Below are 117,718 nucleotides of genomic sequence, written 5' to 3'. Positions count from 1 at the left end.
AAGGGCCTTGAGGGTATGATCTTGGTTAAAGATGGGGAGAGAATGTTAAAAAGAAAGGATACAGTATATTAAAAACCGCGTACAGGGCCTTAAAGGGAAAGAAACTTCTCTTCAAAACCTTCAGGATAAGAGAGAGGGGAAAAAGGAAGCCACCATGGGAAGGGTTGGTAGGGGAGACCAAAGAGGCACCTTAGAGAACCTCCTACCCCCAAAGGAGATCCCTTCCTATTACATGATTTCATGAGGTGGCAGGAAGCTTCACACCAGGTTTAGATTAACATAGCATGTGACGGGGCACAGGAGAGCCAAGTATTGATTAGACCATAAATTAGTTGCTAGCCACCACACAACTCCCTGGGAAAGAGCCACAGAGGGGGCGTGGCTTGGTGGCTACTGACTGGGAGGTGTGCATGACCACTGTCTTAAAGGGGCAGGTTTGTGTACTCGCACTTCAGTTGTACACTATGGGTAAGTATAAGAAGTCTGTTACTTGAAGGAAGATTCTGCAGCTAGCTCATCACAGGCACGTTGGGGAAATCACATATTCAACGTCAAACATCCCCAGATACTATCTTGCCTGCATTTTGGAGTCTCCATTCTTTTATTATCTTAAGTCATCCACTTCGTATATTTTTAGGAAAATGATACATAATGCTGTATTTTTATACATTCATCCAGTGTGAACATTTTAGACAAGTAACCAAGACTTGAAAGCAGAGAAGTTGTTGCCTCGTTTGCAAGGATTGTGTTATGGGTTCAAGAAAAAAACAAGCTGGGCATGGTAGCCTTTACTCCCAGCACTCAGGAGGCAGAGGCAGGTGGATCTCCATGAGTTTGAGGCCAGCCTGGTCTACACAGCAAGTTCCAGGACAGCTAGGGCTGCTACACAGAGAAACCCTGTGGGGTAGGGGGAAGAGAAAGACCAGCAAAAAATATTTTCAATAAGGAACAAAATGGTACTGTGTAAGAAACTACAGAAATGCCGGGCGGTGGTGGCGCACGCCTTTAATCCCAGCACTCGGGAGGCAGAGCCAGGTGGATCTCTGTGAGTTCGAGGCCAGCCTGGACTACCAAGTGAGTCCCAGGAGAGGCACAAAGCTACACAGAGAAACCCTGTCTCGAAAAACCAAAAAAAAAAAAAAAAAAAAAAAAAAGAAACTACAGAAATGCAGATGTTTTATTTTTTGCTTTGGGTTAAATGACCAGGTATTCAGGCTGAATGCTTGATTTCCATACAAAATTCCACAAAGAATTTGGTACAGCTTTTGTCTCCCAGTAAGTGGAGAGGTGTGTCTTTCATGAACATGATTACTATCCTTGGCACCTGAGGATACCAAAAAAAAAAAAAAAAAAAAAAAAAAAGTAAAAAGGGAATCGGGCAAAAAAAGTCACCCACTCATTTATTAAGAACTGCAATCGGAGGAAGAAGAGGAGCTACAGAATTCAAACAGTAATGGTAATCTCTTTCTTGGATATAAATTTGGAATGTGGGGCTAAAGAGATGGCTCTGTGGGTTAAGAGCACTTAACTGCTCTTGAAGAGGACCCAAGTTTGGTTCCAAGAACCAGTAGCAGGCACCCTACAACCACCTGTTCCTCCAGTCTGCAGGCTCGAATGCCCTCTTCTGGCTTCTAAAGGTGGTGCACATAATCTACTAAGGCACACACACACATAAATCTTTAAAATTGAAGTGTTTGGGTGATGCCTACTTACATCATGTCATGTTTCAACCTACGCAGTTACATATGTTCTTTGTACATATTCTATTTTAAAATATATGATTTTCTTCATGTAAAATTGTGTATGAACACAGAAGTTTTATTTTAAAAACCTGGTTAACAGCCAGGCAGTAGTAGTAGCTCCCAGCACTTGGGAGGCAGAGGCAAGTGGATCTCGCTGAGTTCGAGGCCAGTCTGGTTAACAAAATTACCTAACTGAGAACTGCCAAAAATGCTGCAAGGATTCAAGAGTGGAACAGCAATCTAACAGCTACTTCCACTCAGTCATTGAGCCCTGTAGAGACAGATGCAAGATCCAAGAGTGAGAGGACGCACCATAAGCACTGGACCATGCTGACACCCCTGTGGCACTGTTCCAATTCCCTGCATGTAGCAAACACTCAGATTCACTGATTTAAGCAGGGCATCAGTATGAAATTTAAATGGTGAAGAGAGCACATTATAAACTAGGTTTTTAAAAGGAGCTAGGTTGTGGTGGCGCATGCCTTTAATCTCAGTACCAGGAGGCAGAGGCAGGTGGATCTCTGAATTTGAGGCCAGCCTGGTCTACAGAGTGAGTTCCAGGACAGCCAGGGATACACAGAGAAACTTTGTCTCAAAAAACAAACAAACCAAAAAAAAAAAAAAAAAAAAAACAAGTGGAAATATTTTAGACATATTAAAAGAAACAAAAAAGTTTATAAAGTTTAGTCTGGCAAAAGATTGTGATTGGGGATGCATTTTTTTTTTTTTTAAGTACAATGGTAACTGACTGGTTCTATTTCAGACAGTGCAAGAATCGCCAAGGCATAGTTCAGAGATTGGAAAAAGGGATGGATAAGAAGAGGGAAGGGACAATACTTCAGACTTCCTTTTCTTGCATGTGTGTATTTGTACCACACGTGTGCCAGGTGCCCACAGAGCACAGAAGAGGGTGCTGGATTCCCTGGGACTGGAAGAGAGTTGTGAACTGCCATATAAGAACTGGGAATTGAACCCGGATCCTCTGGAAGAGCACCCATTGCCTTTAATCATCTCTCCAGCCCTCAGAGACTTGCTTTAAATGCCAAGTCAAATCTCAGGTATGAGAGACAAGGAAACAAATGCTTTTGATGTACCTGTCCACCATATGAGGTTTGTCCTAGCATGACACAGTAGATATCATCTCACATCATCTGCCTACACTTACATTGCTGGTAAAGGGGAAAAAAGTACTGAATTGAAACCAGAATTCAAACTTATCTTGTGCATTCACATTATACACAAAAGTAGTTTAAAAAGTAAAAACAAAAGCACAGGAGTGAGAACATTCACAAAGTCCTCAGTTGTAACCTTTTAAGCCAAAATATTAGCAATAAATTATTTCTTCAATACCTTTATTTTGACAAATTGACCTTAATTATAAAAATAAAATATAAATTATAATTGTTTGAGGAACACTGTCAGACATGGTGGTACACTGAGTTAGTTCAGAGTTAATCTCTGCTACATGTGGATCAATTGGAGGCCAGCCTTGACTACACAAAACCCTGTCTCACCAAAAAGAGAAAAAGAAAGAGTGTGTGTGTGTGTGTGTGTGTGTGTGTGTGTGTGTGTGCTTTTCTATACCTCTCATGGAAATGGCTCATCGTGTCTTGTATTCTAGTTAGTTTTCTTGTCGGTCCAGTATTTTACAACACAGGGCTGCTCATGTGCTGAGTATTCATTGCTCGGTTAAATAAGATAGTATACCAGTGGCTGGAAATGAGTCATCACAAGAATCCCTGACACCTAAGAAAAAAGAGACAGCAGGGAAGGATCCTCAGGAAAAGCCAGAGGAATGAAGCCTGCAGCAGCCACTTGCCTGAAGATTTTCTTGACACATTCATTCATTCACCCAAGGGCCATGGATTTTAAAAAAAAGTAAATAGGAAAACGTCAGGCAGTGATGGCGCACACCTTTAATCTCAGCGCTTGGGATGCAGAGGCAGGCGGATCTTTGAGTTCGAGGCCAGTCTGGTCTACAGAGCGAGATCCAGGAAAGGCACCAAAGCTACACAGAGAAACCCTGTCTCGGAAGAAAACAAACAAACCCCACCAATTCGAAGGCCTCCCTTCCCCCAGGAAAACTCAAAGTTCTCCTTACTTGTGACTTTTAGTGTGTTTAAGTGTAAGCTGCTTTTCGACGTTCCGAGTTGAGCGAGAAACTCATTTGCTGGGAAGTACCTCAAACAGGCAAGACTAAGTTGCTCTTAAGTGCTATAATTGTACCAGAAAACTATAGAAGCAACATCAACCATCCTAATGATTTAAACATGATCCTTTTCTGGGATGTGCAGACAGTAAGACGTGAAAGACTAACAGGATGGAAAAACGGATGCAGTGTGTCAACAGGAAAAAAAAAAAAAAAAAAGCAGCTTCTACATTTCAGGGATGGGGGGCAGGCAAGCATTTATTAAGCACCTGCTGCATCCCAGGCCTCCCTGGGCACGTGATGATGAAGAGGAGGCTTTAGCTGTGAACGGGAGAACACTACCCTCCGCTCACTCAAAGCCACTTTATTCACACCTTTGGAACTAGCTTAGGCGGGCTCTTCCTCCTTTTTACACACTTGTGCACACGCGGTTCTGGGGCGGCAGCGTTCTCTCAGGAGCTCCCAGGAGCGAGGCGCGTGCGGAGAGACGAGGGGTTGGATGTGGGGAGGACGGCGGGCCGCCCCGGGCCTGCTGGCCAGCACCGTCTCCTCGTCCCGTCGGGCCCACCTCAACGGTTCCGCACCGACACGTTCGCGGGAAAGCGCGATCCCACCGGGGAGGTCCACGGAGCTGGAGCAGAATAACGGCAGAAGACGCGGGGGCGGGGCGGGGCGGGGGCGGAGCTACAGCGCCAGCTCCGCCCCTGGCCGTTCCCGCGCTCTCATTGGCTCCGGCGCCAAGCCGGCCCCGCCCCCGGCCGTTCCCGCGCTCCCATTGGCTCCGGCGGCCGCACGCTCCCGGCCGGGGCCAGCTGGCGGCTGGAAGAGCGGGTGTTGCGGCCTGCGGGCGACCGGCGCGTAACCGCCTGAGGCAGCTCGCTGTCGGCCGAGGCTGCTTGCGGGGCCGCTCGCCCTAAGCCGCTCTGCGCAAGCAGGTACCTTCGCCCTCACCGAGCGGGCCTGGTGACGCGTCCCGAGTGTCGGCGGCGGCGGCGCCGGTGCCCCCCGCTCGCTCCCGCGGTCCTGCGTGAGGAGGCGAGGGCGCCTCGGGCCCCCCCAGCAGCCCTCAGCCGGCGCCGCGGGCTCGCGGCCTCGAGCGGGGCCCGGCGCCGGCTCCAAGGGTCGGGAGGGACATCGCGGGGTGGGCGTCGCCGAGGGAGGCCGGGGGACGGGAGCTGGCGGCGCGGGGGCGAGAGGAGGGAACCCCGGTGGTGGGGTCGGGAGCCGCTGGAGGGACCCGGCCGCCCGGCACGGGGCGCGGGGGGCGCGGTGAAGGGGGCTGAGGGGGGTGCGAGCCTTGCCGCTCCGGCCCGGGTCCCACGCCCCCGGCCCCGAGCCGCACCGCGGGAGGATTGAGTGGGGAGCTGCTGGGTCTCATCGCCACACGTACGAAAGGGTCTCTCCCGCCTACCTGCCCCGAGTCTCCGAAGATGGTTAGGTTTTTCATACAGAAAAACTTAGTATTCAATTGATGATTCTGTCGCCAGGTGCCCTTTAGACTCCACCCAGAGAGAACTTTCCTCAGATGCCTCCACAATTTACAAAACAACAACCAAACACACAACCAAACAAAACCCCACACCTCACAGACCCCCAGTCGTCGTCATTATGAATTGTGCTATGATTTTTCAGATGTTGGGTAGAATGCATGCAGGTGAATTGAAGGATTTGTGTGTGTGTGTGTGTGTGTGTGTGTGTGTGTGTGTGTGTGTGTGTGTGTTGTGAGACTTATCCTTGAGAGATGCAAACCAGTATCTACTTACCCCAGATAGGGAACCAGTGACCCAAAAGTAGGGGTTCCACCCGAGTCCAGTTTGGTGCACCAGTGAGGGTTTGTTGGGGTTCCTCAGAGAAGCATGGATGAATCGACCGCATCACTGAAAAGGCCACCCCAGCATGGGTGATGACCGGGAGAGGGCTGTACAGGCAGGCAGTCGGTTTCCTCTCCTCCAAGTCCTTACTGCTTAGGTAACCTTGGGTCGGGGGCTCATGAGTCTTGTGAGTTGTTTGTTTTGTGAGCCCCGTTCCGTTTACTTCCCGACTCGGAGGCTGCTTCCCTCCAGGATGGAATGTGCTGTTTGGAGGAAATCACTCCACAATACCGTTGGGCAGTTTCTCTCAGGCCCCCTTTCCCTCTTTCTCTTGAGAAATGCCCCATAGTTTCATTTGCCTTTTTATTCTTTCCCTCTAGACCAAGAGCTAAGTCAAAGAGATCCTGCAAAGTGGGATTTGCCACAGGCTGTAGCATAGATGTCTCTGTCCTTAAGCTCTTACTCCACAGCCCTTCAGTCTGTATTAACTCCAGTGAAACTCTGTTTGGGAATTTCAGACTTTCCCCTTTTCCTGTTTTCTCAAGTCTTAGATGAAATAGTCTGATACACGAAGTTTGCATTTTCTTATTTACCCATTTTAATATAAAAACGTTATTTGAAAGTCACTTACCATTGAGTCAAGAGGACAGTGTGCCACGATAGTGTGTATTCTGGTGTGTCCTGTTACTGAACCTAGCCCTGCCCCACTCCGTTTGAGAAGCTGAGTGACTGCTTAGTTGTTTTTATTCCAGAAGACAGATGAAGGAAGCAAATCAAAAGACAAGAACTAATTATAGAACGAATTGTAATTCCTTCAGTCTAATTTTTGTCATTAGCTAGTTGGTTCTGTTTGTTTACTTTTGAGATACAGTTTCTATATATTGTCCAGGCTCCTCTCAGACTAAAGACATAGCCATGGCTACAAGCACTTGTCTCCATTCCTAACTGTCCTCTGCCTAGTTCTCTCTCTCTCTCTCTCTCTCTCTCTCTCTCTCTCTCTCTCTCTCTCTCTCTCTCTCTCTCTCTCTCCCATCTCTCCCTCCCTCCCTCCCTCTCCTTCCCTCCACTCTCTTCACACACACACACACACACACACACACACACACACACACACACTTTTTTTGCCTGCATGTGTGTCTGTACACTACATACATTCCTGGCACCCTCAGAGGCCAGAAGGAGGCCCGGAATTCCCTGGAACTGGAGTTAGATGCTTGTGAGCCACTGTGTGAGTGCTGAGAACCTGGATTCTCTCAAAGAACAGTGAATGCTCTTAACTGGTGAGCTCTCTCTCCAGCCCCTTCTGCCTAGTTCTTTATAATCTAACTCGACACTGGTTAATACTGTAGCCAGTAGCCACATGCAACCATAAACACTTGAATTTGGCTGGGTGCAACAGAAAACTTTAATTTTTATTTAATTTAAATATAAAATGGAAGGGGTGTAAAATATTCTCTTATACACTACTTCATTTTTATAGGACTACATTTTGAGCTATTTAGTAGTTAGCATAAAATTGAGATATGTACAAAATATCAAAAATGTACCAGACTTAAAAGATTTAGGATGTAAAATATTTTATTCATTTTATATTGATTAGATGTTAAAATTGCATGTTTGATCTATTACATTGGATTTATTAAAATTAACTTTGTTTTCAGCACTGAGGATTGAGTCCCTGCTCTCATGCATGGCTCGGCAATTGTGTAGTCTCCCCTCCCACTGAGCTGTAGCCCAGCCCTCATGTTTTCTTTTTAAATATGGCTTAAAAATATTAAACTATGTATGTGACTCTCAGATTGGACAGTATTGGTAGTACCCAGCTAGTTTGGATGTAGCCTCACCTTCATCAGGGAAGTTTCTGAGAGTCAGGAAGGAGAATCTGTACATAACTCCTTGAGTGCCAAGGGAAGTGTGGCTGCTTGGGTCACTATGAGTTGTGGATTCAGATGTTCTTATTAGGATCCTGGAGTTATTCCAGCCTGATCTACCTAGTGATTTCCAGGCTGGCCAAGAACTACATGGTGAGACCCTGTCTCAACAAAAACCAAATATATATGTATGTATATACATACATACATAAATTGTGAAAATTCTACAAAGCACATGTGCCATTTATTTGCTAAAACTGTTCAGAAAATACCAGTAATTGCTTATTGAATATGGAAACTTTGTGACTAAGGAAAACTTAACAGGAAAAAGGAACACCACACTGCAATAAAGAAAATAAACAAGTTTCAGATTTGATTTTGAGTTCCAGAATAACCAAGGCAAAATGCAACAAGAGGGAGTATATCTTTACCCAAAAGAGGCATAGCATTTCTGAGTGCTGAAAGAACAATTTCTAATATGACTCAGTGTTACAAATAACATTTTAATAGCAAGATCAACATTTTATATGACTGCATCTGGTAGTATCCAGCTAGGTTTTAATGTAGAAATGAATGAATGTGATCAATAATTTTGTATTTTTATTTTTATAGGAATCTTGGGAAGCCAAAATGCGGCATAATCAGATGTGTTGTGAGACACCACCTACTGTCACTGTTCATGTAAAATCAGGTTCAAATAGGTCACATCAAACTAGAAAACCTATTAATCTGAAGCGTCCTATTCTTAAAGATAGTTGGCAAGCATCTGAAAAAAATGCACATAATAACAAATCTAAGCGGCCCAAAGGACCCTGTCTAATTATACAGCGTCAGGAAATGACTGCTTTCTTTAAATTATTTGGTAGGTGTAAGACATTTTAATAGTATAAAGTACTTAAGAATCAGAATGCAAAGCTCTTTTGTCAGTTGTTTACAATGTAGTATTTATACCAGCCAAGAAAAGGAGCCTGCTTTTGCAGTCATAGAGCAAGGTAGACATTAGAGTAAGGGATAGGGTAGACATTTCCTGATAGGAAGTCAGATCATAGCACAATCGAATAGTTGTGTGTAACAGACCTCCTTGTTTATAGAGGAAGGCTATGTGCATGGTAAGATGTAAAGAGTATCAAAACTAAATGATGAGATAAAATATGTAAGGAATGTAAACAGAAGTTACAAAGATTTTCCCCATCAGAATTGAGAATGTTAACATGTCCATTTCTCCTTATTAAGAATAGAACAAAATTATGACCCACAGTAATGCCCAAAACTTTTCTTTACCCCGTCTCTTCCTCCTCCCCACCTCTGTATCAGAAAGGGTCTCACGATGCCAAGCTAGCCTTGAACTCTTTATGTAGCCAAGGATAACCTTGAGTTTCTAATCCTCCCGCCCTCCCCTGCCAAATGCTGGGATTACAGGCAAGTAAAATTCCCATTTTGTTGGTCATCTCCAGCCCTTACTCACAAGCTTTTTGAATACTCTTCACCCGATTCTACCATATTAGGTAATTTAAGAAGTAGAAACAGAATTAACATACAAATTAATTCTCAGAAAATCAAGTTATTCTTAGAATTTTCCAAATATTAATTACATTGATGTAATTCATAACATGCAAAATGAATAAAAAGTCCTTTTTGCTTTATTATTAAAATGAAGGGGATTTTTCTAGATTATATTCTGATAGTTTTCAACATATTTTGAGATCATCTATTTTAATGCTTTCAAATCAAAACAAGGGTTTTTTTAAATTTACTTTTTGGATGTTGCTTTTTGTTGTGTTTTTGTTTTGAGACAGAGTCTCGCCACGTAACCCTGGCTGGTCTGGAGTAGAACAGCCCAGTCTTGAACTCACAGAGATCCGCCTGCCTCTGCTTCCCAAGTGCTGGGATTAAAGGCATGCAACACCACTCTGGGGTAGATATTATTCTTCAAGATTTTGTTGATCTTTTTATCCTAATATCAGTTTTCTCAAAATTAATTGTTAATTATAAGTCCAAGTAAAATTTGAAGTTATTTATATAGACACATTTATATTTTTTTGAATAATAATGGAGAGGAAATAGAGGAAAGGATCCAAAATGAATAATACCCAAAATGAAAAAAGGAGAAAGTAATAGAAAAAGTAATACACTTAGAACAGTATTAAGATATTAGTTCTTAGAAGATGAATTATCTTGCATCAGATTTCATATCTGCCTCTTAAAATTGACTGCAAAAGAAGTTACCCAACATGCTGTTGGATACTCAGAAAATAAAGCATATTATTCATGTTTAAAGTTGAGTATATACGTAGTAAAGTAAATCAGATGGGAAATAGATGTCCTTGCAATAATAAATATACTAAAAAAAATGACAACTAAACTAGCAGCCATTTTTGCTTAATTTCTAAACATTACTTTAAAATGTCCCAATATAGAAATTATTTTTTCAAAAGGAAACATTTTAAAGAAGATAAGTCAAAGTTATCTTTTGTTGTAGATGACGATTTAATTCAAGATTTCTTGTGGATGGACTGTTGCTGTAAAATTGCAGACAAGGTAAACTGGAAATAGTATAATCATAAACCATCATTGTTATGTTACTAGACCATTAAAATTTTTATGATACCCAATAAGAATTTTCTCCTTCATTAGGTTAGAAAAACAACTAGCCTACATTTTTCCTTCAGAGCAGAATTCTTCTGTCATATTTATTTCATATTTGTGTGTGTGTATCACAACATGTATGCCATAGCCAGTATGTGGAGATCAGAAGACAATTTACACAGACTTGTTTCTTCCACCATGACAGCATGTGCCTTTCCCCACTGAGCCACCTCACTGGCCCCCAAAGCAGAATTCTTACACTTAATTTTTACCAAATCTATTCGGAAACAAGAATAGAGATTCAATACTTTGGTAGCAGGAGTGGAAGTAGGGAGTTGGGGTGGAGGGCAAGGATACATTCTCACTCCAGCCCACCCTGACCTCAAATTCATAAATTCACAATCATCTTAACTCAACCTCCTAAGAGCTAGGAGTATAGACATATATCATTGTCGTCAGCTAGATTCAATACAGTTTGGGTGGAATTACTCCCTTTAATTGGTATGGAGAAAAAGTTCTTAAGACTCACTCCATTAAGGTGGTCTCCTATATGTTTTATAAGTAATTCATACCCAAAATTCTAGTTATCTCCTGGATATTACTAAAATTCAACAGGCATTAAATTGCTATGTATAAAATATAATTTCTAATAGCATAAATAACATCTTATTCCATGTTGGCTTCCTCACTGCTGGATAACAACCATAGATTGGCACCTGTCACATACTTTGAAAAACACTAGACAAATGAAAATTGAGAATTATTCTATAGAACAAATGGCTTGTAGGGCTGGAAAAACGGCTTAGCAGTTAAAAGCACTTGGTGCTCCTCCAGAGGATCTGTGTTTGGTTTCTTCCACCCACATCTGGCTGCTTACAACTGCCTGTAATTCTAGCTCCTGGAGGGTGCATGAGTGCGTGCATATGCATACACACACACACACACACACACACACACACACACACATACACACGCGCACGCACGAACGCACATGCATGTGTGTGTGTGCTAATACGACAAAATTTAAAATATCTTTAAAATCCCGGATCACTCTCTTTTTGCTTAGTATACAAAGAAATGAGTTTCATTGTGACATTTTCATATGTGTGTATCATTGTACTTATTTTCTTGAGACATGGGCTTAACTATGTAACACTAGCTGGCCTAAAACTTCCTATATAGACTTGAACTCAAAGATATCCACTGTCTCTGCCTCGAGAGTGTGAGGATTAAAGGCGTGTGCCCAGATGTCCATCTACTTTATTCTTATTGAGACTTCTCATGCCCCACTCTTCCTAATACTCTTACAAGGTACAATTAGTTTAACATGTTCTTCAGTTAGATGTTAATATTTCATAAACTGTCTAGTTTATTAGGAACAGTGATGTCTATGCTTTTTGTGGATACATTCAATATTTGTTTCTATGCTTTTGTGTGAGCTGAATAGTTGCCATTTTACTTTTATAAATACCCATTTAGACTGGGCAGTCATATATTAAGTTCAGTAACAGTTAAAATATAAATCAATAGATAAAGGAATGTTTAGAAGATTAGCTTATGGTTTAATTCTAAGTATTGAGATGAAGGCTTTTATTTCATACTTAAATGTGGCAAAGATTTAAAAAAAAAGTTGTTTTTGTTTGTTTTTAATTTGGGAGCCTAGAGAAATGGCTGAGTGGTTAAGACCACTTCCTGTTCTTCCAGAGGACCTGAGTTCAGTTTCTAGCCCCCAGACTGAGTGACTTATAACTGCTTGTAATCCAACTCCAGGTGATCTGATGACTTCTGGTCTTCTCAGGCATCTGCACTCATGTGCACACTCATGCACACACACACACACACACACACAATTAAAAACTAAAATATTTTTAAAATAAAAAATTAATTTTGGAAAGCTTTTTAAAAACTTTATGTGTTTGGGTGTTTAGCTTGTATGTATGTCTGTGCACCACTTGCATGCCTGGTGCCTTTGAAGGTCAGAAAAGGTTGTCAGGTCCTAAGACCTGGAGTTATAGACAGTTGTGAGCCCCCATGTGGGTGCTAGGAACCAAACCTCCTCTGGAAGAATAGACAGCACTGTTAATTAATGGCTGAGGCATCTCTGCAGCCTCTGGAGATTGGTTTAGAATGACTGAAACACACACAATTTTAAATAAAGACAAAGACCTTCCATGTGGCTCTTAAAAGTACAGTCATCATCAACGTGGCCATTCTTGTTTCTTTTAACCCTTCTTCCCGGGAATGTAAGTTACTTTGAGGTAAACCTGAGGCATGCTAACATTTTATCATAAACATTGGATAATGTGAGGCTGGCAGGATACATACGTACTACATCAGCTGCTAATGGTGCCTGATGCCTGAGTTGATCTGGGATTCACACAATAGAAGAGAGAATGGAATAGACTTTCCTAAATTGTTTTCTCATCTCCACACCTTGGTGGTGACCTGACACATGACACACATAAATAAATAAATAAATATAAATAAGTGTAAAAATAGAATATGTCTCCAAAAATGTAATCTTTAAAACAATCACAGTGTCAGTTTTCAAATAAACAGTAATGATATACCCAAATACTCAGTTTCTTTAGAGGTGTGGTTAACAGTACAGTTTAAGTGCTTTAATGCTGGAGAACAGCAGGGGGCAGTGTTTGAAAAGTAACTATCCCAGAATACCTGACATTAATTCAAGAGCCCTTTACTTGGAAATGAAGGGAACACTTAGAATCATCTTCTTGTACAATGCCCTTATTAGATAATGAATAAGTATGAGAGAGAAAAAAATTATACTTTACTTGTTTCAACTTTGAACCATTAGATCTTGGCATATGTTCAAATAGGATAATTGTGTCTTTGTAATATTACATTTAAAATGTGTTTTCTCAGTGAAAACTAAGCCTTGCTATCCTAATTTCTGAAATTATTTAAAGTCATTCTTAAAAAGTAACTATTGGTGAATCTCGGTGAAAGATGTTTGGTTAATCGAACTATTTCAACTTCTCTGTAAGTCTGAAATTTAAGTTAGAAAAAAATGGAGTTTTAATTTTAGAATGCATCAGCTATAATAAAACTTAGAAATCCACCTAGATAAATATGATAAATTATCAGTAATTCTCATACTATTCAAGTGGATTAATTACAGGAGACAAAAATAAGTACTCAGGTGATTGTATAAAGATGAATAATGTCTTAAGGTTTAAAGTCAACTATTTTATAGCAGTTGTATTACTGAAAGCAAACCATTAATATTAATTTCTAACTTTTCCTTATAGTATCTTTTGGCTATGACATTTGTTTATTTCAAGAGAGCTAAATTTACTATAAATGAGCATACCAGGATAAATTTCTTTATTGCTCTGTAAGTATGCTTTCCATTAAATGAATTTTATTGATTATTTACAATATATGTGATTTGTAATTTAAAGCAGAGACATTAAATTTTTATGGATATTGTTAATAGGCCTTCTTGTGTATGAAAATTATGTATATTTTACTTTAATAGGATAGTTTTAATGTTCTTTTCCCTGTTCTTACATTACATGCCAGATTTATTGTTCAGTATCCCACTTCAGATTGTATTATGTATTTTATATTTTCTACAGTGCTCTTATATAAATTTCCTCAATTCTCTTTCTCTTCCTTCCCAACTCTACTGTTTTTTTTTGTTGTTCTTGTTGTTTTGTGTTTTTTTTTTCTGGTTTGTTTGATTTTGTTTTTTTGAGACAGGGTTTCTTTGTGTAACAACCTGGAACTCCCTTTGTAGACCAGGCTGGCCTCAAACTCACAGTGATCCACCAACCTCTGCTTCCCAAGTGCTAGGATTAAAGGCTTGTGATACCCACCCACCCCCACTCCTACCCTAGCTCACACACTTTTTTTTTTTTAAGACAGGGTCTCTGTATGTAGTCATGGCTGTTTTGGAACTCACTATATGTACTCTAGGCTGGCCTTGAAATCACTGACATCAACTTGCCTTTGCCTCCTGAGTGCTGAGATTAAAGATGTTTGCCTCCACACCCAGCAATTTATAATTTTTAAAAGGCAGAATATTCTTTTTTAATCTGCCAGTTAGTATGTAGTAAAATCATTATCACACTTTTATAACTTGAATCTTTGTGAAAAATATTTTGGATATATTATTTGGGGGGAGTTGAGATTTTTTATTTATTTATTTATTTTTTTGTGCAACAGTCCTGGCTGTCCTGGAACTCACTCTATACACCAGGCTGGCCTGGAACTCACAGAGATCCACTCTGCCTCCCAAGTGTTGGTAAAGGCGTGCACCACCACTGCCTGACTTGGATAAGTTCTTTTTAGGTCTATATCTAAAAGATAGGAATTAATTCATATTTAATACTTTTGTTTTCACTGATAGTCTCATCAAACACTGAATATTGTTTATTCTCCAGATTTTCTATTGATATCACATTAATTAATGATAGCTTTGTTATCTGTTGTTTTAATGATGTAATTTTCCAATTTATAGGTCATTATTGGTTAGAAAAAATATCATTTCAGGGCTGGGGATATAACTCAGTGGTGGAATACTTGCTTAGTATGCACAAAACCCTGGGGTCAGTCCTCAGCACTGCTTTAGAATAAAAGGGAAAAAATTAAATTTAAGAATACATTTTGGGCCAGGCAGTGGTGGCACACACCTTTAATCCCAGCACTTGGGAGGCAGAGGCAGGTGGATCTTTGTGAGTTCGAGGCCAGCCTGGTCTACAGAGCGAGATCCAGGAAAGGTGCAAAGCTACACAGAGAAAAACCCTGTCTCGAAAAAAAAAAAACAAACAAAAACAAAAACAAAAAAGAATACATTTTGGAGCTGAGCTGTGGTGGCGCATGCCTTTAGTCCTAGCACTCGGGAGGCAGAGGCAGGCGGGTCTCTGTGAGTTCGTGGCCAGCCTGTTTTACAGAGCGAGATTCAGCCAGGACAGGCACCAAACAAACAAACAAACAAACAAACAAAAAACAAACAAAAAACAAAGAAACCCTGGCTTGAAAAAAAAAAAAAAAGAATACATTTTGGTTCCAGGACAGCCAGGGCTCTTACAGAGAAACCCTGTCTCAAAACAAACCAATAAAAAGAATACATTTTGGAAGTTGTGGTGTGTGAGTAGAGTGTTTCCCTGGTATGCATGAAGCCCTGACTTTAATTACTAGCAACGCCCCCCACCCCCTGCAAAAAGAAAAAAACAATGAATATGATTTTTTTTTACCCTATATGTGGATACAACAATGCAGCTAGAATGTATGTACATAATTTTAAGTGTTAAACTAGGAACTGTATACAAAAACATTGCAGTATTGGGGTCTGGAGAGACTGGCTCAGTGGTTTAAGATAGCTGCTCTTCTAGAGGACTGGGGTTCAGTTCCCAGCATAACCACTTGTGACTCCAGTTCCAGGGAATCTCTCTTCTGGCCTCTGGGCACTAGGCACACACATGGTTCACAGGCAGGCAGGCAAAACACTCAAACACATAAAAACAATTTTTTTGTGTGTATGTCGTTTTTCGAGACAGGGTTTCTCAGCTCCAAAATGTATTCTTTTTTGTCTCTGTAGCTTTGGAGGCTGGCCTCAAACTCACAGAGATCCTCCTGCCTCTGCCTCCCAAGTGCTGAGATTAAAGGCGTGCACCACCACTGCCCGGCATAAAAACAAAATTTAAAGACACTGGAGTGTCATAATAGCTGTCAGCACCAAGGAATAAGTTTTTACTCAAAGTGTGTTTAAAATCAGAGTTGGTTTTTTTGTTTTGTTTTTGTTTTTTGAGACAGAGTTTCTCTGTGTAGCTTTATGCCTTTCCTGGATCTCGCTCTGTAGACCAGACTGGCCTCAAACTCACAGAGATCCACCTGCCTCTGCCTCCCGAGAGCTGGGATTAAAGGCATGCGCCACTACCACCCGGCTAGAATCAGAGTTTTTAAAGAAGTCAGACCAGAGGAGCCTTATCTATGCATTAGAGAGACATTTTGTTTCTTTCAGAACGTAGGAAAAATAAGCTGAATTTAATATTTGGTGATAGTTGCTAAACTGGAAGAATTTAATAGTAATAGCTAATACTGAGTATATGTGTCAATTGCCACTTCTTATATATGTATACATTTAGTTTTCTTATGAAATTCATTTCTTTTTGTTGTTTGTTTGTTTGTTTGTTTGTTTGTTTCCAGACAGGATTTCCATGGCTGTCCTGGAACTCCCTTTGTAGATCAGGCTGGCCTCTAACTCACAGAGATCCGCCTGCCTTCCTCTGCCTCCCAAGTGCTGGAATGAAATGAAATGCATTTCTTATTCCTGATTTATAGATGTAGAAACAGAATTTAGGAGGACAAATCACTTTGCAAGATCACAGAAGTTAGTAAGGAAGCCAGGTGTTGTAGTATACACCTACACCCCCAACATTTAGGAAGCCACGGCAGGAGGATCATGAGTTTGAGGGCAGCCTGGGCTAAAACGGGAAAAAAGGAGCAGAGTTGCTGAGGTGCAAATTCATATATGGTATTTCCAAGAGCCAGATTCAGCCTTGACACTGTTAAATTGCCATTTACATGTTTCAGTGTTACATTTTCATTCAGTATCATACATACATATTCTATAGTGTTCTTCACCTGACAAAGATAAACCAAAAATGGCTTTAGTGCAGATGCAGGTAGAAGCCTGAAACTGAATTTGTTTCACTTGTTTGTGGTGATAGCCATTAAAGTGTTGTTTGGCTTTTACTGTGTAGTAATCTTTAAGATTACACTGCAGATTGTATTATATTTTAAGTAGCATGAATTATAATTTTCATCCTGTTTCTGATCATATGTTTTCTATAGGCTAACTTGGTATTTCTTTTCACTAAGCGTCTCTTGTTAGCCACAGTTGTAATGCTTATATTTTCTATGTAGTCATGTAATGCTTCCTTAAAACATTCTTGTAACACCCTGAATTTCATTTTCTTTTCTTATTTTTTAAAATCCTTTTTTAAATTTATTTATATTTTATGTATGAATGCTCTGCCATACATGCCTGCACACCAGAAGAGGGCATCATATCCTATTATAGATGGTTGAGAGCCACCATGTGGTTGCTGGAAATTGAACTCAGGACCTCTGGAAGAGCAGCCAGTGCTCTTAACCTCTGAGCCATCTCTCCAGCCCTTAAAATCTTTTAAGACAGGTATTTGTAGCCTAGGCTAGCCCCAAGCTCCCTATGTAGCCAAGGATGATCTTGAATTGATCTTCCTTCTTCCTTTGCCTTTTAAATGCTGAGATTACAGGTACTGAGAACTGAAGCCAGGTCCTCCGTAAGAGCCTCTCCAGCTCCTAGACAGTTGTTTTTATGTTCTGTTTTGACTTTGGTATTTGCTTCTGCTCATGGTGTCTTGCTTCCTTGTGTGTTTTGTAATGTTGTTGTTGTTAAAGTAACCTGTGGAGCCTGCATTGCTTCTTACTAGAAATCTGCCCCATCCTTAACTTTATTCCTGCCTCTTTTTCTTTTTTTTTCTTTCCTTTTTTTTTGGTGGGGGTGGGTTGGGGTGGGGGGAACAGGGTCTCATGTAGCCCAGGCTGGACTCAAACTTACTATGTAGCTGAGGATAGCTTTGAATTCCTGATTCTTCTGTCTCAACCTCTCAAGTACTAAGATTACAAGTGTGTGCCAACACACTAGCTTAATGTGTCTCTTTTTTTGTCTGACTGCTTTTTAAGATTTTATCATTGCTTTTGAACAATTTGGCTATGATGTTTCATGGATAATTTTCTTGTGATTTCTTGTTTCTTATTCATTGAACTTCTTTGTAGATTTGTATGGTTTTTTGTTTGTTTGTTTTGGGTGGGGTTTTTTGGTTTTTGTTTGTTTTGTTTTGATTCTGGGGGATTTTGTTGTTGTTGTTGTTGTTTGGAGGGTTTTGTTGTTGTTGTTTTCTTTTTCAGTTTTTTTCTCTCTCTCTTTTGGTTTTTTTGAGACAGAGTTTCTCTGTGCAGCTTTGGAGCCTGTCCTAGAACTCATTCTGTAGCCCAGGCTGGCTTCGAACTCACAGAGCTCCTTCTGCCTCTGCCTCCCGAGTGCTGGGATTAAAGGTGTGTGCCACCACTGCCCAGCTTCTTTTTTTAGTTTTTCAAGACAGGGATTTTTTTTTGTGTGTGTGTGTGTAGCTCTGGCTGTTCTCAAATTTGCTTTGTAGACCAGGCTGGCCTTACACTCAGAGATCCATCTGCCTCTGCCTTCTAAGTTTTGGGACTAAGGCATGTGCCATCACCACCTGGCTATAGATTTATAGTTTTTTTGTCAAATTTGTATAAAGGGTCTCCTGTAGTCCAGGTTGGACTCAAATCTATGTAGCTAAAGATGTCCTTGAACTTCTGATCTTTCTGCCTCTACCTCCCTAGGACTGTAATTACAGGTATATGCCACATACCTATTTATGCAGTGCTGGGACCAAACCCAGTCCTGCATGCTGTGGGAACATGGTAACAGCTGTATTACATCCCTAGTCACATTTTCTTCAAACTTCTGAAAAATTCATCTATTTCATCAATATTTTTGTCTACCTGCCACTTTTCAGATTTCAAGTTCACTTTAAATTCATTTCCTGAAGTTTTCACACATTTAACTAATGTTCTGTTTCTGATTTTTATTTTTGTCTTTATATTCTGATTTGCGTAGATGCTGTTACTGTACCTTCAATTGACAACTCTCTTCTCCAGTACTCAGTCTTCCATTAATCTAGTTCAGTGTTTTTCATCCTACACATTGTAGTTTTCATCTCTAGAAGAACAGTTGCATTGTATCTCCTTTTTGAGCATATAGAATAGTTATAGCTGTTTTGATGTCCTTTTATGTATCAGTTTTGGGTTGGTTTTGATTGGTTAGTTATTCTCTTTATCATGGTGTTTGTTTTTCTGCTTCTTTGTATGCCTGGTTCCCCTCAAGTATTTGGCAAAATACTGACTTCCAAATGTGTATAAAGGAGCTGTCTGAAGACATCCCAAAGAAAGACAGAAAAAGTGCCTCACAGTCATTCATCTAGAACATGCTGTTCTCAGCCAGACAAACAGCCACAGTCCCTGGAGTAGTCAGGAGATACCCTACGAAGTCTTGTCTGGGGTTGGCTGATTAGCTCCAGACTGAACACACCACAGATTCACCTAAGAAGTCGGAAAAGCCTAGACTGTTTCAGGGTAACTTACTGCAACCCAGAGCAAAGGTCAACATTTATAGGAATACAGAAACACCTAGGTGGTACAACAGATAGAAAATTCATTATATCACCATTTTTATTGTGTATTTTAGATATGAGTATCTTTTGTGCATTGATAAGTCATTTGTATTTCTTTCTTTCTTTTTTTTTTTTTTGTTATCTGCTGTTCTTGTCCTTACCCATTTCTTTTTTGGGTTGTTGATCCTCTTTGTTAGGTATCTGGCTAATACAGTTGAAGAAGATGAAGAAGAAGCCAAGTATGAAATTTTTCCATGGGCTTTAGGGAAAAACTGGAGAAAATTGTTCCCCAATTTCTTAAAGTTAAGGGACCAACTCTGGGACAGAATTGACTATAGGGCTATTGTGAGCAGGCGGTGCTGTGAAGAGGTAAGGATTTTAAAACACTTTTGATTTATAATCTTTGTTTACCTAATTTTCCTTGGTTTATTTATTTTTGGTTTGGTTTAGTTTTGCTTCCTTATTTGGATGTAGATACCCGCAAGTAGCCCACCCCGGCTTGGAATTCACAGCCCTATTTTGTCCTCTTTAAGATACAAGCGTATTATGCCACTATGTCCTGCCCACTTTGATTTTTAATGCTCTCTTCCTATCTCTCTCTCTGTCTTTGTACATGTACAGAGATCATTAGCCTTAGTCGCTATTACGAGAACAACTTGTATATTCTGTTTCTGCTTGAATTTTATCAGAATTATTAAAAGTTGTAATTTCCATTTTTCAGAGTAGACTACTTCTATACTATTCTAATTGTCGTGTCCCCCCTCCTGTCTGAAAGATCACCAGTATGCTAGCAAAGGACTTGTGGACATACTAAAGCATCTTATTTAAGATTATTATACAATTAGGAAACTAGAGCTGAATAATAATTTCCACTAAAGTATATGAATTTTCAGGTTTCCAACATTGAGGCCAACAGCATGGTATATAGTTTAAATAAATTTAAATATATTTAAAATCCATACCTCTTTTCACAAAGAATACGTTTTGTATTTAAAAATTTTTTTACATAGTTTGCAAACTAATATTTTATTTATTTATTTATTTATTTATTTTTCTATTATCAGCTTGATACAGTACAAATTCTTTTTTTTTTTTTTTTTTTTTTTTTGGTTTTTTGAGACAGGGTTTCTCTGTGTAGTTTTGCGCCTTTCCTGGAACTCACTTGGTAGCCCAGGCTGGCCTCAAACTCACAGAGATCCGCCTGGCTCTGCCTCCCGAGTGCTGGGACTAAAGGCGTGCGCCACCACCGCCCGGCACAGTACAAATTCTTATCCTAATAGTGAATTGTTTCACTGAGACTTGCCCAGTGATTGAGTAAAACCAAAACTTATTATAAGCCACAGTCATCCTAGGTTCCTCCCTGCTAAATAACCTCCCTGGTTCTGTGGGTTACAGTCTGATTGTTCTTTGCTTTATATTTGGAATCCACTTATGAGTTAGTACATACCATGTTTGTCCTTCTGGGTCTGGGTTACCTCACTCAGGATGATATTTTCTAGTTCCATCCATTTGCCTGCAAATTTCCTGCTGTCATTGTTTTTCACTGCTGAGTAGTACTCCACTGTGTATATGTACCACATTTTCTTAATCCATTCTTCAGTTGATGGGCATCTAGGTTGTTTCCAGGTTCTGGCTATTACAAATAATGCTGCTATGAACATAGTTGAGCATATATCTTTGTGGTATGATAGAGCATTCCTTGGGTATATTTAATTTCTTTTGAGACAGGGTCTCTCTCTGTGGCCCTGGCTGTCCTGGAACTCTCTATGTAGACTAGGCTAGCTCACAGAAATCCGTCTGCCATTGTCTCCCAAGAGATGGGACTAAAGGTATGCATCACCATGCTCAGCACATTGTTTTTTTAAGGTTATATTTTATTAAGATAAATCATTTTATTTATAAATGGGTTTTTTGTTGATTTGGTGTTGTTGAGCTTTCCTGCCTGACCCACAGTCAGGACAAATCTCTGTCACCCGCCAGTCCCACAGCCGCTCAGACCCAACCAAGTAAACACAGAGACTTATATTACTTACAAACTGTATGGCCGTGGCAGGCTTCTTGCTAACTGTTCTTATGTCTTAAATTAATCCATTTCTATAAATCTATACCTTGCCACGTGGCTCGTGGCTTACCGGCATCTTCACATGCTATTTGTCATGGCGGCAGCTGGCAGTGTCTCCTCCAGCCTTCCTGTTCTCTCAATTCTCCTCTCTGTTAGTCCTGCCTATACTTCCTGCCTGGCCACTGGCCAGTCAGTGTTTTATTTATTGACCAATCAGAGCAACAGATTTGACATACAGACCATCCCACAGCAATTTGGTTTTGGCTTTTTGAAGCAGGGTTTCTTTGTGTAACAGCCCTGGCTGTCCTGGAACTCAATTCGTAGACCAGTTTGGGATCAAAGGCGTGTACTACCCCTGCCTGGCCCTAGTACATATGCAAGGATTCAGAAATAACAGAGCACAGGAAGTAACAGAAAGAGTATATAGCAAGCTAAGACTCTACAAAGTTAAAGTCAATGGGGAAAGATGAAAAGTTATATATATGAGGCCTCTAAAATTAATGCACTGTCATTCAAACTGAACTCATCCAGTTCCAGGGTATGAAAGAACCCTGTAACTTATTTTTATGTCTCTATTTCTTGTATGTCGTTTTTACATCTCTACTTGGGTCAAGTGGATAATCAGTGTCCATTCCTATAATCTCAGTACTCAGGAAGCTGAAGCAGGAGGATCTCAAATTCAAGTTCAACCTGGACTACATAACTAGTGAGACCCTGTCTCAAAAAAGTAGTGAATAGCAGTTTGCATAGCTATTTGCCAATCTTGAGAGTGACAGAGTCCATTTTGAACACCCTAACTTTTTCTAAGTATATATACTGTGCTTCTAGTCTGTTCTCTTCCATTCTCTTTGAAACTATTACACAAAGCCTTTCCTCTGTTGTTGAACAGAACTTTGTCAAAGCCTCCTGACAGCTTCATGTTGCCAAAAGCATAGGTCAGTTTTTAGTTTTTAGTCCTCCACTTAGCAGCAGTATTTTCACACTTATTTCTCTGATCCACTATCTTCATGAGGCTTTCTGAATTTCAAGGTTGACAGGTTTCCACGTATTCTGTCAGCTCCCTTTCATCTCATCAGCCTTATTAAGGTGCCCTGGAGCTCAGTCCTGGGACCTATTCTTACCTCTACTGGAATTAACTTAGTAAGTGATCTCGTTCATTCTTAAGACATCAATTTAGAGGGACTGGAGAGATAGCTCAGCAGTTCACCACTTCCTAGTCATCCAGAAGACCAGAGTTCAGTTCCTGGCACCCATAGCTGGCAGCTCACAACCACTCTAACTCTACTCCTAGGGATCTGACACACTCTTCTGGTATCTACAGGCATGGGCATGTGCAGATACAGATAAAAATTAAAATATTTTTAGAAGACTTTAATGTAGAGCTCGAAAGGTCTCTCCCAATTCCAGACCTGCATATCAGACTGTTTATTCCATTGTCTGATTGAAACCTTAACATGTAAGATTGCTTTCCCGATTCCTACACATAAACCAGCAAACATGCTTCTTTACAGTCCTCCATATCTTAATAGGAAGCAACTCTGTCCTTCTGGTTGTTCCTGTCACAAAGCTGTCACCTTTGGCTCTTTTCCTCCCCCTGCATCCTTGCCTTCAAAAGCTATGCAGGGGGCTGGAGGGATAGCTCAATGGTTAAAGGCAGGGACTGCTCTTCCAGAGGATCCTAGTTCAATTTCATGACATATCAGAACTGTCTGTAACTCCAGTTCCAGGGGATCTAATGCTCTCTTCTGGTCTATGTGGGCACCAGACACTAGGCACATGAGTGGTAGGCATGCAGGCATACATGCAGGCAAAACACTCATATACAAAAAATAAAATTTAAATTAAAAAATCCAGCATCATACTATTTCTTAGCATTTCTACTACTAACACTTTATCACTGGTTGCCTTAATTGTTATAACTTTGCAAATAGTCTCTCCTGGGCATGGAATGTACCTTAGTGACTGAGTGTTTGCCAAGCATACCCACAGCCCTAGATTCAATTCCTGATACCATAAAACAAAAAGCAACAAAAAGTCTCATAACCTTTTTCCCTTATAGTTTGCTCTTGGTATAATTGTGAAAGTAATTATTTGTTAAGTCTCCCCACAGTAAGTTTCTTAAAATTGTATTTGTATAGATATTTTACCTGCATGTACGCCTATACCACATGCATACCTGGTACCCACAGAGCCCAGAAGAGGGCATCAGAACTCCTGGGACTGGAGTTATGGACTGTTATGAGCCATCATGCAGGTGCTGGGAATCAAACTCAGGTCCCCTGGAAGAGCAGTAAGTGCTCTTAACCACTGAGCCAACTCTCCAGTCCCCACCCCAAGTGAGTTTTTTAATGACTCTTCTTTTCAGAAACTCCCAGTAGCTTCCCAGTTCATATAGGGTATACGCAACATTGACCTTACTATGGTCCGTAGCTCCTTTATCACTTGGTCCACATCTCCTGACCATGCTTATCCATTGTTTGTTCTTTTCTAACCTCTATATATAAAGTCTTCCTTTCAGCTACACTAGCCTCCTTACTGCTCTCAATCAAGCCAGGTACATTTACACGGTAGGATCTTTGCATTTGTCTTTCTCAGTGGCAGGCATGGAGTCTGCACCCAGAGTGTGGTTGACACACCCAGTGACACTCAACTGGAGAAAACTGACCCCTGCCCTCTCTCCCAGCAAGCATCAACTGCAAGAATCCTCTCAACTGGGGTAGGACCCTGTGTCTACCTTCTTCACCTCTGAGTGCTGGAATTTTGTCTGACTTGAACCCATGCAGGTGTGAATACTTGGAGGTTGAGTAGTAAGATATGTTGTTAGAAATTAGGCAACCTATACATCTGTTACTGAAATCCTGTACTAGCATACTGTCAATCAAAACAATTCTTTAGTCCTATATTCAAAAATGAACTCACACTGGAATAGTAGCTAAAAGTGTGCTTATAATAGTAATATGTATTTGCATAGTATTTGTGGTGGTTTGAATGAGAATGACCCCATATGCTCAGATGCTTGAATACTTGGTCCCCAGTTGGTGGAACTGTTTGGGAAGTATTAGGAGGTGTGTTGGAGGATGTGTGTCCCTGGGGGTGGGCTTTCATGTTTTAAAACCCAATGCCATTCCCAGTTAGCTCTCTCTGCCTTGTGCTGCTGGATCAAGGTGTGAGCTACAGCACCTTTCCTGTCTGCCTGCTGCCATGATGTCATCGACTCTGTCCCTCTGCCACTGTGAGCCCCAAATTGAACATCTTCTAAGTTGTCTTGGTCATGATATTTTATCATAGCAATAGAAAAGGAACTAAGAAGTATTCTAACTCAATATGCATTGTTTTTTATTTTTATTTTATATGCATTGGTATTTTGCTTTCATGTATGTCTGTGTGAGGGTGTCAGATCTTGGAGTTACAGTTGTGAGCTGCCATGTAGGTGCTGGGAACTGAACCGGGTCCTCTGGAAGAGCAGCCAGTGCTCTTAACCACTGATCCATCTCTCCAGCCCCAATATGCATTGTTTTATCCTCACAAAGACACCTCTGAGGATGGAGACATTTTTCCTTTACAGCGATAGAACTGAGGACCCAAGGACATTAGTTAGGATTTATGTGTGCAGAGCGGACAGTAAGAAGAAGCAGAGCCACAACTTGAGCGGCTGTGTGTGTAATGACTTCCTGCTCTTCTGTTTCCTCTGTGCCATCTGCCTCCATAGAAACTTCTCAGTGGTGATTTACAAGATTCACCTGTATCTCAGCTTGAGAATTAAGAAGCATAACTATTCTTTCCATTTCTCAGATTAAAAAGTGTGGTTAAGTTACGACTTGTCTTTTTGTTAGTACTGTTAAAGAACATACCATCCCCTTTTAGATAATATTGAGATTTGTAATTTTTCTCTTTCTCCTTTCTTTCCTTCCTTCCTTATTTTTTTTTTAATATAGGGTCTCTCTACATAGCCCTGACTGTCCTGGAACTTACTACATAGAACAGACTGGCTTTGACCTCACAGAGATCTGCCTGTCTTTGCTTCCTGAATGTTGGATTAAGGGATGCACCACTATACCCAACCCCTTTTTCTTTTTAAAACCACATTTGAAAAGCTATTATCTATAACCATATTAACTACATTGCATTTTATAACTCTGTCTGCTTTTTCCCACTTTAGTTCAATTTCCTCTTTGGGTCCAGTTTAGTGAATTCTTTTTTGTTGTTTTTTAGACTTATTTTATGCATATGGGTGTTTTATCTACATGAGTGTATGTGCACCACATGTATGTCTGGTGCCATTATAGAAGAGAGCATTAGATCCTCTGGAACTGAGATACAGAGAGTTGTGAGCTACCATGTGTTTACTAGGAACCCAACCCAGGTCCTCTGCAGGAGCAGCAAGTGCTCTTAACAGTTGAGCTATCTCTCCAGCACCCACCCACTCAATTTTGTGTTCAGCTCCCTTAAATACTTGTTTGAAGAATGGTGGGCTATAATTATGTGCAAATAAAAATACACATTCTCTATATACATATACTTACACATATACGTGTGTGTGTGTGTGTGTGTGTGTGTGTGTGTGTGTGTGTATGTGTGTGTGTAAATGACTTTTCCAGAAAGAATGAAGACCCATTTCCTTTCTGATTCTGATCTTGGCTTCTTAACTACTTACCTTTTTAGACATAGTTCGTTTGGAGTGAAATTAATTTACATTGGTGATGGATAATTTCTAGACTGGTTCACAGGTTAGAGAGGGTGCCTATCCACTGAGAGACATTCCATCCCATCACTTTTCATGTATCATAGAGGGTGGCAGTTGATTGGCGGGGAAGCTTTTCTTTTTGCTAATTTTTGTACTCTGGTGTAGTGCCACAGTATCAGCATAACTTACTTCTGTCAGCTACCATGTGATTTAGGGAGCAATAGTACTGGGCAGAATAATACAATGATGGTATGCAAAAGAGACCCTCTATTGGAATGTGCTGGAAAGAGCTAAGTTTGCTAGTTTAGGAACTAGATAGCCATGCTCTGGCAGTGAAGCCAGTGTTAGAGATGTTACAAAATTATAATTGTTATGACTTTGTAATAAGTTGGATATAGCATATGTGGGAAAGGAAGTTATTGGTTTCAGATCTATATAACGGGGAAAATGTTGGATTCTATAATAAGAAAGGGAAGAGAATCAAACTAGTTTATTGAAAAATTAAGGAATTTGAGCCAGGGGCCTTTAGTCCCAGCACTCAGGAGGCAGAGCCAGGTGGATCTCTGTAAGTTTGAGGCCAGCCTGGGCTACAGAGTGAGATCCAGGACAGGCATCAAAACTACATGGAGAAGCCCTGTCTCGAACCCCCCCCAAAAAAAACCCAAAAAAACGGGGGGGGGGGGAAATTAAGGAATTTGGTATTTAAACATAGGAATTAGGGTGATAACTGGGTAATAGCAGCTATGGAGAATCAGCACATATAAATGATGCTTAAAGCTCAGTAATATGTTTTCATTGTAGAGCTCTTTTCTTTCCTTGGTTAGGTTTATTCCAAGGTGGTTTTTGTTTGTTTGTTTGTTTTTGAGGAAGTTGTGACTAAGATTGTCTTTCTGGCTTCTTGCTCAGCATGTTTGTTATTGGTATATAGGAAGACGACGACGACGACGGATTTTTTGTATGTTTGTGTTATTAATATATGCTGCTACTTTGCTGAAAGTGTCAGATCTAAGCGTTTTCTGGTGGAATCTTGGGATTGTGGACTTTATGTATGAAACCAGATCATCTAAAAATATGGATACTTTGACTTCTTTTCATATTTTGGTCTTTTATTTCCCTTTCTTGTCTTATTACTCTGTAGATCTCAAAAATGCAAATACCACATTCTCTCATTTTTATGCATCTTAGATTTTTATAGAGCTGCACCAAGCCATATATGTACAGCTGACATGAAAATATGGCTGGGATGGCATAGTGGTGCCCAGCTTTAATGCCAGCATGTGGGAGGCAGAGGCAGGCAGAACTCTGTGATTGTGAGGCCAAGCCTGGTCTCCAGGCCAGCCAGGGCTACATAAAGAGACAACTGTTTCTAATAATAATAGTAGTAGTAGTAGTGGTAGTAAAATAAAAGCAGCAAAACATAAAGGGAACTAATAGGAATGGCAAGGAGTAAAGAGGTAAGGGTAGCAAGGTGTGGGGGGAATATGCTCAAAGTACATTACATACTTGCATGAAAATGGCCTTATGTCACCCAGTATCATAAAATTATGTTAAGTGCTGTAAAGATTCAAGGGGAAAACAGCATTTGAAGTGTTTGAGAGCCTGTCAGGCATGGCTGTAATCCCCACACATGAATTACCTCTCACAACCATTCTGGAGAGTCAGCTAGGTAATTCCAGATAGGGGACTGATGGAGCACGGAGGATGCACATAACTTCTCTAAGGACACACAGTTATTAAGGCAACTGCAGGGCCAGTGTTCTTTACACATACTGCTATCCCTTCTTGGGATCAAAACACTATCCAATCTTCATTTTACCAAAGGCACCAAACAAAATATCCCTAATGATAAAGTGTTTTTAAAGGAGGAAATTGGTTTTAGTAGGGCAGCTGCTACCAATGTCAGAGAAACCTCTTCCATGGAATCTGACTTAGCACTTGACATTGTATATAAAAGATACTCCAGGACCTAGAAAGTTAGCTAATTTGCCCTAGGTCCTAAAGAATTAAGAACAAGCTTGTGATCCTGGGACAGGCTTAGTTCATGGCTGTTATTATAGTAATATTCTAATTATATATGTATTTATAGTATAAACATGTAGACTTTTTTGTTTTGTTTTTGTTTTTTGAGACAGGGTTTCTCTGTGTAGTTTTGGTGCCTGTCCTGGATCTCGTTCTGTAGACCAGGCTGGCCTCGAACTCAGAGATCTGCCTGCTTCTGCCTCCTGAGTGCTGGGATTAAAGGTGTGTGCCACTGCCGCCCAGCTACATGTAGACTTTTTTAAATGCGTATTTCTTTCTAGCTGAGTTAGCATGGAGATAGACTATGCTACTGCTCACATTACAAAAGGAGCAGTTTATTACACCTTCTATTTGTGCCTTTTGCTTCCTATTTCCCGATGCTCTTCCCACTAGACCAAGATTCCAACAAAAACCATATTAGGCTTTGTAACGTCAATAGTTTCCAATTCTTGGCTGCTTCCATATGGCAGTAGTCTTAAGACAGCACTCACAGTAAGACTTACAAGCTGGGACTTTTAAAATGGAACTGGTGCTGAGTCTTCAGGGAACAGTTATACTAAGACAAAAGGAAAAGAATAGTCTGGACATGGAAAGTGCTGGGGAAAAGACAGTCACTCACTAAAAATGAAAGAAATAAGGCACCAGTACTCGGGAGGCAGAGGCAAATGGATCTCTGTGAGTTCGAAGCCAGCCTGGTCTACAGAGTGAGTTCCAGGACAGTCAGGGCTACATAGATAAACCCTATGTGGGGGGAGTGGGGGGAAGAAAGAAAAGACAAAAAAAAGAAATTCTTGGGAAGGGGAATCTAGCACAGTGGAATAGTGCCTGCTTAATTTGTATAAAGCACTGGGTTTGATCCCTAGCACCACATACACAGGTCATGGTGGTATACACCCGTAAACCCATCATTTAGGAGGTGGACAAGAAGACCAGAAATTCAAGGGTAAGGTCATCCTTAGCCATACAGTGAGTTCAAAGCCATCCTGAGCTATATGAAACCTAGTTTCTCTCCTCTCCCCACCATCTTCATGTGTGTACACATGTATGTGTGTGTATTTATTCTATAGATTTATTGTATTTTATCTATGTCTATAAATTCAAACACACATAAAATTTAAGAAACTTGTATGGAGATTTGTGATGTGGCTCAGTGGTACAGTACTTGTTTGGTAAAGTCACACTACCACCATTTGCTGAATAAACTAATCTAGTAGGATTTTATTTTCCTAGCAAGAGTTCTTTCTTATCAAACAAAATTATACACCTTATACAACACCCCTAAAACTGAGCTCCTCTGCTGCTGCCTTCCGTTGTCCTTCCTAGGCTCCCAATATAGCTCTGAAATTTTAGAATTTTTAAAACATTTTAGAAAAATCACTAGTTTAGGCAACTAGTATGGCTCTGTCTGGCTCTCATTTTAGGGTTCCCCCCTAGCCCCCCGATGCAGAGTTTCTCTGTGTAGTATTGGTACCTGTCCTGGATCTCGCTCTGTAGACCAGGCTGGCCTTGAACTCACAGAGATCCACCTGCCTCTGCCTCCCAAGTGCTGGGACTAAAGGCATGTGCCACCACTACCTGGCTCATTTCAGGATTATTATAATTCTCATTTACTGTGGGTCATTGTTAACTGAAGCTAAAGGTTTTGACTTAAAACTCATTGCTGTTTTGAATTTTATGAGATCAGCATACTTTTCCCTATCTTGATGTCTTAAATGTTATGGTAACCACAATTGTTGTGGTAAGGATTTTACATAGAATATTGAATTGAGGTAGTTAGCACTCCCATTTTATCAATGAAGTAACTGAACCTCAGAAAGGTTAAGTAACTTTCTCTGTAGCATACAGTCAGCAAGTGGCAGACCCAGAAGAAAGTTACAACTAAAGTCCATGCTTTAACAGACCTTATGACAAGGCCTGAAGGTGAGGGCTAAGTGCTTTATAAAATGCACTTTCCTCACCACAACCTTCTAAGAATATACTCTTGTTTTCATAATGTAACAAATAAGGAAACTGAGGAACAAAAATTAATTTACATGTTTTATTTTTTTTTAACCACATCCCTTGATGGAACTGCAAATATATATCAGCCTAACAAACGTAGTTAGGAGCCTAATTTTTTTAACCTAACACACTCAAAAGTTAAGAATTATGTAATGCTTTAGATGAACTGTATATCTTTCATAAACTTAGAAATATTCAGAATTTTAAAAATAAATACCCTGGCAAGGTGTAGTAGCACACACTTTTTCCTGACAATCAGGAAGCTGACTGGCAGATCTTTAAGTTTGAAGACAGCCAGGGCTACAAAGAGAGACTCTGTCTCAAAAAACTGACTGACTAAATAAATAGCGACTTAAAAGGTTTCTTCATTTTTATTATCTGCTTGAACTAATTTACTGTCAATTATAATATTAAAGATCCAAGCAATCACTCTACAGAAATGCTGCTGTAGATGTTTTAAACTTGGTAACTTAAGTATTTTTATTGTTGTTCTGAGTCAGGGTCTTATGCCTTGCTGGTCTGGAACTTGCTTTGTGGACTAGACTGGCCGTGAACTCACAGATTCCTCTGCCTCTGCCTCCCAAGTGTTGGAACTAATGTTTTGTTTTTTCTCAGAGACAGGGTTTCTCTGTGTAACCCTGGCTGTCCTGGAATTTGCTCTGTAGACCAGACTGGCCTCAAACTCAGAGATCCACCTACCTCTGCCTCCTGAGTGCTGGGATCAAAGGTGTGTGCCACTACTGACTGGCTCCACAACTGTCTTTTTTCCTTTCTTTTGTTTTTTAATCTCAGTTTTAGAAAAAGCTGCTCTTCAAGTACAACTTCTGTACTTTACTCAATTTAAAAAATTTATTAACTTCACAAAGTAACCATTTCACTATAGGTTATGGCTATTGCACCAACCCATTACATTTGGCAACGAGAGCGCTCTGTGCATCACAGTGGAGCTGTGAGGAACTACAACCGAGATGAAGTTCATCTGCCCCGGGGTCCTAGTGCCACACCAGTCGATTGTTCACTGTGTGGTAAAAAAGGAAGATATATGAGATTGGGATTGTCTTCATCGTCATCTTCATCCAGTGACACAGTAGAGCTAACGGAAAAACATTCTCAGGAATCACACAATTCATTATCAATGGACACGATAGGTGAACCTTCTCAAGCTAATAGCTATTCTCAAGGTATGATATAATGGGAAAATAGCATTAAACTAATGCATGTTATTTATCTTTCAGGCAGAGATGCATACGTTACATTACTGAGTTAAATTAGTATTGGAAGTTTTCCCTCTTCCAGTTACCACTGTTTATTCTCTATCTATACCTGTTTTGTGGTAGCCTATAAACATTAAAAGGATTTTAACATATCTTAAGCTGAAACTCAATACGCTGTGAGCTCCAAGTATTAGGGCTTGAAGGGTTTCTATGAAATGTATGTTTTATTTAAAAGTGATTTCAAGAAGAAAATAAATTTAATTGTAATCACCATCCAACTATTGGTTTCTTTTATATACTTTTCTAACAAAATCAGACCATATTTTAGCCAGGCTAGCTTTTTATTATTTAGTATAACTCATTTCCCTATGTCATTTAGTCTTATTGTGATGTGTTATAATGTATTTGCATATTTTCATTTTTGTTGAGCTCTAAATGCTTACTTAGAAAAATGACATATTAACTAGAAAATAATTATATTTACCAGAAATACAACTATATTATAACTTTCAAATTATTTTTATATGTAGCATTTCCCTGACATGTCATTTCTAGATTTGAAACAGTATTAGAAAAATACTCTGTAACAGGATCCTGTTTACTTCTTACAGATTTCTCTCATTTGAAAGACAGATTTCCTGTAGTCCCTTCTAACTATCACGAAAAAACAAAAACAGACCCACACAATTTCAGAATTTTATTCGTTTATTTTTACCATGTCCTATGAGAAGGACAATGTCTACTGAAGCTTTACTTTACTAAAAGGAGAAACTAAACTGTAGTCCCTTGACAGTAGAGGTTGAACCTTGTTCCTGTTTCTTTCTTTGGACACAGTATTTACATAACAAATTTTACTGACAGTATAGTCTTTCTTCTCAACATCTCTAAGCACACTTTTTATTGTCATACTCATATTTGACAGTAAGTAAGGCTGATCATTAGCTCAATTATAAAGTAAGAATTGCCATTTATCACCCCTCTCCTGTCTCCCAGGCTTCTTTTACTTTTACATTCTTTGATCCTCAGAATAGGTAAGTTTTATTGGATACTTCAATGTCCCAGGCAATACAGAAAACCCCTTACATTCATAATACACTTAATATTCACTACCACCGAAGGTTAAGTATCATTATCTCCACTTGACAAATAAAGAAACAGAAGCTTCTGTTAATTTGCCCAAGGTTGGTAGAGTAATATTGAAAACCCCAGTCTTGTGACTGGAACCTGAATTCCTACCTAGTATGCTGTACAGGCCTTTGATGAAATCCTGCTTTTAGCAGTGAAAATAAGCTGTGGCAGAAGTCTTTAGGAAGATTGCTAAAGCAGTAGAAATATCAAGAACCAAGTTCCTTCTGAAATGCTTGTAGAGTGAATTGGGAGCAAATTCTAATAATTTGAACAGGTATCTACAGAAAGCAGAAGAGAAACCATCATGTTTTTTCTTTAGACCAATCCCTGTAGATCTCACTGGAGCATACTCTATACTCCAGGTCTTGACATCCCAATAGGAAACTGGAGTGCATGCAGGAAGTAAGGCACTTTGCCAGTCACTGTACTGAAAAAGCTGAGGACAGGGGATGTGTCAGTGGGTAAAGGCTGGTAACTGACGATCTGAGTTCAGTTCTAAGTCTCCCTCACGCTGTCCTGACCTCCACGTGAACACTGTGGTACACAAAGCACACACACAAAGGAGGGGGGAGACAGAGAGGGGAAGGAGGAGAAATTTAAAGCAAGTCTCTGAGACATTATGGATAAAATAGGGTAGGGAATTGTAGAAGGGATTGTGCTTTCATCTTGTTTATTGATGAAATTCCCAAATTAGGATTTATAGGTCCTTCCCCCCCCCCCCCCCAGACAGTTTTTCTGTGTAGCTCTGAAGACCAAGCTGGCCTCGAACTTAGAGATCCGCCTGCCTCTGCCTCTTGAGTGCTGGGATTAAAGATGTGTGCCATCACCGCCTGACTGTGGATCTTAAGATTAACCTTAAGGTTAACTCTAAAAGCCTTTGATAATGTCAGAGGGAAAGTGCTATAAAGAAAAAATATTGCTGAGTATGGTGGCAATGTCTTGTAATCCTAGCACTTAGAAAGGTTGAGGTAGGATGATTGCAAGTTGAAAGCCACTTTGGGATACAGTGATTTACCATTAAAAAAGGGGGGGGGGGTGAGTGGTGGGCCCTGGAGAGATGTCTCAGTGGTTAAAAACACCTCCCACTCTTCCAGAGGACCCCAGTTTGATTCCCAGCACCCACATGGTGGCTCACAACTGTCTGTAACTCCAGTCCCAGGGTACCTGATGCCCTTTTCTGGCCTTTACAGATACCATACCTGTGATACACAGACATACATATAGGATGGCATCACACAAGTACACAGGCATACATGCAGGCAAAACACCCGTACACATAAAAATTAATAATAAAATTAAAAAACAAACTGCTACCAGCAACAAAACCCCTATTAGATAGATGGATGGATAGATAGGTATGAAATATTGATCACAAATACATTTGACCAGTAAAAAAAGTTTGCATTGATTTTTTTCATTAACAGTATGAACTAACCAGGGATGAAGTTAACAATATAGTCATAATATTACCTAGGATAAGGTCAGTCTCTTAGCAGCTGTTCATGCCTTATAGTGACCTCTGTTAACAAAACATTTCCCCTACAGTCTACTTGAGGTTGGAGTCACTTGATGGTTTATAGTCATTAAAAAACTCATTCCAGGTGGGCAGTGGTGGCACACACCTTTAATCCCAGCACTTAGGAGGCAGAGCCAGGTGGATCTGAGTTCAAGGCCAGCCTGGTCTTCAGAGTGAGATCTAGGACAGCCAAGGTTACACAGAGAAACCCTATCTTGAAAAACCAAAAAAAATTCTTCAAGAGAGACACACAAGGAGCTGATGTTGGCTCAGGTTTTTATACAATTTATTGTAGATAGTGATCAGTGCACCTTTCAAACAAAAGAAAGCAACTTTCTTCCATCCATCCTAACTTTTTTCCTTTTCTTTTTCTGTTTCTCTTTGTTTCTTTTCTTTCTCCTTTCCTTTCCTTCTTTCTCTTTTTCCTTCCTTCCCTCCCTCCCTCCCTCTCTTTCTTTCAACATGGTCTCATTGTGTTACACTGGGTGGCCCAACCTCACTACAAAGACCAGACTGGTCTCAAACTCACAGAGATCCGCCTGCCTCTGGGATTAAAGGTATGCAATACCATGACTAAAGTTGTTTGATTTTTAAGTAACAGGTACCGAAAAGCAGCTTTAACACAAAATTGATTGTGACATTTAAAAACAAAATGTCAGTTTGACAAGGTAGATGGTAACACTGTCAAAATACTTTCAGGGGGATAGATGAGGCATTCTTTAAAATTCAGACATATTACAACTAACAATATTATACTAGTCCTTTATAGTAATCAATTAGGAAACCCAACCCCCCAACAAGTTTTGAAGTGGTTTTCTAATATTTATTTTACTGCTAAAAGAAAAAAAAAAACCTCAGAAAAGTCACACTATTACCAGTTAAAGAAACAGCAACAAAAATATGGGATTTCAGCTCTATCTAAATATGCAACTTTTGTGTGTGTGTGTTTTTAATTTTATTGTGTGAGTGTTTTGCTTGCATGTCTCTCCAGCCCCCACTTTTCTGTTTTTGCTTGCTTTGTTATTGGTGTTCGTGTTTGAACCTAGGACCTTATATATGCTATGCTCATGTTCTTCCATTTAGGTTATACCTCCAAACCCTGTAGCACATTTTATAGCAAACTATCACTGTTACTCTTTATATCCAAGGCATCTAGGCTAGTCCAAGTGAAACATGGACATGAATTATCTGAAAACCTGAGGTTTTAAAATAAAGACAAAGGGGAGAAAATACACCAAGCCTTATCTTTGGCATCGACAGGCACAGAATATTCTGTATGCTCGATAACCTATAACCAAATAATTTTCTTAAAAATAAGTCCACTTTTGAATTTCATTTTTTGTTATATTGTCATTCCCTGTTCTGGACACAGTCACCTATGTTTAAAAATCTTTGCACTTAACAAAGATATAATCAGGGCTAAAGATATGGCTCAGTGGACGAGCATATGTTTGGCAGGCACTGAACATTGGGTTCAAGCCCCAGCACCAAAAAATACACAGAGTAGGGCACATGGAGTAATAATGTGACGAGGACCAACATTTAGGAGCACAGATATTATAGCATTATAAAAGATTGGTAAAAGATTTTCAGAACAAGTAACTTTATGAACAGGACATTGAATGAGTCCTGTTTTCCCAGGGACTGGCAAACATAAGGGGCAGGGCTGAATAGCGGACAGGAATTTGAAAATACAGATTGTCTTATACCAAATCACTAGCTAATCTGGTTCTTTCTTTACTATATTTTTTTACACTTGTCCTCTTTAATTCCTAATCACATATGTATTGCTATAAGTCAATAGATGAAATAATTCATGATCCAGTGTACACTTAAAGCCACAAGCAAACTTACTGACCATTTACTGGATAGGAAAGGTAGCGCACGGCCTCTAGAAAGCAACTGGAAGACAGTTCTGAAGCAGATCTCTTAAGATTTGAACATAATGCATGAGGATCAGACATAGACACAAAAAAAACCCTACCATAAGTCAGGCATGGTGGCACACACCCATAATCTCAGTACTTGGGATGTGGAGGGGTCAGGAATTCAAGGTCATCCTTGATATATAGCCAGTTTGAGGCCAGCCGTGTGCGCCACCACTGCTTGGCTCATTATTACTTTAAAGTTCCATACAAGCAATTAAAATATGTACTAGGGGCCTTTAATCTCAGGAGGCAGAGGCAGGCAGATCTTTGAGTTCAAGGCCAGCCTGGTCTACAGAGTGAGTTCCAGGACAGCCAGGGCTACACAGAGAAACCCTGTCTTGAAAATCTAGAAATTAATTAATTAATTAAAAAATAAGATATGTGCTAAATCAGGTAGTGGTGAATTCCTGTAAGTCCAGCACTTAGCAGGCTAAGGCAGGAATATCAGAAGTTCAAGATGAGGCTGGGCTACATAGTGAAGTCCTATTTCAATCTTTTTGATGTACTTTTTTTTTTTTGAGATAGGGCCTCTTGGTAGCTTGATCCTCCTGCCTCCTCCCAAATGTTGGGATTAAAAGCACAATCATCACTCCCAAATTGAAACTCTGGCACCCCTCACCAAAAAAAAAGTCAAAAAGTATTTAAAAATAAATTTTTGTCTTAAATACATACAATTTACCTTAAAATGCATATTTTATTTCAGTAGCCAATGACCATCAATCAAACAAAGAAAAGGAACCTAATTTGATGAAGAAAGACAAAGCTATGGAGTGGTTCACAGGAAGTGAAGAATGACAAGGCTCTACTAAAGCAACCTGGAATCACAGCTACAGAATGTCCAACTAAATGCAAGACAGTGTCAAAATGGGGCAGTTACCCAGCTGTACAGTGTTCTCTAGCTTCTGTTACTCCTCAAACATATGTAAAAGTTACACAAATCATAGTAATAACTGAAAGTACCAGTTTATGACAGCGATTGAGAATACGTTCTCATTTGATACTTCTCTGCCTTCAAGTTGATTGCTGTCACCTCAGGTACTCAGTTCAGCTGTGGTTTGAACTTCCTTAACCTGATGAGAAAAGCCAGTTTGAAAGAGAAAACAATTAAGGTCATAACAGTGCATTAGTTAAAAGAAACATTTAATATGTTCTGAAAATATTACTGACATGTGTGACCAGTTTGCAATATAGGGACATGATCTATATAGAAAATGTGATTCTTCTATAACAGAACAAAATGCATACTACACTGTGTAAGTGTTTTATAATTTGTTCACAAAAAAGTATTGAAACATTAAACACTGTTCTTTTCCTGTAAGCTTGTAAGCTTTTTCTGAGACCTTTTCTTCTTCTTCTTCTTCTTCTTCTTCTTCTTCTTCTTCTTCTTCTTCTTCTTCTTCTTCTTTATTTTTTTTTTTTTTGCATTGTTTTGGAGCCATGTTGCTAGTCAATATACAGAAACATTTGCCAGTGCTCACATAGTAACCTTACAGACAAGCTTATAACCAAATGGATAAGCCTGTTCATAAATCAATATATCTGAAACCCTTTTCATGGCCTAAATAATATACACATACAAGGACCTAAACTTGCTTCTTGGAAGAACTCCAGCAACACTTTAGGACTTATATTTTGCAATTAATTTAACAGAATAGAAAAACACTACATTTCAGTTTCTGTACCAAAAAAATCTCTGAAGAGTATCTGATAGTTATGTGAGTGTATTAGTGTGTGAATGTGTTGGTCAATATACTTAAGAATCTACAATACTTACTATCAGAAACAAGCATAAAATAAAACTGAAGCTCAACATGGTTCTCCTCTTGAAATACTTTGTTTCCAACTCCAATTTCCTTGAGAGAATGTAATTGTAAATTTGTGTTGATTTTAGTCTGACTTTTGGACCAAGCAGAATGCCACTTCTCCGTTTTGTAAGGCAAAGCAGCCAATCTCTGACCTCACTTTTCTGTTCACATGAGAGAGCAAGTTCACAGGTGCGAATCCCATCCAAAAGTTCAATAACCTGTGTGATGCTTTCGGAAAAGTGAAAAATGTTTATTTCTATCAAAACAATAACTGTGTAGTCTAAGTTAACTACATTTCTCATCCAAATTTAAATGTTATTACCTAAATTTAGATACAATAGTTAAATGAAAGGAAGGATTAAAAAGGCAAGTTAGGTGGGATGCAGTTCAGTAGTAGATGCTTGCCTGGCATGTGTAGGGCCCTGGGCTCAATCCCAGTACTACCAAAACCAAAACCAAAAAGCATCAGGTCATGAGCAATTTCATAGACTTATAAAGTGAACAACAGAGACCATTATTTAACTTTACTTTTAATATTACACTTTCAATTTTCCAACCTGTCCAAAAAAAAAAAAAAAAAAAACCTCTTTATTACTATTTTTGTAAAAGATAATTTAAACAACAATATAATGAAATTTGGAACATATGGTCATTTTGTAACAATTTTACAAAATGAAATGTACACCTTACCCAGTTACAAAAATGATCATTTTAACCTGACATATAAGCAAAATAAAAATAGTTTCATCAGGAGGCTGAGGCAAGGAATGTTACTGGGAATTCAAGGCAGCCTAGGCCACACAGTGAACTGAAGTTCCAGACCACTCTGGGCTACAAAGTGAGACCCTGTCTGAAAAAATGGGGGGAGGAGGGTAATTTAAAAATCATAAAGAAAGAAGGGCTGTGGTGGCGCACGCCTTTAATCCCAGCACTCGGGAGGCAGAGGCAGGCAGATCTCTGTGAGTTCGAGGCCAGCCTGGTCTACAGAGCGAGATCCAGGAAAGGCGCAAAGCTACACAGAGAAACCCTCAAAAAAAAATGCATTTATTGGGGAGCCTATGGAGTCAGAAAACAAAAGGAGGCCCCTCCTCTCACCACGTGGGTCTTAGGGACTGGACATCAAGCTCGGAGGCAAGCACCTTTACCTACTGAGCCATCTGGCCAGCCTTAATCCTTTTTCCTTCATACTCAATAACATAAAACCATGCCAGTGCTGGTATTCTGGCAGTCTTTTCTTATCTCAAAACTTTGATCCAACTTAAGCAAAAATAATTTGTGATATTTCACAGTATTCGTTTATAAACTGACAAGCATTTATTTTGCAAAGGTGTTAAATATATCTGGGAGCCAAATAGTCCAAGGTTACAAAAATCTCTTCCCAATCCCTAACCCCAAATCTTCCTTTGGAGGTAGCCCCAGTACTAGGAACTTGGCCTTCCTGTGACAGCTGTTACTTACACAAACCTGCAAGTAATTCTGTGTTTTTAATACGTATTATGGCTAAATCACCCCTTTCACTTTCCTTGACATGGTCACTTCAGCAATATGCAGACACTATGCTCTTTTTAACCACTGTATTCCATGAGTTATTTAACCAGTAGCTTCTTGATAACCATTTAGCTGTTTCTAGTCTTACTCTGACACAAATACTTAAGGGAACATTCTTCTGCCTAAGTCTGTGTAATGGCAATCAATTACAAATTAAGCTCAAAGGGTATGTAAGATTTTTATATTGAAAAGTATGTGCATTTGTCCTGTTACAAAATGTTACCAATTTATATTAAATAGTAGTGTACTAAAGTGTCTATTTCTCCATACCCACCCCAACAGTTATCAACATTTTACATGTGCCAATCTAAAATGTGAATAGTTTGCCATTGTTCTTCTTTCTTTCTTTTCTTTTTTCTTTTTTAGATAGGTTCTTGTGTAGCCCAGGCTATCCTAGAACTAAGTAGCCCAGGTTAACCTAGAACTCAAATCTCCCAACAGTGCTAAGATTATAAGTATGTGCTTCCATGTCTGGCCTATCACTGTATAATTTTCATTTTTCTTAAATTATAAATGAGGCTGAGCTATGTATGTGTGGGTATTCATGTGTGTGTATGTTCGTGGAGAGTATACCCACTGTGTGTCTTCCTCTACTGCTCTCCACTTATTAAGACAAGGTCTCTTCACTGAACCTGGAGTTCACAGCTTCTACTAGATTGGCTGGCCAGTGAGCTCTGGAGATCATGTCTCCCCCTGCCCCATGACCTCCTTTAGTTACGCCAATCTTACCTGCTTTGGATAAAAATAAGCTCACTGCACCACAGCCTGAGTCTGCTTCCAAAACAGTGTCCCCTGGGCTGATGTCCATCATCAGTACATCCTTTATCACCTATGATGGAACACAGTGTGAGTGACTCATAAATACATGCCAAGCACCCATTCTTACCTTACACTACTGTTGGAAAAAGAATCAAAATAGAATTGAAAGCAGATTTTGCTTGATAAAATACAAATTCAAAAATCAATTAGTGTCTGAGTTAGGGTTTCTATTGCTGTGAAGAGACACCATGACCACAGCAACTCTTACAAAGGAAAACCATTTAATTGAGGTGGCTTACATTTTCAGAGGTTCATTCCATTATCATCATGGTGCAATATGGTGGCATGCAGGCAGCCATGGTGCTGGAGCAGGAGCTGAGAGTCAAACATTTTGACCTGCAGGCAACAGGATGTGGTCTGAGACATTGGGTATGGCTTGAGCATATGAGACCTCAAGGCCCACCCCCACAGTGACACACTTCCTCCAACAAATCCACACCTCCTAATAGTGCCACTCCCATTGGAGGCCATTTCTTTCAAACCACTACCATTAGCAAATACGGCAGCACTTCAGAACCAACTAGAAATTACAGATAAGGGCTGCAAGGGCTCAGAGGCAGCAGAAAGCAGCAGAGTGCCTTAACTTAAGAAACAAGAGAATTAAAATAATCATAGTTGAGACAGGGTTTCTTTGTACAACCCTGGTTGTCCTAGAACTAGCTCTGTAGACTAGGTTGGCCTCAAACTCACAAAGATGCACCTGCTTCTGCCTCCCAAGTGCTGGAATTAAAGGCTTATGCCACCACTGCCCGGCAGTAGGAACAGCTTTAAACATAGTACAAGGAGGATAAGCACTTTAGGATGGAAGACAGAGACTTAAAAGCCAGCATGAGGCATTTGAACTTGGCCTGGTAAGCAGTTAGGGGGTGTCACGGAGGCAGCAGAAACAGCATTTTATGAAGACTGATATGGCATACATGAGAGGCCAGAAAATCAGTTTTGAAGTTATTAGACACCTTTTTCTTGAAATGATGAAAACATTTTGATGTGAGCAAAAAAGGAACTTTATCAAGAAATTGAAGCTGAGTGGTGGTGATACACACTTTTAAGTCCAGTCCTTGGGGTCAGAAAAGGAAAAGAAAAAAGAAAAGGAAAAGAAATGATTAACTTTTAATTTAGAATTATAATATTAGAGAGTTTGGAACCTTGCTATGTAGACCAGGCTGGCCCAAACTCACAGCAATTTTCCTGCTTCTGTCTGCTAGGTGCTAAAGGCTTGCACCATCATGCCCAGCTAGTAGAACTCCATCCTCTAAGCAGATAAGACCTTTGTAGTCTGGACATCAGAGTATATTACCCAATGAGACCTCAAAATATCCCAAGGATGGTCCTATTAATATTCAGTCCTTGAAGTGGGTCAGGGGTGAGTTTCACCTACCTACCCACTCCTGCTCACCCACCAAAACTCAACTTCTCCATGTCCCAGCTGCTGTTTCACGTTGTTATTAGGGGTGACATAGCATATAAGAGGTGGAAGGTTTACTGGGGTTGGGACTCCATGGATGTGGCTTTAGAAAGTAGTCATCCATGCTTGGATGGGCCTTTTCCAGGAAGCGGCTCCTTGGCATACTCACGCATCAGTACTTAATCCCAATAATCTCTCACTGGCTCACCAAACTCGACTTAGATGGAATCGTTTCTTTGGTCTGCTGGTGTCCTATCTGGGATGAATAGCCATTTATGTGCATCTCCCGAGAAAAAGAACAGAACCCAGGATTTTTGATGCATTCTAGGCAAGCCCTCTACAGCTGAGTTACATCCCTAACCCTAATATAATATATGTGACAAAATATACTTCCAGTAACATATCTTATTAAGTATTATTATTATTAAAATACCGCCATGGGGCCTGGAAGGTGGCTCAGCCGGTAGATACACTGTGGACAAGCCTGGTAATGTGAACTTGGATTCCAGGATCCCACAAGGTGGCAGAAGAGAACTGAGAGTTACCCTCTGACCTCCACGCTCCGACTGCGGGCTCGCAAGCGTACATGCAAGAAGGACACACACACACACACACACACACACACACACACACACACCCCAAATATTAAAAAATAATAATAATGTCACAATGATACTACAAAATTTACCCCCAAGCAGACAACATTCTCTTAAGTACTGAACTCACTTAAGAGCTGTGGGGAGCAAACGAATGCGTCTGTTTAGCGAGTCCACATCACTCTAATAGAAAATTGGCGTAGCCTTCATTTTAGATAAGGGAGTGGGGGCTATCAAATTTAAACTCAGTTTCTTTCTGAAATTATCAGCATCTGGACAGGTTTTAAAACCCAACATGTTGAAAAACTCCAGCGTTTGGTGAGATGATGAGAATATTCATCAGATTGTGGTCCTGCGCCCGTCTTCGCCCTTCCTGGAACCCACACCCACCTAATCCCCTTCGCAACACCTCTGGATACATTACGGTAAGCCCTCTTTTCATCAATAATACATAATTCCCCCAAAGCTGGTCTCTGCAGCAGAAAACTCTTACCAGAGGAACTCGTCGGGATCTGTCCGGGGAACTTGCCCACGATCTCGCTGAATGTGTCAAAGTGTCCGACGTTGCACAGCCGAAATCATTTCTTAAATCGCGCGTGTCTTTCCCCCGTCTGACCTAAAATAAGCTCCCCGATCCGAAAGGGTCCCCTCTCTGGAAGGAGAGCAAGAAGAGGAAACCTGAAGCTCTCCGGGCTCGGTCTCCCACTGAGCCACCGCGGACAGCACGCGATCCCGGGGGTCACAGTGTGAGGCGTCCCAGTGGCTCTGCTCTCCACTGCAGTCCTCCCGATCTCGAGGGGGTGACTCTTCCCGCGAAGTCCACAGCCGGAGGTTTTCCACAGACCAGAGACACCGAGTGCAGACACTCCGGACACCGGGAGCATGAGATGGGGACAACCCCCGCACGCCTTCTCCATCTCGCGCCTCTCCCGGCGAGGACTCGTAACACCGGGACCGAGCTCCCTTCTCCAGACACTAACCCAAAGTCGAACAGGAACGAATAGACTCCGAGCCTCGGCTGACTCCGGAGCGCAGCAGCCTCAACGACGAAAAGCAACAGCGCAGATGCTGTCGCACACATGTGACGCAATCACAGCCCCAGCCCCTGCGCCTTGTTTCGGGGCAGCCGGCGTCGCAGGCAGAGTTGCGTCACTGCTCCTGCATCCCCCAGGCACGGTGGGCGGGGCCTGGAACTCGTTGACCTCGGGGCTGAGGACTGTCTGTGGAGCTGAATTTCTTGCTTTTTCTCCCGGGTGGGGAGAGTACCGAGTTTACCGCTCAGCAGCCTCCGCTAGCAGCCCGGGGACGGGAGGACCAGGAAAGACGAAATGTAGAGATTGTGGAACCTGCAAAGTCTTCTACCAGGTTTAAGTCGCTAGTGATGGGAAACAGGAACGTCACCTATCATCCCCAAGAGGCAAAAGTTAAACTAGCCCTGAGATTCCTTGGTCAAACGTCGTAGATCGCAGTGCTTGGTGACCCGCCCACCTTGCTCATAACTGGCAAGTCCTTTTCGAATGGGTACGGACTGTCTGTCCGTCCTCAGCCCGATGTCCGGAATGTCCACAGAGGCGGAGGAAGTCGCTAGTGGCCACCGGGGGTATAGCTCAGTGGTAGAGCATTTGACTGCAGATCAAGAGGTCCCTGGTTCAAATCCAGGTGCCCCCTTTCCTTTGGTTTTGGAAACCAACTGAAGCCAGGTACGGTGGCGCACGCCTTTAATCCCAGCAGAGGCAGAGACAGATCGATCTCTGTGAATTCGAGGCCAGCCTGGGCTACAGAGCGAGATCCAGCATTGCCAAAGACCAGAGCTACATAATAGAAAAAGCAAACTAAAAAGTGACACTATTCATTTGTGTTCTTTTTTTTTTTTTTTTTTTTTTTTGGTTTTTCGAGACAGGGTTTCTCTGTGTAGCTTTGCGCCTTTCCTGGGACTCACTTGGTAGCCCAGGCTGGCCTCGAACTCACAGAGATCCGCCTGGCTCTGCCTCCCGAGTGCTGGGATTAAAGGCATGCGCCACCACCGCCCGGCTCTCATTTGTGTTCTTATCCAACACAATTCTTTAAAAAATCAAACAACACAATTGTTTGAACCTCCCCGCCCCCAAACGAAATAAATGCTTCTTAAAACTGAAGTTACCTTTTGCACCCAAAGTTAAATATCACTGGCCTGTCTGCTTGATCACTGGGCACATGTTTACTGAGAATATACCATGCACGTATATTGAAAATTCACAACTCAAGACGAAGATTTTATGACTTCAGAAAGGTCCCTGACATGATAGCTGAAAAGTGGAATGTGACAGTTCTAACTAGTCAACCAAATTCAACAGCCCTTGTGGATTGTACCAAGTTCTAACTAGTCAACCAAATTCAACAGCCCTTGTGGATTGTTCCATACACCTTTTCTAAGAACTAACCAAGGACCAGGGCGATAGCTCAGTCTGTAAAATGCTTGCTTTGCAAGAACTGGGGTCTGAGTTTGATTTCCAGAACCCACGTTTAAAAGAGAGGTGGGCAACGAGATGGTTTCGTAGATAAAGATGCCCGCCCCAGAGACTGATGACTAGATTTCCATCCTAGGAACGAACTCATATGATGGAAGAACAGACTTTCCTGGGTTCTCTGACACACACACATATTTTGTAGCAAGCGGTCCCCCCACCCAAATTTTTTTTTTTTAAGTGGAACATGATGGATATGTAATTCTGACCCTAGGGAAGCAGAGAAAGGCAGATTCCCCAGCACTCGCTGGCCAAGAAGCCTAGCTCACTGGACAAGTTCCAGGTCAGTGGACAGGAGACCCTGTCTCAGCACCAGGCACGCACGTGGTACACAGACATACATGCAGGCACTCACCCATACACACAAAAATAAACAAAAGTCTTTTAAACATGAAAAATAAACCCCATTCACAGTCTGAGAGTGTAGCGGCTCGAGAGGTGATTGCATGCTTGTATCAGGCCTTGAGTTCAAGCCTCACCACCACGGGGGAAAAATTCTATTCGTACTTTTTATAGTTACCTCATTTTGTGTCTCAAAACTGATTTGACCTACTATTGTTCTTTAAATGTCTGTGATAATTTTCTTACGTTACTGTTTAAAAAAAAAAAAAAGCCAGGCGGTGGTGGTGCACACCTTTGATCCCAGCACTCGGGAGGCAGAGCCAGGCAGATCTCTGTGAGTTCGAGGCCAGCCTGGTCTACATAGTGAGCTCCAGGACAGGCACCAAAATTACACAGAGAAACCATGTATCAAAAAAAAACCAAAAAACAAGACAGCCTGGTCTACAGAGTGAGTTTCAGGACAGCCAGGGGTATGCAGAGAAAAAAAACCAGAGAGACTGAGACTTATGTATATGAATGTTTTGCGTTGTATGCATGTGTGTCTACCACATGTGTGCCCGGTGCATTCAGAGGCCAGGAAAGGGCACCAGATCCCCTGGCACTGGAGTTACAGACAGTTGTGAGCCACCACCCTATAGATGCTGAAACTGAACTGGGGTTCTCTACAAGAGCAGCAAGTGCTTTTAACCTCTGAGCATCTCTGTAGGCCCTGCTTACATTTCTTTTGTGTTTGTCACATTCTGCTTTGAGCATAAAATCATCCAGTAGGCATTGGTGGGTTGCATCACTTCTAATTTTGTTATGTGTAAGTAGATTTTTTTTTTAAAAAAAGAGATGAACCACACAAGACGCTTTGTGAGCAGAAACAATGTCCTTTTACATGTCCTCCATGCATTTCCTCAGAGAGCACTTCCTCGATATCTCTCCATTCCAGGCTACTTTCTGTTCGCCTTGGGCTTTTCCTCATCTCCATTACTAACAGGTGAGATTGTTTGGCTCCATCTCCCAGGCTTCCATCTGCTTTTGAGTTCCGAGAGCAGATCTCTCTTACTCCACATTGTATCCCTGAGGGCCTAGCATGAAGTCTGAAGGAACGGATGAGGGAAAGTTGCAAAACAAAGCCATAGGATTTCTTTCCTCCAGGTGATTTGCCTGCAAAATTAATTTCTTTGTGATGTATCGTGAAATAGGAAAACAAACCAATGCTCAGAGACAGGAGAAGAAGAGTCTCCAAAGTCACTAACACAAAGCTAGCTACTGGGTCTAACAGTTCCTCTGCTTATAGACCAGAGGAGAGGATCCCCAAATTTATGTTCTCACATTCCTTAAATGGACACATCTGTGTACGTGTCATTTACTTTTTAGAAAATATTTCTGATTTTCCTTTTTTCAGGTTTCTACAATCCATTTTCACCCCAACAAGGAAGAAAAGTACCTTTCACTTTACCTGTGCTGTAAGGAGATATGGAGAGAGCAGTGAGCTTCAGAAAGTCAAAGAGGCAGAGTCTGAATTTTTTTTCCCTGTGCATTGGTGTTTTGCCTATATGTATATCTATCTATGTGAGGGTGTCAGATCCCCTGGAACTGGAGGTACAGACAGTTGTGAGCTGCCATGTGGGTGCTGGGAATTGAACCCAGGTCATCTGGAAGAGCAACCAGTGCTCTTAACTGCTGAGCCATCTCTCCAGCCCCTGATTTGATGTCATTTGTGGAGAGCATGGCATGTGCTGGAGATATTACTCTGCATGACACGGTTCTTCAGACAAGTTCTCAGAGCGCAGGATCTGCACAGCCAGACTTAGGACTACATGAGTCCTTATCGCAACCCTTATTTTTAATTTTCTCCAAAACATACTTTTAAAATGGAATTCCAGGAGGTTTTCTTGAATAATAAACGGCTGTTGTTTACATCTAAATTTTCCAAAGTTATTTTATTGTTCAATAATATTCTTTTATTAGTAGTTATGGATTTTTCAATAATATGGATCTCATTTATTGTTGACTTCCCATGATGCAGTTGAGATTTAGCTGTTTTACCCCATTTTCTGCTCTTAACCCTCAGCTCTGCATGTATTTTCCTACCTGTGTTTCCCAGCACTTTCTTATCACAGTTTTGGCTACATTGATATTCAACGCTCAGATAATTATGGACATATAAGTACTATTTGCAGCTGGATTGTGCGTGTCACTGAGCCACGTAACATAGCTTTTTGAGGGGACTAGAGAGGTGGCTCGTTGGTTGAGAGTGCATACTGGGGGAGGGGGGTTAGGATTTAACTCAGAGGCAGAGCTCTTGCCTAGCAAGCATGAAGCCTTGAGTTCAGACCCCAGCTCTGAAAAGAACTGGCAGAGCATGGTGGCACAGGCCTTTAATCCCAGCATTTGGGAGGCAGAGGCAGGAGGATCTCTGTGAGTTCAAGGCCAGCCTGGTCTACATAGTGAGCTCCAGGGCAGCTACGACTACATAGAAGACCCTATCTCACAACAACAACAACAACAACAACAACAAAAGAGTTCATACTGCTCTGAGTTCAGTTCCCAGCACCCACATCAGGCAGTTTACAACCTCCTGAAACGCCAACTCCAATGGATCCAATGCCCTTCAAGGGCACTGGCACTCACGTTCACACACACACACACACACACACACTTCAAAAGGCTGTTTTAAAAGATGTTTTATTTTGTAAGTGTGTGTGTTTGGGGATGTGCATGCACATGTGTGTCCATGTGTGGAAGCCAGAGAACAGCCTTGGGAGCTGTCACTCAAGAACACCAGCCACATGGCCGGGCGTGGTGGTGCACACCTTTAATCCCAGCACTCAGGAGGCAGAGCCAGGTGGATCTCTGTGAGTTCGAGGCCAGCCTGGTCTATAGAGCGAGATCCAGGACAGGCACCAAAAAAACTACACAGAGAAACCCTGTCTCGAACCCCCCCCCCAAAAAAAAAACGAAACAAAAACCATCTGACACAGTGGTGTCTCTCATTGGCCTGGAGCTCACTAATTAGGATAGTCTAGCAAGCCCCAGGAACCCTCGTATCTCTGCCCTCCCAGTACTGGAGTTATAAGCCTGTCACCATGCCCATTTTTACATGGATTCTAGGGACTGAATGACGTTCCTCATGACTGCGAGGCAAGCATCCTCCTCAGCTCTGAAATAATACCTCTTTTAGTATTTGAAATGAAACCATACAGGTAATACAGGTCTATAATCCCAGTTATTCAGGAGGCTGAGGAAGAAAGATCACTAAGTCCAGGCCTGCCTCCTGGGCTACAGAATGAATTCAAGACGAGGCAGGCAAAACTTTGTGAGACTTATCCGCCCCCCTCCGCCCCCCCAGAAAAAAGAAAGAAAGAAAAATAAATAAAAAAAAGTGTGGTAGCCTTCAAAGAAGGATGAGGATGTAGTTAGTGTCTACCCTGTTTGTCTAAGCATGCGTGAGGCTCTAGGTTCAGTCCCAATGTATACAGAATACTTTAAATCAGGAATTCTCAACCTGTGGGCCACGACCCCCTTGTGGTTGAAGGACCCTTTCACAGGGGTCACCTAAGACCACTAGAAAACACAGATATCTGCATTACAATTCATAAACAGCAGCAAAGTCACAGTCATGAAGTAGTAACGAAAATAATTTTATGGTTGAGGGTCACCACGATATGGGGAGCTGTGTTACAGGGTTGAAGCATTGGGAAACCTGAGAACCACTGGTTCAATTACTGGTGATGTCGTAAGACTCAACAGTCTAACCATATATTGGTATAGCTGTTTGTTCCTTTTCTGGGCAAGTTTTGTTTTAGTTGTTATAAAACAAATGGGTAATTTTTAGAAAATAATTGGTCATTGACTCAACTTACCCTCTTCCAGCTGTACAAAACTCCACCCAATGTCTGCATTCATATTAGTTATCTTGTCATTTTCATTTCTCGAGACTTTGGGATCATCTTCTTCTTCATCAGTTGGCCCCGTGTCCTCCAGAGTCACCCTTGATGGGAGATCGCCTTGGCCTCTCTGTCAGTTCTTCTGGGCTTCCTATGTCCCAGCTTCTTTTTTCCTCATCTACTCACTGCTTTTGGTAGAGAACATCATCCTTCCTTCACTCACTTCTTCTTTTTTTTTTTTTTTTTTTGGTTTTTCAAGACAGGGTTTCTCTTTGTAGCTTTGCGCCTTTCCTGGATCTCGCTCTGTAGACCAGGCTGGCCTCGAACTCACAAAGATCCGCCTGGCTCTGCCTCCCAAGTTCTGAAATTAAAGGCGTGCGCCACCACCGCCTCGCTCCTTCACTCACTTCTAAAGAGAGCTTAGGAGGTAAAGTCTTTGCACCTCATACGTCGGAAAACATCTTTATTCGACTCTCACTCTTTTTTGTTTTGTTTTTCAAGACAGGGTTTCTCTGTGTAACAGCTCTGGCTGTCCTGGAATTCACTCTGTAGACCAGGCTGGCCTCAAGCTCACAGAGAGCTCTGCCTCCCAAGTGCTGGGATTAAAGACGTACGCCACCACCTTCTGGCTCCAACTCTCACTCTTGATAGCTAGGTTTTCTGGGTTCAAATTCTATTTTTCCTTAGGGTTTTTAATGCTTTAATTATCTTCTAGCTTTCACTTTCTGATAGATTCCGTCTGATTCCTGGTAATTTTTCTGTCCTCTCCCTCTGAATCTTCTTATGAATTGTTCACAGCGATGTAATTTTAAGTGTGATTTCATCCACTATCTTCATCATTTGCGGAGCTTTTCGAAAACAATTTATGTTCTATGTGCATAGGTGTTTTGTCTGCATGTGTGTTTATGCACCACTTGCGTGCCTGGTACCCATGGAAGCCAGAAGAGGGCATCTGATCCTGTGGAGATGGAGTTACGGAGAGTTGTGAGCCACCATGTGGGTGTTAGAAATTGCACCTGGGTTCTCTGGAAGAGCAGCCATTGCTCTTCTGGTGGTTGGAATTGTTAAGTCATCTCTCGAGTCCCTATTTTCTTTTATTCCCTTTCCCTCCCCTCACCTAACCACCATTCGACTCAGCTTCTACACAGCAGACTATTTTAGATGTCATACAAGTTAAACCAGGCCGTGCTTGTTCTGTGATTGACAGCCACACTTGGTACAGTGCCCTCCGGGTTCATCCATGTTGGGGCAGACAGCATACACTTCTTTTTGCTTTGTTTTGCTTTGTTTGTTTGTTTGTTGTTGTTGTTGTTGTTTTCGAGACACGGTTTCTCTATGTAGCCTCGACTGTCCTAGAACTCGCTCTGTAGACCAGGCTGGCCTCAAACTCAGAGATCCACCTGCCTCTGCCTCTGGAGTACTAGGATTAAAGGCGTGTGCCACCACTGCCCAGCACGCTTCTTGTTAAAAGGTTAACTAACTATCACTCTCAATGTATATACACATTTCCTGTCGTCACTCATTTGACAGGGGGTATTTAGATTATTTCGGTATTCTGCCTATTGTGGATAATTTGCGGCGAACACAGGACTGCCGGCAATCTCTTTGATAGCCTGAATTCAGTTCTTTCTCATATCTGCCCAGATGGGATCGGTAGAGCATATGATCGTTCTATTTTTAACTTTTTTTGAGGAACCTCTATACTGTGTTTTTCTTCTTTCCACACTGTTTTCCACAGAGGTGTACAAATTCACATTCCTACCAGCAGTGTGCAAGGCTTCCTTATTTTGCACATCCTTGCCAATATGTGTTTCATATTTCCCAATAATAAGCACCCAAGCAGATGTGAGATGACACTGAGGTTTTCCTTTGCATTTCTCTGATAATTAATGATCTTCTCATGTGCTTGGTGACCATGTTCTTTGGGAAAATGTTGATTCAAGACCTTAGACCATTTTAAGATGAGACCAGTTTGGTTTCCCAAGTCCTTCCAGTTTAGAACTTCATGTTCTTTGCTTCTGGAAAAATATTTTCTTAAATTTTTAAAAAAATATATAGAGAGAGATGTGGGTGGGGTAAGAGACAGAGAAAGGTGAGGTAAGGGAGAGGGAGATGGAGAGGGAGAGACTTGTATGTGGAGGTCAGTGGACAACTTGCAGGAGTTGATTCTCATTTTCTACAATGTGGGTCCTGGGGTCCAAACTCATGTCCTCAGGATTGTTGGCAAGTGCCTTTTCCCATAGAGCCTCTGTTTGAAAAACAAGAACAAAGAGCAACACATGCATGTAAGTTAAAAAAAAATTTTTTGAGGTCTGAGTTATAGCCCTGTGCTTGCCCATCAAAGCCCCACATTCGAGCCTAAGGAGAAAAAGGAAGAAAAAAAAAAGAAATGACTAAAGAAAGGGGTCTGGAGAGATGACTCAGTAGTTCAGAGCCTTGACTGCTCTTCCAGAGAATCCAAGTTCAGTTCCCATCCTCCACATGGTGGCTGACAACCATCTGTAACTCCAGTTCCAGGGGGCGTCTGACACCCTCTCCAGGCCTCCGTTGGCATCGTGCACACATGGTGCACACACGTACGTGCAAGGAAAGCACCCAGACACATTAAAAATAAAATAACACATAAAAATTAAACTTAAGGGGGTCTGGAGAGCTAGGTCAGTGGGTAAGAGTATTTGTTGATCTTCTAGAGGATCTGAGTTCAGTTCCCAGCACCCTCATGGTGTTTCACAACTGTCTGTAACCCCAGTTCCAGGGATCCACAACATTCTATTATGGTTTCTATGGGTACCAGACACACAAGTGGTGCACACATTTGTGCAGGCAAAACACCCATACACATGAAATAGATAATAATAACAAGAACAAAGAATTCTTTTAAAAGAAAGGAAGTAAAGAAGGGAGGAAGGGAGGAAGGAAGGAAGGAAGCGTTCTGGTTTGATATCAATGATGTGGTACCCTTCCTTATTTATTGTTTTAAAGGTGTGGACCACCACGCCTGGCCCTCTCATTATTGTATTTTGTCTATTTATTTATTTATTTATTTATTTATTTATTTATTTATTTATTTATTTATTTATTTATTTATTTATGTTTTGGAGCTGAGGACCGAACTCAGGGCCTTGCGCTTGCTAGGCAATCGCTCTACCACTGAGCTAAATCCCCAACCCCTTTATTTTAATTTTACGTGTATGAGAGTTTTGCCTGCATGGATCTAAATGCACCACATTCCTGCAGGTGCCCTTGGAGTACAGAGAGGGCATCAGATCACCTGGAACTGGAGTTGCAGGCTGTTGTGAGACATCATGTGGGTACTGGGAACTGAACCCAGGTCCCCTGCAAGAACACTGAATGTTCTTACCCACTGAGCCATCTCTCTAGCCCCCTTTTCTTATTTCTTAGAGGTTGTTGTAATCTACCATTTGTTAAGACATACATTATTCATACTGTAAATATTTCCAAAGGTTGGGACTGATTAAGTGCATTGACTTTGAGAAACCCACCAGAAATCTGTGTTTCTGAGAGCTGTTGCCATAGACTCCCATAAACATGACAGTGTAACAACAGAAATGTATTAGCTCAGAGCCTGGACACCAGGAGTCCAAGGCTTTAATATGACCATGCTCCCTCCAAAGGCACTAAGGCAGAATTATATTATACAATATTACTTGCAGTGCCAAGGATTGAATCAGGGTCTTGGTAATGCTGGACTTGCTGTATACTGAGCTACACCTCAGCCCTTGGGGAAGAATTCGCCATTTCTTTCAGAATTCTTTCCCTTGTTTTTGAGACTGGGATTCTCTGTGTAACAGCCCTGGCTGTCCCGAAACTCATTTTGTAGTCCAGGCTGGCCTTGAACTCAAAAAGATCCACCCCGCCGGGCGGTGGTGGCGCAAACCTTTAATCCCAGCACTCGGGAGGCAGAGGCAGGTGGATCTCTGTGAGTTTGAGGCCAGCCTGGGCTACAGAGCTAGTTCAGGAAGGCTTCAAAGCTACAGAGAAACCCTGTCTCAAAAAACAAAAACAAAACAAAACAAAAAAGATCCACCTCACTCTGTTTCCCTAGTGCTGAGATTAAAGGCGTATGCCACTACTGCCAGGCTTTTTTTTTGGACACGAGGTCTCTATGTAGCTCTGGACCAGGTAGGCCTCAAACTCACAGAGATCCACCCATCTCTGCTAGAACTAAAGACATATGCCTCCACACCTGGCTTTGCCTGTCTTCATGTGACCATCCTCATTCTGTGTATCTCCGCCTTCCAAGTAAATGTTCACCTGTTTTTCTTAGAAGTGTTCCAGTCTCTGGATTTAGGGCCTACTTCAGGATATTATCATCTTGAGACCCTTAACCATAGGCAAGGCCTTATTTCCAAATAAGGCCACATCTACAGTTAACAGAATTAGAACTCAGACATGGCCTTTTTGGCGACACTATTCAACTCAGCACTATATCCATGTGAAGTGAAGATGTTGAATTGAATATGCAAGTTTTAAGTTCAGGGGAAAGATGGAAGTTGGAGGCACACATTTGTGAGCACATGGATGGTGGCTGAGATTTATGGAGAAAGAAGAGCCCCAATAACCCTGATGTCAGAGAGTGGAGGGATGAGGAAGATTTAAGACAGAAGACATAGGATTAGAGGGAGGGCAGGGGGCATGTGAGGTTATGGAGAATGATGATGGGCATTTACATTGTATGGAGGGTCAGGTATCCTTCACTGTAGTTTGAGAGGGGGTGTGTGACCACTCTGTTAGAAGGAAGAAAGTAACAAAGGCTAGTTTTTAAAAAATACTTTTGTTTTTAAAGAAAAAAATAGAAACTATTATCTATCTATCTATCTATCTATCTATCTATTTTCTTTTCAAGACAGGTTTTCCCTGTGTAGCCCTAGCTGTTCTGGAGCTTGCTCTGTAGATTAGGCTGGCTTCAAAAACTCACAGATCCACCTGCTTCTGCCTCCCAAGTGCTGGGATTAAAGGCATGCGCCACCACATCTAGCTGGGAATATTTTTCAAAAAGGGAGAAATAATAGAATGTTTATGTTGACAATGAGCAAGTTAAGAGGTAAAAATTGCTGCCAGCAAGGAAAGGAAAGCCTTTCTCAATAGTGACATCCTTGGGTTGAGCAGACAGGAGGAGAGATAACCTAGAACTGAAGTGGAGGCCGGCCTTTGGAACTGGGGCAGTTCGTCCTTCGTCCCAGGAGAGTGGAGAGCTGGTGTTTCCGGGAGCTTGTGGTAATTCCTTGGTGACTGCTGCTGTTTCCTTAGGAAACAGGAAGCAAGGTCGCCTGCGGAGAGGAAGGATAGAGAGAACACGGGTGGAGAAGGAGGTTCAATATAACAGAAGTTATGAGTTAGTATCTTGGAATTCTGGGAACAGTTGGACTAGGGAACAACTATTTCATAACTTGGAAATACTAACTTCTCAAGCGAAGTTAGTCACTGGGAATTTAGAGTGAGTAGAAGACACTGTATAGCTTGCCTTCTCTCTAGCTCCTTTCAGGTCTTTGTGGGTGGAGAGTTAGACTCTGCCAGGTTGCAGTTCTGCCAAGGATGTATGACGAGAAAGAGAGAAGGAGTTAGGGATTACTAAGAGAGATTTAAATAAAGAATGAAGAACAGTGGTCTGAGAGGTTCCTGCAGGGTAGAAGCCAGGGAGGGAAATGGGTCTCTCCTACACACTCTCATCAGGTAAGGTGACAAGAGATACAGCTATCCTCTATTTCCTAGTCACATACTGCAGGGGAAAAGGGCCAGCCAAAGAACCCTACCCTGGCCCTGAAACTAGACCCAAACGCTAAAAGTGGCCAGTGAAAGAAACACACTGTGGCCCTGAAACCAGAGCCAAAGAAACACACTCTGCCCCTGACCAACTCAGTACAAAAAAACAGCCCCAATCCCTGAGCATGAAATCCAGCCAATCTCTGAACTTCTCCAAGCCCAGGGATTGAAATCTGACCAATTCCCACCCTGAAAATCTCCATCCTGAAAAAACTCCGCCCCAAAGAAGCCCTATATAAGCCCTGTGCCTGTTCAGCTTGCTGATGCCTTTTTCCACTCTGGCAGAGGCAGTCATCTTGCTGAATTCTTCTCTCCCAATAAATCTCTTGAATGAGGTTTGGGTGAGACCTTCTTTCACTGGAATGGAGCGGAACAGAGCAGAACTGTAACACTTTCATGGGAGAAACCTTCCCCCAGAGCAGAGATGTTACACTCTGGGTAAACTGAGCAGAACTGTAAAAACTTCGCTGGGGAAACCCTTCCATGCTGGAGCAGAGTTACTATATTGGGATCTCCAGCAGGGCTGTTAAGCTGCTACCCTTACAGTGACTTGGTGGTAGTTCTTGGCTCCAGACTGCCAGGATCCCTTTCTATCCGAGCTGCAATGCTTACACATACCCCAGTTTTTCTATCTGAGAAATGGGTAATACTGATCGTTTCTACTTTACCATATGAACACCTACAATACTGCTTGCCAGTAACTGTCTTGGGCCTTTCTTCATGCAGACTCCTAACAACTCTTTTATACCATGCATCTTTGGGTCTTGCAAAGCCCACTGGTTCTCAGACATTATCTTAAAGTCTCTGACACGGCTTCATTGTGCCTTGCTTCTGAAATTGCCGTGCTTTTCAGGGGCTCTGACTCTTTTGGCTTTTAGCCGGTTCCACTGCTACCTCTTCTCAATCTCCTTTGTAGGATCCATATTCTCTTATTGACCTCTTAGCTTGGCGCTACATTCTCTTTAGTAATTACATTCCTTTTGCGGGGGTGGTTTCAAAACAGCCTTTCTCTGTGTCGCCCTGGCTGTCCTGGAGCTTGCTTTGTAGACCAGGGTGGTGGTCTCAAACTCAAGAGATCTGACTGCTTCTGCATCCCAAGCTTGGGGATTAAAGGCGTGTGCCACCACGCACGGCTTCTTTATTTACATTCAACGCGACCTCCCTTTGTCTCCAATAGCCTCTGTATGTTAACACAGCCCAAATAGGCATCTTTCTTCTTCTCCAAGCCCCAACTACTACTTCGTTAGTCCTACGATTGGATAATTACTGTTTGCACATCCTTGAAGAGACTAGAGGAAGATGGAGACAGTTGTTACAATCTTGGAGATAGGAGTAGATAATTCTTTGAAACATTTCGTGTAGTTATTTCACAGGCCACATTTTTAAAAGAAGGGCCTTGCGCTGCGGGGTGTAGTCACTTCCCCACTCTCGCGTCCTTCGCAGAGCAAGTGAAGATGGGCCCCACCGGGCCACCGTCCACAGGGTGGGCCCCCCGGCTCAAAGCTCTTGTGCGTCACGATCAGCCACTCCCTGGGCTCCCAGCGTTCCCTCCGCCCTACTTCCTCCCTCCAGGCCCCGCCCCGCGCCGGTGCGCCTGCGCATGGGCGAACACGTGGCTGCCGCGGAGCCAGAGCAGCAATGGCGGCCGGTGGCGGCGGTAGCTGCGACCCCTTGGCCCCGGCGGGGGTCCCCTGCGCCTTCTCGCCGGACGGCCAGGCCTACTTCGCTTTAGCCTCTAGTGACGGTCACCTGCGGGTGTGGGAGACGGCGAACAACCGGCTGCACCAGGAATACGTGCCTTCCGCGCACCTCAGCGGTACCTGCACCTGCCTGGCCTGGGCGCCAGCGCGGCTGCAGGCCAAGGTAGAGCGAGCGGGACGGGCGGCGGGGAGGGCGGCCTCCCGGACGGGCTCCGGCGTCCCGGGCCCACCGCGCGGCGCGTGGCACCATGCCGCGCGGTGGGCCCGGGACGCCCGGGGTGAGGAGGCGCGGAGCGGGACGGCGGCGCCCCCTTTGGCTCCCACGCCGCGCCCGAGAGCGCGGCCTGTCCCGAGGGGGGCAGTGAGAGGAGGGTGCGGCCCGAGCCCCGCGGTCTCCACGAGGTCTGCGCCCGGCTTTCGCTGGGCCGCCATGTTCACCGAAGCCCGTGCCCCCCCCCCGGGGGGGGCAGCTTCACACTTCCAGGCCTGGCTCCGGAGCGTGTCGGCATCGGAGCTAGTCTCTGGGTAGTACCTTGGGGGCACTCTCGCTCTTCCCGCATCCCAGACCCGGGGTATAGGTTTTGCTTTGGGCGGTAGGAATGCGCAAGTCTTGTTTTCCTTCCGGGAGCCCCTTTACTCGGATGCGTGTTCAACACGTGTTCTCTTTCTGCCTCTAGATGGTGGGATTCTCACTGCCGCAAACTCTTTACTCTCCTATAGCTTCCTTTCATTCTCAGCCGTTTAACTTAGGCTCAGTCCCACCTTTCTAAGCTTCCCCTCTCATCCTGAGGTCTGCATCGCATGCAGAGGCACAGTGGAGTAATGAAGTCGTAGAACCGCTTGGTTTAATGCGCATGATGCACGCCCCAGTGATTTCCCCGTAGTTGGGAAACTGCCGAGTTAGGGAATCCTTTTTGCTGTCAGGTAAATGCTGTTCACTGTTTAGTCACTCAGTTACATCTCAGATTACCACGCACGTGGTTACTGCAGTTAGGCAGTAGGCAGGCAAAAGGAATCACTGCTGTGTGGTCTGGAACTGGAAAGTATCCTGAAGTATGGGACGCTTTGCTGTCACTGGTGAAAAAGTTACAGAGGTAGTGTTTGGGATAGCTTACTTCCGATCACCAGAGACAACTTAAATCTTTGGCTTGAAAGTTGTTGGGCTTGTATCTAACTTGCCATACTTTGGGTGAGTATGTTTAGCTATTTGTCAGGTTTTAAGCTGCGTTTCCAATTTCTCTTGGTGACAAAGAGCGCTTATCGGGCCCTGTAAATTAAACATAATCAGGCTTGTGAAAAGGCTATGTAACTGTCATCGGAATTGTAGTACTTTTTTCCTTCATAAGTTTCGTTTGTAATTTTAACAGTGCTGTAAAGTGGTTAGAGTCCTAACACCTAGAGAAATCCAGACAGAGCAGTGGTTAGGTAAACACATGTGCACAGGCTGTAAAGTTGGAGTCTAGCCTCTGCAATAATTGTGCTTTTTGTTCTCTACATCAGTCATACCTACTTCATAGAGTAGTTGTGAAAGGTAGGATATTTAATAATGCAGAATCACTTATGTACAGTGTTTTAAGGGCAATGCTAATTATCGGTATTAATATATTTGTATAGTTAGTCCTGCAAGGTACATAAAAGTGAGCAACTTCAATAAAGCCCCAAAGGAACTAGACCTGGAACTCATGTCTTAAACCCAGTTCTTGGTTGCCTGCAACAGATAGTTAATACTAGATCGGCTGAAACTTGGTTCATGTTGCTTTCCTGTTGACTTCCAATCTTGTATGCCCCAGAATGAAACCCAAGTTTCAAAAACCATTTTTTAAAATATATTTATCCACTGTGATACAGTAGGGATAAAAGTGTTTTTTAAAGGATCCCAACTTTAACTTTTCACCGAAGCTCCTCACATTTAAAGCAACTTTATATGACAGAACATCTTAGTTGAGTCCTGGGTATGAAGCCAAGGAGGTGTGCTGGATGTGTAGTGCAGAGGAACATGTGGTTAGCATACCCAGAGTCCTGTGTTCAGTCCCCAGCAAGCCCTGCCCCTAAATGTTTATAAGTTTCACTTTCCTTTTATCTGTATGTTTTCGTTTTCACTATGTGACTATGAAATGTCCAGAAATTACTGCATTTAAAAAAAAACTGATTTAGGGTTGGGATGGAGGTCAAAGATGGAATACTTGCCAAGCACATGAAAAGCCCTGGGTTTAATCTCAGGCACCAAAAAATTAAAAATGGAGCAGAAAAGCTGATAGCACTTGATTGAGTCAGGGCTTAGGGAGCTAAATGGCTTTAACCAAAGCCTTGATCACTAATAAGTAGTGGCACTAGGATTCTGGTACTCTTGACTCCCAGTCCAGTGCCCTTTACACTATTACCCTTGCACTTTAGTCCTGGAATTGAGAGCCAGGATGACTGCAGAGATAATCAGTTCCCATCCTGGGTGTGTTACGTACTGATTTATTTACTAAAGCATCAGTTTTCTTGCATTGAGTCTGTACCTATTTCAAACAGGTCTGACTTTGTGATGGAGTGGGTGCGGGGTTATGGTAGGATATGGATCAAAGTTTGTGGCAGCTGCTTAGCCTCTTGCTTTGGGCTCCCTGGATTGTGTGCCCTCTTATTTTAAGTACTAAGATGATTTCATCATACCAAATCCATTTTATTTTACATTCTTTAGCCTTTAAAGCATGAGATGTGAAAAAATATGTTATTATGAAGCCCATGTTCCCAGCATGTTGGTAAGGTCTGGCATGGGACTTACTCGCCAGTGTAGAAGTAAAGATAACACTATCCTACTTCCAGAGCCCTTAGCATTAAATGAGGCAATATATGTGATTGTTGTAGTAAGACCTGGTCCATAGTAAGTGGTCATTGTATGTTCTGTCTGGACTCGGGTAGTGCTGCAGTCTCCAGTGTAAAAAATTTATAAGAGTGTCCTGCACTTGGTTTAGTAATCAGCAGTTTGCCACAAGGACAATGTATGCTGATACTTCTGTCAGTAGAGAAAGATAAATTCATGCTACATTTCTTGGACAGTGGGTTATAGTAATGGTCATAAATGTTTGAAGATGCTAGATTGCTATTCCCTGTTTCCAGAATGATCTAAGGCCTTTAAGTTTATGGCCTGATAGTTGTAGCATTTCTTGGTTTATATTTGTGATCTGAAGCTGTTGTGCTAGTGGCAGGGTAGAGCCACACAAGTAAGCCACCTAGGCACTGATCCTGATTCCTCCCCAGCCTTCTCCCAGGTGTCTTTCTTCATCCTCTGGCTGTACAACCCCAGAAGGCAGGCAGACCATGTCTGCTGTTGGCTACCACAGTAAATGCTGCTTTGTGGAGACATGAGCACATACAGTTCAGAACCTGACTAGAGGACATGGCATTTCAGGCATTAGGAGGGAATAGGACTGAAACATTGATGATATGTCTAGGAAGAATTTGAGCTGTCTTCATTGCCATCTCTTGGAGATACAGCACGATTCCGCTGTGTTCCTGTCAAGAGGTCTCAAATATTTCAAAAGAAGGTAAAGGTTGCAGATTAGATCCTAGTGGCAGAAACAGAAGAACATTTGTTTTGATGTATTTGTGACTTTGTGAAATGTATACTTTTTAAAATTCTTATTTATGAAATACATATGCCAGAGTGCCATTAAAACAGGCCAAGAAATGGATTTAAACTACTTACTAAAGATCAAACATAATTTTCAGTGTCTAGAGGTCAGTTTTTAAGACAGGTTTGATCTATTGGTGGATTGTGAAATAGATTTAGTGGGTTGTAACAGCTTAAGTGAGATAGAATGGAAAGGTAAGGAAACGGTAAGGGTAAGTCCGTGTGTGTATGCAAACTCTGATTCTGCAGTCTCAGTCTGAAAAACCATTGCTTAATTGATGACCAGAACCAGTTAGCCCTCTGGTTGTCTGGTTATGCTTTTTTAAACCCTCGTCCTCACCTCATCTGTAACTTGCTGCTTTCAGAAGTTGTACATGTGTGACTACCTCAGCATTCTGATACCCTTGATTAGATTCATTGTAAGCTTCCACCAGACAGGCTTCTGGTGTTTATTACTTAGCTCATGTTGGAAATCTCTTTACGAAATCACATTCTTTTTATTACTTTTCACTCCTAGTGCCTTCATGCAGATTTTCTGATTACACGTGCTTGAACTTTTCTCATTCCTTAAGCTTTATATGTGTAGTCAGTATTCATGTGATATTATGCTTAGCTCTTTAGATCAAGGAGCTATGACTAAAAGAAATGGACAGCTCAGAATTTACTGGTCTATGACACAGAGTACAACTTCTTAAGAGAAGCAAGAGGTTTCTGGAGGAAAAGTGGATGTGTAAGGTTTAGAGAGTATGGTGTAAGTGTGGAGCTAGACTCTGGAGCTAGCCCTGCCTTCTTGGATTCAGGACTGTTTGGTGTGGGGTTGTACTTACCACCCTACATTTTGGGGTGGTGAATGACCACTTATGTCCCAGTCAGAGGACCTGAAGTTGGGTAGCTTACAAATGCCTCCAACTAGAGCTCCAAGGGATCTAGTACCCTACTTCTGTGGGCATTTATACACATACAGAAACACACTGATGTTTTTAAGCCATTGGATTTTGTTAAGTATGTTTAGCTTTAGACTAGTGAGTGATCCTTGACGGTGCACAAAAATCCAAAGTGATTCCTTCCACCAGCCTTTGCTCTTCCACCAGAAATAGATTCTGAAGATGGGACAAATAGGGATCTGATAATGTTTAATTTTTTTCTTTTAAAACAAGTCTGTAGTAAAAAGCATATTTGGACTGGTTTTTGTTTTATACTTTAAGAAACTTCAGTATATATATAATTTGATTTGTATAAAGTAAATATATATCCATCCATCCCTGTATAGCCCTGGCTGTCCTGGAACTCACTCTGTAGACCAGGCTGGCCTCCAACTTAGAGATCTACCTCCCTCTGTATCCCTAGCATTGGGATTAAAGGTGTGCACCACCACTGCCTGCCTGGCTACTTTCTTTATTTTAGATAGTCTCAGATAGCCCGGGCTGACTTCCAGCTCTTTGTGGTAGAGACTAGAGGTGTGTCCACACAGAGGGGAGACTTTGCTAAGGCAGTAGAGATTGTAAGGTGTTGCAGAACTGAGAAGTCTGAGATGTTGGAATATTTGCCTTCAGTGTACTGTTTGAGCATCCCTGATCTGAAATGGTCTGTGTGAATGCCTTCCCCACTAGATGGATGCATGTTTCTTCAGAGTCAGCAAAGCAGCATTGAAAGCATCAGGCCAACCCTTAATCAGCCACTGGGTCCCACTACTAGTCAGAGCTCTTGGTTGACTCAGATGGAAGTCAGTGTATATCAATATAAAAATGTCTGTTTCTTCTTGAAAATGAAGCTAGAGCTTGAGGAACGATTGGGAGAAAAATGGAAGAGCTGTCTGTTCCAGTGGAAGAGTTTGGGCCTGGATTTATGGGTTCATAAATCCTTGTGGATCTCTGCTTGGGGAGAGGAGGCTTTCTTGGGACCTGCCTGGAAGACTTGTTGGTGTTTGAGAAGTAGGAGTGTTGAGGCTGTCGGGTCTGTTAGGAGAGGCTGAGAGCATAGGAAGTGGTACAGTTTGCTGCCTGACCTCTTGCTAGGGGGTGGGAGGGGCCAGGGAACTCTTACAAAGTGTCTTTGAGGGCCAGTGGGCACTGGTGTTTCTGTATTAGTGATGTTTTGATGTGTGTATGTGTATTTGAAATACTAAGTTAAAATCTTATTTTTACTTTTTTTCCAGGAAAGTCATCAAAGGAAAAAAAGGAAATCAGAAGTTATAGGAACCAGTGACCAGGTTGACTTGTTGGCTCTCGGCACAGCAGTTGGTAGCATTTTATTGTATAGTACAGTAAAAGGAGAATTGCACAGTAAATTAATAGTAAGTACATTTACATGTTTTATATAAAAATGTGACAAACTAATTAGAGATGATTAAAAATATTTCAAGATCCTGATGGACTTTTTCTATGTAGAAGCAGTTTCCCATCTCATTGCATTAAAACAACTACAGAATATTTGTTAAGAGCTGTGGTAGGTAATGCTCACTTGTATGAGTTAGAGTAGAGAGAGCAGTTGACTAGAGGTAAAGTCAAGGGATCAGAGGGACTTGCAAGTCAGTATAGGGAGCAGCTTCAGGAAGATGCTTCCACTCCAGAGGGAACAAAGGCACTTGGGGTGCTGCTGAAGCTGAGACCTTAAGAGTTGACTTTGCTCGCACTACTGTGGGCTTGGGGTGCGTATTTCAGAGGCGAGTGCTCCTGCTCCTTGGTGTCTCAGAGGGGAGAGGTGATGCTAGTTCTTCAGACTGCCTGTTGGCTTCAGTTGGCACCACCAGGGTGAAGAAGCCAGCTGTTGGGGTGATGCAAATGAGGACAAGAGAAATAAGTCCCCCTCTTTCCCTCCGTGGGTCATGTCTCCTCACAAAACACGGTGGCAGTGGATCCAGCTGGCAGAGCAGAATTGTGTTGCAGAATCCCAGCCCAGTATCTCAAACTAGTGTGAGTTATGGGCTGGAAGACAGTCACTTCCCTGGTGTAACTTAACTGATTTCAGGCTATGTTTTTACAGGGTGCTTTTCAGTTCACTGGGTGGATTTCTATGTAGAGGAATGCTTACTGTGTGAAAGAACAAGACAGTGGGTTTTCCACTTTAAATAGCATGTACCATAGAAAATTTGAGACATTGAAAATGGGAAAAGTTTACATATAAATCTGTTACCAAGAGAGATCTCCATTGAATAGTTTGTGTATTTCTATGCTTAATTCATAGACTAAAAAATAGACGGCTTCTATCCGGTCATTTAATATGTTTTGTGTCCTGATTTTTTTTGTTTTCATTAAGTTATAATTAGTTTCATCTTGTCTAAAACTAACTAATCTTTCTAATGATGGTCTTATGTTTGCATTAAGTTGGATAGTTCCTTTAGTACATAACTGTTGTTGACCATTTGGAGGTTTCTAGTTTTTCTATTAAAAAAGTATAACACCCTCCTCCTGTAGTCCCTTAAATTTATAAATGTAGGGAAAGAGTCTGAGTTTTAGAGTTAAGAATGGTTTCTGAAGTCTTCCTCATTTGTCATCATCACCAGTGGAAGGATAATACCTAAGTTTCAGTAGCATTATCGCCACCCTGAGGAGCCCATTCAAACAGCAACAAGAACATCCCCAGTGTTTGGTGGATGAGAAATGTCTGGTTTTCTTCTAGCCTCCATGGGCCTCTATGTGCACATGCAGACTATAAATAGGCAGGCATGCATACACATAAATTAAAAAAAAATACAACCAAGCTGAGTGGTGGCATATGCCTTTAATCCCAGCACTTGGAAGGCAGAGGCAGGCGCATCTCTGTGAGTTCGAGGCCAACCTGATCTAAAAAGAAAGTTCCAGGACAGCCAGGGCTGTTACACAGAGAAGGAACCCTGTCTTAAAACACAAACCAACAAACAAAAAATGCAGCCTAATTAATTGATCTGCTTTAAATCTGCCTTTAGAAATTGTCTACATTGGGCTGGGAGATAGCTTAGCTGGTAAGATGCTTGCCTTGCAGCATGCGGACCTGAATTCAGTCTCCAGAACCCACATTACATTTAAAAAGGCTGGGCATGGTAGAGGGTGCTTTTAGTCCCAGCACTGGGAAGTGAGAGGCAGACAGTGCTCGGGGACTGGGTGGCCAGCCGGCTTAGCCTGCTTGGGAAAGACCTGGTCTCAAAATAAATTTTAAAAAGTAGCAGTTTCTAGGGATGGCACCTGAAGTTGACCTCTTGCTACAGCAGCACTCTTGGGTGCACATGCACATACATACCTACAACATCCCCAGCATGAACATACACACCCAAAATTGCCTACATTAAAGATGCTAAAGATACAACGTGTTTACAGATACCAAAATGTGCTTATTCCTCTCCAAGTGGAGGGCAGTCTTTGTGTGCTCCACCTCTGTTGGAAGACAGCAAAGATAAAGCACTGTCCACACAGTATGGACAGTGTCCCATCACCCGTGTCCCACCACAGGATTTACCTGAAGAAAAGCCCCCCCCCCCCTCAGGTAGCACATTGCTGTGTAGCTCAGGCTGGCCTCAGACTCCCTCACCTTCCAGTGCTATGGTTAGAGGCCAGCACCACCCTGGTTGGCAGATTTTTTTTTTTTTTTTTGGTGATATTTTCAATTAAATACCTTAAAAGTTGTTTTCAGCTAGACATTGGTACATGTATGATTCAGGTGTTTAGGAGGCAGAGGCAGGAGGATCACTGCAAGTTCAAGGCTATCCTCATCTGTCTAACAAGTCCCTGGTCTTAAAAAGAAGTTGAGTTTTGGACTCCATGGTTTGAGTTCACTCATTCTTTCCAGTATTGCTCATACCTTACGCTGGTAGTTCTGTTCAAAGCAATGACATTTGGTCTAGTGCCTGTTGAGGATGTAGAAGTACGTTTTCCCTATAGAGAAGGGGGAAAATTAACATTTTAAGCTCTAGCTGGTTTACCTCATTTTTGATGTTGAAATACTAAAATAGGTAAGATGTAAGTTAAGGCTTTAGTTAGTGTAAGGACTAAGGTTTTGAGGTAAATGCTTGGTAATTCCAGGATCCAAACTATTATGTAAGACTTTGTTCTTTGTTTTTTTTTTTTTAATCTGTAGAGTGGTGGGCATGAAAACAGAGTCAATTGCATACAGTGGCATCAAGACAATGACTGCATATATAGTTGTTCAGATGATAAGTATATTGTGGAGTGGAGTATACAGACATGCAAAGTTAAGTGGTGAGTACCACCGGTTCCTGGAAGTGGAGCTTGAACCAGCATCTTTTGGGACCCAGTAGGAAATATAAACATTCTAATTATGTAGATGGTTCTCGAGGACCTTTCGGTCAAATTGGGCAAAGTTTGATTACATAAAAGTAAATAGAGGAGCTTAAGAAGGGGATGGAGGGATTTAGAATAAAGACATGTACAAGAAACGTCGTAGGTGGCATTAGGTTACTTGTCAGATCAGCAGGTGGAGTTGGGAAGGGCTGGTGGAACTATCATGGTTAAGGTTGGACTTTCTAGGATAGATGGATAGGTTTGGATAGGGAAAGATGGAAAAGCTGTTTTAGGAATGGGCAAAGAAAGGTAGAGATATGGCCAGAGCAAAGGCCAGGGCATAGGAAAGTGAAAGATTAACTTGGGAGTGAGTAAATTAATTTAGAGGTGGGTGTACTAGGGTAGAATAGATGATACAGGATAAAAATATCCTTTAGTTAGACAAATTATGGTCTGAAGAGACGAAACGGTTTGGGAGCTTTCATAAAACTTGAAAGACCCAGCTTACATGGTCCGCAAGGAGGGTTTAAAATCTGAGGAATGATTGGAGCTGGAGGTGCAGGTGTTTGCATTGAACTTACTGGCACTCACGCTTATCATGCTGGTAACTGGCCAGAAACACCTGTGGACAATCTTGACGGTGGTCTGGGGTGGGGCTTGCAGTACACGTGTACTCTGGATGAGAGTTCATGGTCATTCATATAGAAACTGTTTAGCATGGTAGACATACCATTGTATTTAGTCATAACTTCATGAGCCTGGATGTGTCCCTGCTGTACATAAGAAATAGGTTAGATGAAAGCCTGACCTCTTTTCTACTAAACTGTGCTGTCTCATAAGAGAATTGAGTTTCCAGCTCTTTCCACTGTCTACACCACTGTGTACTAACTTTGTGCTCTGGAATTTTAGGATTACTCCCTTCCTCTCACCCTTCTTCCATTAGTTTCTCAGTTTGCTTCAGCCTTTTTTTTTTTTTTTTTTTTTAAAACAATGACTGCTTACTGTTACAGTTGAGGCTTGCAGAACTTTAGGTCTATATTTCTTCGCTGAAAGTTTTGGTCTTGCGTGTACCTATTTTCTTACAGTAGTGCGACTTGGCTCAGTGACATTTAGATGCGTCCTTTAATGATTTTATTTATGTCTCAGAGGACTTCCAACTTCCATAGTCTCCAGAGCAGCTACCAGCCTGGGTTCTGTTCATCAGCCTGCAGAAAGTTTTCTCTTGTTAGATGGTTAAGCCTACTCCGCTAATCCCAGTTCCTTATTGGTGGACATGTTAATTTGTAGCTTCCTGAGGAAAAAAGTGTATGTATGTATGAGATTTTGCTTGCTAATCACTGTCTTTAATTCTATCCTCAACAGTTGATAATTTGTGGGAAAAGAGCTTTAGGTTAGAAAGAATTTTCTCTCAGGATTCTTTTCTTTTTAAAAAATAGATTATATCTTTAATTATGTATATGTGTATTAATATGTGTACATGACTGCATGTACCCCCCAAGGCCAGAAGAGGGTGTGTGATCCTCTGGAGCTGTAGTTTTGAGCTTTTGCAAGCTCAAAAGCTGGATGCCAAGACCTGAACTCAGGTCTTCTGCAAGGATAGTACACATTCTTAACTCAGAGCTGTCTTTTCAACTCCCAAGATTATTGCTTTTTCTTTTCAAAATTCCTTTTGCAGTTACATTTATTTCTTTATCTGCTTACTTATTCATTGTGTATTGTCTGTGTGCATTATGGCATGTGTGTGGAGGCTAGAAGACAACCGGGTCCTGGGATCGAATTTAGGCTGTTGCATGTGGCGGCTTGCACTTCTCCCCACTGAGATAGCTTGTGGGCCCTGATAGCTTTGTGTGTGTGTGTGTGTCAGAGACAGAATATGAACACCTGGGGACATGGTCTTCTGCAGCCCGTGCTGGCTTCAAGTGTTCAGAAACCTGAACTGATTGTCCTGCCTTTACCTCCTGGTTACTGTAACTACAGGTGTGCACCACATGCCCACATCCCTGTGTGTTTAAGGAAATACATTGGTACGTGGTGGGAACATGCTGGTCTTATAGTCTAGCCTTTTCCTCCGATTTTCCATTTTATGTTTTTGTTCTTTATATTTTTATTGTGTTACATTTCGTTATATGATGTTGTGGGATTTCAACGTTTTCTCTTGTCCTTAGATTGTCTCTTTGAGGGTGGCATGTTTTGAACTGTTGGATGTAGTCCCTCTTTACATATTGAAGACATTCTTCAAATTGCTGAAGATTCTTGGCTTCTTGTTGGTGTTTGAAATGAAATTGTTTAAAAGCAGAGGAAATCCCAGGGTGTGTTTGTGCTTGGTCCTTCAGCTGTCGGTATTCTATAGAAATCTGAAGGCCTCTAAGGTGTCGGTTTATACGGATTGTTATTCTGCAACCTGTCATACTCCTCAAGGAGAAGGCTCTACTCTAGTGCTTTGCTTTTTAAGAAAAAGTTCTTTGTTCATTTTATGTGTATGGGTATTTTACCTGTGTATATGTCTCTGTGTACCACATGAACGAAGTGCCTTTGGAGGCTAGAAGGGGCCATCAGACCCTGGTTGTGAGCTGTTATGTGGGTGCTAGGAAGTGAACCTGGGTCATCCTGCAGAGCAGCCAGTGCTCTTGATCACCTCTTCAGCCCCTCTGCCCCTCCTCCTCCTCTTTTTTTCTTTTTCTTTTTGGTTTTTTGAGACAGGGTTTCTTGGTGTAACTGCTCTGGCTGTCCTGGAACTCTGTCTAAACCAGGCTGGCTTCGAACTCACAGAGATCCCCCTGCCTCTGCTTTCTTAGTGCTGGGATTAAATTCATATTCCAGTGCTTTTTAAACTTACTTGTGCGGACAAATAGATCTACTGTAGTATGACTAGTAGACTGAGCCTTGGCAATCTATAATACTGCAAAGTTCTCAGAATTAGAGTTGCAGTTTCTTGAGTGTGGTTGGCAGATGGGTTGGGGAGCATTGGTATTACCCTCTACATGTGGGGATGGAGTCAGGAAGCATCTCAGATTTCTCAAGGCAGTAGGCGGGGGAGGGAAAGAGAAATAGAGAGGAGGGCTGCCTGTGTGTGTGTGTGTGTGTGTGTGTGTGTGTGTGTGTGTGTGTGTGTGTGTATGTGTCTGTCTGTCTGTCTGTCTGTCTGTGTGTATGTCGCTGAAGCCAGAGGTCAATTTCAGAACGTCTTCATTTGGTACTCTATCTTTGAGACAGGGTTCCTTGTTGAATCTGGAACTTGTCAGCTTGGCTAGCCTGGCTGACCAGCATGCTCCAAGGGTCCTCTTGCTTCAGCCTATCCAGTGTTGTTCATTTTAATTAATTAACTTGTATTATAATTATTTTTAATGTGGGTACTGGGGATTAAACTGAGGTCTTGAGACTCAAGGGGCAGGCAGTTTACCGAGCTGTCTATTCATCCTTAGCAACATGTCTTTTTAATGTGTATCAGCTTGGTACATACAGAATGAATAGTTTGTAAAAAGCCTTAAAATGATGGAAGCCAGTAGGAAAAAGGAAGGGCTTTTGAACTTTGTTTCTTGGTTACTAGTGAGTTCAAGTATTTTCTGTTTATCAGCAGTATCTGTCTTACGAATAGCCTGTTTATGTCCTTTGTTTTCATTTTGCATTTTTACTGATACAAAGGAGCTATTGCTACATTTTAAGTATTATCCCTTGTTTATAATATGTAAGTTCGATATGTGAACAGCCAGGTTCCCCATTAATTATCACATTACTATATACAGAAAAATAGACTCATGCTTCTTGGACTTCATCCCTAAAGATCTAGGACAGAAATAACTTTTGGGGGCTGCAGAGAAACCATGTGTTGCCAATTAAAGACTAGCTTGTCAGAGACAAACAGGAATCTTTATGGGGATAGAATCAACTTGTGGAAGTCAGCTAGCAGATTAGTCTACCTCATGGGTCCCAGGATACATAGCTCCTTCTATTACATTTTTACAGCATTTATCCACCCATATCCTAACATGTGAGGGAATTTTTATCCTGTCTTTACCAAAAGGAGGTCTGTCTTCAGAGATACTTTACCTTAGTGCTGTGTCTGGGCTTATGTAAGATTTTGGGGAAGACAATTGGCTGCCTTACTTAGTATTTTTTAATGTCTGACTTATTTTTTTGTTATTTTCTGCTCTGAATAAAGTTTCCTTTGTTGATTATGGTGTTCTGATTCTCTCCACCATTCAGCAAATGGAAAGGAGACAGCAGCAGCGTCAGTTCCCTGTGTATTAGCCCAGATGGAAAGATGTTACTTTCGGCTGGCCGAACAATCAAACTATGGGTTTTGGAGACCAAAGAAGTCTACAGAGTGAGTTCATCACATTGTTTCTAAGAATGACAGTTCTAGAGGAAGCATGCAGAAGTTATAGTCAGAGTGTTGTTTTATGAATAGTAGAAAGCTTGCCTCTCATGCATAAAGCTTTGGGTTCAAATCCCCCGTCCCCCCCAGACACACACACACACACACTACAGGCATGCTGTTGTGGTAGTTGTGCATCAGCAGTCCCTTTGGGAGGTGGAAGTAAAGGAGTGCTTAAGTTTAGCCTCTAGAGGCTGGGATAACAAAAAGATTTAGTCTCAACAATAACAAAAAACCTAAGTTCTTTATTTGTAGATAGAGTAAACAGATTTAACAGGGCTGGATTTCAGCTCAGTTGGTAGAGTCCTTGCCTATCATACATGAAGCCCTGGGTTCAATCCCTAGCACCGAGTAGCATACATAGTAATGCTTGCCTGTACACATGGGCACAGTGAAAGCAAAGGCATGAGGATCAGAAGTCTCAGGTCGCCCTTGCTATATAGCAAGGCTAGCCTGGGCTACAAGAGATCTTTTTTCAGTTGGGAAAAAAAGTTACCAGTTGTTAAGTAATTTGTTTAAATAATAGAGTTACGACTGGAGAGTTGTTGGTTAGGGATTGATAGCACTCGCTGCTTTTCCAAAGACCTAGGTTCAGTTCTCAGCACCCATGTTGTGGTCCAGGGGATTCGACATCCTCTTCTGGCCTCTTTGTGTACCTGGTACACAGACATACATGCAAGCAAAGCACCCGTACACACAAAATAGTTTTAATAAACAAATAGTAGAATTAATAGAAAACATTTTTTAAATCTGAGTTTTTTGAACTTAAATAGTTTAGTCATGCTCACATACGTTTGAAAACCAGTAAAACAAGTGGAATTTGAATTAAAAAAACCTTCATTATATAGTGATTATAGTTGTGTTTTTTAGTGTGCAAGTAGCATTTTGTCTCTTTACAGTATATGTGGTGGGAATTTGCTATCAGGACTTTTAAATAAGTTGCACTCAGGGGTATTGAACTTATGGTGCTGTGATGATGCCTTAAAATTGTGGTTTCGGCTCTCTGAGAGTACCATGAAGACCTGCAATTCCTTGGCTGTGTCTGAGCACCTAAACATCCTTTAAAAAATGGTAGAGTCAAGTCCAAAAATGGTGGTACGTGCCTGTGATCCCATATGTGGGAGGCTGAGGCAGGAGGATTTCAAGGTTGAGGTCAGCCTGAGTTGCATACTTCCAGGACAACATGGTTTATACAGCAAGATCCTGTCTTTTTAAGGAAAAACAGAAAGTTCGTGGGGATGGGCAGGGGAGTGAGGAGGCAAACCACCAAGAGGAAAAAGGATCCAACTAAGGAAATCTTAGTTCACAGGGAGAGAAACTGGTGGTGGGGTGGGTAATAGAAGAGGCATCTTAATTTCATTTGAATGTTCGGTGGTTTTTTTTTTGTTGTTGTTGTTTGTTTGTTTTGTTTTTTTTTTTTTTTTTTTGAGACAAGGTTTCACTGTGTAGCCCTGGCTGTCCTGGAATTCACTCTGTAGACCAGGCTGGCCTCAAACTCAGATCCACCTGCCTCTGCCTCCAGAGTGCTGGGATTAAAGGCTTGCAGCGCTGCTGGCCTCCCCCACCTCCCGTGGTGTATTTTTTTAAGAAGAGAAATGAATATAGCACAAGTAGCCCTTTGCTTAGAATGCATTTTAACTGTTCATGTGCTGTGGGTACTGTTGTAAGATGTGTGTGACGTAGCTTACTTAGGATGCCTAAAGACTTTCATTTTTGCACTGTTTTGAGTTCACCTTATCCTAAATGAGATTGGCCTTTCTCCAGCACTTCACAGGCCACTCGACACCTGTCTCATCGCTTAGGTTCACTACCGTCAGACCTAATGAGAGCCAACCTTTTGACGGGATTACAGGTCTCTATTTCTTGTCTGGAGCAGTACATGACCGGTTACTTAATGTCTGGTACGTAGCTCTTTGTGGTTGGGGAGACAGCTTTGCTTTGTTAAGAATCTCACAGCTTATGGGGTCAATATAGATGATAAGTTTGGTTTACTTTATTGTACTGACTGTTGGATTTACATTTACTTAGAATAAGTTCAAATTAGAATGGATCTTAAGAATTTAGGAATGCTTTTTTTATATAATTCCAACATTTTTTGAAATAGTTACATATTTTTTACCCTTTTCCTCTCTACAAAGAGTGCATTTTTTAAGTTTATAGTGTTTGTGTATTTACTGTATATTAAGTTACCTTCTAGACTCAAATAAATATAAAATTGTTTAATAGGAAATAAATGCTCGATAGTTATAACTAAATTTGAAGCATATTTTTCTTTTTAAATTTTGTATTTTATGTGTTTAAGTGTTTTGTCTGCATGGAGGTGTGTGTACCACCTGTGTGCCTAGTGCCCTCAGAGGCCAGAAGAGGGTATCAGGTCTTGGGCTGTACCTTGAGACGGTTGTGAGCTACCATGTGGGTGCTTCAAATCAAACCCAGGTTCTCTGGAAGAGTAGCAAGTGCTTTAACCACAGAGCCATCTCTCCAGCCCCGAAGCATACATTTAAATCACGTTACTTACTCTTTATCATTTAATTTGTATCTAGCTTTATCGATGTAGAACTTACAGTGAACAGATTGAGTCTGAGGAGACAGTGTAGGTTACAAGTGCTTGCTAAGCAAACATAAGGACCTGTAATCCCAGCACCCTGGAGGCAGAGACAGGCATGGTCTACAGAGCGAGTTCCAGACCAGTCAGTGAGGACTATGCAAAAAAACTCTTGTCTTGAAAAAACTGTAAATAAATAATAAATGAATTAAAACTTTAAAAAAGTTGGGTATGATACAAGTGTGTGTGTGGGTGTGTGCACACACATGAAGACATTTAAATGCATGAAATAAAAACAAAAATGTTTAGGGGCTGGAGGGATGGTTCAACAGCTACGACTACTTGCTCCTCTTGCAGAGATACCAGGTTTGTAGCTTCAGTTGCAGAGAAACTGACACCTTTTTTCTTCTGGCTTGTGTGGGCAAGAGGCATGGACTAGGTGCATAAACCTGCATAGTGCTTGGGCAAATCTGTTCTTACCTAATGGCTGGTTTGTTATCTAGGCAGGTCCGGTCAGAAAACAAAGAGAAGAGTGCAGTGATGTCTTTTACAGTCACAGACGAACCTGTCTATATTGACTTGACTTTGTCCGAGAACAAAGAAGAGGTAAGCGGCATGTCGTGTGCGAGTTGACTTGAGGTCCTACAGAAGTGATGGGAGGAAGAGGTGGCTCAGTGGATGAGGGTGTGGGCTGTGTATGATCCCCAGAACCCTGTCAAAGCTGTGCAGGTGTGGTAGCTCCTATAAGCCTAACTGGGCGATGGAGATTCAACAATAATTATTACAGTGCCTTAATAAACGAATCCGAGAGACTGAAGATAGCGGCTTTGGGCCCACATACGTACACATGCATGCACAACACACACAGTTCTCTTTAAGTTACTGGAGTATGTATGTTTGTATGTGGTGTAAGTGTTTGTCGGAGTATGCATGCCCATGTACCTGTGGAAACCACACGAGGACATTGGGGATCCTGCTCTCTCACTCTTCTTAATCTTTTGAGGCAGAGTCTCACTAAGCTTGGAGCTAAGATGGTGGTGAGCAAGCCACTGGGATCCTCGTGTCCTCTTCCCACCCTCAGTGCTGGGGTTATATGTCCGCATGTGATCGTGCCTGACTTTTTATGCAGATTCAGGGGATTTGATCTCAAGTCTTCATGTTCTTATCCTCTGAGCCATAGCTCCAGCCCCGAGACAGTCTTGCTGTTTAGCCTGATGATAGTTGCTATGTATCTATGGCTGGCCTTGAACTTTCTTTCATCAGTCTCCCAAGCTCTATGATAGGCATGTGCCACATGCCCAATTAATTGTATCACCATCATCACTTTTTGTATTTTATTTTTCTTGAGGTAGGGTCTCATATATCCCAGGCTGCCCTTTTTTTTTGTTTTGTTTTGTTTTTTTTTGTTTTTTTGTTTTTTTGTTTTTTTGTTTTTTTGTTTTTTGTTTTTCGAGATAGGGTTTCTTTGTGTAGGTTTGGAGCAGATCCTGGAACTCACTCTGTAGACCAGGCTGGCCTCAAACTGTCTCTGCCTCCAAAGTGCTGGAATTAAAGGCGGGCGCCACACACACCCCTCCACCCACCCTCCCACCCCAGGCTGCCTTTCAATTCACTATGTAGCCAGTGATGATAGTCTTGAACATCTCATCCTCCTGCCTCTACTTCCCAGTGTCAGGATTATAGGTGCATGCCAAATGCCCTGTTTATGGGAGGGGTTAGGATTAAACCCAGGATTCCATTCATGTTAGCAAGCACTGTACCAAATCCCTTGCTTACGCCTCATGGCCTAGCTGAATGTTATTTTAATAATTCAAATGTGGATATTTGGGAGTAATAGTGAATGTAAACTGGGTGGCCTGCCAGTGAGCCACAGGAATCCCTAGCCTCTGCCTCTCTAGTGCTGGGATTACAAAGCTTATATCACCATGCCTTGTATGTTTTTGTTCTTTTGGGGAGCCTGCCAGTCAGCTCCCAAATAAATCACAAGGAGTCTTATTCTTACTTATGAATACCCAGCCTTAGCTTGGCTTGTTTCTAGCCAGCTTTCCTTAACTTATCCCCTCTACCTTTTGCCTCTGGGCTTTTTTCATTGTCTTCTGTAAATCTTACTCTTACTCCTTGGTTTGCTGTGTAGCTGGGTGGCTGGCCCCTGGAGTCCTCCTCCTTCTCTGGCTACTTTTTTTTTTTTTTTTTTTTCCTTCTCCCAGATTTCTCCCTCTATATTTTCTTTCTGCCTGCCAGCCCTGCCTGTCCTTTCTCCTGCCTTGCTATTGGCCATTCAGCTCTTTATTAGACCATCAGGTGTTTTACACGGGCACAGTAACACAGCTTCACAGAGTTAAACAAATGCAACATAAACAGAAGTAACAAACCTTAAAATAATATTCCCCAACAACACCTGGCTTTTCTGTGGACGCTAGGACTGAACTCAGGTCCTTACACTTTTGTGACAAAGCACTTAACTGAGCCTTCGCCCCAGCTCCCTCACAGGCTCTTTAAAGGCATTTACATATTAAAGTGAGTAATGGGTCAAGAAGCTAAAGTCTTGTTTCTGACATAAATTTTAGGTAGTAATTATTAATTATTAAATAAACATGAAGCCCTAAAACAAAGCCTTGATTTTAATCTTAGACAACATTCTCTTTCTGTTTTCTCAGTTACTGATAGTGGGGATTAGATGGGAATATCTATTAGGGCTTGTGGAAAAGTGGTGCTGAGGGGATGGCCCTTCCTCTGGGAACTATGAGTCTGGAGACTAGCATTTATTTCTTCAGGAGCATGCTTCCTTCCTGAGGTCTGATCCGGAAAGCTTTTCGTGTCTTTTGATGCTGCACTGACTGTTTCAGTGTTTGCTAGTGTAGTAGCCATCCTTTGAATTCTCAACTAGACATAACCTAGAATGCAAATGGGGAGATTTGAGAAGTGCTGAGTACCAAGAAAAGCTTTGCTCAAGAAGCTTCAGAACAGACAGTGGTGGTGCACACCTTAATCCCAGCACTCAGGAGACAGGCAGTTGGATCTGAGTTTGAGGCCAGCCTGGTCTACAGAGCGAGTTCCAGGATAGCCAAGGAAGGCTGTTACACAGTGAAACCCTGTCTCAGAAGAAAACAAAAGAAACAAACAGACAAAAGAGGAAGCTTCAGAACTGAGGTTTAGTCCTCCGCACAGGAAGCTGACAGTGAGAGTGTGATGGGTGGGAGCCCCCAGACCGTGAGGCTGTGGGAGCTGACAGATAGACATGAGGAGACCTGGGCTCCTCTTCCTAACAGGTGGGAGGTGGTAGTTTCATCAGTCCTGGCTGCTCTGAGTGGGGCATCCAGGGCCATTTAGCCATTCTCTCTTCAGAAAGAGCACATTTACCTCTGCCTCCCAAGTGCTGGGATTAAAGGCATGTGCCACCACTGCTCACCTGAGACCCTTCCTCAACTGGCCCCCCCTCCCCAAAAGTGTGTGTGTGTGAGTGTTGCCAGAGGACAGTTTTGTAGCATCATTTCTCTCCATCTTTATATAGATTCTGAGTGGCCAAACTGAACTTATTAGTTGTGCATGACAAGTGTCTTTACCCAAATTTACCAAATTTGAGCCCCAAATAATGATTTTTAAATGTGGTGCTATTTGTTTGCTTTCTTTTTTTTTTTAAATTCTAGTTACTAAGGAGGTGGAATAAGAGGTCAGTTTTCATGAGTGAAATTGAAGGTGGGGTATATAATTTGCTAGAATTAATCTGCCACATTTTTCTTTCAGCCTGTCAAGTTAGCTGTTGTTTGCAGAGACGGTCAAGTCCATCTGTTTGAACATATATTAAATGGGTAAGAAGTTTTTGAGTCAGAAATGCTGGTCTCTGTTCTTTTGTGTTGTAATCCACCTCATTCTTTGCATTACATTCCTGCTCATTCCATTAGATTATTGTGAAAGTACTCTTGATTGCTTATCTACAGGAGTATGTTAAGAACTCAAGTTTTTGGGGTCATAGGCTGTGTTATTTCTCTGGTTAGGAGAGTGGATTTTTGTGAAGTATGTGTAGTGACTATTGATAACAGTAATAACAGTTTGAGGGGAAGTTGCTCAGTTGGGGAGACGTGCTTGTGGCTTTGGGTGATGCCTGGGTTCTTCTTCCATGGTGGTTTATATGCCTTTGTCTGTGTGTATGTAACTCAGTGAAGTGTCCTGTGCTGTTTCTTGATACCGACGAGTAGCTAGAGTTAGAAAAACAGCATGCACTTACAGAGCATTCTGGAGGGCAAGGGATGTAGCTAGAGTGCCCAGTGCCAAGGCTGAACTCTAGCATACAAAGAAGGAAAAAAATTCCAGGAATTTTGAGTCTCCTACCATTTTGCTCTCTTAGAGAATATTAACATTTCCATGTGTAGCACTTAAGGACTTCATTTACACAGTAGTGTGTTCTTTCCCAGTTAGTGATTAGGCCTGGTGAGGATTTTCATGTTTCTCCTTGGCACAGGTAGGCCACTGAAGGTTTTTTGTTTGTTTTGTTTTAATTATTGCATGTGTATGGGTGTTTGCCTCCGTGCCTATATTTGTATCATTTGCATGCCTGGTGCACATAGAGGCCAGAAGGAGGTGTTGGGTCCCCTGGAGCTGGAGTTATAAATGATTATGAGTTGCCATGTGGGTGCTGGGAATCCAACCTGAGTCCTGGAAGAGCAGACAGTGTACTCAACGTGCACTAAGTCAGCAGTACTCAACCTGTGGGTCGCAACCCCTTTGGGGGTTGAATGACCCTTTCACGGGTCACATATCAGATATCCTGCATCTCTGATATTTATGTTACGATTCATGACAGTAGCAAAATTACACTTGGGAAGTAGCATCAAAGATATAATTTTATGGTTGGAGGGGTCACCACAGCATGAGGAACTAACAGTGTTAAATAGTCACTGCATTAAGCCATCTCTCCAGCCCCCGTTGAGTTTTAAGCAGAGGATTGATTCATGACCTGAGGTTTTTGATTGTTATTCTGTCAAAACTGTTGGAAATAGATTAAAGAGAGGTAAAGGCAAAACAGAGGTGTGAAGTCCTGGGTGTTGAGACAGTTGTGGAGTCAGGATACTAGGAGGAAGTTGAAAAGGTGGTCTAATGTGATGCATAAAGATCGATATGATAGACAGTGTGAGCTCACTGGAAGTGAGTGGGTAGCAAGAGATTGGGATGCAGTGAAGGGCCTGGACCTTGGAGCCAAGAGTCCTGAGTTTCAGAAGGAACTGCGACTTCAGTGCTGCATATGGGAACCTCAGAACATAATGCATCAGGAATAGAGTTGGGAAGAGATGGCCGTGAGCCAGTGAACTCTTGAAGAAGTGTGGTGTCCACGATATAGAAGATGGCGGCAGGATGGAGAAGTAGCTGCTATTGCAGACAGTTGAAATGTTTTGGGGATGACAGAAGGAGAAATTGGTATCTTAAATGTCAGTGGAGAACAAGAGTACACTTAAGTTCCTGATACAGACAGTGTGGTGAGAAAACAGCCACCAGTCAGGACTGCACGGATGAGCCAGACGGGCAGTGTCCTTGGAGAAGACATGGAGGGGGGTGTGGTCAGCTCTCAAGTTGTGGTGAGGCTTTGAGGGTTGAGAGTAACGGTGATGGGACTAGCTGGGCAAGGGTCTGTATGAGAGCTGAAGTTCAGGGCAGTGAGAGAGCATTTGGGAGTGTCAGAGGGCCATAGGAGTCTCAGGGCTGGTATTGGTAGGGACATGTGAAGTCTTGAAAGAGACTACGTAGTGTGGAGATGAGGGGAGTATTATGTTTTGTGATTTGATGGCAATTTCAGGTTCTCTAATCTGACTTTCCCTTTATACTTAGACACTGCAAAAAGCCTTTGACTTCAAATTGTACAATTCAGATAGCAACACCTGGAAAAGGCAAGAAATCCACACCGAAACCCATCCCTATTCTAGCAGCTGGGTTTTGCTTAGACAAAACATCCTTACTGCTTGTGTATGGCAGTTGGTTTCAGCCTACCATTGAGCGAGTGGTAAGTAGATGCTTCTTTGGACACAACAATTCAGATTTTAAAAGGGGCATTTTGGCTTCTCATTGGAATACTTGAGAGAAAACAAACAACATTCTCTTTTACTTAAAAAACTTTCAGTGGGTGGTTTAATTTGTGAGAATTTCTCTAAATCCACCAGGTAGAGTCACCTCTTCTCTCCCTCCCTCTTGGTGTTTTTCTTAGAATCTGATGTTTCCTGTGTGTACCTCACTTTGAACTAGTCCTCGTTTTCATTTTTTTTTTCAGCATGAGTGACTTGAGTTGAGTTTTGCCCAAATACATAAAATGCACTAATAACTCATAGCCCTTAATGGTGGCACCCATTGTATTTTCTGAATGGAAATGTAATGGGTAGTGTCCCGACCTTGTTTTCTACAGAATTTTTTATAAAGATTTGCAAGTTCTTAGTCATGTCCAATGTTCAATGTGCTTAAGCTTGGTTTTATGCTGTTGCTTAGTAAAGCTGCTAGGGAATCAAATAAGCTTTCTTGAGTTTATTAAGGAGTATTATTTTTTTCTTCCTTGGAATTAAACTCAGGGCCTCCTTCTTGCTAGACGAGCACTGTAGCACTGACACAGCTCTTGTCTGGTGGCCCTGGTTGGCTGTGAACTTGTGAGGGTTCTGCTGCCTCTGCCCCCTGGCTGCTGGGACTTAGGTGTCATCCATTCCAAGAAGTACTTTAAACTGATCCCGTACATAGAGTTGGACTAAACAAGGAGAAAAAGATGCAGCTGAAAACTCGCCTGCTGGCCGTATGGGATGCCCCCTTCTGGATGACAGCCTGTTAGCTGTTTTGGTTCTACAGGTGTTAGGCATATGGAGTTACAGAGAAGCTTTCCTGGGGACATAAGTCACTTGTTGCATGTGCCCGTCCCCTTTTTGGGCATCCTGCCTGGGTATACTGGTCCTCTCAGAGCAATCTGTTAGTAAGCTGTGCTTTCTTTGACTTGTTTGTAGAGAGAACTTCTTAGGGAAACAGGGTGGGACTCAAGTAGATTTGTGGGGGGGGTCTTTATAAGAATGTTGGATTACATACCTTTTCCTGTAAATGAAAACTGTCTGTTGGCCTTTTAAAACTGAAGTGAAAAATTCTAGTGTTCCATAAAGAAGGGAATACACAGGGCACCAGTGCCTTCAATTCATGTCTACTCTGCTGCCATCCGTCTGAGTGGAGATCGGGGCTAACGGGTGGCATGGAGGTCTTCTGTACTTGTCATGCTTTATGGAGACGAAGTTGTTTGTTTCTCATGTCATTGATGGTCACAACGTTTGACATTGCTTTTCTCCCTCTCTCTGAAAAACCATTTCCAGGCTTTGAACTCCAAAGATACTCATATATGTTTGGAAAGAGACATTTCCAATTGCTGGGCTCCAACAGTAGAAATGGCTATAACCAAGGTGAGCACACTACAGCTTTGATGTTAAGAATAATAGATTTGGCTCAATTGAGTTGAATATAGTGCCATGTTAGTGACTTCATTTATTTTTTATCCTTTCTCCTGAGATACAGTTTTGCTATTTAGCCTAGATTGAAACTCACGATTCTTCAGCCTCAGTGCTGGGGTTACAGGTGTTTGTACTACCACACCTGGCTCCTTTCATTGTCTGAAATGCTTTTTATGCTCTTTTCTTAGACATGTGAGACTGTGCTTTTAAACATAAAGGTTGTAAAACTTCTCTGCTCTTGATGTGGTGCATGATGATCTGGATAGGGAACTCGGTAGGAGTGAGTGTTAATAGCGGGTTGCAGTGTTGCTCAGCAATCTCGGAACTTGGAAGAGTACAACTTTGTCTAGCTGTATGTTGTATTTCAGGGTAAAATCAAACCACAGTAGAGCTGAGGCTCATAGCCACCTGGACCCTCATTGTGGCAGTCTGTTTTGAGCATAACTTGCTGTTGACATGTAGATAGATGCCTTGTTTGGTGATGAGGTAGGAAGGAAAGCCAACCCATGCTGTGATGATGGTTTCACATCCAGCTGAGTTTCAGGGATGACCCTTTCTCTTCGGCTGTCTGAGCATGGTTGGCAAAGATTTGGTTTTGGAGGTTGTCAAGTGTGTAACTTGAGCAGTTTTTAAATTACACAGCTTTTTTTATTTGGTAGGTTTTATTTTTCTTGGTTTATAATCTTACTGAGATGTTGCGAACTTTAAAACTCTGAGCTTTTAACCAGTACTTTCAGTTTATTTGCCAACATTCAGTTCCCATTTTGTCTTGAATTCCTGTCATGGTGAGTACGTCGTATTACATTGTCTGATGGAAAAGCCTTTGGAGAGCTGCTTGCTTTCTCTGGTCAGAAGCACAAGAACTAAGTTCCCTCTTTCCCACACCTTGATACTGTGTGACAGGTGAGAACACCAGTGATGAATTCTGAAGCAAAGGTTCTGGTGCCTGGGATTCCTGGACATCACGCCCCAATCAAGCCTCCGCTCTCACAGCCTAAGGAGGTGGAGAACAAGAGGAAATTAGGCAGTAATGAGGTAATGACTACTTACTTGGGGTTGAGACACTGTGGAGTACATTGGGTAGAGCTGGAGCTCATTCTTGAGAAGCTTGCAGTGGGTACTTAGTAGCTGGGTAGACAAAGTTGATAGGTTAGGTCAGGATTTGCTGTGATGACTTTGATTGGGTTTCGCATACTGCTGAGTTCCCATGATGCCTCCTTTCTCTTGGCTGTCTGAGCAATCCTGGCTGGTTATATGGCAGTTGGCTTGTAAATGATGGTGATAGTCACTTACAGGGCTTAAAAGCTTTGGTATTTTAAAAATTTATTGCGTTTATTTATTTATGTGTTTGTACATGTGTGCATGGGTGCGTGCATCTTGGTGTGGGGGGTTGGGCATGAATAGATCATTTGTGCCCTGCCTGCCATGTGTGTGGAGGTTGAGGAGGACAATTTGGCATAATTGGTTCTCTTCTTCCACCTTTTCGGTTCCAGGGATTAAAGTCGGGTTGGTGGGCTTGGTGGCAAGTTCCTTTACCTGCCTGAGCCATCTTGCCACCCCAGCTTTACATTCTTGACAAAACTTCGTTGATGCCAAGTGATAGTTGTATTGGGGAAAACATGTGGGTGGTAATAGCTCTATTCCTTGTGCATTAATAGTGAGATGCCAGGTCTTTTCATTTTTTTAATCTTCCCAGAGAAGGACTTGTGATTTTTATGTTCAGGGTATGTGCCTCTCTTTAAAAAAAAAAAAAAAAAAAGTTTTGTCTACATGAATGTCTACTATGTGCATGCAGTGCCTGTAGAGGCTGGAGGGGGCGTCAGATCCCTTGGAACTGGTGTTCCAGTGATAGTCGTGAGCAGCCATGCGGGGTCTGTGAACCAAACCAGGGTCCTCTTAACTTCTGAGCCATTTCTTCAGTCCCCGCTGTGCCTCTTTAGGCATTTGTTTTTTGCTAGACTTCAGGAACTTGGTTTATAACTCTTCACATTTCTTCCACAGTACTGCTGTGGTGATGACATCTTTGAGAATGTGTTTCTCTGGCTGAGGTGTGACTGAGCTTGTTCACATCCTCCAAATCCCTGCCTGGTTAACTTAGCAGATGTTTCCATTCCGTAGGCTAGCATCGAGGAGCGCCTTGGAGCCATGGATCTGGATAGAAAAGGAAGGAAGGATGACCTGCAGACAAACAGCTTCCCAATCCTTCTCACGCAGGGCTTAGAAAGCAATGACTTTGAAATGTTAAACGTAAGTATTGCAGCAGATTTCCAGTGAATTGAGAAAGTAGAAGCTGTTGAACCCGAACTCACAGAATGAGCAGTCATATCATATAGCAACATGTAACTTCATTTTTGTGTGTGTGAGTGAATGTAGTCAATCTTTTGCTTGGTATAGTGATATACAGACATTCACCAGCTCACCATGGGAATGTTATTCTCTTGAACCTGGAATGCATTTTCTCATAGAAATGGTATTTTGAATTGTTGGGTTCCTTAGGCTTTAGTTGACAAAAGCCGTATAAAGTGCAGCTGAACTCTTAACACTCAGCATTCTAGATCACAATTTATATTTTCTTCTGTAGGAAAATGCGTTCCTGAGTTTTTACTCTGGATTCCAGAAACTTATTTCCCCTGGCCGTGAGAGGGGGCAGTGAGGTGGAACCTTGGCAATGGGTAGGAGTTTGGGGGAGATTCAAGCGGGTTGGGGGCTGTTACTGTGTAGTTCTAGAAACTTAAGGAAGCGTAGAGATGTAGTTCTAGAAACTTAAGGAAGCTGGTGACTGCTTGGAGGAAGCGACTCAGTTTGGCGCTCTTAAATCCAGTTTGACAGTCTACACAGACAATTGACAAACAGTATAGGACCTCAGTACTGCCTGATCAGTTAGTAGTTTTCATTTCTTCACGACCTTGAACTTGTGACCTGTGAGTGCTGTCTCTGATTTTCACTTGATTTCAATGTGATTATCTAATGCTTCTGTCTAATTCTGTATAAAGAGAGGAGGCCAGCAGGTCTAAAAACCTCAATTAAGCAGTTTGTGGCAAATTGTTTTAGGTGAATTTTAGTTTAATGTGACTTGTACCTAGAAGAATTTGATGAAAAATAATCTGTACAAAATATTGGCAGTATTTTTGAAACATATCGATGCTTATGTGAATACACTCTGCAGCCTTCCTCAGGAGATGAAGCAGGTTCTAGAACAGTACTGTAGATCACCAGGAAACAATCTTTCAGTTTCATAAACTCTCCACAAATGCCTGCCAATCCGTCATGTGTTCATTTATCTGCTCACATGCTTCCGCAGGTGGAGTAAAGCTTAGAAATGCTGGGATATTGTTTCATCCATAGACAGACCTACTTAACTTAAAAACTTCTTTAAAAAAATGGACCACAGTCTGTTACCATACCTAACAAAAGTTAATAGTACTTTCAGAAATTATTTGTCGTGTTATTACTATGTGTGAGTGCAGACATGTGTATAGAAATCATAAGGGTAAAGAAATACATGCTCATTTGGACACCTTTAAAACGAGAAACTTCTGCCCTTGAAAAGACATGCTGGATACCAGGGATGTTGGGGCACTCTGTTAATCTCAGCAGTTGAGGCTAGGCAGAGACCATGGACAGTCTGGTCTTCATAGCCCTGGACAGCCAGAGCTACATAGAGAGACCCTATCTCAAAAAAGGACAGTGGTAGTTAGGTGTAGGAGTACACACAGGAGGATGAGGCAGGAGGATTGCATGCTTCAAGATATCCTGTCTCAGCAAATGAACTAAATGACAGTGTTAGGACCATGAAACAAAACAGCATGATGAAACAGCATGTTGTGGGCTGAAAAATGTTTACTTATAGATCATAGTTTTTCCCCTAGATGTTAAAGAGCACTTAACAGGATTTCATTAAAAACAACAATAACAACAACAAAAACGGTAGAGAACTGGACAACACACAGTTCAAGTGGACAGTAAGAACATACAGAAATGTTCATCGTTCTTTTGACATTTGTTTGTCGTATATGGCAGAGTATGCCACAGGGGAGGTGTTGAGGTGGAGGACAGCTTTGGGGAGTTGATTCTCTTGCCACCATGGGGATCCTAGGATTGAACTTAGGTTGTCAGGCCTGGCGGTCAGCTCCTTGGCCCTCTGAGCCATCTCACCAACCCACATGGAAAGATTTTTTTCTTTTTTAATGACATTAATCATCCCAGAAAGACAAAATAAAATCTCAGTGAGGTGACACTACATGTCTACTATAGATTGTTTAAAGTTTAAAAGATGGCATTGTGTTGTCAGGGTACCTAGTAGCTGAAAACCACACCTTGCTGTTGGCGGTGTGAAATGGGACAAATTTATAAAAACAATACATAATTTTTTTAAATATAAAAACAAATTTATAAAAAATGAAGAGCATGTAGAGTGGTGGTAGTGTACGCCTTTAATCCCAGAACTCAGGGAGGCTAAAGCCAGGTGAATCTCTGTGAGTTCGAGGCCAGCCTGGTCTATAGAGCAAGGTCCAGGACAGGCACCAAAACTACACAGAGAAAGCCTGTCTCGAAAAACCAAATATATATATATGAAGAGCACACCTGCCGTCCAGTGCCGCTGTTGTGCTCACACCTATCCATCAGGAGACTAACGAGTGTGTGCTTGCGGAGTCTTGCACGTACTGCTTATTGCCAGTGCAGACAGTGGGCGAGTCTCAAGTGTGTGCTCTGAGGGTGAAGTCTGACAAAAGGGGTTGTATTGGAGAATTGATTCTGGAAAATGTGCCAATCTATAGAACAGTGCCTGTGTGGGGTGGAATTTAAGGAAGAGAGATTGTAAAAGACCCAAGGAAACTGGAGGATGATAGAACTTCACTGTTTCCTGGGCAATGTGCTTGTCACATTGATGAAATACTGTACCTTTATATGTGTTTTATTTATGCTTAGTTGTATTGCAGTGAAATTGTAAGAGGAAAAAAAAAATCTCATTGCTAGTGTCATCTTTTTGGTTTATAGGTCTTTTTTTTTTTTTTTTTTTAAGATTTTATTTATTGTGTATACGGAAGAGGGTGCCAGATCTCATTACAGATGGTTGTGAGCTACCATGTGGGTGCTGGGAATTGAACTCAGGACCTCTGGAAGAGCAGTCAGTGCTCTTAATCTCTGAGCCATCTCTCCAGCCCAGGTCTGTTTCTTTAAATATGGTCTTGAGAACTTACTGTAGCGGGTTGTGTCCTCCTTCCCCCCGCAAGACAGGCTTTCCCTGTGTAACCCGGGTTAACATGGAACTCAGAGATCCGCCTGCCTCTGCCTTCTGAGTCATAAGATTAAAGGCGTGTGCAGCCATGCCCAGCACTGATTTGTTTTTTATACAGCATAGTTTGGGACAATTTATTTGCATTTTTAATTTTTTTAACTTAAACTGTTAGCATGACTGCCTCCCTTTTTAATCAGCAGAAGTATCGGCTGCTTATTAATTCTTCCTTCTGCCTTGAAGTCTCAGATTACTTGTAAGTAGCTAGGCCTCATTCTTATTGGCATCGTACAGTTCTGGTGTCCCATCATCTGATACATACAACTATGTGTATTTATTAATAGCAGCTTCAGTTCCCCCAAGCTTTCCAGATTGAACAAGTACGTGATCATGAGGGGGTTCATCCTTCTGTTTTTCTACTCTGTGTTCCCTCTCTTCTCTCTCCCTTCCTTCTGTCCTTTCTTCCTTTCTTTTTTTAAATACCAGGCTGGCCTCATGATGTAGTCAGCAATGGCCTTGAACTTCCCAGTTTGAGGATTACAGGCCTGGGCCACTGTCCTTGTTTTTATGTGGTTCTAGGAACTGAACCTGTGGCCCCCTAAGTAAGCACTCAACCACTGAACCACATCCCTAGCCTTTTAAAAAAACTTTTTATTTAGACAGGTCTCATTGTATAGCCCAGGTTGACCTTTAACTTACAGATAGCCTGCTTCTCGTTTTTTTTTTTTTTTTTTTTGTTTTTTTTTTTTTAAATGTTTCCCCCTTTCCCTTTCTTTTCTCCAGCCTTTTCCATGCATCATCTTCCTCAGTCCCATCTGTCTCAGGGCCTCTATTTAATTGTTGTGTGTGTGTGTGTGTGTGTGTGTGTGTGTCTGTCTGTCTGTCTGTGTCTCCCTCCCTTCCTCCCTCTCTCCCCAGTAGGAAAATAGGTTTATTTAGCAAACCATAAAGAAAGCAGCAGATACGACCGTGGCACCATGTGATCAGGCTTGGTGTAAAATCACAGGCGTGGCAGGCCAGGCTGTTTTATATTTCCTGAAACTCCACCAAGCTCTTTGCATGGTTTTGGCAATAGATCCTAGTCTGAGTGACTGTTTGAAGCAATTAACGAAAGTGTGACAGTATCACCAAATACGGATGTTTCTAGTAGCTTCTAGATGATTAGAACTTTGTGGTCATGAGTTTATAATAAAGCAACTGTTTTAGAAATATTAAAGGCACCAGTACCTTCAGTATTATTGTTAAAGTTTTTTTTTTTATTTTTTATTTTATTTTATTTTATTTTTTGGTTTTTCAAGACAGGGTTTCTCTGTGTAGCTTTGCGCCTTTCCTGGGACTCACTTGGTAGCCCAGGCTGGCCTCGAACTCACAGATATCCGCCTGGCTCTGCCTCCCGAGTGCTGGGACTAAAGGCGTGCGCCACCACCGCCGCCTTATTGTTAAAGTTATAATCAGCGTATCTTTCTTGTTTGTTTATCCTGCTAGGGTTCAAACTCAGGGCTTGTGTGTGCTGGGCAAGTACTCTCACTGAGTTACATCTTCGGTTGTTCTTGTTGTTGTTTTCTTGAGTCAGGATAGAACTGTGCAGTCCAGGCTGCCTCAGCCTCCTGAGGGCAGGGGGTTATATGCAGCTTTCTTTTTTTCTTTTTTTCTTTTTTTCTTTTTTTTTTAAAGCAGTGCTGAGATCAAGCCCCTGGCCTTATATGTGCTAGTCAAGTGCTCTACCTGTACCCCTTGAAATTTAAAAATTCTGAGACAGAATCTTGGTAAGTTGGCCATGCTGGCCTGGAATTTGAGCTCTTCCTACCTCAGTCCCAGGTAGCTGGGATTGCAGGTGCATGCTGTGTTTTCTTTGAACCCTCTATATTGTTTATTTGGGAATAAAAATTGAGGTAATCAAGAACTATTAGATCAGGACATTCTGTGTCTCAGTTTCCCAATGCTTGTGTATAAAATAAGAATGTATGAAATCTTGTAGTTATGTGATAGTTTAAAATTAATATTTGGTGGAATCAGGTTGATTAAAGGTCATTTTTACAAGAAAGTAATATCTGATGAAGATTCTGAAAAGATTCTAAGGGATTGGAGAAAATTGACTGGAAAATAACTTCCTGTACTTGTTTGGTAGCTCTGTTGCTTAGATTGAAAAGTAAGAGGAAGGGTGTGTCAGACTGAAGGGACTCTCTTCTCCCATTCCCTCTTTCTTGCTCCTGTGAAGCATATCTGACTCTGCCATGGAATAGTGTTCAGAGGATGGAGGTTCAGTACTGGTTTGCTCAGTTGTTTTTTTTATACAACCTAGGGTGGAATCTGGCTTTCTCCCAGAGATCAGGCCTTAAAGGGCTTTGGTTCAAGTATCTATTATGTGATCATTTGATTGATTTAAGTTTTTATCAAATGGTGACAATTTAAGAGTTTTCTTTGGAACAGAAACTTACTCAATTCACTCTGCATGGAGACAGCTCTAATTTAGTGAGGTGGAAGTTGGAGGACATTCCCCAAATGGCACATACTTGTATTTAAATGTGTAGAGATGTTCTTTCGAGTGCTAAGTGAAGGCAACTTAACCTGATTTCCCACCTGATTGGCCCAGTTCAAGCAGTACTTTATTGCCTTGATCTATTTGCAGTTATGTAAGATTTTTCAGTGGTGTCCTTATTGGAAGTATGTTTGTCCTAATTGTCTTTTATTTTTCCACAGAAAGTGCTTCAGACTAGGAATATAAACCTAATCAAGAAGACTGTGCTAAGGATGCCCTTGCATGCTGTCATCCCACTGTTGCAAGAGGTAAGTGCTGCCCTTTAAAGTGAGCCACAGAGTACTGTGGACAGCTGTGCTTTGGGGGGTGTAGCAGAATACCACAACATAGAGCCCTGGATTCTCTTTTGTGTTCCACCTTTGTACCTTGTGAGGTACTCTTAGTATTGGGTTATTGTCTATTCCAAATGAAAATTTTCCTTCCCTGCCTTTTCTCTATATATTTTATGTATTTTTTAAATGGAAATGCTGTTTACACACTATGAAGTTAACTTTTCTCATGTACAATGTAGTTTTTCACATGTTCATAGATTTGTCCAATTGTCATTCCAAAAAAGAATCTTGTACCCCTTAGTAGTGACTCTCTGTGCCCTGTCCTGTACTTCCCATTTATAGGAAATCATCAGTGTATATTTGGTCTCCACGTACTTGCCTATAGGACCCTAGCCTATGTTTCTGTCTTGTAATTACTCTTAGGAGAATGAAATTCAAATATGTTGTGTTGAGTACAGCTGGACTGCTAGGTGGAATAGCTTGGACAGCCATTAATGTGTCTGGGGATTGATGGAGAAAGGTTGCCTTTCCAGTGATGATGCTAACAGTATTTTCTCTCCCTTAGCTTACCAAGAGGTTGCAAGGACATCCCAATAGGTAAGCTGTTTCTGTGACTTAGGTTTCTTCTTGTTTGAGACAGCCTTACTATGTAACTTAGAATGGCCTAGAACTCAGCATTGTCTGCCTCAGTAAAGGTGTATTGTTATCGCTGTGAGCTGAATTGCTGTGTTATAGATGAATTAAAAACAGCAGTGTCCGTCCGGAATGGAGATGCTGCTCAGTGGCTGAGTGCTTGCCTGACAGTGTCCAGGCCCTGGAGTCTATCCTTAGCCTCCAATTCCAGAAGAATGCTTGTGCCAGCTCTTACCTTCCTCCAACGTTTCACTTGACTCATTTTCATTCCTAAGTGTTTTTATTGTGGTTTTCTTTAAAAACAACAATCAACCCAACAAACACTTCGACTATTTGTTCCAGCTTTTATCAGCTCATTGGCCTTTGGGTAACTTTCTTGTTCCTTTTTGTAGCCTGAAGACCAAATTATATGAAGTTTTCATATTTACTACTACTTCTCCTTTTCCTTCTCCTCCTTCCTTCTTCTGCCTTTTTTGTTTGTTTTTCAAGACAAGGTTTCTCTGTATAGCAGCTCTAGCTGTCTTGGAACTCACTTTGTAGACTAGGCTGGCCTTGAACTCACAGAGATCCACCTGCCTCTGTCTCCCAAGTGCTGGGATTAAAAGCATGCGCCACCATGCCCAGCCTGATTTTTATCTGCGTATAATTATGTTCCATCTTTTCTTTAAGTATTTGAGGGAGCTGAAAACAAATGTAAAAGGTGGTGATGGAACTGGAGAGATAGCTCAGCTGTTAAGAGCGTTTATTGCTCTTGCAGAGGACCTCGGCTGGGTTCTTAGTATGCACATGGTCGCACACAACCATCTGTATGTCTAGGATCTAATGCCCTCTTCTGACAGCAGGCACTAGGCACATATGTGGTGTATGTAGATTCATGCCGATAAAACCCCCATATACGTAAAATAAATGAGTCTAAAATATAAACATAGAAAAACAAAAAAGAATTCACTAAACTGGACCCCAAAGGAAAACCGAGCCTAGTTGAGAAAAAAGCAGACAGTATAATGCAGTTGATAAGGTTATAGATGATAGAGAAGAGACAAATGTTTCCTAAAAGGGGAGTGTATGTTCCTTAACGGTAGTTTTTAATCTGAGAAATGGAAAGAATAGTTATGCTTCTTAATTCTCAAGCTGAGATACAGGTGAATCTTGTAAATCACCACTGAGAAGTTTCTATGGAGGCAGATGGCATAGAGGAAACAGAACAGCAGGAAGTCATTGCACACACAGCCGGTCAAGTTGTGGCTCTGCTACTTACTGTCCGCTCTGCACACATAAATCCTAACTAATGTCCTTGGGTCCTCAGTTTTATCAATATAAAGGAAAAATGTCTCCATCCTTAGAGGTGTCTTTGTGAGGATAAAACAATGCATATTGGGTTAGAATACTTCTTAGTTCCTTGCTGTGATAGTTCTATTGCTTAGTTCTATTGCTGTGATAAAACACCATGACCAAGACAACTTAGAAGATGTTCAATTTGGGGCTCACAGTGGCAGAGGGACAGAGTTGATGACATCATGGCAGCAGGCAGACAGGAAAGGTGCTGGAGCAGGAGCTAAGAGCTCACACCTTGATCTACCATCATGAGGCAGAGAGAACTAAGTGGGAATGGCATTGGGTTTTGAAACCTGAAAGCCCACCAACAAGGCCACACCTCCTGATCCTTTCCAAATAGTTTCACCAACTGGGGACCAAGTATTCAAACATCTGACCTATGGGGTCATTCTCATTCAAATCACCACAAATACTGTGCAAATACATATTACTGTTATAAACACTTTGGTAGCTACTATTCCAGTTCATTTTAGAATAGAGCACTAAAGAATTGTTTTGATTGACAGTATGCTAGTACCAGGATTCCAGTAACAGATACATAGGTCGCCTAATTTTTAACAACGTAATCTTACTACTCAACCTCCAAGTATTCACACCTACATGGGTTCAAGCCAGACAAAATTCCAGCACTCAGAGGTGAAGGTGGACACAGGGTCTTGCCCCAGCCAGATGTGCCACTTCTGTCCGGGTTGGGTTTTTCATACTTTAAACATTTAAACTGGAAGTTGATATCTCATAGATACTAAGCTTTCAATACAGTGTTGTTGGGCTCTATAATTTGTGGTTTTTCATTTCTAATTTCTAATATTAGCTACATGTGTACATGTACGTACAGGTGCACTACCCCATTTTTGTGGAAGCCAGAAACTGGCACAGGGTGTCTTCATTTTTTGAGGTGTAGTCTCTAACTGAACCTAGCATTTGTAGATCTGGCTAGCCTGGCTGGCTAGCAAGCCCCTGGGATGCTGGGCTGGGAGGTTATAAGCACAAATTCTGCTGTACTTTATCTGCATAGCCCACTCCAGGTTTTTTCTTGTTTGTTTTTCTGTAGGCTCTCTTAGCCTTCTGAGCTCACACAGGAGGAATCTGACGAAGTGTCAGGGTCACATTACAGAGTTTGGTCCTCTTTGCCTGGTAGTGATAGTGCTTTGCTCTTAGTTCCCAATAGTGATCAAAATGATTGGGCTCCAATGTGATTATAAGATGGAAAATCATTCGACCCTGTTGGGATGATTGTTACTGTCCTGGTATAGATTAGTTATATGAGTTAAAGCCTGGGTTTTAGTCTTGAAGTATTAATTCTTTTTGGGGCCTGTGAGTGTTGATCAACTTGCTAGTACAACCTGCAAAAGCTAAAACTATGTTATAGGAATCTCTGCCAGATTCCATGGCAGAATGAGAGACCTGGGAAATGTGCTTGATGGTTACTTTCACAGACTTCCTGTTCTGGCTGTGTTTATTTTTGAATCAGTGAACTTGCCTTCACTTGGGTTTCTTTTCTCTGCTAGTGCTGTTTTAATGGTTCAGTGGCTGAAATGTGTGCTGACGATTCATGCGTCGTACTTATCCACGGTAAGTCTTTTCTGAGGGTGAATGGTTGGGCTTTGGTTGGGATTAGAAACTCAAACAACCATTTGCTTCCTTTAGAGAGTTTATTATTTCATCATCATCATTATTATACACATTTTTTTTTTTTTTTTTTTTGCTTTTTCGAGACAGGGTTTCTCTGTGTAGCTTTGCGCCTTTCCTGGAACTCACTTGGTAGCCCAGGCTGGCCTCGAACTCACAAAGATCCACCTGCCTCTGCCTCCCGAGTGCTGGGATTAAAGACGTGCGCCACCACTGCCCGGCTATTATACACATTTTTGAGGTAGGGTCTCACTATGTAGCTCTGGCTGGAGTAGAGCTTGCTATGTGGACAGACCAGGCTAGCTTTGAATTCACAGAGATCTGCCTGCCTCTGCTTTTTGAATGCTGGGATTAAAGGAGTTTACCATGCCTAATAAGGAACATAATTTTCACCCCAAGACAAGGTTTCTGTGTGTAGTCCTGGCCACCCTGGAATTCGCTCTGTAGACCAGGCTGGCATCTGTCTCCCAAGTGCTTGGATTAAAGGTGTGTGCCACCACCACTCGGCTTGAGTTTTTTATTTTAAGAAACTTACGTATTTTTTTGTATGTATGTGTTGGGGGTTGCCTGTGCTATGATGTGTGGAGGTCAAAGGACAACTTGACTCTGCCTTAATGTGGGTTTTTGGGGTCACACGCAGGTCATCAGGTTTAGTGGCAAACACCTTTAGCGAGCCATTTTACTGGCCTGTATTGATGTTTTTTGTTTTATGTGTATGAGTATTTTGTCTGTATGTATGCATACATACCAGATGCCGGTGGAGGTCAGAAGAGGGTATTGGATCTCCTGGCACTGGAGCTATCAATGGCTGTGAGCCACCATGTGGGTGCTGGGAACCAAACCTGATTCCTGTAACTGCTCAGTCATTTCTGCAGCCCCATTATGAGGTTCTTTTTGAGGCAGGGCTTTGTAGCTTGGGCTGGCCTGGAACTCACTTTGTGGCTGAGTCTGGCTTTATACTCCAGCCAGTCCTGCCTTAGTTTCCTAAGAGCTGCAGTTACAAGTATGAGCCGCCACACCTGGCTATCAGTTATATTTTAAACTAAAAATAAAGTTATAATTTTGTTTGCTTATCATTTTATGGTATATTTTTTCAAAAGGTTTTTGTAGCTAGAGTTTTCCTGGCTTGCCCACAGTTAGGACAAATCTCTGTCACCCGCCAGTCCCACAGCCGCTCAGACCCAACCAAGTAAACACAGAGACTTATATTGCTTACAAACTGTATGGCTGTGGCAGGCTTCTTGCTAACTGTTCTTACAGCTTAAATTAATCCATTTCCATAAATCTATACCTTGCCACGTGGCTCGTGGCTTACCGGCATCTTCACATGCTGCTTGTCATGGCGGCAGCTGACAGTGTCTCTCTCTGCCTTCCTGTCCCTCAATTCTCCTCTCTGTTAGTCCTGCCTATACTTCCTGCCTGGCCACTGGCCAATCAGTGTTTTCTTTATTGACCAATCAGAGCAATTTGACATACAGACCATCCCACAGCAGGTTTTAGCATATGGTTTTTTAAAAAACCCACAATTAAGTTATAGGTCCCCTCCCCTTATGGTATGTAAATAGCATGCATTCATATGTGTGGAACGACACATATGTATGTGTGGAAACTCAAGGTTGGAGAAGCTTCTGGTGCTCCAGAGCCTATGGCAGGTGTAGATAATGTGCTGGATACCGGGTAAGCTTCAGAGGAAAGTCCCTTTAGTTCAGAGATGTCTTGTGGGTGATTTTTATTAGCTACCCTTGTTCATCTTATCTGAAATAGTTTATCAGTATGCAGGAGTTAGCTCTGCCAGCTGCCCTAGCTGACAAGTTGTTAACACACACACACACACACACACACACACACACACACACACACACACACTCGTTTTTCTGTGCAGCCTTAGCTGTCCTGGAATTCGCTCTGTAGGTCAGACTGACTTGGAACTCACAGAGATCCAGCTACCTCTGCCTCCAAACGCTGAGATTAAAGGTGTGTGCCACCACTACCTGGCAGTGGTGAGTCGTGGTTTTTTGTTTTTTGTTTTTTTGTTTTTTTTGGAAGTTATTTTCCCTGCCAGGCTGTTGAGGGCCTTCTTCAAAAGTTTGTCAGGTTGCCAGGCTGTGTCCCAAAGCTCCACTGTCCCTAGAAGTACTTCTGACAGATGCTTGGGTAGGGCTAGCTGCATGGTTTGTGTGTGTTCCTCTTAGACGTTGGTGATGAGAAGTGATGTCATTTGTCTGTCTGTCTCTTCTAGTTGCCCGACCTGGTACACCAGCTGGGGACCCTCTACCAGCTAATGGAAAGCAGAGTCAAAACGTTCCAGAAACTCTCACACCTGCACGGAAAGCTCATTCTTCTCATCACACAAGTGAGCAGATCAAATGATTTTCAGCTCAGACTTGAGTGTCATAGAGTGGAGAGAGGAGTGAGGATTTACTCAAGTAGTAACAGACTCCGGTTCAGTAAGAAGTTAGCAAGTCAGAATCCAGGCTTTGACCTGGAAGTGTTTGCTGAGTGAGAGTGGGAAAGCTTAACTGGACCTCTCCCCATCTGTGTTCACTCTCTCACCCTTCTCCAGCTGACCTTGAACACACTCTGGACTCCTGCCTCTACCTGCAAGAGTGCTGAATTACAGGCACAAAGTGCAGGCAAGCTCTCACCAGCTGAGTTACAGGGCGTCTGTACTGTACTCTGAGCTCAGTGAGATTACTGTGAGCAGTGAGTTACAGGGCGTCTGTATTGTACTCTGAGCTCAGCGAGATTACTGTGAGCAGCGGTTATGGGGTATCTAATTAACATTTTGGTGCAATAATACTCTAATCACTGCGCGTGGTTTCCTAACTCTCGTAATTTCCCCTTATATATTTTTCCTGTGTTTGTTCCAAGTTGTATTTGAGCTGTCCATTCATCTGGGGGAGTCCATCGGGGGAGGGTAAGCCAGCAGAATTAGGTGATGTTGGCTATGCTTGAGATAAGCTTATAATTGCTTCATAATTCTGTCTTCCAGGTTACAGCATCAGAAAAAATGAAAAAAATGTCTTCCCCTGGACAGAAGGCAAAATTGGTGTATGAAGAAGGTAAAAAAAAAAAGTTGGGTCAGAGGCTGGATGTCTTGTTATTTTTCATAGTAATTCGATTCTGTTTTCTTATAGAAGTGCTCACATAAGCTCTTTTTAAATTACTATTTTAGGTCAGCATATGGAGTGATGGGTTTTGTCAGGAATCTTTAAATATATGTGCCTCATAGTTTCCTCTTGTTCCCTCACACCTCTGCTTACTCCATGTCACCTCCCCTCACACTGGTTAGTCCTCTCTTGTGCTTTGCCATGGTCCTGTGCTCCCTTGTCTCCAGTCCCTTGGGATCTCACACTGTTTTGGTGACACACAACGCACATAGGTTTGCATTTACACATGCTTTGAAATTAGTTTCTGCATATAAATGAAGCCATTGGAGTCCTGCCTTGTCACCTCTTCTCTGACAAACCTGAGGGACACGAGGCAAACTCATGTGTGGACAAGGGCAGTAGTTGCAGAAGAGCTTGAAAGTAGACTATGGCATTAGTGATTAGGAATGTCAGTGACCAGAACGGACTTCAGCACCACTGACTCTAAAATGTATTTGTTAGAGGCCAGAGAGATAAGGACCTGAGTTCAATCCCCAGGATCCACATGGTGGTAGGAGAGAATTGACCCCCAAAAGATGTCTCCTGACTGGCATGTGTTCTTGCGTGCACACATACACAAGATAGATATAATAAAATAAATTCAGTCAACCCCCTGACAGATACCAAATTGAAGTTTTGTGACTGATTTTATTAAGCCTTCAAAGCGTAATAGATATTCCCTTCCCTGTATACAGTTTAGGTGCATTATGAATCTGGTAAAGCCTTATTAGCAGTTTCAACCAGACAGAGTCCAGAATATTTTAGGGGGAATTTGTACAGTTAATAGGAATTAGTAATTATAGTAAAATAAGCCTGAGACTATGCTTAGACATCCCAAGTAGTTTTATCAATTATAGAACCCATTTCCAAGAGTTTTTAATTTAAATATTACAAGGTACCACAGCATCAGAAAATCTGCTAATACAGTGATCAGTGTAACAGATGTCATTGGAGAACACTGAGCATAGATAAGATTTTGGAAAAATACCATCTACACATCTCTAACAATCTAAGCAACCAAGGAATTGAAAGGAATTTCCTCATCTTAAACCCATATCAAACAATATATATACACTAGTGAAGCCAGGGATGAGATAGTAATGTACTTTTTATTGCTTCCAGGTGCCTTTCCTAAAGAATTCTAAGACTTTGGACTTTGCAAATATTATTCTTTGGCACATAGTAAAGTAAATACAGCAGAATCTGCAGTCAGCTGTTCTTAATAGGTGGTATGCAAGTTAGCAAGTGTCCTGCACACCAAGACCAGCAAAAAGGAGCCAACATTATTACACTTCAGAAGTAACTAATTATAGAATATTTTCAGAAAAAATGTCATAGTGGTAGCCAAAACTAGGAATACTAGAAAATGTCTAAGATGTGAAATAGAAAGGTTATAGAGAGCCGGATGGTGGTGGCATACACCTTTAGTCCCAGCACTCAGGAGGCAGAGGTGGGCGGATCTCTGAGTTTGAGGCCAGCCTAGTCTACAGAACAAGATCCAGGACAGGCACCAAAACTACACAGAGAAACCCTGTCTCGAAAAAACCAAAACAAACAAAACAACAAGCCGGGCGGTGGTGGCGCACTCGGGAGGCAGAGGCAGGCGGATCTCTGTGAGTTCGAGGCCAGTCTGGGCTACCAAGTGAGTTCCAGGAAAGGCGCAAAGCTACACAGAGAAACCCTGTCTCGGAAAACAAAACAAAACAACAAAAAAAAGGTTTTAGAGAAAAATAATAATATGCCTGTATAAACAAACTTAAAGATAACAAACTTAAAGATAATCAAATAATTTTCAAAGAGAAAAATCCTGTAATTTAAAGTTGCTTATAACCTCTAAATTGTTTTCTTGAATATTTTGCGTATTTAAGTGAATCAAGAAAATCAGAGTAACTGATGAACAAGGTTGGAAGGCTTACCTTGCATGTCAAGACAGCCTTGAAAGATCTATAGAACTGTGGGGTGTGGGTCAGCAGTATCTATGACAGGCTTAGAGTCTAGTGGCTAGGGTGGACTGCTTTTTCAGGCTGGGAAGACTGCTCATGTTACACTGTGTTACTTTGCTCTTCACACTTTAAAATGCACAAAGCATATATGGGCTACTTTCTTGGAGGAAAAAAATAACTAAGTAGTGGGGTGGCTTTAAAGAAGTGCAAACGGGAACATCAGAGAGATAACACTTCATGCAGTGAGACTTTTTGGTTTTTCGAGACAGGGTTTCTCTGTGTAGCTTTGCGCCTTTCCTAGAACTCACTTGGTAGCCCAGACTGGCCTTGAACTCACAGAGATCCGCCTGGCTCTGGCTCCCGAGTGCTGGGACTAAAGGCGTGCGCCACCACCGCCCGGCGAGACTTTTTTTATTTCCTCCCTGAGACCTGGCTGTCCTGGAACTCGATTTATAGACCAGGCTGGCCTTGAACTCACAGAGATCCACTTGCCTCTGCCTCCCAAGTGCTGGGATTAAAGACGTGCACCAACACCACCCAGCCTAGTGTGAGCTTTTGAAACCTCAAAGTCCACCCCCAGTGACACACTTCCCTCCCACAAGGCCACACCTCCTAGTCCTTATAATCCTTCCTGCCCAGTTCTGCTCCCTTGTGACTAAGCATTTAAATACATAGGCCTATGGGGACATTGCTATTTAAAGCACCGTGCTGTTTGTTTTCCGTCGATGCCTCTGCATTATTCCTAAGTGGGCTGTTCACTCTAGATTTGAGTCTTTCATTGTTGGCATTTAGGCACTTGCATTAAGGTAGCCTCAGAAAACTCACTTGAGGCGGGAAAGCTAAAGCGCCTGGTGGATTTCAATTTTTAATGAGATAAACATCTCATTATGAGACTTAACTCATAAACAAAAGCATTGGGGTATTCAATTTTGAAAATGAGTATGCTAAGACTAAAAAAAGCTGGAGCAAAATGACTTTAAAACACATGTAAGGAGAGTTGTATAGATTTGTCCATCATGGTCTTACTTACAAAGTATTGAACAATTTCTTATAAATAGTAGAGTTCTTCATTAGTGGCTAATGGTTTATGCCATTAGGCACACAACATCATGTACATGATGTAATAGTGAGAACTAGGAAGTAGAGGCCTAAGTTACCAACATGGATAAGTTTGATATAAAAACTAATTACCAAAATAACCATAGTTCTGAGTGCTGGGACTAAAGGCATGTGCCACCATGCCTGGCTAATTCCTTAATTGTTTTTAGATTATTGTATGTGTATGATTATTTTGCGTGTGTGTGTGTGTGTGTGTGTGTGTGTGTGTGTGTGTGTGTGTGTGTATGAGCTGCCATGTGGGTGCTGGGAATGGAACCTGGGTCTTCCACAAGAGCAGCCAGTGCTGTTAATCACTGAACCAGCCCTCCAGCCCATTAATCTTATCCTGTGTCAGCTTAGGTTGCTTTAAAAGTCAACCTGTGTAGAATGCCTTGTCTTATTCATACTGGAATCCAGCCTTGGCCCCACATTAAGTCTAGTTTGTGAAAGTCTTTCAGAGCTCCTGATGGAGACTTGCTGAAGAGAGACCATTTGGTGCTATGGAATGCTCCTGTGTGTGGTTGTGGAGCACTTCCTCTTGGGTGATTTAGTGCATCCTGTAAAAGCTGAAATTGTTGTCAACTGGATGTGACGTGTGAGGCTGAGTTGGGTTTCCAATCCCATTTGTGTGGCATCCATCAGTGGGGGTCGGCTTACTTGCTGCCCTCTATGAGAGGCCCATTCTGCTTGTTCTTCCATTTCTTTCCCACGGTCCTTAGATAATAATTAACTCTGTTGTTCTGTACATTTGAGTGTTTCATTTCTCAGAACTGTACACTTAACATAGTCTTTCTGTAACTACTTCTTTTGTTATGGTCACAAACCATGCAAATGCATTTTTTTTTCAGATAGATGCATGAACCATCATCTCTTGTATAGAATTTTTACAGATCCACTGTGTCTATTTGGTAGTCTAGAAATGGCTGAATATTTTAAGATGGGATTTTATAGGGGTTTGGTACTTACTTTGAAATAATAAACATAGTTTTATTATATGCATGTAAGTATTAAGTTTAGGGCTAGAGATGGCTCGGGGATTAAGAGCAGTCTTCCTCTTGGAGACAGGCCATGTTTGATTTCCAGCGCCCGCATTAGATGGCTTACAACTGCTTTAGCTCCCTGGAGCCGTCGTGGTGTTCTGCTGGCAGCTGCACTGACGGGCGTGCACACACGTGCGTGCACACACTTTAAAGTGAAGTTACATACAGAAGGGTACAGTGAGAAGAAGCTGGCTTAGAGCATAGATGCTACACCTGTAATCTCAGCACTGGGGGGCTGGGGCAAGGAGACTGCAGGTTCTGGGCCTGGGCCACACAAGACCCCAACCCAAACCATGCAAACAGCAAAGAAAAGTAGTCACGGGATAGCACACATCGGAGGTTGGTAGCGTACTCAGAGTACGATGCTGTGTTTCAGCACTGTGCTCTTTCTTTTCCAGAATCTTCTGAAGAGGAGTCTGATGATGAAATTGCAGAAAAGGATTCTGATGTGAGTGATATTTTTCTGGTCCAACTGCTTTTTATCCTCACCATAAGGGAGCCCTCGTGAATGTTTTCCTTTGCTGTTTCCATCAGGATAATTGGGATGAAGACGAAGAGAAGGACAGTGAGAAAGACGAGGGTGTTGGTGAAGACAATGGAGAAGAGGAGGAGGAGGAGGAGGAGGAGGAGGAGGAGGAGGAGGACATTGAAGATGAAGAGAACGGGGAGGACAGAGATGTGTCAAGTGAGAAAGAGTTGAATGGAGATTCTGATCTAGATCCCGAGAACGAGAGTGAGGAAGAGTGAAGCAGGAGCAGAAGCAGCCAGTCACACTGTGAACCCTGGCTCATCTTGCCCAACGCTGCCGCAGCCTCCCAGGGAGGCTTGCCATGTGCCGGAGACAAGAGGCCGCCATCATATGCTTCCAAGTTCAGAGGCCACACCACTTTCCTGTCCTGAGTGCCCCAGAATGTAACTGTGTAAATAAGAGTGTTTCATGCAAATGTTAATAAACTTTACACAGTAAATAGACACACTTTTTGCCATGTACTGACACGAGTGTCCATATATGGTATATTTTTATAATACAATACTCTAGTGTGACTGGTTCGATCATAAACTGGCTTAGGTGAAGACAGACATGCCGTGGCGTGGGGTCAGGAACTGGATGCTTGGGAGGAGTCGGCTCTCATCTCAGGTTGGTGGCTTCCGTCAGTCCAGACGCCAAAGCAGCACTAATGAATCGTTCTTAATCTGGCTTACCTAATTTGATACGTTTTCATACAACATGAAGGAATAACTAAAAATTGAAGTGAAAACAGTTGTGATTCACAGAAATAAAATCACAGTGTCTCTAGTTTGTCTACTAACTGGTCATCTGACTTGGGTCAGATTGGACATTCAGAGCGCTTCCCTAAAATAACACTTATTTTTTAAAGTGTCATGTGAGATATTTTTTTAAACAAAACAAAATAATGGTAATTAAAGAAGCAAAGATTTAGCCATATTAAGAGTGTTCTTGTCTGCAGATTGTGAAGAATCATCTGTGTATAGATCAGACATGCTCTTAGCTGCAGCTTTTTAAAACTTCAGTCACAGCTGCTTTGGAAGAGGTTTCCATTTTTATTTAAATTACTAATGGATCAGAGAACAATTGTTTATTTTTTCTCTTTGGTTTTAGATATTAATGATAACCTTGCTGGAATTTTTTTCCAAAGAAACTATTTTTATAATTCAGTAATTTAACGTTTTCTTTCCTCTTCATTACCCACTCTTGGCAGGGCTAGGGTATCTGTTTATCTTTAAAAATGATAAATCTTACTCAAGATTTTTTTATGTATGTATAAAGTATTTTGGTGTGCTACACAGCTTTTTCAAATTACCAGTAATTTGTCTTGTTTTTAAAAGAGTGAGCTAGTACTGACTTAGTGCTCACTAAGGGGCAGATGGAGAGCTCACTTCTGCAGAAGGGCTGAGCAGATGCGTTGACTTTCCCACCTGTGAATGTGTAAGGACACCGGTACCCGGGAGGACTCCATCAGAGGCAGAGCGGGCTGCACAGCCGGAGCAGGAAGAGCATCTTGGGCAAGCTGCTGGTGCAATGTACAGTTATTTGTCTATAAATGGAGTTGTTTATGGCAATTTAATACCATTCTCTTTGTAAAGTGAATAAATACTCATCTTTACCCAGCGCGTGTCTCGTGGTGTGTGTAGAGAATATATAGCTGGATGTTTGGGCTTAGGGTGTGAAGGTATTGAAGGTGGTTTCCTTCCTAGCGTTCACAGGTGAGTACTTTCAAGGCCTGCTGTATAATGAAGTTTGCAATAGTGGGAGGAATAGGCACCTTGTTTTAAATCTCTCAGTGATGGCTGGTGATTTCTTGAGGCCGCCTCATCTGATTGGTGGCAACTCCCTATTACAAGGTTCTAGACATAAATAAGAGGTTTGTGTTTAATTAGGCATCATGAAGCAACAACAGCAATAGAGGAAGCTTTTACTCTTTCTGTTTCCAGTTTAGAAACATCCAGTTAGGCCTACGTGATTTTTTTCCCCCAGTGGTAGAGAATTTCACTGTTGTGGTCTATCAGTTGAGATAATGTGGCCCACGGAGGCTATCTAGTGAGACCTACTCAGCGTTAGAGAACCTGAGCTTGCTTTACCCAGCAGGGCTGCATAAGGTGGTTACCAGGTGTTTGGAGGGGTCTGCACTTGGCTGTATGGTGTGCTTTGATCTTGCAAGGGGGAGGTCTTTGGCCTCTCCCTTTGGCATATTATAAAAAGCCCTTTTGAATAAACCTCTGGGTGGCTGGGTATTGACCTAGGGCCCTCCCAAAGCTACCCTTTGTCTCTGTCTTATCGTCTCTTCCTATCTTTCTACCTAATATTTCCTCCTCCTCCTCCCCACCTAAGAACCCTTTGATAGGTGGGAGCAGCTCAGAGCTGGTCTCGCACAAACAATGAAATTGGCTTGTGTGTGTTCCTTTTGGGGTCTTCCTGCTTTTTTATTGAAAACTTTGAAGCCTGCAACCATAGTCAAGTCAGTGACCCCATGTCCTCGGCCATCATGTTTACTCTTGAGTATTCTCTCCCATCTTGTGTGTTTGGGTATTCAGTGAGTTCACATAAGTTGTGTGGTACAGTACGTAAGTTCTGCATCTGTGCAATTGTTGCCTTAGGTATAGACTACTGTATTGAGTATGTGGAATATATTTCTAGGTGAGTAGATGTTAAGGCCTCTGATTGGTATTTTTGAATCTTTAATGCAAATGAGGTCTGAGGTTTGGAAATTAGATTGATGTGTGAAAATAACCCCCGTGAAGGACAGTTCCCAACATGCTACATTCACACCTTGTCCCTACGCTGGTGGTTATTTAGGTGCCTGATGTATATATTGTTGAACAAAGGCAACCTCTCTACCCCAAGCGTCTGGTTGTCATGGTTTGGATAAATATCCCTAAAGGCTGAAGCTTTAAAGGCTAGGGGTTCCCCTCCCCCATCCTTAGTTGAAGGTTCCTGTTCTCAGGAAGTACTGTGGGACTCACCTTCAGCTCTTTAGCTTTGTTTCCTGGTTGAAGAGTTAAGTGTGTGTGTGAAGGAAACTGGTACATAAATGTGGGAGAAAAGTAGGGAAGGCGTTTGTGCGGGAAGGTGTCCATTACATGAAGTGTAATCTGATTATTGAGAGATCCAGATGTTGGCAGAGGTGAGTCAAGTAAGTGGATTATCTGGGAGAATTTTAACAGCTGAGCAAAGGCCTAAAGGCAGTTCCTGTTGTGAGGTCACCATGAGAAACAGGCAGGGAGTGCTGCAGGAGTTTAGGTCAGAAAGGTGGCTAGCACAGGCCCTGGAGATCATTGCAGAGGCTGGCTTCTGCTCTGAACTGAGAGGGCCGGGGCCTGTTGCATTTGAGCAGAATCCTCCGCTTTTCCAGTTGAGAATCAGGTTTTTTAGGACTAAAAAAACCCCAAAAAACAAAAAAAAACTTATGTTTAAAGTAATCCATGATGGTGACTTGGACCAGATGGTAGTTACACGGAGTGGGAGAGAATTCATTGTTGTCGGGTTGTTTTGAAGTTAGACTTGGTGGTGTTTGCTGCAAGGTGTGTGGGACATCAGGTAGCTGGTCCACCAGCACTGCTCACACTGTTCTTTTGTCGGGACCACGACCATTGAAATTAGCATCCTCTCCGCCTCACTAACACTACTGGTTATAAGGCATTTTCTAATAACTTGTAGTACTCCACAGGTGTTGCTACCAACTAGTTACCTTGAGAGAGTTGCATGTAGGTAGCAGTTTGGCCTTGACATAGAGGTGACATTGCTCCCGAGCCATCGTGAGTTTCCCTGGAGAGTAATAGAAATGGAAGAAGCACAAGGCACAGGGTGCTCCAGCGTTTCACAAAGAAGGAAAACAAACACAGGTTACCGCGAGGAACATGGGCAAAGAACTGACCGATCCTGGTGGGCTTCAGATTTGCATTCACATCTTAGCTGCAGGTTCTTTGAGCTGTTATTGACAGGTCTGCTGAACCCACTCAGGCAGCAATGGTTTTCATGGTGCCTTTTAAGTGACCATCCGTTGGTCCCCTCTTTGAAGGCATCTCAGGCAATAACTCAGTTTTCTTTTAATCTAGTGTAGTGGTCTCGGCTTTGTGGTACCTCAGCACAAAACTTGACCCCAATTCATAGAGTAGTGGAATGAAGCCACAAGGGGCGTTAATGACAAGCTGCATGTTCACTATGAGAAAAAAAAAAGCCCTCTCAGCAGATTGCAGGCTGAGTAGTAATACATCCTCTTTCTACACAGGAAAGTCACATACAAACCCACTTATATCGTTAGATGATTGATTTTGAACCAGTGTGACATTGCAGTAGAGAAATGGTCAGGGGTGATCTTCACAGCTGGTGCCAGGGACAGCTGTGATCTTTCTCCAGTGGCAGGCTGGGATGTCTTGGCTTCATTAAGGCCTGTACTAGTTTCTCTCTGTCAACCCAGCTTTTCTCCTAACAGGACAGTGACTTAAGTGAGGTTTGGGTATGTTGGGTCTCCTTAGGTATATTTAAAGCCATTGGTTATGACTGGGTACCCCAGCAGTACATGTAGCTGCCCCAAGGAACAGACAGTAGATTCAGCTAGACTTTGATCTTGTTAGTTGTTCCCAGTCCGACAGAACCCTTTTTCCTGATGGTGGTATAATGCAAATGACTTTCATGTAAACTTCTGTGTATTAGGCAGTCACATTGGACAGCTGGAGGCCTGTTTAATTGATGCCTTGTGACAGATTTGGGTATAAGAAAGGTGGATCAGAATGCATTTCCGCTCATCATGAGAGGAGATGAAACCAAAGGACAGAGCCTGGAGTGCAAATTCACACCACAGTGTCTTTTTTTTTTTTTTTTTGTGAGACGGGAGAGTAACCACAGCACCATCTGCCTCAAGAATGCTCAAGGATGCTCAAGAACGCAACAGGACAGTGAGTGGAGGGGATCTCGGATCAAGGGTGGACCCGTTTAAGCGATTGTTTTCAGATTGATTTATTGTTAGACATTTTCCCAGTATGGGCAGGAAAGGGTGAGGGGAAAGTTCTAGAGAAAGTTTCTGTTTAAGTCTGACACTTTGAAGAAATTTAACCGTGAATAGACAAAATCCCTCTTTTCTAAAGGTGAACTTTATTTTGAAAACCTACTGTTCTAACCAACAACAGATGCTGGAGAGGACCCTCATTCACTGTTGGTGGGATTGACTACACACTGGTTCAGCTCCTTTGGACATCAGTGTGGAGAGTTCTCAAAAAGTTAAATCTCCATATGACCCAACTATGCCAACCTTGGCATATACCCAGAGATCTTACTCCACAGTCCTCCCCAGCCATGACTGACTTCAATGACCAGAATGGCATGATAACCCTAAAGGGACAGTAGTGGCAAGTGTTGTAGAATGTTTTAAGGTGTGTTACTTTTGTTCATGTTGCATTTGTTTAACTCTGTGAAGCTGTGTTCCTGTGCCTGGGTAGAACACATGATGGTCTAAAAAAGAACTGGCCAATAGCAAGGCAGGAGAAAGGATAGGCGGGACTGGCAGGCAGAGGGAATAAATAGGAGGAGAACTCTGGGAAGAGGGACCGGAGATCTAAGATCAAGGAGCCAGAGGAGGAGGAGGGTGACTCCAGGGGCCAGCTACCCAGCTACACAGCAAGCCAGGGAGCAAGAGTAAGATTTACTGAAGTTAAGAGAGCAGGAAAAGCCCGGAGGCAAAAGATAAATTGGATAGTTTAAGATAAGGAAAGCTGACTAGAAACTAAGCCAAGCTAAGGCCGGGCACTCATAATTAAGAATAAACCTCCGTGTGTGTGAATTTATTTGGGAGCTGGGTGGTGGGCCCCCCAAAAAGAGCCACAAAGTAAAAATCCCCAACAACAGGCAAGCACCCCTTGATGGTAACCAACAGCTCTCTGATTGGTCTTCAAACCCACTCAAAAAGGGGGAACTCATGCCTGGTGCTGGAAACCCAGCTAACTATTCAGTGCTAATCAAAGTCATGGCCGTTGGAGGGGAACCTGCAGTCATTAAGTTACTAAACCAGCAGAACCCCTAACAACAACCTATAAACATCCTTACAGACGGGTAAGTCTCTTTGCAACAGATGGAGACCACTACGGAAAACCACAACCAATCAAAATGCAGAATTGTGGAACCCGATCTCGGTGGATACACAGCACTCCTGCACCCCAGGCTCAGGGAACCTTGCAAAAGAGAGGCTGGAGAAATTGTTAGAGCCAGAGGATCAGGGAGCATGCTGTGAGATTGTGCTTCCTAGTAATGTCGGAAGCTACGTCCATAAACTCTCACCAACGTGACCGCCCGAACAGGAGCTGAACAAGGATGAAACCAAAGGACATGCCCAAGTGGACAGAGAAAAGCCTATGAGGCCTCAACTCTACACACACACAAACTATATACAACTGAGGAAAGCTGGGAGGGAGAGAGGTGGTATTCCCCCAGGGAAGAGCGTACCGATTTGTTGTCCAGCATCTAGCAGTCAGCCTGAAAACATAAGTAACATATGGACCGTACAGGTTATATTTAGGTGTGTGTGTGTGTGTGTGTGTGTGTGTGTGTGTGTGTGTGTGTGTATGCAGTAACAATTAGTGAGAAAAGAGGCCACGAATTTGAAGGAGGAGCAGGGAGGGTTTGGTGGGAGGAAAAGGAAGGGATAAATTAATTATAATCTTAAAAAAATGTAAAGTGAGCCGGGTGGTGGTGGCGCACACCTTTAATCCCAGCACTTGGGAGGCAGAGGCAGGCAGATTCTCTGTGAGTTCGAGGCCACCAGCCTGGTCTACAGATCAAGTTCCAAGACAGCTAGGACTGTTACACAGACAAACTTTGTTTTGGAAATAAAAGTAAAATAAAAAAAAACATTTTTCTGAGAGTATGACATTATTGGAGAGATTTTGGAAACTATGTAAGACATAGAGAAGTTAGACAAAGCTGTAACAGCAGTAACCATTATATTCTGGTAGATCTTTCAATTGTTTCCTCTTTGTGTGAGTAGGTACACTTAGTGTATGTGTGCTCATCTGTGCTTGCATCTCGTGGTGTGTGTGGAGGTCAAAGGACAACTTGTGGGCAGATCCCACGGATCAAACTCAGTTGTCAGGCCTGGAGCCAAGTGCCTTTACCCGCTTAGCCATCTTGCCAGCCTAGTGTTAAAATCGACTTAAAGTCGGCAAGTGATGTAGAATGCATGCCTCTAAAGCAGTGTTTCTCAATCTGTGGGTCACAACCCCGGGTGGGAAGACTTTTTTCACAGGGGTCGCCTAAGACCATCTCATAACACATACATTATGATTCATAACTAGCAAAATGACAGTTATGAAGTAGCAACGGAAATAATTTTGTGGTTGGGGGGGTGGTCAGCACAACATGAGGAACTGTATTAAAGGGTCGCAGCCTTAGGAAGATTGAGAACCACTGGTCTAGAGAGAAGGTGAAGGCTGTGGGTTACTCCTGGGCCCCGCTGCCCACTGCCTCTGATCCTCTTCCAGAATCCCGGCTGGGAACAGCTGCATGCAGAGGTAGCAATGGTTCTTTTGGAGTTTGGTCCCTTCATATTTTCTCTGTTGATCTGTGTGTAGACGAATGTGCTGGTGGGAAGCAACTGGTTACTTTTTCTCCACACAGATCAGTGGTGGATCAACATGTGGATCTTGACCCCTTTGGGGTGACATCTCAGATATCCTGCATATCAGATATTTATATTGTGATTCATCACTAGTAAAAAGAAATTACAGTTATGAAGTAGCAACAAGATAAATTTTACAATGGGGGGATGTCACCACAACATGAGGAACCGTATTAAAGGATGGCAGCATTGGGAAGGTATGTAGCATTTTGCAATCTAGCTTTTTTAGGCAGTAACAAAACTGCTTCACTGTCTTGAGCTGTGTGAAGATCGGTTGGGGGGTGAGGGACTCCAATGCAGGTTACTTTGTCTCGCCCTGCAGCTTCAGAATGTTGGGGCATTTCCTGATCAATGGCAACAGGTTGTTTTCAGTGTCCTGATAAAATAAGGAAGGTTCCAGGGGCCGATCCTGTTCCTCGTGTCTGTGCGGGGCCAGCATCCTTCTAGGATGCTGAGTTGGATACTTGGCTTCCGGAAAGACGGTCTCTTTGGACTTGTGCTTTGAGGGTACGCGGCCCATCAAGGCAGCAGGAACGAGGCAGCTGGTCACACTGTGCCCACAGTCAGGGAGCAAGTGTTCATTCGCTTTCTGTATCTTTCCCTCTTTTTTAGGTCTGGGGCCCCATGGGATGGTGTTACCCACAGCCTGCTCAGGTAAACCTCTCAGGAAACACCCTCACAGGCGTGCCCGAGTGTCTCCTGGGTGGTTCTAAATGCAGCAAATTTGACGATGAGGAGAACTATGGCCAATGAGCAGTATTCTGCGTACAGGCTATGGTACTTACTTACTCCACAGGAGTGTCAGGTTGCCTTTCAATTTGGCTTTAAGAGACTTCAGGTGGAATTTCACGTGGAAAACTCTCCTTTGACCCAAGTTAAACATAAAGCCTATAAATCCTATGGGAATTTTGATGTGCTTTTTGACCAGCCAATACGTTTATGAGAATTGATTTTTTGGAGTATTATAACATTAATGTTTAGAAAGTGATTATTATTTTTTTAAGATTTATTAAAGCCGGGCGGTGGTGGCGCACGCCTTTAATCCCAGCACTTGGGAGGCAGAGACAGGCAGATCTCTGTGAGTTCGAGGCCAGCCTGGACTACCAAGTGAGTTCCAGGAAAGGCGCAAAGCTACACAGAGAAACCCTGTCTCGAAAAACCAAAAAAAAAAAAAAAAAAAAAAAAAAAAAGATTTATTATGTACACAGTGTTCTGCCTGCATGTATGTCTGCAGACCAGAAGAGAGCACCAGATTTTATTATAGATGATTGTGAGCTGCCATGTGGTTGTTGGGAATTGAACTCAGGATCCCTGGAAGAGCAGCCAGTGCTCTTAATTGCTGAGTCATCTCTCCAGGAGAGCCCCCCTTTTATTGTTTGTTTTGTTTTTGTTTGTTTGTTTGTTTGTTTGAGACAAGGTTTCTCTGTGTAGTTTTGGTGCCTGTCCTGGATCTCGCTCTGTAGCCTAGGCTGGCCTTGAACTCACAGAGATCCGCCTGCCTCTGCCTCCTAAATGCTGGGATTAAAGGCGTGCGCCGCCGCTGCTGCCTGGTCTTTTTTTTTTTTTTTTTTTTTTTTAAATTTTTGAATAATCGTGTCTCTCGGTTCCATCTCCACAGCCTGAGAAGAGATGACCAGAGCCTGTGGTATTTGTCAGCTCTACCTCATGAACGAGTGACTTTATTTCAAACTTGTTTGTTGGATACATGAGGACTGGGGTCTGCCTCGGTGACAGCATCCTTGGTCAGGATTCTTTCGGAGCACCTCTTCACCTCTTCTCGAACAGGTCTGTGCACAGGTGCTTCCAGTCCCTGGGGGAGGGATTACGGTGCTTGTCATGTGGGCATGAGGATGGGTGAGGATGGGTAGGGAGGCCCGGCACAGCAGAACACTTGATTATGGTACAAAGGACGGTGAAGGAAATGTCACCAGCTTTCACAATGAAGGGCTCCGGGAGCCACAGAAGAGCACTGATCTCAATCAGCGGCCAGTATGGCTCTAGCATTTGAGGGAGAGCCTTTTAGGAAGTGGGGATGTTAAAAGGAAAAGTCAGGGACAAAGAGTTGCTTGATAGATGCGTTCTAGAACCCTGCAAACTACAACTCCTTAGAACTGAGGCCTGGGATTCAGTTTCCTGAGAGATTTCTGCTTGCAAGAAACCCAATGAGAGAGAGAGAGAGAGAGACAGAGAGAGAGAGAGAGAGAGAGAGAGAGAGAGAGAGAGAGAGAGAGAGAGAGAGACAGAGACAGAGACAGAGAGAGACAGAGAGAGACAGAGACAGGGAGAGAGAGAGAGAGAGAGAGAGAGAGAGAGAGAGAGAGAGAGAGAGAGAGAGAGAGAGAGAGAGAGAGAGAAAACACTTTCAGGACTCAGCATCCTTCCAGTGCGCATCTTGGCTGTGGATCTTGGTGGATCTTGCAGGGTACTCATGGTGCGCTGCTCAAGTTTCACCAACATTGTGGAAGTGGAAATGATTTTAGGTCTGTAGTCGGGGAGTTCCAATGGACGTTTTCCCCGGCTTCTCTATGCGTATCCGGGTTATCCTGGTTTCTTTTGGGGGAGGTCCAAGTGTAAATCGTCAAAATCGAAGCGCACCACTAGGTGTCAGCCTTGCTTCGGGCAACTTTGCTATGGGAGCGTCAGCACCCGCAGGAAGTGGGGCCGCCTAGGACCGCTTCCCTGGTGAAATGTGCCCGCTTTCTGGGTACCAGCCTTCCGGAACTGGCCAGAGAAACCCCGAGGTGCTTCCAGCTTTCTTTTCAAGAATGCACCCCCATTTGGAGGACACGGGTCTTCCGGTGGTGGCTGCACTCCAGCTCCTCTGAGATGGGCAGTGCCCCATCCAGGACCTGGACGCACGCCCACTGGACTAACCTGAGCAAATACCGGGCTGGCAGAAGCAGCATGGGCTACTCTTCGTGTCTAACGCTCCAGCAGCGGAGACTTCACGTTTCCCCTCGTTTTCTTAGGAGGAACCAGCTGCACTGTGCAGCAGCGGACACCATCCCCGCATGGACTTGGTTCCTAAGAGCTAGGATTTCACAGTGCTCAGCCGTGGCGTGAGTGGTAGAGTTTTGTTTTTCACTTGGCTTCTTTTCCAAACTTTTGAAAAACTCAAGTATACAGAAAAAGTGAGAAGAGCTATCTAGGTGTGATGGTGCAGTTTCAAATCTCAGCACCCAGGAGACAGAAGCAGGAGGATCTCTGAGTTTGGGGCCATCTTGGTCTACACAGCAAGCTCCAGGACGGCCAAGGTTATATAGAGAGACTGTTTCAAAATCAAGGCAGTGGTGGCGCACACCTTTAATCCCAGTACTCGGGAGGCAGAGGCAGGCGGTTCTCTGTGACTTCGAGGCCTGTTTGGTTTACAAAGAGAGTTCCAGACCACTGAAACAAGCGAACAACCTTAAAAATGTTTTAAAATACCAGTGGAAATAAGATCGCCAATAATCCCCCCCCCCCATTTGCTTCAGTAAGCAAAGCCAAAGTTACAGCATATGTTCTTCCAGACTGTTCTCTGTGACCGTAGGTAAACAAATACAGACAGGCCAGACTCCTGCCACAGAGGGGGCTCTACTGCAGCGGGCCGCACTCAGCTTTGCTGCTGTGGCACTCCGTCGGTTTCACAGGACACCTCCGCCCTTCAGAGGTATTTGTCAAAATGGGCTGAGAATTTTCTTGTATTCTAGAAAACTGTACTTGTTTTCTGTTTAAAGGTCTCCAGATCCGCAAATGTACAAGTTTATGAGAAAAGGGCATTTACTTTTAGGGACTCACATTTTCAGGTTCACAAGGACCTCCCCCCTCCCCCCTTATCTTTTTGAGACAAGGTGTCACGTAGCTCAAGCTGGTCTCAAACTCTGATGACCTCACTCCTGATCCTCCTGCCTCTGCCTCTCAGTGCTAGGACTGAGTACCCTTGCTTTTTTTTTTTTTTTTTTAAGACTTATTTTTATTTATGTGTATGTGAGTGTGCATCTCTGAATGTATGTGTGCCACGTGTATGCAGATGCCCATAGGGGCGGGAAGAGGGTGTTGGCTCCTCTGGGCTGGACTTACAGGCAACTGTGAGCTGCCCAGTATGGGTGCTGGGACCAGAGCTCCAGGCCCCTGGAAGAGTAGGAAGTGCTCTTAACTGCTGAGCCATCTCTCTAGTTCCAGGTCTGTCTTGTTTATTTGTTTTTTTTTTATTAATCATATTAATTAATTAGATTCAGACAAGGTCTCATTATGTAACCTTGGCTAGCCTGGAACTTGCTGTGTGGACCAGGCTGGCTTCAAACACAGAGATCTACCTGCTTCTGCCTCCTGAGTGGCTTCTTCTTTTAAAAATGTTGCTTAAGTCAATGGGCAAAACCAGATGGCTTATTTTTGGGGTGGGGGGGTTTCGAGACAGAGTTTCTCTGTGTAGTTTTGGTGCCTGTCCTGGATCTTGCTCTGTAGACCAGGCTGGCCTTGAACTCACAGAGATCTGACTGCCTCTGCATCCCCAGTGCTGAGAGTAAAGGCGTGCGCCATCACTGCCTGGCTATTATTAATATTATTAATTATTGTTTGTTTTTTTGAGACAAGGTCTCTATTGCCCAGGCTGCTCTGTGCTCAAACTATTCTCCTGTCTCAGCCTTTCAGGCACTTGTCCTACAGATGTATGCAACCATGCCTAGTCTTTTAATTCTAACAATATTTATTTCCCCCCATCATCTGGGCTTCTCTCCCGCCGCACCCCATACATACTTTTTTTCATAACAGATTCTAGACTTGGCTGCTCTGTTTGCTTGTAACACAGTCCCTCAGGATGGATAAGTTATAAAGACACAAGGTTTATTTTGCGTCCATGCCTCTTGTCCATTTGCCTGGGCTGCTGTGTCCATCTCTGCCTGCCCGTGGCTCTGAGAGAGTGTGCTTTTTACGTTCAGCTGGTAACTGACAGGTTCCCCAAATTGATTTATACCCATGGTTACTGTCACCCTGGCGAACAGTGAGAAACACGTCTTTTCTTCCCTTTCACATCCATCAGAGTCAGAGCCTAAAGACCATCAGGCTGCTGTCCCTCTGGCCAGCCCTGGCTTGTCCCCTCCCGGAAGATGTGTGCGTTCATCATCCCCACTCACCATCTCTCTCCTGGGGAACCAGTGTCGAGGGCTTGAGCCACTGGGGACCAGCAGCTTGCAAAGGAACCCGAAGGCAGCATCTGGAGTAACCGGGGGACCTGGGAGTGCTTGTCAGTCATTTGGGGGAGGCCCTCCAATAGACTCGTGTTGGTGGCTGTTCGTAGTTTTAAAATTGGGTTGGTGGGGGTGGAGACATCTTCAGCCAACTTCCTTGTGGTGAGAACTTTTTTTTCTTCTGGTGGTGGCTTGAGGGGGGGGACAATGAGGATGTTTCTGCCGGAGAGAGGTGGGGAGGGAGGGAGCTGGACCAATGTGGACATTTTCCTGGGGATCCGATGTTTCCTATGGCCTTAAGCGGTACAATATTTGTATCTGAACTGAATAATAAATTTGTTATTTGGCTGTGGACATCAAGCTCTGGTGCCTTGCCTTGAAAACTTTGAAATGTATGAGAGCTGAGATTCACAAGCGTTCTTTGAACTCTGATCTTCAGAAACCTTTCATGCACAAACTCGTCCCCATAATCGTATGGATTTGGAAGTTGTTTCATGCTTCAACCCTATTGGAGCTCAGCTGCCCCGCCCTCCCCCCCCCCCCCCCCCAGTTCCTAGAACATGCTAAAGGCCCTGAGCAGTGAGAGACAATCACAGTGGGACATTTACGCCCATGTGGTCTATGCTTCCTTCTCTGTAGAAACTTCTATGTTCGCATTCACATTTTTCTGCAAAACTCAGCCGGGGAACTGTGGGGCTGGAGCACTGGCCCTGGGAAGGCCTGACCAAGGGCATGACTCAAGCCTAGCTGGAAGAGAACATACCTGGAGTTACCTGGAGTTTAGGGGACGGTGTCTCCCATTTCCTTCACATTCCAGAATCTCTGAGATGTAAAGGCTCGTGGTAGGGTTGATAGATGGGTGAGGGTTGATGTGGGAAGAGCCGAGACCTATAGTGAATTTTCTAGAAGATTATTTGGCTTCTTAAGCATCTCTAAGGGTGGGTGGGTGGGTGGGTGGTGGTGATGGTGGTGGGGGGACTGGATCTTTCCTTTGAATGCTGAGTTAGAGCTATGTGTTAGGGAGTTGACTGTCTTCCACTCCAAGCTCCTGGAGCCTTTGGCCATTGTGGCTTGCTACTCTGTCGATGGCTGAGTGGGGCTCTAACAGTCCTCTGTGTCTTCATTCTCTGTCTTCACCGTTTGCTTATGAGCTGTGTTCTGGAGCCCCTCTGTGGGCTTGCCTAGTTTCTGATGGGAAACTCACTATTGTTCATACCACGGTCCTTTATAGACAGTGACCTTTCCTCTCCAGTTGCTTTCAGGATTCTCTCTTTGATTCTAATTTCCTGAGCCCTGATTATGGCATGCCCATTGGATGGCTGTGGCTTGCTGACATCCTTCCCTAGTGCACTGAGAAGTGGGTCTTCAGTAGGTGTGGCATTTCCCTTTGCGCCTGGCCCCAGACTCTGGTCCATGTGGGTCAAGTCTGACTCACTTGCTAGCCGCCTTACTCCGGGGAGTGGCTCTCTTCTGTGTTGGGAAAGGTTCACTGCAGTCCACACCAAAGATGCAATCTGGGTTCGCGTGGGTCAGATTGGGTTATCAGCGCAGGGAGGAGGACATGCCAGGCTCCATGTCAATCACCACATTCTCCTCTCAGCACTTGAGGCTGCCCCACTGATGGAGTCAACTGCTCCCCTCAGAAAGCCATGGGCTTCCACTCAAGCCCACCTCCCTCACCCCGGGAATTGGAATTGGGCTTCCTCTAGCGGCGTGCTTAGAGGAGGCCCGCTGGCGCCCCCTGGCGGGACCAGCGCTCTCTGCAGGTAGATCCAGTTCTCCATTCTCCGGCAAGCCGCTCTTGGAACTTGCTCGGGAAGCTGCTCCTTAGAAAGGATCCAGGGTGCCACCCCCCCTCCCCGGGCCACGGGGAGGAAAACGTTGCGTTGCGTGAAAGCCATCCCGCACCTAGGCTTCTTGGAGGCGAGGCAGCCTACTCCGGACTCCCCCGCTCTGTATTCCTGTGTCTGCCAAGCTGACTCCTGTCTGAGAACTTGCAGGGGCCGCCTAAAAAACATCCTGGGTCTCTGGGCGAGCGGCTCTTTGAAAAGCTGTAGGCGACCTCTGCTCCTCCCCTGCGTGCCTTGGGAGGTGGGCTGTCGAGGGTGAGAAGCGGACAAGGCAAGGGGCAGGAGCAGTTAGCTGCAATCTGAGGGGCTCAGTGAGGAAGCACACACAGACTTCACATTTCCCAAGTGTTGGCAGGGGAATGTGGCTGGGGAGGAGACCGCGGCTTTCTGCTATGTAAATATTTCTGGGGAGATTCACAGAGGGCCTACTTTGTTGTAAATCTAAACAAACCTCATGCTCGCCCCCCCCCCCCGTTCCCTCCCCTAAACTATTTAATCCTGACATCAACTCTACTGAGCGAGCACTATTTTAAACCCATTTTTATAGACGGGAAAACTGAGGCCGAGCAAGGATAAGTCCTGGTCAGAGGGCACAAGACAGCAACGGCAGAATCAGGGTCAGATTTGGGCTCTGCTTGCTGCCTGCCCTCCTTGGCCTCTCTGTCTCTGCCTGTGGAGGCAGGCTAGTGAGCGGAGGCACCCGGGGGGGGCTCAGAGGCCGTGTGCACAGGCTCACCTGCCTACGGTTCCTGCCTCAGTCCGCTGTACACTCCTGGATGCGGCCACCACCCAGCGGAGCGCAGCTGGCCCAAGCATGCTTGTGTGCTACACCCCCTCCCCCCACTCCCCAGGGGCCTAGAAGACAGGTTGGCCCCTGGGGCATGCCCAGCACCTGGGGGAGCCCCCGGGGACCGAGGGGAAAAGTCTCAGCTCCGTCTCTCCCCCCCACACAGGGACTTGGACTCCTTCAGAGAGCGGTTGCCATGCAGCGGTGTTTATTCAAGAGGAGCCTGGCGGAGAGCAGGAGTGTGCCCGTCTGGGCGGTGGCGGCCTTGAGCCTGCTTGGACGGGAGGCCGTGGCCCAGGGCTCCTAAGCTGGGCCAGGGCCAAGGCAGGCCAGGTGGGTGCTGCCCCGACCCTGCCTCCCTCGATGCAGGGACAGCATCGTCTCCAGAGAGATAAGGACCCTGGATTCCTCCACTGACAGGGGGTTGGCCTCTGGATGGAGAGGTAAGAGATAATGGTGTTCACGGAGCTGTCTGGACCGGAGGACTGAGCTTCTGAAGTCCTTGGAAGGGAGGGACGGACCCTGACCTGGAGCAAGCACAAAGCGTGTCATGAGGGAAGGGAAGCTGTGTGAGTGTGGGAGGTCCTTGTCCCTCTCTGGGTTCCTCTGAAGGAGGCCAGACTTACCGCTGTCTAACTGATCGCAATCGAGGAAGCCGGGCTGTCCCCTTCTCCAGGGTCGCCACCTTAGGTAGTGGTGGGTGGTTCTCTTCTGGGCTGGATTCCCTGGGGGTGCTGAGAAGGACGGTGTCACCAGTGGGTGGGGACAGCCCTGAGCTCGGGGACCAGGACACCAGGTTACAGTGAAGGTTTTGGAACCATTCTACTGAGTTTGAATTCGAACACCAGACACACGTGCTGGACGTACGGGGCTTTGGCTTGGCCATTCAGAGCCTCGGTTTCTTTGTATGTTAAGGCTCTCCTGACCCTGCTTTTTGAGAGTGGCGACAAGGCGGCACTTGGCTAGCCCATGGGCAGAACGGCGTTGTAAGGGTGGAGATCAGCTCCTTTCTTGCTAGACTGATCTTGGTCTCTCAACACTATGGTTCTGCTTGTCACCCTTCAAGAACGAGGCCCACATGGATAGGGGATCCGGAAGGGTGATTTTGTTTATTTTTCTCTTGTCTTTTTTTGAGGCAGGGTCTCATGTAGTCCAGGCTAGCCTCAAACTTGTTATGAAACTGAGGATGACCTTGAACTTCTGGTGTCCCTGTCTCTACTAGAGTGCTAGGAACTCAGGTGTGTGCCACTCTGCCTGACTCTCAGAAGGTTGGTTCTTTCTCAGAAGCGTGAGGGTTAACAGGGCTTCTGTCTGTCCCAGCATCAGTAAGGTAGTCATACCGGCACCTGGCCCCAGGTGGGGAAGGTGGCCCCGGGTTGGGATGTTTTGAGTTTGGCAAGTTCTATACTGTTTCCTTCGCTGGTTGAAGTTCAGTCTGGAGAGCGGCAGATTTGAAGCAGGGGGAATGTGGTGGAGGATATACAGGACAGGGGGACATCAACCCGGGCTCCAAAGAGACCTGCCTCTGAAGGCAGCGATAACTTCCCATCATTCCCCAGGGCCACCATCATTGCAGACAGAAAGGTGTCCTGTTTACGGTCCACAAACAGGTTCTGGAACAGTAACAAAGTGAATGCTGATGGGGCCACTGCCCACATCAAGACAGACATCGCAGACCCCAGAACCATGGGACCTTTCCATGTCCTTCTCACAGCCACCTCCCTGCTAGGGCTCATCCGCCTTCTAGGTCCTCCTTATTTTATCACAAGGCCGTACCACTTATGTGTGCATTCCCGAGGACCCAGTTCACGCTCCCCTTCCTTCTAGTCCTTTGTCTTTGGGAGTCTGGCTCCCTCCTCTAACCTCGCTGCTGTGGTCATCCTTGGTACTGAATTCCACCATTTGTTTTCACCGCGGGGTCACGTGAATGGTGAACATTTGCATGGCTTCCAAACCTCATAGCTGCTGTGAACATTCTCCCCCCTTTCCCCTGGATCATGTGCACAAGATCGCCTGTAGGTAGACACCCAGGACTGGCGTGGCTGGCACGGGGTGCACACATCTTGAGCTTTGTTAGAGAAAGCCAGCCGGAGTCCAGGTGAAGGCCCACGGGTAACTCGCTTGTGGCCAGCGTGGGTTCCCATCACCTTCCACCTATGCCACGTTTGGTACCGCTTCTCATCTTCACGCACGCCGGTCTTTGTAGAGCGGTGGCCACACCGTATTTCTAGTGTCTCCCTGGTCACCAGGGTGATGTGTACCTAGCTTTTCTTCTTCCCCGTTTTCCTTGGCCTGGAGGTCCTGCTTCCCCACACTCTGCTCTCTCAGCCCCACCCTGTGTGCAGGCTGTGGGCTGAGATTTTCCTCCCCACCTGCTCTTCCCTTCCTGGAGGGCCGCTCACCAGCCAGTGCTGTTACTTCTCTGCTGTCGCAGGCCTGGGCTCCAGGGTAGTTGTTCTGGAAGCTGCGATTTCCACTTGGTCTGGTTCGAACCCTTTGCTTCTTGGCACCACTCACCTTCCCATCAGTCCGAGGTTAGAAAACAGTGGCATTCCATGAAAGAGCTCTCAGTGTCCCAGGTAAACCCCAGCCTTTGACAAGTGGGTCCCTGCTAGGACAGTTGACAGTCTCCTCTAAAATTTTCGTTTCTGACTGTTATTACACGTGCATGTACATGATATAGGTGTGTGAGTGCCCATGTGCCACGGCCCATGTGCAGAGGTCAGAGGTCAACTTTCCAGCGCCAACTCTCTCTTTCCACTGTAGATTCCGGGGACTGAACTCGGGTCATCAGGCTTGTGCTGCAAGAACTCTTACCCTCTGAGCCATAGTTGGCTCAATACTTTATTTCTCTGTGACTGAACAGAGCTGTAGTCCGAAGTTCCCCAAGGGTCTTGTTGAACCTTTGCCAGGAGCCCTGAGGAGAGTCCTGGAATGTGACAGGCAGGCACTCAGATGGCTTAGTGCAGGCAAGTTGCTTTGACTTTGCTTGGACAGATGTTTCATCCCTTCTCATCCTCTCCTGAGCCTCTGAGAACCTGCCCGGGACCATGGACCACAGCTGGATGATTTGAGGCCCCAGAGACTGGGTGGGGATACTTGGACACCCAAACCATGCAGGAGGCATGCCAGACACTGCTGTGCCCTGGTGACCACTGCAGAGGACTTGGTGGGAGCTGGAGGAGGAAGTTCCCCCATACCCACTGAGGCCTTGCCCGCTGGTGACCACCCCATGTCTGGTCGGGTGAACGCCCAGGATGGGCATCAGCTCCCAATAGCCTTGTGTTTGCATTAATGACCGAATGCTGTGCCTCCTCTGAAGTTCACACTGAATCCCTGACACCCCTTCACCATAAATTAGTGCTAGAGAAGGGCCATTGTGGGGGTCATTAAGTTCAAAGAAGGTCGTGAG

The 117,718-nt window shown here is 43.0% G+C and overlaps 3 protein-coding genes and 4 non-coding genes across 8 annotated transcripts; 6 read left to right on the top strand and 1 right to left on the bottom strand.

The window, feature by feature from the left end:
* Nucleotides 1-4,671: 4,671 nt before the first annotated feature.
* Spdya (speedy/RINGO cell cycle regulator family member A) lies at nt 4,672-37,727 on the top strand. 2 transcript variants are annotated; one of them, XM_059248628.1, is made up of 7 exons: nt 4,672-4,826; nt 8,186-8,435; nt 10,053-10,111; nt 13,432-13,517; nt 19,563-19,734; nt 31,015-31,312; nt 36,624-37,727. In XM_059248628.1, exons 2-7 carry the CDS (start codon nt 8,204-8,206, stop codon nt 36,710-36,712), a joined length of 936 nt encoding a protein of 311 aa, XP_059104611.1. In that variant the 5' UTR covers nt 4,672-4,826; nt 8,186-8,203; the 3' UTR covers nt 36,713-37,727. The 2 variants fall into 2 exon arrangements, with proteins under 2 accessions (XP_059104611.1, XP_059104610.1); XM_059248627.1 differs by having other exon boundaries at nt 4,674-4,826; nt 36,621-37,727.
* Trmt61b (tRNA methyltransferase 61B) lies at nt 37,297-48,833 on the bottom strand. Its single transcript, XM_059248180.1, is given in 9 exon segments — nt 37,297-37,821; nt 37,824-38,019; nt 38,413-38,438; nt 39,989-40,099; nt 42,500-42,544; nt 42,546-42,737; nt 42,739-43,065; nt 46,384-46,388; nt 48,791-48,833. Coding segments are annotated over 9 exon segments (1,125 nt in total). The 3' UTR covers nt 37,297-37,641.
* Trnac-gca (transfer RNA cysteine (anticodon GCA)) lies at nt 43,687-43,758 on the top strand. The gene has a single exon. It is a non-coding gene; the product is annotated as a tRNA-Cys (tRNA).
* Nucleotides 48,834-56,198: 7,365 nt separating the features above from the next.
* On the top strand, nt 56,199-100,509 carry Wdr43 (WD repeat domain 43). Its single transcript, XM_059248467.1, has 18 exons — nt 56,199-56,461; nt 62,070-62,207; nt 64,964-65,085; nt 69,331-69,451; nt 71,267-71,403; nt 72,551-72,653; nt 75,792-75,856; nt 77,868-78,039; nt 79,370-79,456; nt 80,408-80,539; nt 81,623-81,751; nt 87,441-87,527; nt 88,117-88,148; nt 91,028-91,091; nt 93,388-93,501; nt 94,141-94,210; nt 98,777-98,826; nt 98,913-100,509. The coding sequence occupies exons 1-18, from the start codon at nt 56,237-56,239 to the stop codon at nt 99,123-99,125; spliced, it is 2,061 nt and encodes a 686-aa protein (XP_059104450.1). The 5' UTR covers nt 56,199-56,236; the 3' UTR covers nt 99,126-100,509.
* Nucleotides 70,468-70,552, top strand: LOC131897779 (small nucleolar RNA SNORD53/SNORD92). Its single transcript, XR_009375797.1, has one exon. It is a non-coding gene; the product is annotated as a small nucleolar RNA SNORD53/SNORD92 (small nucleolar RNA).
* LOC131897780 (small nucleolar RNA SNORD53/SNORD92) lies at nt 80,011-80,080 on the top strand. Its single transcript, XR_009375798.1, has one exon. It is a non-coding gene; the product is annotated as a small nucleolar RNA SNORD53/SNORD92 (small nucleolar RNA).
* LOC131897778 (small nucleolar RNA SNORD53/SNORD92) lies at nt 80,667-80,744 on the top strand. Its single transcript, XR_009375796.1, has one exon. It is a non-coding gene; the product is annotated as a small nucleolar RNA SNORD53/SNORD92 (small nucleolar RNA).
* Nucleotides 100,510-117,718: the final 17,209 nt, after the last annotated feature.

This window comes from Peromyscus eremicus, chromosome 22 (assembly GCF_949786415.1).
Source record: "Peromyscus eremicus chromosome 22, PerEre_H2_v1, whole genome shotgun sequence".
Lineage (NCBI taxonomy): Eukaryota > Metazoa > Chordata > Mammalia > Rodentia > Cricetidae > Peromyscus > Peromyscus eremicus.
Note: the sequence above shows the minus strand (reverse complement) of the source record. Positions and strands in the feature narration are given on the sequence as shown.

What these genes read in the sequence shown, in the direction of transcription:
- Spdya (XM_059248627.1), top strand. Translation starts at nt 8,204, where the DNA reads ATGCGGCATAATCAGATGTGTTGTGAGACACCACCTACTGTCACTGTT. An exon ending in TGCTTTCTTTAAATTATTTG is followed by an intron (nt 8,436 to 10,052) that starts GTAGGTGTAAGA and finishes CTTTTGTTGTAG; the next exon opens with ATGACGATTTAATTCAAGAT. An exon ending in ATAAATTTCTTTATTGCTCT is followed by an intron (nt 13,518 to 19,562) that starts GTAAGTATGCTT and finishes CCTCTTTGTTAG; the next exon opens with GTATCTGGCTAATACAGTTG.
- Wdr43 (XM_059248467.1), top strand. Translation starts at nt 56,237, where the DNA reads ATGGCGGCCGGTGGCGGCGGTAGCTGCGACCCCTTGGCCCCGGCGGGG. An exon ending in CAGCGCGGCTGCAGGCCAAG is followed by an intron (nt 56,462 to 62,069) that starts GTAGAGCGAGCG and finishes CTTTTTTTCCAG; the next exon opens with GAAAGTCATCAAAGGAAAAA. An exon ending in AGCCTACCATTGAGCGAGTG is followed by an intron (nt 78,040 to 79,369) that starts GTAAGTAGATGC and finishes AACCATTTCCAG; the next exon opens with GCTTTGAACTCCAAAGATAC.